Below are 139,171 nucleotides of genomic sequence, written 5' to 3'. Positions count from 1 at the left end.
AAGATAATCAAACGGATACAAGACATGCCTCTGTCGGCAAGAACTGTTCATGATCGTACCATCGTGATGGCAAACAAAGTGGAGGAAACGCAAGTGAAGGACATAAATGCAGCGCCGTTCTTTTCTCTGGCTTTGGATGAGTCAACAGACGTGAGCCATTTGTCGCAGTTCAGCGTGATTGCCAGATATGCTGTTGGTGACACACTGCGCGAAGAAAGTCTTGCTGTTCTGCCATTAAAAGGGTCCACAAGAGGTGAGGATTTATTCAAGTCTTTCATGGAGTTTGCTCAAGAAAAAAGTCTACCTATGGATAAACTTCTCTCAGTGTGTACTGATGGTGCTCCGTGTATGGTGGGGAAAAACAAAGGATTTGTGGCGCTTCTCCGTGAACATGAAAATAGACCCATCCTAAGTTTCCATTGCATTATACACCAGGAGGCACTTTGTGCTCAGATGTGTGACAGGCAGTTTGGCGAAGTGATGTCGCTGGTCATTCGTGTGATCAACTTTATTGTTGCCCGAGCCTTAAATGATCGCCAGTTTAAAACACTGCTGGATGAAGTTGTAAATAACTATCCTGGTCTGCTTTTGCACAGCAATGTGCGTTGGTTGTCAAGAGGGAAGGTGCTTAGCCGTTTTGCGGCTTGCCTGAACGAAATCCGGACTTTCCTTGAAATGAAAGGCGTCGGGCATCCTGAGCTAGCCGACACCGAGTGGCTCCTCAAGTTTTACTATCTCGTAGATCTGACTGAACATCTGAACCAGCTCAACGTGAAAATGCAAGGCATTGGAAATACAGTGTTATCCCTTCAACAAGCTGTATTTGCTTTTGAAAACAAGCTGGAGCTTTTCATCACGGATCTTGAAACAGGTCGTTTACTACATTTTGAAAAACTGAGCCAATTTAAAGATGCATGCACAGCAAGTGAGCCCATTCAAAACCTTGATCTCCACCAGCTAGCTGGCTGCACATCCAGTCTCCTACAGTCCTTCAAAGCACGCTTTGGAGAATTTCGTGAGCACACTCGTCTTTTTAAGTTCATCACCCATCCAAACGAGTGTTCACTGAACACAGCCGACCTGAATTACATCCCTGGTGTCTCCGTCAGAGATTTTGAAGCAGAAGTGGCTGACCTGAAGGCCTCAGACATGTGGGTGAATAAGTTCAAGTCACTGAATGAAGATTTGGAAAGAATCACACGACAGAAAGCGGAGTTGGCGAGCAAGCACATGTGGACAGAAATGAAAAAACTCCAACCCGAAGACCAGCTGATTCTCAAAACTTGGAACGCGCTTCCTGTCACATACCACACACTGCAGCGTGTGAGTATTGCTGTATTGACCATGTTTGGATCTACGTATGCATGTGAGCAGTCATTCTCACATCTTAAAAACATCAAGTCCAACCTACGATCACGTTTAACGGATGAAAGCCTCAACGCTTGCATGAAGCTTAACCTCACCAAGTACCAACCCGACTACAAAGACATCAGCAAATCCATGCAGCACCAGAAGTCGCATTAATGGTGAGTGTTATAACAACATTATTTAAAAGAATAAATTCAGAGGCTTATTATACTGACATTTAGTTGAATTCACTTTTAAAATATATTATATGGCTCTCACTGAAATAAATTTCCAATTTTTTTGCTTTCATGGCTCTCTTAGTCAAAAAGGTTCCCGACCCCTGGGCTAGGACCTAGGGGAGGCTATCTGACCCACCGCTGGCCCGGTGGGTCCTGACCACTGGGTATGCCGAGCCTTAGCCCTTAGAAGGGCTGAAAGGCTGGTCCAGGGTCCTAGCTAGGCTTCAGCCCAGTCTTCTGTCTTCGTGCAGGGAGAGAACTCCTCGAGGTCCGTTGGGTCACCCGTCTTATACCCCTTCGTGGCCAGGTAGAACCAATCATACATTCCCACGTGGAACCGTCTGATTGGTTCGCACCAAACCCTGGCCACGATCCGTTTCACCTCGACTGACCCCAACCGTTGTACCCAGGGGTAATGCTGCACCGCCCTGGTGGCAACGCAGGTTACGCAACAGCGCGTAGTTAACACCTCTACAGCTGTAATGAGACGATGTCACGACGCGAGGTGGCACCGTGCAAATGTAGCAGCTCACCGCCGACACGCTCTAGGCTTTTGGCAGTGTCAGAGGGGATGTGTAGTGTAGACTTGAGGGTCATGGGGACAGCGTTTGAGTGCTTTGTTGTTTTGTTTATAAATGCCTCACCGTTGGCAGATAAGACAGTGATATTGTGGGGGCTACTGTCCCCCGCCATCACCGAATTGTCTGGGCCGTTGGCCCCCGACTCCCCCGTTAAATTCATACCACTACCACAACTGCAACACTCGGTGTATGATTATGCCCGTGGGTACCCCGTGTACCTCACGGCGCAGCTCTACTCACGCGGTAACCACCGCCAGCAGCATCGCGTGCTTGAATCGTGAAATCTTGTTTCATTTACCGTCGCAGCCGGTCGGAAGCAACTAATTAGGCTGCGCTGCTGCGGAATTCCCACTCCCCAATTGATCTCTACGCGCTACACGCGCGGCGCTTGCCGTGAGCGCCGCTGCTGCTGCTGCACGCCCCCGTACTGGCGCGGGCGAAGTGCAACCAGTACGACACGATGCAGAGGCTCACCACACCACGCACTAGTGCATTTAATGATCGAAGGACCCGTACTTTAATTCCCAGGGTGATAGCACGTTACTGCTGCCGCGGCATGCGCGTCGAGCCCCGAGTGGACCCAACCGTGCGAACGTAAACGCGTGGGTGAAATTACTCACTCACGCGCAAACAAAAGAATCACCGCGGGCAGGCTCGCCACACCACGCACCGCCCCTCCGTACTCACAGAGACAACACGACACGGCTTATACCCTACGGACGGTTTATTCCCCACGAATAAACAAACTAGACTGTGCGTGTCAGTACGGACCAGCAGGACAGGTTTAACCTCTCTCGCTACTGCCTGATACCTAATCGACCTGTCTGCCCTCTATTTTCTCTCCGAATTTCGTCCCTTTGTCTTACCTCTCTCCCTCGTACTTACGGTCCGACCTCGCAGCGATGGAGGTCGCGGATAGATGATGCTGTAAACAGAATCTGGTTGTTCTCTGCCCCGTCTCACGGACGTGCGAGTAACAGTCAGGTGACGACTCCTCGATCCCTCCCTCCTGTTGATCTCCAGTCAAGTCAAAAAATGGCCCCGTGCTTCCCCAAAGCGTCCCTCTTCATGCTCCTTTCAAAGCCCTCGCACCGCCCATCCGCGGTGCATCACGGGTCAGGCCGTTAACCCGCGGTGCACCATGGGTAGAGACGCTTAACCCGCGCTGCCCCGCTCCCCCACCTGTCTGCTGGTCCGCGTGTGTCTTGAGCATCTCCTCACTGCGGTTCTCAGTGAGTTCGCCGTGGTCATTTAATTCTAAGTTAAGCCACGGCGCCGTAGTGCCATTTGGCCTGGGGGGGGGGGGGGCTGCCAATTCCCTGACCCTGAGAAACCGTGGAGCACCCCACGAGGGGGCCTCTCGGGTAAAAACTCAGGGCAGGTGCCCCCCCCCCTCCCCATGAGGCCCTACTTGAGTGTGTGTTTATGTGGGGGGGGGGGGGGGGGGTGGCGGGGGAAGTGCTGTGACGGGAGCCGGGTGGCTTCTCGGTCGCAGCAGCACAGCGACGGCTGCGGTTTTGACGGAGCGGCTTCGCTGTTGTGGCACCACAATATCACTTTCACTGGAAGGGTTTTTCTTAATTAGAACACCATATTTTCAGAGGTCACTCACAACAGCCCCACCTAGTGGAGATGTCGCGAGCCGCCACCGAGTGCAATGTAACAAAGCGTGTAGGTCGTGAGCTGCTGGATTTGCACGGTGCAACTTCGCGTCGTGATATAGTCATCACAGCCACGGGCGTCTACGTGACTTTACCAAAAGTATTATTTGTGTTAGAAAAATAATTTCTCATCTGCAGCTGCTTGGTGGGGTGGCGCCCCAACGCCCCAAGTGGATGAACCGGGCCGGTTGAAAACAAATCTCATGGTGGTTGTCAAAGGGGGCCCCAACTCGTAGCTTTGGCCACCAGGTGTGGGGGGTGGGAGGGCGAGGCACCTCCAGTGAGTTTAAGAGGTAAACACGCACATTTGATCGACACCGGGGGGGACGACGATGGGCTGAGTTAACCTGCCACCATGATATGAACTCGAAGCCACTCTTACCGCTGCGATAGGGTGATAAATTGGCACATCGCGAGCTAGGGAAGAGATGGGCTGATGTTGTGCAGAAATATCTGGAGACGAGTGGACTAGCCGACGACTGGTAACAGCCGTGTTAAGTAAGACCTGTCTCCGTTGCAGGAGGGCGGTTAACACACGTTGCTGGGCAGGTAGAGGCCATTCATTTATCAACAAAGGAGAGCGGATGAGCGGTACAGGAACAACCAGATCATTGGGTGCCAAAAAACACTGCAAGTTGGAACCGCAGGGATCGCAGATAGTAACATCTGCCAATTGTCTAAATCGGTCAACCCATCATTACATCGGTGGTTTGTCCTGAGACCTGACAATATGTGTATCCAGCACTTAGCCTGTTGTTGTGGGGACCGCGTGTCTGTGCGGGGGAGCGGTGGTGTAGTGGTTACCGCGCTGCGCTACGAACCAGGCGACCCGATTTCGATGTCCGCTCACGGCCAAAATCAGTGACGGATATCTGACACCAGTCCTGGAGCCTCGGCTCTGATCTCGTCAAGGTTCACAAACCACCAAGCGAACCCCGATCATTGCAGCAGCAGCAGCGCTTTTGGCTAACCATCAGAGACGGCCACCTGCAACGCGCGCTTTAGAGATGTGCTTCCGCGGCCGTCTGGAACGCTCTTCCGATATTAGAAAGTCACCGGAGCTGTGTACTGTACTTTTACATGCAAATTGAAAACGAATTTCTTCATAAATGCTTTTTGTGGTTAGTTTGTTGTACTTTCCCCCCGCACTTACGACGAGCACGGTAGACTTAAGTACGGTGCGAAAGAAGTTCAACATACACATATATACACAGGTCAAATCAGTATAACATGAGTATTGTAGCTGGTGCGGTGTATGAATATCGCCACTCGATAGAATAAGGCGGCCGTGCAGGCTTTCATAGGTGCTGGATAAAACAGCCCTTGTCCCAAAAGTATGTTCAGGCTACTAGGGGGATCTTTGTCTTTGTGTGTCTGTGCGTGCACGCGCACACGTGGGGCACGCGCAGCGCGTGCACGAGGCACGCGCTGCGCATTCAGAGGCGTTCGCTTCCAGCTCCAATGCTGCACCGTGGTCTGTTTGGGGGGGCCGGGGGTGGTTGCATTTGTACCCGGACATGTCAGTGTAAGTGCATGTGTGTCGGCGTGTGTTTGTGTGTGCACGAACAGGCGATGTAGGTGTGGCTATTTGTGTACCGCTCCGTGGCCAACACCTGTACCGATGATCGGAACCGGTCCTGGACTCCATCCTAGGGCGACGCAGCCTCAAATGAGTGCAAATGTGCGCGCCTGTTAAATGTGTCAACGTGTGCGAACATCGCCGCCACTGGGGAGACGAAGGCGACCGGGCGTAGTATATCGCCCCAAAATCGTTGTGTTTGCTAAGCACACGTGGTCGTTTAAAGTTATTCGTGGGTCTTTGTCTGTGGGTGACCAACACCACGCCCGGCCGTCTTTGTCTCCCCTGTGCTGATGTTTACACACTGTACCAGGTACGCACCTGAGGCTGAGTCGACCTAGCGGAGTCCCGGATCTGGCTCAGACATTCGTCTCCGATGTTGGCCGTTTACCGGGATCGACACTCGAGCAACGTGGCTCACCACCGCGCCTCACCACTCCTCCACCTCAATAGGGACATTCGTCTCCGATGTTGGCCGTTTACCGGGATCGACACTCGAGCAACGTGGCTCACCACCGCGCCTCACCACTCCTCCACCTCATTTTACTGGGGCACAAAACACGGCCCACGTCACCCACCCACATCGCCTTCACCGGCATCACCCCAAACAGCAGGCATCGAGTTTAAACCTACGCGCAACTCCCTTGCCAACGCCCCAAGCACCAGGGTGTGGTCCGGGGAGGAGCGTCCGTTTTGCGTCTATAAAAGCGACCGTCTTGGCATTGCGAATCGCACAGTTCACTCTCAAGAACCCCTGCAGCATCTCATCCATCAAGCACCATGGTGAGTCGCTGTCACGCGCAGGAGGCAGACGATCTGCGCGCAGTGATGTGGATGAGAGACGATGATTTCGTACGGTGTGGTTTTGCATCGAACTCGCATTGTAGATATTTATGTAAATGACGAGAAAAGCGATCGTAACAGGAAGTCCTAAAGCTTCTGGTAGTTCACCAGCATCGATTCAATCAGGCCTGACTGCTGATGAGACACGGTCAAAACCGCGCCAGGCTTGTTGTGTGTATTATATATTTCTGTGTTGCTGCGGCTGTGCACTCCCAGAGGACCGTGGGGATGATGGGTTGCGTCGATGGGTTGCGTAGAAAGCCTTGTAATTTATTTACATTGTAGAGAGACAGATAGGAGGGAGGGAGGCGTGTTCTATGCTTAACTGTTCCGTTCGGAAGATCTACAGGCTCGTAAAAAGACCTTTAGGTAATGGTAGTGATAAAAAAAAATCTGCAGAGAAAATTATAGGAAATTTGAGAGGGGCCAAGGGAGAGAGAAAGAACCGGGAGAGTATTAACACTTAAATGTGGTATAAAATTGAGGAAATAATGTTGACAGTGAACGCGAGGGGAAAGAGTAAGCGAAATACTGTATAATTTTAAGAGACAGAGTGAGTGAGACGGAGACGAATCACGTGAGCGAATGACAAAGCGGGAGAAACAGATTCACAGAAAAGGCAAAGCTGGAGAGGGACGTGGGGAGAGATCTGCAGAGAGTGGGGGGCATGAGATCGGGTTTGTGATGTGGGCGAGACGGGAGGAAGACGAAAGAGGGACGCAATTGTGATCCATAGATCTGCGAACGCTGCAGTTGAGCATTCTGGGCAATAAAGTGCATTCAGTTCCATTTAACCACATTAAAATATAGTATTCGCAGTTTACCGGCTTTGTCATCTGTTGCACTTATCCGGAATTCTTCATTACAGTGCTCTTTGAGATTTGATTTGAAATGCGATATTGTGTGTGTAATGAGGGTCCATGCTGTACAGAGAGGACACTTTCCAATAACATCTGGTAAACCAAGATCATTTAGTGATCATTGCTGACTTTGCTAATTGCCCCGGGAAGGCCAATAATGGTCTGAATTTTTTTGTTTAAATCAATGCTGTACGTTAACTTAAGTCTTGAAAGCAACTTAAGTCTTGAAAGCGAATAGATAGAAGATACATTTATTTAGTTTACATTTTTATCAGTTGTATTAATCTACAATCACACATCTTAGTTTTACTTTGAATATTGATCACGATTCATTCCAAGTTACTGTATATAATGATGAACATGTTCTTTTGTTGTCATGCATACAGGCACAAAAAACCAAGGAAGAAACTCTTCTGGATCTGTTTAAAGCTATCGATACGGTACAGTTATTCCTGAATCACACCGAGTTACATCAGGACAGTATAATTCACTTGATTAAATAACCATCAAGTTTCTTAAGCTGGAACGTATACTGTATATTCATAATAACATGATATTCTTTGTTCTCATGCATTAAGCTTTTGATATTTAGAGCCCCATAATTTCCGAGACTAAAATAATGTCATATTTAAAAAATAGAAAGTATATATTTTAGAGAGAAAAAAATGTGTTTACCCCACATATCAACTGCACAATAGGGACTTAGAACATGTGACGCACTTTTGGCAAACTCCCAAGGTAATGCAGCAGTGGCGAATGAAGGCGATTAACTGCCCATTTTACACTCTTCATTATTTGGCCCAGTGCATTGTGAGCTGCCTTTATTCTGGCTAAACAACACAATCACCTTACAGCCAAAATACCCCCAAAGCAGGACACAAATTAAATTGTAAGTCAGGGCAGCTCCTGTACACTTGGGTAAGCTACTCATGTTAAGTCCTTCCAGATGAAGCTTGGTTTTGCAATTGATATCTAAGCAGGACGAAATATCCTATAGTTTCACTATCACATATTACCGTACTTTCTATTTTCATAGATATTCTTATACAGTCTCGTCACTTTAATCACCTGCAGTTTCGGGGCAGGGGTAAGGGAAATCAAGAGTTCTGGCCTAAGGCAATTGTCCCCAGGAGTCTAAATGGTTACACTGATAATTATCCTTGTTGATATACGTGTGGTGATGTTGCTGTCTGCTTGTGCGCTATACTCCAGGATAATTCAGGAACCCTCACGGCAAAGGAGATTCTAGCCGTTCTAAATAACCCAAATTTGAAGTCACCTAAGAAGCACACTCTGAAAGAGGTGGAGGCCTTGGTCGCGTCGATAGATACGTCCGGTGACGGCAAAGTAGACTTCAAAGGTGAAATGCACTGGATTCTAACACACTCTTTCTTTCCCGGTTGTGAGATGGACAGCTCCATATACTGTATACCTCGAGTGCCATCCAATCACAACAATACATTCTGTCAGTAAATGTTTTCATTTTACGTTGGTCATCAACACTAACGTTATCACATAAGTCAATGGCCAATGTTTTGGACAGTAACCCTTTCTCAGGGTGTAAAGGGCTGAGAGATTTCCTTTCTCCTGTTTGTTGTTTGGCACACTCAACCTACACACCTTGATGTAATGATGTAATTGCTAAGTGCCACTCTGAGAACTATATTCATTCAGTAACTGGATGGGGGTCAAATCATGGCTGGGTGAACATGTCGTGACTGAGCTTAGTGGGATGTGTAGTGTCCTGGGCCCCTGCCCCCATCACCAACGTGCACTGACCAGCATGGTAAAAACACCCATGACTGAGAAGGCATGGGGAAGTCTTTCATCCAGGAGTGGAGAGATAGACAGCTGTAAAACAATTGTTGGATGGATTGCATCATGATATTGGCTAATGAGACATTTCTACAACTGTAAAATCATTCACTTATAACAATTTTTGAGTAAATATCAAGGGTTAACTGAAAACTAATTTCAGGTGTAGATAGAAAGAATGGAAGTAGGCCTAATTCGACAGATGTGATTCATTGGCTTACACTCATCTCCCTTTTTCCTACAGAATTCCTGCAGGTGTTCAAGTCCCATATGTGATGAACCACCATGTCCTGCCGGCCATCACCAGTTTACTCCAGCGTTCACCTAAAACTTACCAACACTGTTTCTGCCTGAATTTATGTATTGTCCTCCGCAATATCAGATAACATGTTGTCTTTTGCAGAGTGCCAGATGTTAAATACCACAGTGCTGTTTTGGCAAAAGTAGGCCCACGTGTTACACATTTTAACAATAACATTTAAAATTTAAAAAGAAATCGGCCCTTAAATAAATTTTTTGTGATTTTTTTTTTTACCAACCATGTTTCGATGAAATGATGAAAAACATGTGAGTGTGGTGCTCACATCCCAGAAGCCCATTTTTACATCAGCAGAATCGAATAAATTAAGCAGTGCCTCGGTGTTTGGAAAGCCATTGGAGTTCGGGTGGCGATGAGAATTTGTATTTTTGTATTCTCTAACTGTTGATGTGTGGCACCCAAAATAAAAGTTAAATGGGGATTGTATTTCACTGTGCAATTATTTTCATATTGGAGTGTACTCATCTAAACCTTCCAAGAAATCAACATTTATGCCACTCACACATGGTTAACATGCAAAATCTGGCAGTCTTTTCAAACGAATGCATAATTTTTAATTATCAGTAATGTCAATTTATTAGCCATCAATGTAACCTAATCTCATTTAAAAATGGGTATGAGTATTTCTGAATCACTCTTTGGTTCTTTCGGTAAAGTCAGTAAGAAAATAAATGACTTAAATGATAGAATACGACGTTTCGATTGCAACACAAGCAATCGTCATCAGGTAGAACTTCATTTGAGAGAGAGACAAAACACAGACACGGAGACACAGACAGACATAAGCAGAGGGAGACAACACAGAGACGCTTAGAGAGAGGCACACAATATAGACACAAAGACCCAATGCCTCTGTGTCAAGGCCTTAAATAGAGAGAGGGGGGGGGGCAGAGAGAGGTGGGTTTACTGGAGCAGAGAAATTAGCATGTCAATGAGAGAGTTATGTGGAAATCCACCCCGCGGCGGCCAGGGGAGAGAAAGACCCAGCAAGCCTGGTAAATTTTAGAGAGAGCTGTGTGGAAATCCACCCCGAAGCGAGTGAGGGAGAGAAAGAGTGAATGGACCTATGAGAGCCTGGTACATTTAGAGAGAGCTGTGTGGAAATCCACCCCGAAGCGACCGAGGGAGAGAAAGAGTGAATGGACCTATGAGAGCCTGGTACATTTTAGAGAGAGAAATAGGCAGTTTGAGAAAAAAACTTCGCAATTTTTTTGTAAGAGAGGTGCAACAGAGAGTCGGCTAACACAAAGTTAACGCATAGCCTGGTTGATTACGTGATTAAGTTAAGTGTGAAATTTTAATCAGTTTTATTTCAGCCTTTTGTGAGTTTTTAAATAACCATACACGATACGTTTACATGTACCGTAGTCAATGTCTTTTAAGAGGAAAAAGGTTAGGCATATATTGAGATATGAAATTCATTCGTCTTTTTCATAATATGATTTACAGTATGTGGTTGATGGTAGATAAACTTTTCCTAAAGCTGGCTTACTCATGAATGCTTCTCTTCTTAAATATTATGCTACTTAGATATACCACTACTTTTGTGGGAGAATCAGGTGTTGTGGTTACGAACCCCAGGACTCAGTTTCCTACTTATCTAAAGAGCCTCGGCACCATACTCGACCAGAATGCCGTTTGATCACCACATGGAAAATATAGTCAGGTCCTGCAATTTTCATATTGGAGCGCTACATCACATTCGGCCACTATTGAGTCATGACATAGCCATGTAGCAAAGTATCAACAAGGCTCGATTATTGCAAACTCACTACTCGACGGGACGTCTGGCAAAAACATTACCAAGCTGCAGCGTGTACAACATTCTCTGACACGTGTCGTTACGGGTACTGCAAAATCCAACCATCTCTATCTAGTGTTTGCGAAGCTGCATTGACTTCCAGTTGCCGAACGAATGCATTTTAAGGTGGCAGTCATGACACAAAGTTCTTGTCACAAATGCAACACAATACCTTGCTAATGTCATCAAGGAGCATAAACTATCACGCGAGCTCCGATCATCCTCGCAGCGGCTTTTGGCTGGCCATCGAACAAAGACGATAGCGCGCTTTCAGATGCACTTCTGCGGACGTCTGGAACACTTCCGATATCAGGAAGCCTCTGAAGCTATGCATTTTTAAATCTATATTGAAAACTAATTTCTTTAGAACTGCTTTTTGTGTTTAGTTTATTTTTCTTCCCTCGCACCTCTGATTAGCACGATTGGCCACGTATGGTGCGAAAGAAGGTCAACATATATTCTAACAATGCAAGAAAGGTAATTTCCTTCTCATTGAAGTTTTAGGGTTAAGTATTGTGATCTCGTCTCACAATCATAGTCCCTCCCTACATCCGACTCCAGTGCAATAAAGGAGCCAATTCCCCCATGTACTGAAAACGGTCATTCCAATGGCAACAGGGAACAGCTTGTGGACAACTATTATCCTGGGTCTAAACATTGTGTCTGTGCGTATGCTGAAAGATGTGGGAGTGTCGGTGAAGCAGAAGGGTTGTGGGCATATTCCATCTATATCTCAACAGTGTACCCTACATATCCAACATTGTACCCTACACACAGTCACACTCATATCACATGCATGTGCGCGAACACACCTCTCTATGCCCTTTACCACACTCATAATGAACCATATTTAAATTGTGGGGTTACATTGGGAGCTTGGGACCGGGAACTTTAGAAGCGAGATCAGAGTTTTCTATAAAGCTCATACCATGGTGACAGCGCATTGTTAGTGACATTATTTGTTGATACTAAATTGGCAGTTGTGCATTAGCAGAGATGGCCCTTCATAGGACGTAAATTATGAATGTGCTTTACTCTTTGGTTCTTTCGGTAAAGTCACGTAGGTAGAAAAATAATAGAACATGACGTTTTGATTGCAACACAAGTAATCGTCATCAGGTGGGACAACCACAGCAAGAAAAACTGCTGAAGTAGGCGAGAGATCTGCCGTGGCACGAGGTTATATAGTAGGCCTCGGCAGTAGGGGGGGAGAGAGAAGGGGGGGGGGGGGGTGAGGAGGCGTGGCAGAAAGTGGACCACCGCGGCAGCACCCGGGTCACTGGAGTAGAGATCGGAGAGGGATGCAGAGAGAGAGAAAGACAGAGAGTCGGAAATAACAGCTGACATAGGCAGGTAGGATGGAAGCATCACAGTCAGTTGAGACTTTACCTGGTTAATGACATCCTCACAATGATTGAACAAATCCCTGAAAATAACCGGTGGGGTTTTCTTGCTGTGGTTGTCCCACCTGATGATGATTACTTGTATGTGACTTTCCCGAAAGAACCAAAGAGTATGGATTCCTGCAGTCAAATCAAGATTATTTATGTGCTCATGAATAATGTATACTCTGAGGAGGGTCATTGCCTGAAACATCACCTATTATATATTTTAAATTGTACCGCATTGTTTGAGAGATCATTATTTATATTACTTGACAACATTACGAGAGAAGGAAAACATTAGGGGGATTACTTTTGGAGAAAATGCATGAGAGAATTCCGAACGAGGGCATTATTAGTCAGTATTATTAGACAGAGTATTGTTAGAGGGACCGCATTATATGCTAGATAACACTATGTAACACAATTTTTGTTCCTGGGTAGTAAGTGTTATTTCGTAATTGCTTATGTCTAAAAAGTATAGAAAATAGCTATTATTCCCCACAAACTTTGCTTTTGTGACCAGGACAGTGATATTTAGAAATTTACCTATTTTCAATGAGAAAACGGGCGAATTTGTGTCTTTTCATTCACATAAAGTCAGAAAAAAACAACATATGAATCAAATTAACATATATTTATCCTAAATGGAAAAATTACGATAAAAGATTTAGAAGTGAGTCCTTTTTTGAGATTTACGATTATACTGTAAATAACTTTCACGAATCAGCCCCCAAATATAGTCTCCCATCATGTTCTTGTTATACTGTCCTTGGTAGCGGCGTTCAAAGTCCAGTATATCCTGGTGGAAGCGTGTGGGGGCTACCATCCCCCGCTATCACCGAATTGTCGGGGCCGTTGCCCCCCGACTCCCCCGTTCCATTCATACCACTACCCCCCGGTTGTTCTGTGGGGTTCGGGTTAGCGACCTCCACCTCTTCACCCCTCGGGGCCCTTGACTTCGCTACTGTCCGCGTAGGCATGACTTAATTCGTGGCTCGTACGCTTTGCGCTTGCGGCGCGCTACGCGAGATCGGCGGCGTGCTGCGGTGAGCGTGCTCGCGACGCAAGACTCCGTCCCGCACGGACAAACGGGCATGGCGTGCCGATGTGCGATTCCCTCACACACCTGCTCCACGCGTCCAGGCAATAACACACCCGACGCCGCTACTTCTCTCTCACTTGCACTTACTTCCACTCTGCTGCGCTGAATGCTGTAGAAGGACGAGGCTGTGAGTCGTCTCCATAGAGGGTTGAGCCTGGCTGCGCTGGAGCTCGTCACACGGACGTCTCGAACGGCTGATTCTCCTGCTCCGTGGACCGCGATGATTTTCAAGAAGAAGTCTCTCTTGCTACGCTAAGCAAAAGGCATTCAGATGCTTCCGCACCCGCGCCTGCCCTGTCCATTCAGAGGCCGAGTTATTCTCGTCTCTTTCACATTCGGATCCGTGACCTTACCTAAAGCAAAAGGCATTCGGATGCTTCCGCACCCCGTGCTGCCATGTCCATTCAGATATAGGAATGCTCCTGTCTCGTTGTTATTGGGGTCCGCCGTGATCACGTAATTTTAATATCAGGTCACGGCGCGGCGGTGCACGTCAGCTACGGGGGGAGATCGCCCAATTTCCCGGCCGCAGGAAACCATGAAGCTTGATCCCATTAGGGGCTTCTGGATAAAAACCCGTCAGCCAGGTGACCTTCCCTCCCGGCTCTATGTGGGGTGTGTGCGTTCATACGGCGAGGGCGCGCCGCATCGGCGTTGTCACCCCCCGGTGGTGGTGTCACGGTGGTGGGTACGGCCCTCGACGGAGCTGCTCCGCTGCGGCGGCACCACAAGCACTCGCCTTGCTCCTCCGAGTATGCTCCCATGTTCTTCTTGAATTTATCAAGATGAGCATGAAGGATATGGACTTTGAGGGACATCCTACAGTCCATCGTGCCGTAGTTCTTCACCAGAGTCTTAACCAGCTCCACATTGTTTTCAGCCTTGTGATTGCCCAGGAAGCCGCTTTCTCCTTACTAGTGAGCTTTTTGGGGAATTTATTGCCCTCCTGGATCGTATTTATCTGTGGTCCGATGAAGACACCGGCTTTGACCTTTGCCTCAGACAGCTTAGGGAAAAAAGTCTTGAAGGTACTTGAAGGCTGCCAACTCCTTATCTACAGCTCTGACAAATTGTGTCATAAGGCCCAATTTGATGTGCAGTGTTGGCATCAGCACCTTTCGGGGGTCCACCAGTGCCTCCCACTTGACGTTGTTCCTTCCCACAGAGAACTTGGTCCGCTGTGGCCAGTCCCGTCTGTGGTAGTGCGCCTTGGTGTCCCTGCTGTCCCTAAGGCAAAGATAGCATGGAAACTTGGTAAAACCGCCTTGGAGACCCATCAGGAATGCCACCATTTTGAAGTCTCCGATGACCTTCCAGCCATACTCATCACACTTCAAGGTGTCCAGCAAGGTCTTGATGCTGTTGCAATCCTCTTTGAGGTGCACTAAGTGAGCCAGGGGAAGAGACGGGTACTTGTTACCATTATGGAGCAGCACGGTTTTGAGGCTCCTGGATGAGCTGTCAATGAAGAGGCGCCACTAATTCTGGTTACAGGCGATTCCGTTTGCCTCGAACAAACTGGTTACATTGTGACAGAAGCAGAACCCATCTTGACGGGTGAAGAAGCTGGAAAAAGGTTGGTGACACTTCCTGTGATCTGCGATTTGCACACTTGCATCCAACAAGTTCCACTGCTTGAGCCTAGACGTCAAAAGCTCGGCATAGGACTTGGTAAGACCAAGATCTCTGATCAAGTCGTTGAGGTCTTTTTGGTTGGGGTAGTATGGGGTTCTCTCCTCATCTCCATCTCTGACATTGTCATCTGGATTTACGTGATTAATTACTAGCTTGTTTGCCCATCCTAGGACGGAAGCTGTAATATTTACGAAAAAATTGAGCAGAGTATAATTGTATCTTGTGTAATTTTAATGGCAGTGAATCTTGCACAAAAGTATGTAATCAAACACTTCACTTCATGTCACTGTAGCACTATATAACTGACCTTAAATTTGTTCAAATTCACTGCTCTGATACTTTATTCTCTTCTGCTTTCGGTCGCTGGGGTTGAAATAAATTGGAATTCGATACAATATCTGGAAAATCACCGAGAAATGTCTATTTTACCATAATGTAGAAACATAAATTAGACTTACATTTTGTCTCAAGTGCGGAAGAAATAAATAAAGACACCAAATCCACTTTTTTGCTGCGTATAATTATTTATTAGATTTACTTTCAATAAAGAAACGTCAAACTTCTGCGTGAGTGTAAAAATCCACCTGCTCATGAATATTAATGGAGGGGGAGGTGCGGCATGTGGAGTGACGTCACGCGCATTACACACAAACAGACATTCTTGGCTCATTATTCATTATTGGGAGTTGCTTGTATGGGACACATCATTCCTACAGATAGCAAGAGTGGGGGGGGGGGGGGGGAATAATAATAAGTTATTGAATAGAGACAAGTGTTGCATTATTCACCCTGCAAAATGAATCTCTTTTGCCAGGAGTGGCAATTGAAAAGCGATCACCACCAACCAAGGCTGTATTTCAATTATACTCCTTAAATTTACTTAAACGTAACATGTTAGCTTAATGAAGCATCATGATTTTGTTTTTACACTTCTTGGCTATAAAATGTTTGAATAAGGAGATGATACCATAACGATCAAGCAGGCCTTTGTATATTCAATATCACGTGCTCATTATTTACCCCAAATGGTTGAAAAGCACAAATGATTTAGCTTTCACAAATTACGTTTCAAAGGACTCGTGAAATTGGCGGGAACACATGGGGATCTGGGTTTGACCTGCATTTCAAATGAATTTCACTAGCAGTCTGTCACCGATGACCTCTACCAGCCACGCATGTCCTATAGACCTCTGGTTGAATTCTTGCTCTGAACCAACACCGTTTGATCACTACGCGTAATTTAAGTATGTTCGCTGGCTGTTCATAGAGTGCTTCACATATCTAGTTACAATGGAGCCAGTGGTTAAATCCCTTAACAGTTACCCAGTGATTTATGTGCGGTGTATTTCGTGCATTGCCTTACTCAATTAACACATCGTTCACAATAGCTCACAATAGTTGATTACACAGGAACTTCCTGATATGGTGTTGAGTTTGGTCACGTGACCAGGAAGTTACGATTTAAGATTCTCTAAGCCATGAGGCAGGGTGTCAGCCATTACTCAGAGTACAAAATGGAGGCACAAATAGCGTCTCAGTGAAGACAGGTGCATCTGTTCATTGTGGGACTTTAAGAAGCATTGTCTGTAAGTTAGTTTATGTTCTTATAATACTGGGAATGCTGTTATAATGTTAGGATTGCCGTTATAATGCTGCAAATGCCTTTATAATGCTGTTAAATTGTTACGATAAATATGAGGCCTAGTTAACAACGAAACCTGCCACTTGCATTATTGTGAATGTTGCTTGTAATTGAATAAGTCTTGTAGACTTGTACCCATGTAACTTTAATGCGACCTTGAGAGCAAGGATGATGAAATGTCATCCCCAGTTCAGTGTTATGTGCAGCGCTGTACATTTAGGCTGCAGTATGGTAATTTCACGATGTGACATTATTTAACACTGTAGCTTATTCTCTTGTGTAGCTATTAAGTGCTAATGTAGGAGCCTGGTCCATCCAGTACCTATTGTTGAGTTTCATGTTATCTAAGACAATGTTATGATGCTGCAGTGTTCATTGTGTAGTGAGCCTAAAGACAAGGGAGAGCCGGTACTTGAGGCAAGACTTTTATTCAACAAATAACTCAGTACAGGGTCTTTAACACAAAGGGATAATGGCCTCTTACACCCGCTACCTGGGGAGGTATGGCCTCCGGGCTATCGTGCTCCTCACACTGGGGACCACTCTACACTCAGCCCTCCGGCTAGGGGCCCTAGGGGAGGCTATCCTGACCCGACCCAGCCAAGGTCCTCGGGTCCCGGCCACTGGCCCACTCAGTCCCGGCCCTTACAAGGACGTCGGGTCTGGGAGTACCCAGGGTCCGACCACTGTCCCACCTCAGCCCCGGCTCTGAGAAGGACAGCGGGTCTGGGGGTCCCAGGGTCCTACTCTAAGCCCGGTCTTCAGTCTTTGGCTTGAGGAACATTGCCGAACCCGGTCAGGGGTCCAGCTTTTATTCACCTGCCAGGGTCCCCACGCCCCTGGCCATGCCTCCCTTCCAGAGAGTTCTAGAAGGACCTGGAATCTTCCCCCAGCCCCCCTCTTGGGGTCTGGGGAACCTTGGTGGCCCACACATCACACCCTACTGGTGGATGTCTGCTAGTGCAGGTAAGTACCCCGCTTATCGCGTTACAATTGTATTGATATTACAAGTATTAACAGATGCTGTATTTTGTGCTGTGTTTTTCCATCAGTTTTACCTCGTTCTAGTCATTAAATATGTTTGGAGTCAGATGTTTACCCTGGCTCTGAAGGTTTATTGAATTCGAGGTTAATTACTCGGATTGTGGGGCAACGCAGCGCACAGCGAGGCCGAGACACAGACCATATGATGTTTTTTTTATCCCAAATTAACTATGATTTAAACACTTAGGCTAAATATTTTACATCAGTCTTATATAATGGGTCGAAAAAATGAAGACTTACGTATATATGTATGTGGAACTTCTTTAGCACCGTAAGTAGCCAACTGTGCTAATCAGAGGTGCGGGGAAGGACAACGAACTAAACACGCTGAGAATTAAAGAAAGCAGCATTCCTTATTGAGTTGTTAAAATCTGGCTTCAAGTGCAATATTTCACTTACACTTTTTTAAATAACTTGTACAGGACTTTCAATGCGTTGCATTTTACAATCACAGACCGTGTTATTGACAGTGCTATAGAATCAAGGTTGTAACCATCAATCGAGAATAGTTGGAAGATTCCCATTGAAGGCGTGGTTGTGTAAAAGGCTCATGCTTTATTCCTGTAGCAAAAACAACCCCACCACATACAATGTAACTCTTATTGGCGAAATATTCCTATACTGAAAAGTTACCGGAACATTACTCAACTGAGATTTTACAGAGCAGCAACATAGCCCCCGACTGCAAACCTTGCGAAGTCTTGATACTTTGCAAGGCTTTCCTGACTAAACAAGCGTATTATAATAATTGGAATTCATTTAATTTGTGAATTTCGTTACAATAATCGTTTCCTCTCAAACTTATATTCAAATATGCCTTTGGGGCCCCAATGAGGGAGAGGGGGCAGAACATTTAAATTATCATATTTTTTGTTAGTTATAAGCATTTACTTGACCATATTGGTGCAATTTTTTTTTTCGCGCTCAAAGAAATAAACGCAGGTTAGCTCACCGCATCTGCCTCACCACCCTAATTTTGGGGGGCCCAAATGGTCATCGTTCTGATTTCAGGATGACAGATTTTGCTGCCCAGCAATGAGGATCTTCTCTGTAGCCTGACTTGCCTGACTGGCTGGCAAGACAAGAATAATTTCAATAACTCCATCACTTTCAATGTTGCCTATACGAATGCCACAAGGCATTCATAATGTATATATTTCAACACATCCACTGCACTGAATAACATTCCGGACGGGACAAGGTCGCTGCGCGGTTAACCTCGTCCAATGGGGTCAGGCTACTGACCTAATCTGCAGCTGTGGAGCACCACAGACGTTATCACACATTGTAACGACTGTCCATTGACATATTTTGATAGTGGACTATCAGCGCTTTACCATGCTGAAGATGATGCTGTTTCGATGGCTCGGCACACAGTGCAAAAACTAATAATAATATACCGAATAACACAATACAGTATACGTGTCAAGGGTTCCTTATGTGATGTGCATTGTAAGAACTCTGCGTCGGGGGTCCACAATCTGGTGGATATCTGAGCCAGTTCCAAACCTGGATAAAAAGGAGGGTCGAGCATGACGACCAGAGAAGAAGGATATCGGCTCGGACAACAGTGTCCATGTCCCTCAGTTGAATAACCAGGAGTGGGTCGAAAAATTAGCTTAACGGAAAGCAGCATTTTGGCACAGAACAGAGGAAAGTGGAAACATGACGAAATGTGCAGTGGACACCTATGGACTGTCTGCCCAAGAATTGTGATGATGATGTATTGAATGAAAAGAGGTTTCTGCATTGGATTAAGGAAGGGTTTCCGTACCGAATAAAAAAAAAAGTCAATTATCTGGTAAATTTAAAACCATAACTAAATTAGCAATAACATAATTTGTAGCTGCTCATGCCTGTTTTTTGTAGGTGCGACTTCAAAAAAATATTCAGGATGGCACCTTGCCAGGTCGGAAGCATGTGGTCTGTTGACACTGGACGCAGATAAATATTAATGTAGTACCTATAGGACAAATCTTCTCTTCAATTGTACTCAGGGTGGGAAACAGTAGGCTTCTTGTGGCCCACCGGTTGTGTTTTCGTGTTACCTTCAACACAACGAATGCCGTCATCTTGGCAAAATGTATGTCGTATATTCGAATTCAGATATGATCAAAAGAGCTAAATGCATAAAAAGGACCTGTTGAGGGCCAGAAACCAATCTGACAAGGTCTAAGTGTACCAACTGGACTTTTAATGATTCCCAAGACCTAAATGTGACTTCCTGGACAGAAACTGAAGGGAAAATTGCACTGCGTCATCACCTTACAGGAGACGAGGACAACACGTGGATGCAAGTTACAGAATAAATGGATATATCCTTGTTGCTGCAATCTACCACCCTATCAGACAAGGCCTAAACTATGCTTTCATGTCCACTGTATCACAAATTATGGCACATCGTCTATAACCATCACAGTTGGTCATGTAACGATCATCAATGTATATAATCCCCTGAATAAGGAATGGCCACCACTACCTCTGCTAGCAGACACTTACCCGGCTATATATGTGGGTGACTTCACTAGCCACCACACAGTGTGCAACTCAGAAAATGATGAAGCCGGACAGAAACTCAAGTAACAATCGTTGGCACAAGACACATTCCTTATATACGACCATAAGCAGCCAGGCACATTTCACTCAGCCAGATGAAAGTTGTGTTTTGTCTTAAAGGACAAGAATAGACAGCCACTAACTGCTTTGCCTACAATTATAGGCAATTTTCTGAAGAGCCGACACCGACTGGTAGTCACGCACATTGCATTACTGATACCGGTCATAACCTCAAAACCATGGCTGCTTTGCAACTCTCGGAAGCCAGCTGAACTGGCTAAGAACATAAATGAAGCCCAATTGAAGAACCTTGAGCGAAAACCTGAAAACTTCGATAAATTCATTAAACTCTTTGACATTTACTGCTAAAAAACCAAAATCCCTACAGGGTATCGAAAAAGCTCATTATCATGTTGGTAACCAGAAACAGGAGAACTCTTGATAGAGTTCATCAGAACTTTTGACCAAGATAAGGGCACCACACTGCTGGAATCTATAAAACATTGGGAGATGTCACTGCAAATTTGGACTTCACTCACCCCAGCCTTAAAACCTGGCAGCTCCTCCAAAACCTACATGCCTCAAAACCAACAGAGCACAGACTGCCAAAACCACAGTGAACGATGTGGTTTACCACATGCTGTCCTGTTCAAAGACAACAATGGACAAGCTCACAAACAAGCTGTTTGGTGTCCCAGGTTCTTGAGTTTCTCAAGAACCTGGGACTATTTGGACAACGATGGCTTAAAAACCCCTTCGATGCTATACACAGGACAGGCAAACTCTCGAGAGCATGGAAGAAAGTCAAAGTCATCACCTTCCTAAAACCTGGAAAGCCGCAAAACTAATATCCCTCTTCCAAGCTGATGGAATGTGCTCGGCAGACTTTTCCCCATTATTGGCCTGCAACTACCTCCTGAACAAGCTAGATATTGAATTGGCCGTAGCTGCTAAGAGCAGATTATTGCCTTCACTCTCATAGAAGCTGGTTTCCAGCAGCGACAACAACAAAACTGCACAGTAATGATTGACCTCTCTGTTGACTTTGACACCATTTGGTATCATGGCCTGCTGCTGAAAATCATAAAATGCCATTCTATAAAACTGTAAACCTAATCGACATGATGCTCAGCTACCGTACGTTCAGGGTACACATCGCAAGTAAACAGTCGCAGCAGAATTATGAACAATGGCCTCCCTTAAGGCTTGGTACTACCACCGTTAATATATTTAACAAATACGGTAAGTCCTTGCTTAACGCGTGTTCACACAACGCATTTTCGCTATAACACGGTTTTTCCATTGGGGAACACTTTTTGCACAACCAATAAAGTGCCTGTCATGACGTGGAATGGGCCCGTTATACCGTCGTTTCTGAGCAGTTGACGACAAACTAATTTCTTGAGCTGTGCGGCTGAGCGGTATGATATATATGTGGAATGATAAGAGTAAGGCAGCGGCATAGCCTCAATTATTGTCCAGCCATCTTACTGTGTGTGCATATATCGTATCTCGCCAAACCTTATCGTTACATTTATGGGCAAATAGTTTTCGCTTAATGCGTTTTTCACTTAACGGGTAACTTTTCTGGAACGCATCTACTGCGTTAAACGAGGACTACATGTATAAGTGACCTGTCATTAATATCTGTGGTGCCACGGCCATGGATGGCCCCCATCGTCATCGCCCCCCACCAACGTGTTTTGGGCTGGTTGCTCGAAAGATTCCAGGCAACGCCCCTCCCCCCCCACTAAACATGTAGACGAGGGGCTGGGTGGCACTGCGGGGTGAGGGGGTAGGGGAAGGGGGACGAGAAATTAGTAGGGGGGGGGCGGAATGAGTTTTTAGTGAGTGCTGGGACGGGCAAGCGAAAGGTGAGGCTGGAGGCTGATGTCCTGGGTTAGCTGGTGTTAGTCTAGTTAGTAGATTAGTAGTTTGTTAGTGTAAGCTTTGTGGGAGCTGGGTGGGGCTAGGTTTGGGTTTGCTGGTTAGTGTCGGTTCATTTGATGTTCAGTGTGTTCGTGTTAGTTAGCATTAGTGGTAAGGGTAGTTATTGGTGTATTGTGTTAAATGCTTAATACAATGTTTCTTACCTGGAACGTGTTCTTGGAAGTCAGGCACGTGCATGGTGGGCTGGAGTAGGCGAGTGTGCATGTAAAGTGTGAGCGGCCAGGTTAGAGAGGAGGGGCAGTGACGCGAAATAATAACAGCAGCGTATCCAGTAACAGTAACAGAAAATGTTATGTATATGTAGTGACTGGGAATGCCACTGTGTGGTGCCGGGCTTGTGAGGCCACGGCGGGATGTATATTGTTGCGTACACCCTGGATACGGGGTGTAGTACCAGCCCTAGTGGGAGCTTGGGTAAGCGCTGGTTCAGCGCAGTGGCACCACGCACAGCGTGCGGTGCGGGCTCCCATTGAGAGAGCGAGAGAGTATCAGCCAGCTAGGGTTACGTTGGGGGCATGATACTCTGCCTGACCTGGGGACATGTGACCGGATGATACTGGAGGGGGGCCACCGGTGGAGGGGGCTAATGGGTGGTCACGTAGTCTGGGAAGAATTCTCGAGAGCATTCAGGCAAGGGCGAGAGAGATCGAGAAGGTGGGCGGGGCGAGAGGTGGAGCCAGCCTCAGCCCGGCCCGAGCCCCTGTGAGGGGCTCGGGGTTCTTACTGTTGGAGAGGCAGGAGATCCACGTCAAGCTTGAAGAAGCCTCCAGCCACGCGGTCCGGGACCCAGCTTGTGGTCCGGACCGGGATAGCGGAACCGCGTCTAGTTCCGCCATAGCGTGGTTAGTTGGGTGGTCACCACCCGAGAGTATGTTGTGTTAATAACCTGGAGTATCTTCTTTGGTTCTTTCGGTAAAGTCACGTAGAATGAGAATAAAATAATAAATTGATAAAATAAAATAACACAATAATATTCTCACGACGTTTCGGCCACAACACAAGCGGCCTTCATCAGGTGAAGGGACGAGACTGTCTGGTAGGACAGCGCTGGAGTGAAAGAGCCACGTTCAGATCACGGCCTTTAAGCTGTGTGAGAGGAACAAAGCGCTAAAGTTGAGGGCGCTTTGTTCCTCTCACACAGCTTAAAGGCCGTGATCTGAACGTGGCTCTTTCACTCCAGCGCTGTCCTACCAGACAGTCTCGTCCCTTCACCTGATGAAGGCCGCTTGTGTTGTGGCCGAAACGTCGTGAGAATATTATTGTGTTATTTTATTTTATCAATTTATTATTTTATTCTCATTCTACGTGACTTTACCGAAAGAACCAAAGAAGATGAATCATTGCAGTCACGAAAGCTTTAAATCGAAATTTAGCCTGGAGTATGTTGTGTTAATAGCCTGGAGTATGTTGTGTTAATAGCCTGGAGTATGTTGTGCTAAGAGTTGAATAACACGTGTTGCTCCCAAGACAACGTCTGTGACTCAGCTGGACTCACGACATATATATAACTTCTTTAGTACCGTACGTAGCCAACCGTGCTAATCGGAGCTAGGGGTTAGAGGGGTAGGCCCAAGGTTAGGGGAAAAGCAGGGAGAAGATCATCCTAGCATTATCTCAGGGTGTGTCACTGCACATCATCTCACATGTTCATCATATATGAAGATATCAACGCCTTCAATAACATTGCCAATACTCTAACTGATCGAATGTTATTGCAAGCATATTTCTGTCACTGGAGACTGACCGAATCCCTCCAAATCTCCATAAGCACTTTTCACTTAAACAATCATGCAGCAGATGCCATCATTGGTGTGTCCTTCTGTAGTAGTTCAGTGCGTTATGACCCTATTCCGAGATATCTAGGGGTTATCATTGATAGCAGCCTGGCCTTCAAGCCTCACATGATACAGATCTGTGAAAAGACCAGATTATTAATTGCCCTCCTTCAGAACCTTCCAGGAAAGACCTCGACATTGGCATTTCGCTCCTGAAAATATTGATATATACGCAAGAATAACATTGTACTCAGACCACATCGAGTCCACGATATGCAGAGCCAGCACTGTTTTCCTAAACACGTAATCTCACATCTAGATAAATTTAAAAAAGCAACTGAAAAACAGCATTTCTTTTTTAGTATTTTCAGTTTCACCAATATTACACGCTTTCTAATACCAGCGTAAAATATTACATACCAGCTAATTTTAACACATGTTTAAGGCACAATTTATTTGGGGGAAATAAAGCCTTGCAAAACACTGAAGGCCTGAACAGGTCGTGTATAAGAATCATGACACACTGACCATGGTACATTAGCTGCAATTTCTGCAGTAATACGTTGGATGCTGTGCACCTCGACTATTGTATTATCAATGATTAATTATTAAGTTACTGTAATTCATCAATCTTAATTTCCTGCTGCAATCAGACAATCCACACAAAATCCCTTCCTGAAGTGGTTCAAGTCTTAGCAGAAACCTATCCATGTGGATGCATCTAAAGTTTCAGTTGACAATGACTAGCATTTGTTTTTTCCCTATGTTTTTTTAGATTCTAATTTTTCGACCAGGTTTTCATATCAGTTTCATATTTCAGATATGCGTGTTTATTGCAACTTTCAAGGTTGATTATTTGCAGTTAAGCTTCAGCTCTCATTATTCAGCTTCAATGTTTAACGAATGTGATCGTCCAATGCCAGATTTCATATACTGGAGTAAAAAGAGTTTCCAAACAATTTGGATAGAAAAACATTTAAAGGTGAATGCATCTCCAAAAGACCGTACATTTGAGGGATATACATATTGAGACAATACGCATTGATATACTTCCTAGTACTAATATGCTAATGCTCTCAACCTTGGTTACATGTGACCAGTTTGAAATACCCACGTCGTCAGAGCCTTCAAGGACAGTCAAGGCCACACCTCCTGAGGCTAAGATCAAGGACGGTGACGTGGCACAGCAGCCACCCTTATGAATAGTGCAAGTGTATCAGTGACGTGCGGTGAGGTTAATGGCTGGGGAGGCACTGGCTAGTGTCAGAGCCAGATTCACACACTGAGGGGGGCGTGGCCTCACGGAGGGGGCGTGTCCTCACTGAAGGGGGCGTGTTAGACACACCCCCCTCAGTGAGGCAGATGTGATAGCTGCCTCCCCTGGTGCTTTTTCATTGCAGTTTCAGGACGAGACCAGCGAGCCTAAATATCTTTATACGCATACGTGAAATAAGTTACCTGGAGTATGGAAGGCGAGGACATGAAATGAAGGGGTTTATAAACATTACATGGTGACATACTGAGATAGTAACAGACACGTGCTTATTTCCCACGCTCCATCCAGTTACTGAGGGGTTGCGCAATCAGAGGGGAGGCTGAGCTCGTCGCTGCCTCACCTCTCATCTCTTCCTGTATTTGTAGCGGAGCTCCGCAAATTTGGCGATTTTGACTATAAAAATTATTAAAATCGTACAGAAATGACATTTATAACACAGATCAGTGGAAAAATCTTAATATTTATTTTATTTGATTATTCTTTTTTGTTACTTTTCATAACAGTTATTTTCTTTGGAGTATGACAGGTTGAGGCTCTGCCTCCCCTGCCTCCCCTGACCGCACGTCCCTGAGGTGTATTAACCATGAACATACACACTATCTGCTTCACAAAGGATTTTTAAGATCCTCTGACATAATTTGCAAAAATTGTTCATTTTGTGCCGGTATGACGATCCAAATTTTCCAAAGATGAACAATTACTCGCAAATTACTCAATTGGAATCTACAAACCAAAAATCACCACACCAGTGCGAAAACTTTGCAGGAGCCTACTGAAAAATAAACATGAGACTCAGTGAGGTTTTCCTGGTTAAAAAAAGCATAAAAGGACAAGACCTGAGAAAATGTCCTGTCGCCAGCCTGGAGACCAAGGACTAGTCTCGAACATCAAACACGAAAATAAAATCCAATCATTACATCCTGAAGTAAACAATATTCAAGAACTACTACATTGTGGGTATATAAGCCCTACAATGCCGTAAAAGCGTAAGCACGTGGGTGTTAGGGGGGGGGGGCATAAGGGGTAGACGTTTACAAGGCAGGGAGCGAAAAGGCTATGGTTAAGTGCTCATGAATACACTTCACAGAGAGGGGATAGACACAGTGTGACTTCATGCCTCAAGTATCTTGGACTTGACTACAGCCCGCTCATGAGCTGTGCGAGCTGATTAAACATGGGTCTATTTTCCTGGTCACCACTCCAGCAGTCCAGCATCACTTGGTAGCTGCCAGAACATAAAACAAAATTAAAGATCCCCCATTTAGTCGAACAGTCATGCTTTGTTGAACTTTGTTTCTATAGTATTGCTTTTGTAATTTTGTTGACCCAGGTCACTTTTGCAAAACAAATTAAGCAAATATAAATCACGGCAAAAACAACTGCATTACAGGAGGAATAGAAAACAAATTCATTAAAATAAATCAACTTTCAATAGATAAAACATCTCAAAACAAAAGTTGTCTCAGACAAAAAATCAGCTTGTAGGAGCCGTCACACATGTACCCCAAATTAATTGTAAAATTATGTTTGGTTAACAAACAATGTAAGTTTATTTAAGTACGTGACCACCAAACTCCAGGACTAACTAATGTATGGGGGGAAACTAATTAATGGAGTAAATGCTTAGTCCAATTTTGATGCAAACAGAATTTGAAAAGCAGACTCCCACAATAACACGGAACCGCTTTAAAGTCATGGGAACACACAGACCGCAGCACGGCATGAGTACCACAAGTGTCCAGTTGCTGTTGCTATATTTAATATCGGTTGCAACATCGTGGAAAGAAAGTTACACGTAGTTCTGCAACACGAAACTTTATGAAAACCTCGTGTGAATGTGTTATTATTGCATATGCAATCAGGTGCTCTGATTGACTGGATGGAGTTATGTGGTGATCATGGAAACCTGACTGCTTTATCCAACACATTGACAGTTCTTATATTTGTGGCTATATGGTGAAATTTACTTTGAAAATAAATGTTCATGAGGTGATATCACATGCTAGCTTAGTTACCTATTTTTTATGCTCACATTATATACTTCTTAAAAATGAGATATTTGTTTATATTTTATCATGCACAGGTTAACTAGGCTCCTTTCTACATCAAGATCCACTGACAAGCTGCCTGGGCTGGGCCACACAGGCCAGATGGGAGGACAGGAGTCTGGCCTCCCTGGGGTCATACTTTATTATACATAGACATGGGACGTGGTTGAGTTTAATGGCTCAGTAATGTACAACTTTGTTATAGAACAGCAGTAACAAAGTTGCAGACAGGGTTTACCACAGAAATTAGACCCTTTATCCTGGAGAAATCCGATTAGCTATGAAGCTCTTTTTCACAGATGTCCAGCATGGGTGGGTCAGAAAGGTACAACAACAAGCAATACAAAAAACGATCGGAGTGCAAAGTATAGGAAAAGAAAGCTTAATTACGAAAAAATAAATACATAATTTAGATAAAGTATATACGTTACATTTGCATAAGTACAACAATTTCCAAGCTTGGACAAGGCGGCAAAACAACAGCAAGAACAATCCCGGAACACACACAATCCCTCAATAAAATTGCACATTAAAATTGAACTATCGATACACTGGTAAGGATGAACGTTACAAATTACATTGGCAAATGTAGTTGTATCCAGCACTAATCCTTTGCTTCAGGATATTTTTTGAAAGAAGATTTACAATGTTAAGGGAAGAAATACAATGTTAGTTCTACAACGGCAAAGGCTTTGTCACCTATTCCTATTCTTGTTCTTGGGATAGTTAAAAGGCAATTAAATAGACGTCGTAAGTTTCTTGGGTTTGACAATGGGGTGAATGAATTAACTGGGTAAAGCGCAGATTTGTGAATAAGGATTTTATCGATGAGCAGGGTTCCAACGGAGATTTCTTCTTGCAGCAAGTAATGAGATTGGATTTCAAGTATAGGTCACAATGGTGGGTCCTGTATGGTACATCCACTGCAAATCGACGAGTAGAATGATAAAGCAGTTTTTGTCTGTTTCGTGTTTCATTAGTAGCTGATCCGTAAGAAGTGTCACAGTAGTCAAAAAGTGGTTCGAAAATTTGCAGGCACAATCGAATGGGAAAACAATGTTTGTTTCTGTATCGAAAAACTTAGTTTTTATTTGATTTATTTTAGATGTGATCAAAATGGCGCTTGAATGCAAGTTTTGAATCAATCAGTAAACCCAAGTATTTGAAGCACTCCTTTTGTTCAAATTATGTTGTTTCTGATATCCGTAATAGGTGAAGGGAATTAAACTTAAAATTTGTTCAAAGAAATTGGCAATATCTTCGGTTTTTTGGGGATTAAGGAGCAATTTCAGTAACGACAATTGATGTTGAATTTAGTCGAAATCGTGTTGGAGATTTAGTTTGACTTAACACAGGATGTTATGCAACATATGTAGAGTGCAATAACGCTATACTCGGGAAAGTACCACGGTTTAACTTGATCTTCAGAGTGAAGGAGGTGGGATTAACTCACACATTGCATGTGGCGAACTCGGGAGCATCCATGCGGTATCCATCACGAATCATCCTGTAGAATTTCCCATCCACAGCTATGTCTGGGTAAGGGTTTTCACCTGCGCAACAAAAAAACATGCATACCAATGGTAGTAGCGGTAATGAGGTTGGGGAAGAGCTTTGGGTGATTTTGTACATTTGGTGATTTTATATATTTGGTAAGCAGTAATCACAAGTTAGTGGACGAAGGGAGAGAGACTGACAGAAGATCATAAATCAGTGCCAGTGATATCAAGATCAGGGGTACGTGACACAGAAACGCTGTACGATGAATACACAAACTCAACCTTTGAGCTGAATACAGTGATTAAGGCTGTAGGCTGGGAACATTCAGTGTGCGAGTTCAGATGACGGTGAGATCTGAGTATCTCTTGCAACATGAGATGGGTTTTACTTTTCAAGGTGATGAATGGATGTGTTGTTACTGGCAATACACTGAATGTTGCAGAAATTAATTTTGTGAAGAACTTTGATTATTGGAAGTGGGATCCTCCCTCTTAGCCACTACAAAACTAATATATATTTTTACAGAGAATAGGACATACAGTCGTAACATATATAAAAAGCTAACTTGACGCACTTGTCTTTCTTTTGTGTAAATATGTCTTTGCTCATGTTAACTAGCATATTCGAACAGTGCAATGTCCTTTAACTTCCCACCCTGCATAGTCCTATAACTGCCGCCACTGCTGATGGGTCTTTGGCTGGCCGTCTTTGTAAAATAGCTATTTAACTCAATGAGTCCTAACATCTGAAACAATGTATTTAGTCTGAGTCTTGCTTATTGCCTCCCCGCTGCCCTGTAGCTCACCAAGAGAGAAGATCTCCCACAGCAGAACACCATATGACCACACATCACTCTGGGAGGTGTAGAGGCTGTGGAAGATGCTCTCTGGGGCCATCCACTTCACAGGTAAGCGGGTCTGAGACACAGGGACACACGGGAACAAATACACATGCATACATATCTAGTACTAATTGTGAGTGATGTGAATTGTAATGGTAATTTAGAAGAGCGAAGCATCTTAAAATATAGGTGAGTCTATGCTTAGAACTATACAAATCTTAATACCAATATTTTTGAATTTGGCTCGAAAAAATGTTGACTCATAAAATGTTAGAACTCTTGATTTAAAACTTTCGTGACTGCAGTAATTCATATTCTTAGTTTTTTCGGTAAAGTCACGTTGAAGAGAAACAACAAAATAACAAAATATATATAAAACAATAAAAAATTCTCACAACGTTTCGGGCGCAACACAAGCGCCCGTCATCAGGTGGAACAACCACAGCAAGAAACAATTGCTGAAGTGGGCAAAAGGGGCTGCTGGTAACAAGAGGCTATATAAGTAAGACGGGGGGGGAGCCAGGGAGGAGAGATAACTGTAGTTCGGGGTGGGGGGGGGCTCTTATTTTAAATGCATAATGTCTAGTCTGTGACGTGACATAATGGCCATCCACTTGTTCAAGTTCACCGTCCCGGTAGATCCATACCTATTCTTAGTTTTTTCGGTAAAGTCACGTTGAAGAGAAACAACAAAATAACAAAATATATATAAAACAATAAAAAATTCTCACGACGTTTCGACCATAACTCAAACGGTCATCATCAGGTGTGTCGGTTTGCATAAATTTATTTTGAAAACGGCATATTTATTTATTTATATTTATATAAAAACGTCGTGAGAATTTTTTATTGTTTTATATATATTTTGTTATTTTGTTGTTTCTCTTCAACGTGACTTTACCGAAAAAACTAAGAATATGAATTACTGCAGTCACGAAAGTTTTAAATCAAAATTTAATCGCCTCTACGGGGAGGGTTTTCACATAACTTTAAGATCCTTCAACAAACTCCGGGATAAGAAAGCTCAGCTGATCGAGTCTCTCACCTTCCTGAAGAGATGCCGCGACTCTGGGGTAATACCAATCGCATTTACACTCACCTCTGCTACTGTAACTTCTTCTAATGCGAAACGAATTCTTTTCAAAACTAGCTTAGCTCTTATCTCAGAAAAAATTAGACTTATACGCACAGAACTAGATCAGTTAGACAAGACACTCTACAAATCACACTTATCATTGACGGCAATAATGTCCACATCGGATTGGGAACATGTAGACAATATGACTGCCTCTTCAGCTGCTACTATGTCGACCAAATGTAAGGAAAACCTGATTTCCAAATTTAACCTCCTCTTAAACAAAAGACCGGACCCACACACCAAAAAGTTAGACGTTAATAAAGTCGTAATTAATCGCAGTAACAGTTCTATTTCCGATGGTCTGAAATCCGTTTTAGCTAAAGGTCTAAACTTTGCAGTCACACCTAAACACATACCAGTTAATGATATAATTGCCCAAGTAGACGTTGCTCTCAGGGGCCTGGGTCACATCGCTGCAGACGTAGCAAGATCTGAAATCGCTGCAACCCTCAAAAACGCTAAGATGCCAGCTAGCAACCTCAGCAAAGATGAGCGTTTTGAATTATATAAATTAAAAAAGAGGAATGATATTGTAGTTCTCTCAGCTGACAAAGGCAATGCTACTGTTATCATGGATAAAATAGAATACAACAACAAAATTAAAGAATTACTCGACGATGGTAGTTATACAAAAATAAAAAGAGATCCCACCAACAGCCTCGTCACACAAACCAACAAAATAATTTCTGATTCAACCGCATTAATTGATCAATCTAAACAGTTTTCGTTGAAACCTTCTGCTGCCAGGCCACCAAGATTATACGGCTTACCAAAAATACATAAAGTTGATACACCTCTTCGTCCCATAGTCTCTACTATCAGCTCCCCCACCTACAAACTAGCTCGTTTTTTGTCTGAAATCCTGCGTCCTTTCACTGGAAAGACCACCTCTGCGGTACAAAATTCTACTCACCTGGTATCAACAATCAAGGGTATTTCCCTGTCCCCAGACGACCTGCTTGTCAGTTTTGATGTAGTTTTCTTATTCACCAAGGTTCCTGTACCTGACACCATTGCAATCATTGAAGACTTGGTTCATCAAGGACTAAACACTGAGGTACCCCCCCTGGTGAGACACTGTTTAACCAATACATACTTCACTTGGAATGGAACTTTCTACAAACAAACTGAGGGCACCCCAATGGGCTCCCCCCTTTCTCCAGTTATAGCTAACATTTTCATGGAGAAATTTGAGACTGACGCCATCCAGACTGCCACTCTGCGCCCAACCTTATGGAAGAGGTACGTGGATGACACTTTTGTCATCTGGCCACATGGCCGGCCTGCTCTAGACCAATTCTTCGACCACATCAATTCCATACACCCAGCCATCAGATTTACCATGGAAGTCGAAATAGATGGCAAGATACCTTTTTTGGATGTCCTAATTAAAAAGAGACCTGATGGTTCAATGAGCCACTCTGTCTACAGGAAAGCTACCCATACGGATGCTTATCTGAAACCGGATTCCCACCACCATCCATCACAGAAGAATTCTCTCATCAAGACTCTGTATCATAGAGCCCAATGCATATCCGACCAGGAACACATAAGCAGTGAACTCAAGCACGTACACCAAGCTCTTAGGGCTAATGGTTACTCCGACTATACAATCCGCAAAGCTATCACTCAAACCATGAAGAAGAACCCTCTTGAGGAGCCTTTCAAAACCATCACTTTACCCTACATTGCTGGGATCACAAAAAAGATCTCCAAAATCTTGAATAAACACAAGATCCAGGTCCGTTTCAACACATTACATAAAATCCGTGATCTGGTTCCGTCTGTAAAAGATGTGATTCCGGACATACAATACCCTGGTGTCTACAAACTAAGTTGCCTCTGTGGTAGTAGTTACATTGGAGAAACCAAACGCCATATCTCGGACCGCATTCGTGAACATAAAGCAGACCTTAAACACGGTAGGACCAACACCTCGGCCGTAGCAGATCATTGTTCTAATTCAGTAGGCTCACATGCCATTGACTTTTCCAAGACGGAGGTTCTTTGTAAGCCATCTGGCTTCCATGAGAGATTCGTTCATGAGGCTATCCACATATACAAACACAGAGACAATTTCAACCGAGAAGATGGATTCTATCTTAGCAATCATTGGAAAGATTTGATAAATCATTTCAGTTCTTGATTGATTGTTCACGCTTACAGTGCCTTTCAGACAGCATACATAAAAACAAATTTCGTCTCCCCCCTCCTCTTTTCAAAAAATAGATGGACTAGTCCTGGCAAACTGCCATAGTTGCGCGTGACGCAAACGTTATTTTTTTATATAAATATAAATAAATAAATATGCCGTTTTCAAAATAAATTTATGCAAACCGACACACCTGATGATGACCGTTTGAGTTATGGTCGAAACGTCGTGAGAATTTTTTATTGTTTTATATATATTTTGTTATTTTGTTGTTTCTCTTCAACGTGACTTTACCGAAAAAACTAAGAATAGGTATGGATCTACCGGGACGGTGAACTTGAACAAGTGGATGGCCATTATGTCACGTCACAGACTAGACATTATGCATTTAAAATAAGAGCCCCCCCCCACCCCGAACTACAGTTATCTCTCCTCCCTGGCTCCCCCCCCGTCTTACTTATATAGCCTCTTGTTACCAGCAGCCCCTTTTGCCCACTTCAGCAATTGTTTCTTGCTGTGGTTGTTCCACCTGATGACGGGCGCTTGTGTTGCGCCCGAAACGTCGTGAGAATTTTTTATTGTTTTATATATATTTTGTTATTTTGTTGTTTCTCTTCAACGTGACTTTACCGAAAAAACTAAGAATATGTTAGAACTCGTACTGATTTTTAAACTGCCTAAAAAAGTTGTTTTAATCGACGGGTTTTCATTGTAATGCATTAAATTTTAAAATCTGATTTTGAATTATGCTAATACATATATTTGGCTCGCCTAAATTTGTGGATACAATTTTTGCACTTTTTATGACATTTCATGACTCAAAATATAAAATCAGATACAGAAAATCATAACTTGATGCATCGGGTATTGTTATGATGAGTATATAACTAGCATCAATATAAAGCGGGCAAGGAACACGGGGGCACAAGAGACAATGGGAGAGACGCAAGCAGAATGTGGAGAGGCAGAACCACACAGATGGTTTGATCACTGGTTGTGTGAGCGCACATTTCCCCGGGTGATGTAGTTGTCGTCGCAAGTGATGTCACGTGCAAGACCAAAGTCGCAGATTTTGACGACGTGAGCGGTCGACACCAGGACATTACGGGCAGCCAAGTCCCTGTGCACACACTGCAAATACATGAAACCGAACAGCAACATGACCACTCTCTATGTGCTATGAATAAGGGTCATTATTATTTGTGCCTTGTTGTGGCAACATTTGTCGCTTGTTGTAGCTTGGCTCTCCAACACACCGGTGTGCTGTACTAGTGATGAATTGGCGACGTTCTGTTTACGTGGCAACCCTTACTAGTTGGCTGTGTTGGCTGGCGGCTGATTTTAACGACACATTTGTGTATTTACACGATCTAACCCAAAAACCTCTATTATGGACTGACAGTAAGATGGGCAGACAACGACGCATTAACGTACGTGTCTTGAGGCGAGGAAGGCCATTCCCAGTGCAACTTGGTGAGCAAAGCTCTTGAGATCTCTGAGCTCAAGGGAACGATCCTCTTCAATGTCATCACCACCATCGCCACCAATAAGGCTATCTGTTGAAACACCCACAGCACACAACTCACACGTAACTCTCACAGAGGATAATTCTATGGTTCAGTACAGTTTTCTGAAACCTGTTATATTCTTCCTCGTCTGTCGACCTACCCTTATTACCTGCACGTCTTTATATCGCCTTTCAAAACTGAGTTTCCTTGACGACCTGCCACAGCTTTACACCTCCAGGTGACTCAGCTCTGGGGAACTGATCACCTACTTTTGTATTAACACCTGAATATAACCCACAGTTGTTCAACTATACAATTGATCACTTACCATGTTCGGGCCTGTGTTGCTGATCGAGATTATATTCACCAAAAGTCCCGTTGCCTTTTTTCACAACTTTCATTGCTTAAAAGGTCACCCATCCACTTTCATTTTAAAATATTTATTTCGAAGTTATATTAAAATTGCCATGACATGGACAAAGTTACATTTGAAGCTCTACAGATTGCAGTGCATCACCCTGTTATAGAATACACCAAGGAGATTATGTCACGTAACTACTTCTAAAGTCAATTCAAAAGACCTCTCCATCCACACTGGAGGCACATCTTTACACGGCATGCAAAAACAATGCCCATTTCACATAAATTATACCAATTATTTGAAGTCTCAGAGCTGTAATAAACAAAATTTAGTGTCATGTTTTTCTGTGTCCAGTCATTGGTAACCAGGCCAAGACCATTATCTCACTGAACTTGAGAATTCAGATATATAAACGGAGCATCTCAGCGGTGCCGGTTTAACACTTTGATACCTTTCCCATCCAGTCACCTCACCCATTCCTTTTGTTAACAGCTCCACTTGTTACCTGTTCAACTACTTAAGGATGCTCTGACCTGGACGTTGACCTATTAACATCTGATAACTACTGAGTCTGCAGTCCTTAACCTCCTGTACATTATCTCGATTTGCATTGACAAACAATAGCCAATCTGCACCGTTCATGATGTTGATCACTCATCATTTTCTGCAGGCCATCCATGCTCCCTGCCTTTGCAGAGCTCGCTTGCCATCAGTATTGTGCTCGTTTCTCAATTTAGCAACATTTTCTAAAGTTGTTTTTAGGTGCCACCTGGGCTGTGATTGGCTGGGAAGCTTGTTGCGTTGCACTCACCTTGAGCCAATGCCCTGGGCAGATCACGAGCCGACAAATATTCACTCTCTTTTGTGCTCCTGCAGAAAATCCAAACAGCAATGGAAACTTTTATTCAACCACACTAATATGCTAGATATTAGTGACTGTTTCTTCAAAAAGAGAAGCCTGGGATGTGTAGACACTAGTCTGTTTCTTCAACCAGGTGAGTGTCCCTTGAGATTAATTATGTCGTGCAGGGGCTCTCTTGTCAAGCTGGGCATGGAATAATGCATAACTTGATTTAAAATTATTCTTGCATAACAGGCATTTAATATTAGAGTCGGTTATTTATGACTTCTGCAAATCATGGTGAAGACGGAGGCCTTCTCGCAGCCCGCTTATTATGCATTTTCATGTTATCTTAAACACAACTAACATCGTAATTTAAGCGAAATAAACAGTTGAAGTTATACAGTACAAGACACCATGCATGGAATTCTTGCAATTCTTCACCACTATCAGTCTCCTCACATGATGCAGCCTCTCCAAACTATGCTTATTTATCATGCTGATTATAGTGATGATAACAATAATGTATTGGTCCTGGCGGTGGGGATTTGAAATCGGGTTCTAAAGACTTAGAGCACCGTTGCCCTACAAACTGGCCTGTGTTCCAGATACATTTACAGGGGATAGTCATAAACAAAACACGCCAAACTGCAACCTATCTTTAAAACATGTGTTCTCATATGCAATGTTTTTTTTTATTTTGGTTTACCCATTGGTGATAGACTTGATGTTCTTGTAGGGCTCGTCCTTGTCAGTGTCTTCGCCGTTGTAGATGGAAAAACTTGTCCGCTTGCGACGCAGAAAGTTCAGGAGGTCCCCATGGGGGCAGTATTCTGTGACGATGAAAACTGGCCCTGTAGGAGATAAGGTCACAGCAATTCTGGAAAGAGTCTCATATCATTAGAGGAAATAGCCAATGTAGCATGTGCCTGAAAAAGTCTCAAGACTCGTCGAAGATTTTCTGCACAAAGGACAATATTATTATTCGTTAATGAGTATATCGTATAAGTAGACAAAACTTTATCCGGCACCGTTTTCTTTAAATGGTCAATGATTAGCACCTCCAATTAGTACGGTTGGCTACATACAGTGCGGGAGAAGTTCAACATACATACATGCAATGAAAGTCGCCTGCGGTATTTTTTCATATGAACAGGTCATTCCATTATTGGTTGGGAGATGGTAGCCTTCTCTGGCCCACCTGTTAAGTGCCTCATCGCACGACTAATACGATCACTTCGACCTTTTTGAAAATCGTGTACTTCAGTAAAAATGTTCTTGCTGTGGTTGTCACACCTGATGATGATTGCTTGTGTTGAAATCGAAACGTCGTGATTTAATTTATTTTTATTTATTTTATATTTTATTTTTCATCTACGTGACTTTACCGAAAGAACCAAAGAGTATGCTCCTATATCACTAGGGTCTGAAGTCGTCCACTATTCGTCCCTAACAGCAGAAATTGGTATGCCTCAGATAGTTTGTATCTGGCTTTATCTGACTGGAGCCATTTTACAATTGCACGTGGGGGTGCTGGTAGATATCTTCCTCTGGCTCTGGTGATCACATCTTGAATCTGGAGATACTTATAGAACTGAGAATTTGGGAGGTTGTACCTGGATCTAATACATTGGAATGTGTTAATGTGGCCATTGTCTGCCAGGAGGTAAACGTGAAACGTATTTAAATAAGTATGAGCACAACCAGAGCATGTAGTTAGGCAAGGTATCCAAAGGCACAGGTTCACCGATTTGCCAGTCTACCACATGGTCTGGTGATGCGACCTTATGCTCTTATTTTTTAACATCACTTTTCTAACTGAATTAAACACACATTTGATTTTAGTTGTACGTATTTTTTATAAGAACATTTACATTATTTGACTTATTTAATGTCCAAAAGAGCTGCTGTGACGTCATCACCACAAGACCACGTGATATATGGATGCATGCAAACTGATTGATGCAAAACGCTGCATCCGATCACATGCACCAGCTTAATTGGCACACGAACAATGTTTCTTGTCAGCGTTATTCATATTTTTTTCAAGGTAACCTGTCCATAGGTCCCTGAATCCTGGCTTATTTGGTGTTCTGCTTGAAGGACGTTTTACTGCAATGTAATTTACAGGTCCTTTGTTGATCCAGTTCTGGATGAAGACTTCCCCTCTGCTGTGTCAGTCTTAGAGGTTATTTTATCCATAATTCACCATGCTGGTCAGTGGGGGTTGATGAAGGTGGCGCCCAGGATCGGTTCACAGATATCACTCACCAATGGTAGCGATGGCTGGGAATCTAACTCAGGTCACTGGTTTTAAGGTACAATGCATTTACCCACTGCAACATTCCTACATACCCACATCCAAATCAATCTTTAAAATGTCTTGTGCCTCAGTGAGGTTTCCTGAGTAAAAAGATAAAATATACTGCTATTATTACACCACTCGATTAGGATGGCAATCGAAATTAGTGCGACCACATTGGTGGGGTAGCACTTAGGGAGACACTGACTTGAAATTGTCAATTTCCTGCATTGTGACTGAGCTCCCGAGGGCTGGAGATTCTCGGTGATCTCTCACAAATGTTTTGCTTAGCCTCCACTCTGTCAATGGTTTAAAATTCGAAATGTGATGTATTACACAATGCTATTTACTGGAAAATTATGCCCAGCTATATTGCAATAGCAGAATATAGTTTACACACATTGTAATGATTGAATGCAGATAGCTGTGAAACATTTGGCGATTATCTCAATGGCATGCAGGAGAGAGGCACATTTTAAAATCACATGTTCTCACCTCCAATAGTACATGCGCCGATGAGGTTGACGACGTTGAGGTGATATCCCAGGTGGCTCATGATCTTCAGTTCACACACCAGGGCCTCCATCTCTGAGGAATGTGCTGTGGCTGCCAGCACACAGGTAGTATGTGACATATTTTGTATGCTTGCACTTTTGTGATATATGCTAAGATAATGTTCATTGTAAGAGGATGTTTCAATAAGCAAATAAACCTTTAACGATTGTGTAACCTACTTGAGACAGTGTGAGATGACGGGGAGAGGCAGGCAGGAAAGGTTCATGGAGGATATTTAAAATGGTGAAGTTTAACTGGGATTTGATTGGGATTTGATTGGAAGCTAGTGGAGAGATTTAGGTATTGGGATGAAATGGCCTTGTTTGTAGGTGTGAGAGGTCCGGTCGTGGCATTTTGGATCATCCAGTTTGTAGGGGGGGGGGATTTGTTTAGGCGAGGGGGGAGAAAGTTGCAATTGTTGAGTCGGGTTGCGATGAAGGCATAGATGAGAGTCTCAGTGGCAGCTGGGTAAACGAAATGATGGATATGAGTATCTCGTGTGGTGTGCAGATGGCGCTTGCAAATTTGTCACAGTCAAAGCAAGGTTTGGAGATTTGCTGGTCTCCTACCACCAGGGAACATCAACACAGCAGGGCTACTCCCTTCCACTCCGATCGATTGCCTCCTTTGTCCCCCACCACCATTGATGATCAATCTTCCACCACCCACTGCTCAAACCAACGCACAACCCATCTTGTACGCATTGAACAATTCACTCCCCAGAAATGCAATACATCGTCACGACTAACAAATCACTATAATATTCAAGAATATATTCTTATTTTATTGTTTCTGATATTTTCTGTATTAATTTGTACCATTGTGTTCACTCCATTAGCCTAAATCTCACACTAACATTTCCTTTGCTTATAATTAGCAAAACATGCCAAATTACATGGTAGCAATAAATGTATGTATGTACTGTATGCGTCGTTAGTTGCTGACTAGGGCTTGAATAATTCTCTCCCCCCCTTCAACAGACCATGAACTACAATAATTCGTAGTTGATATTGGATTCAATAATTTACTGTCCCCCCCCCCACCCCATTGTGGTGAACGCAGTGGCCTCTAGTCGCATTAGTGGTCACGTGAACCCATCGTATACAGGACATACAAATTGAAAATAATTGATTATTACATACACGATGCTAATTATAATAATTATCATGAGTGTATTGAGCCAATTATAATGAATGCTGAACATCTTCCACATTGAGAGGACAAACATCCGTCCAGCCGCTGTGACAGGAAGGCCAATGTCGTATGTATGCATGCACGTTGAACTTCTTTCGCACCGCACGTAGCCAACCGTGCTAATCGGAGTTGTCAGGGGCACCTTTCAGCATCTTGACGGCCACCTTCACGGGCTGCTCGTCCGACGCTTCCAGGCAGTGAATGTGGGCCTCTACGACCTGGCCGAATGCTCCCGAGCCCAGGGTCACACCTACTCATGACAGACATCACCAGGCGGCATTAGGAAGTAACGGGTTACTAATATCAGTAGGAATGTAAAGATGATCCCCTCCTCCTTTGTGATTCCGTGAACGGTCAATCATGCAGGTTCACAAGCCGATTCCGCAAGATTTGCTTTCATCTCATCTTAATCATCAGGTATGTGCGTATACAACTCGTTTTTTTTCCACCCTTGTTTTCACAGGTGTGGTCTCTCCTTTAGCCTGAATTTAACATTGGGTTATAAGTTAACATGAGGTGCTAAATTATCATTAGAAGATAATTTGTATTAGGAATGGCATGAAAGCATCAGAGCCGAATTAAATTGAATTATAATTTCAGCTGAGCTTCCTAATCCTAATCGTTATTGCTCAACTTTAAAATGCTCATCGATAAAATATATTATAAAGTGCAATGATAATTTATACAGACATTACTCTTATAGAACTGTCTCTTATAACGCGGTTCCTAATAACTCCCTTTGTCCCGTGTTGCTCAGCGCATATATGGCAGGAAGTAGGCGTGGTGTTGCCAGTAGTGGGTGTGTCTTTGCCCATATATGGTCTTGTGGAACCTGAATCGAGGTGTCTTTTGTATTGATTCTGCTCAGCTAAGTTCGAGTATTGATTAATCGAGAGTTAATCACTAGATCGATTCATTGGAGATCCATGGATCGAGTAAGCCCGTTGGTAAGTATAGCTTCCCACGGAACGTTTGTTTTACGGCAGATGGTGGTTCATCTTACACAGGCTCTGACCGAATGCACTTGTGAGTAAATAACTACCCCAATAAATATTATTGGTTCTTTCGTCAAAGTCACATAGAAGGGAAATAATACAAATAAAGCAATAAAATTCTGTTTCGTTATTATTTCATTATTTCCCTTCTACATGACTTTATCGAAAGAACCAATAATATGAATCCCTGCAGTCACGAAAGCTTTAAAACGAAATTTAACTACCCCAATGAAGCTCTCACATCGCCCATAGGTAGACAGCGCTGTTGGTATGCATCTCCATTGAAACCATGTTACAATGATCTCCTAGAGTGCTGATTCGTATCACGCTCCATTTACCAAGAACGCAAAATACAACCAACAGTAAGTAGCAATAACTAGGTACTCAAGTACATCATCATCAACCTAGGGCTGGCCCTGGTATGGTCACTGAACTACCCCCCTATATAAAGTTTTTTTTTTTCCCCTGGCAACCCACCCACCCACTCACCATAATGAAAAATGAACGGTCCAATTAACTTATTAATTTGTCCAAGAAAAACATTTCAGAAGTAACAACATTACAACACACGTTTCCCACAAAAATCCGATGCCAATTTTTGTGACTGTATATATGCTGTCCTTTACAAAACCACCGTATTTGTGTCCTCCATTGCAGTCAATACCAAGGGAACCCAGTCACTTCAAGACAAATGTTTTAACAGTCTACTCAACCACCTTCATTTTTTTCTCACAGTCGTATTAAGCTTTAAGGTGCTACAGGTTACATAGCTGCTCGCATGTTGCCCGTTGAGCATATTTATTCACCGTTCAATATTCTCTCAACGGCCGCCTCAAAGTTGTGTAGTGGTATAGTGCTGGCTGCTGGCGGAAAGCCGTAACTGCGGTGTACGGTAGTACACACGTCAGCAGGCCACGATATATACGAGATGGGGACATCTCGGGGAAAGGTCATAGAAGTGGCCCATCAGGAATCCCCGGGAACCCGCTAGTAGGTTCCAGAAGGGGGGCGTGGCCGGGGCGGAGCGAGGCCACGCTGGGAGTATAAGAGGGGGCCCTGAGCGGGAGCTCGGGCCTGTTGCGGGAAGTGAAATCCCCGTCGTGCTGTTCAAGATCATCGTCGTCACCTTCTCGTCGTCGTCACCATCATCTCGTTGTCGTCTCCATCGTCACCGTCCCGGGGTGCTGTTATTCAGACAGCCTACCAACTGTTCTTACTAAGTAGTGCCGCCGACAATAGACGGTCTTAATGATAATAGTGTGCACCCCCGTAGGTTTGTGTATATATCCCGATGGTGCTTGGTTAATAAAGAAGTGCCTCCAAGTATCACTGTCTCCAATCTGCGTCACTACAATTGTAAGATGCTGCTGCTGCTGTTGTGGTGGATATTCTTTTGCGACTTGTTCACTTAAATTTTCGGATTTAAATATGTAATATTTCTATATCCTCCTTTTACCCCCCACTCCCCCTGAAAAATAACTTCTTGGCTGAATGGATCCTACTCTGAGTGATCAAAAATAAACTAAAAACAAAGATTAAAGTGGGACGGCTGTGTGGGGCCGTGCATCCGCACTTTCTTGTGGCCGTCGTGGGTATGTCACGTGGCACGCTGGCACACACCAAACTGGAGCGCATCTCTGGGTAGCTCCCAGCGGGGGTCGTACGACAGCTGGGCTGGGTCCAGAAAGGTGTAAGGGTTTCCTTCCGTACTCCCATCCACAATCTTCCAGCGGATCTCGTATCTCGGCCGCTGGAAAACATTGTGCAATTTTCATAACCAGCATTTCTCAGGCGGTAAAATAAAAGATCACTTTTCCTGCATTTATATTCTTTGGGTCTTTCAGTAAAGTCACGTAGATAGAACAATAAAATAAAAATGGAAATGAAGTGAATAAAAAATAAAATAAAATATCACGTTTCAATCGCAACACAAGCAATCGTCATCAGGTGAAAAAAGAGGGGAAAAAGCTGCTGACGCAGGCTATTTTAAAGGTTTGAAATGGGTGTAGCCCAAGGGTCATAAACGCAGTGGGCGGGGCTAGTGATGTTAAAGTGAGAGAGATTAGCATGTCAATGTAAGAGATTAGCATGTCAATGTAAACGGCGGCTTTGTTTGTGTGAACCCGTTAATGTAAAATCAGAGAGTCGAAAATAACTGCTAACATCGGAAGGTAGGATGGAAACATCACAGCCAGTTATGACTTAAACTGTGAAACAGGGAGACATGCAAGGTAACATTATCTTCGTCAAATGATTCACGGTGACATTAGACAATGTTTCTTCCAAAAATCGAAATCGGAGAAACAAAAGATGCATTTTCATGGGGAAAAACATTCACCATCTAGCTTTTGCTGTCGATGGAATCATCATAAAGGGATATGAACGACAGCAAATGTTAGAAGAAACAGACAATACTGCAAATTGGGCTCAGGGTAAAGAGGAACATGACAAAGGTCATGCTCAACTAGCTCGCAAAGCAACGCGGATGTTTGTTTAAGCAACACAACTGGAATATGTTTATGCTGAGTTATAAGATAGATATTTGCACTCAGCACCAAAGTCTGGTGTCAGTTGAAAATTTGATCCCAAAACCTGATCTCTGAAAGCATTTAGAGATATTGGTTTTGAAAATATTTACGTGCACACTTATGAGTGCATATGAGGTATGTGTGTTTATGTGAGCATATGTAAGTGTGTGTGTGGATGCACCTGTATATTAAGCTAATTGGCTTTTGTAAAATTTTCTCCGACATTAAGGACCATGTCCATGCTTATTTGCACAACTGAAAAGTATGCAAAGTGTTAAGAGATACATCCTGGGAATTATCTAGAGAGATATACAAAGGAACACGTGGTTCGGAAATCAAAAGCAAATTCGAGACATTGACTTAAATTCATTGGCCTTGAACAGGACATATAAATAGCGATGAGAACCAATGGATGATACTGGTAGTGGAATATCAACTAACCCAACGAACAAACTTGGGAGACAACCACCACAGTGATGGAGTGATGAGCTTAGCTGATGTGCAGGAAAAAGATGGATCATGGCCTCACAAGAACATGAGGGATTAATTTATTGTGGCTATTAATTATGACGATGTATAGCCATGCGTGCTCATTAATGTATGCACACATATACATGCCCACTTGTCTGTATTTGAAGGCGATCACAGCAGACGCGACCAGCAGCACCACAGCTATGCCCGAGGCGATCGACAACTCCAGCACTGAGCGCATTCCTGCCGCAGCTGGTGCCACAACTCCCTGAAATCTGCCCACTGATCCAGAGGGGTCCAGAGAAGGGCACCGACAGGGTAATCCATGCATAGAGGGTGGGGCACAGGGAGGGTTCAATAAGGATGGGACTAGAGAACCATAGATAAGGGAGACTCTAAGGGAACACAGGGGTCCAGACAGTGGTGGTAACGGAGAATATAGAGGACAAGGGGATGGAGTCCATATGGTAAGAGTGTATGGGTTCAGTTGAAACAGGAGGACAAGGGGGATTACCACAAAGTGATACTCATTTCAACAACCACAACCGGGATTAGAACTCGTAACCTCATTGTGAGTCACTCCTACTCAGAATTAGATTTTGCTTAACCAAGTGTGAACTCAACAGCCCACCACAGTCTCATTTGCAAGAGTCACCAAAATGACAATAAGCAAACTAAAACAACTCACACCACTGAGGCACTGTGGTGAATGAAGTAGTGCCATTGGCTTGTAGAGGGGTCATCTGAACCAATTATATAAATCTAATTTTGTATGGCCGATGTTGATGTAAAGCAACAACTAGAATTTTACATTCAGATGGTTGAGCCAGATAATTGCATCAGCGGAGTGCATCGCTATAATGATGCCTCCTTAACATTTGTGAGTCAGGCATCGAGTTGTTAAATGTTCCATGGTCTGTTCTGGGTGACTAGAGTTTTTACTTTTCCATTTGTGCAATTCATATTCGCAGAACTTGACGCACGCCTCACGATCTGAAACTGTATTGTTTAGCGCCTATAATCATCACCAGTGTCACGACTCCGTACCATGCAGAGCCACGGATAACGACGCGTTGGCCTCGCCCAGTTGGTTGTGCGCGTGGCACATGAGTGTAAGGTTGCCCGAAAAAGAAGGTAGAGTCACTTGAGAACGAGCCACGGTGAGGCCTGCACGCTCGTGGCTCACATCTGCTTCCAGTGGAGAGGGACCGGTTCTGCCTGAACACCTGCACACCACGTGTACATTCATGCACACACGCACACACTGAATAAACAACTCAACTTACCCCCCTCCGTTTCACACGAAAACCATAATACACATAGGACAATTTTAGGGCAATCATCATAGATCACTGGTGGCCAACTGGTGTATCCCGAGCTGCATACGGCTCTATTGAAGGGGCATAACGTAGACCATACTATCACAGTAGCAAAGAATAATGAATGTATCCCGTGTTGTACCGAAAATACTTGGGTCTTTGCAGAACTCATAGGTACTTTTTGGCTCCTGGTCTGTTACAGGTTGGCGACCCCTATCATAATTGATCCAGGAGATGTTGTGGAGGTGATGATGACATTGTTATTAATCATGGTGTTGTTTATGGACCCACCCATTATTATGCAGGCCCTCACAGATGATCCAGGAGATGTTGGGGAGAGGATGTCCCCATGCCGTACACTCGGCAGTGTTCTCCCCGACCACCTTGAGACTCACATCACGAGGACGCTCTGTCACAAACACCGAAAAACACTCTCCTTTAGTGAAATAGACCACCATATCCAGGTGCCTTTTTCCTGGTGCTTATATGGCACACATCATACAGAGTACTCATTTTAGGCTGAGCTGACCTAACGGATGCCCAGGCAAGGTTCAAATACCGGTTTCTACCGGCTTTGTGTATCAGGGCGAGGACGTGAACTTGGTTCTCTGGGACCGTGAGGCAGTATACATACCACTGCACTGCTGTTCACTGCTTTTAAAAGGCATGACAGAAACACAACGTAAACAGCCACATAAACAGCAACATTGCTGCCTTGAGAAATTGGATCAGAGCACTCAGCCCGCATCAAATGCATTTATAAGTTAAATATTATTTCCTATTACCATGAGATGAATTTTCCATCCACAACTCATGCCGAACAATGCATTATTCTGTACAGTATTTAGAGAATGGCATACAAAAACAGATATCCCACAACTATTTTCAAGATCTCTGCATACACTGCGGGGGTTGTTTTTCCATACTCTGCTATACAGACACATTCATCGCAGTTAACCACATTTATTTTATTCCCACAACTTTGGCCAAAGTGAAAAACTAAATATGATGGTGTTGTTTCAGTGTCAAGGACAACGCATACATTATCAAACCATGTTGGCATGTTTTACCACGAGCATGTGTGGTTAATGCAGACTTGCCTTGTGATGGGTGTCTATTTGGTGTTTGAGCATCTTAACACCTGTATTCCAGCTGGAAAGGGCAAAGCCGAATATTTTTTTCTTTTTTCTCTTCATCATAGGGTTTTTGGTTAACTCTTTGGTGACCAGGGTTGGAACAACAACTAATTACACTTGAGAACCTGGCTTAATCACAGGCAGCTGAAACCCAAACTTAAACCCAGCATCTCAGCGGTGACGGCTGTGTTTTGATCCCTAAAGTTATCTCTGAGTGTCTCACTCAGATGGGCGATAATTAGATAATGTATCTGAATGCAACTACATTTCAAGATGTTGGACAAATAGGATGGCATGCACATTGAGGAGGCTTCGGTGTAGGAATTTTTCAAAGAATATTTTCAGATTACTCAACTGGAATCGACATAACAATCATTGCCCCCCCTACTGGGAAAAAATTGTCAGGATCTTCCTGAAAATTTGTCATGATATTCGGTTGACTTTTCTGGGTAAACCAGTGTAAATAAAACATGAAATGCAGACACTTAACAGAAGAGATAAAGTCAAGCATGGGCATTAAACCTGGACTTGCTGACATTGATGGTGGTGCTAGTGATGATGATGTTGCACGGTACAGTATATGTCAATGATGATGCTGATGATGTGACAACTGTGGTAATTGAAATTAGGTTGTTTTTTTTCTGATGGTGTTGGTATGAGATTAAAATTATTATGAAAATGATAGTTACGATGACCATGATCGTGGTGATGATGAAAGCATAGAGAATAGTGTAGGTAGTCACGATGAGGTCTGTTCTCATGACGATATTGGTGTTGATGTTCATGGTGGTGGTAATGGCCACTGGTATTACCGGTGACAAATATTGGGAAGGAGATGTTGGCGTGCTCGTAGCGGTGACTGGCATAGAACGAGTAGATTCCAGACTGGGGCCCTCTGACGTCCCGCACCAGCAGGGACACCAAGCGCCTGTGTGTAATCATAAGAATCATCATAAACATCAGCACCCGTCATCGACACTACCATAATCATCATCTCGATTTAAAGCTTTCGTGACTGCAGGGATTCATCTTCTGAGTTTTTTCGGTAAAGTCACGTAGAATGGAGATAAAATAATAAAAATAATAACAGAATACAATTCTCACGACGTTTCGGCCACAACACAAGTAGCCTTCCTCAGGTGAAGAAACAGGACTGTCTTGGCCGAAACGTCGTGAGAATTTTATTGTTATTATTTTTATTATATTATCTCCATTCTACGTGACTTTACCGAAAGAACCCAGAAGATCATCATCATCGCTAACATCAGTGCTCTAATCATGTGAATGTTTTCTCCATTCAAATTTATGTCTTTATTTTTCCAATACAATTTTAGGAAAATATATTATCTGACTCCCCATGTAATCTGTATTTTGATACATCCTTCATGCAATATTAGTACAGTTGTTCAATTATTCTAAATTGTTTGGAAACACAGTTGTAAAGGGAATAGCTCCTGAACTAAATAGCAAAACTATGGACCTGGGTTAAATTAGCAGACATTTAATAAATGTTTAAACATTAATAAAAGATCACAATAATTACACCATGCATCAATTATTATTCTATTCAACAAGAGTGATACACCTGACTAGAACTGCAGGCCTATCAGGCTCTTATTGCACATGTACACATTGTTCACGAAGATCATTGGCAGATAATAATAAAAATGTAGCTGAAAGTCCACTCCTTTGGCAAGCGAGGTTTAGAAAATGTTTCTCTCCTATCAACTGTATATTATTAATCAGATTCTGGAAATTACCCAAGATTTTCAAATAACATTGTGCCAAGCCTTCATAGACTGTGAAAAAGTATTGGACGAAAGCAAATAGATCGAAATCCAGATTCGGATTCGCTCCTGTCCTAATCACTACCATAAACCGTAATTACACTGCCATTAAAATCACATTACCATATTCACCGGGACCAGCCTTAATATCACCATCACAACCCAAACCATTACCATTATTACGATAAACATTGCTTTCACAATCATTACCATGATCACAATCACCACCATCAACAAAAACACCCGCCATTCGCCACTAAGTGGCGGTGACATCACCAGGGCGCCTATGCCAGACCAGGTGCACTCAGGCCACGTGAAGTGTAGAAGGCTCGTTGACAGGAGGTCACGGGATAGACCCAGGTGCCATGGGTTGACTGACTGAGATGACTGGCAGATGCACCACCTGTGCCCCCTACTGTGCCAACTTGCTGCATTTTATCCACCTGGCGTTCTTCTAATTTTGAGCATCGCTCCTTTGCCCTTCGTTGTTGTTGGAGGGCGACTGCCTCAAACTGACCAGTAGCATCCTTCACGAGCCTCCTCCATAGAGACTGATATTGATACCGTTAGTAACAGTCTTCAGCAAGTCCACTCAGCTCCACATCCTTCTATACCGCATTAGTCCATCTTTTTTCCACCTTGTGTCGTACCTGTTTAGCCCCCTCTATCGCCAAACAGAAGCTGCTTGGGCATGTGGTGGCTGAACATGCGGTCTATATAACCCAGCCAATGCAGCCTTGCCTGTCGAAGCAGTTCACTGATGGGAATGTGTACAGATACTCTTTGGTTCTATTCGGTAAAGTCACGTAGGTAAAAAATAAAACAACAAAAATCACGACGTTTCGGCCACAACACAAGCGGCCTTCATCAGGTGAAGGGAACAGGCTGTCTCGAGGACAGCGCTGGAGTGAAACACAGCCACGCTCAGACCGCGACCTTTAAGCTGTGTGCGAGGAAACAAGGTGTCTTGACAAGGGAAATCGCATAAAAAATAGCATTTGATTGGCCGACTTAGCATGATGAACGGTGTAGAGGTGGTGTACATGCGGGTGAACATGCGAGTTGGCGCGGGGGGGAGGGGGAGTTTACCTATTGATGGTGTGAAAAGGGAATTTTTAAGAGCTGCGAAAGTTTGGGGTACCACTACTTGAAAAATATACTGTACCATTGAAAATTAGTTTAATGTTTGGTTCGATTTAGAACATCTTTCCAATGGTTGCTTAATTTGAAACCATCTTCTCGATTGAAATTGTCTGTGTTTGTAGATCTGAATTGCCTCGTGAACAAATCTCTGATAAAAACCCGTGGGTTCGCAAAGAACCTTGGTATCGGAGAAAATTATATCGTGATCACCCACAGCGTTGTAACAGTGATCAGCTACGGCAGAAGAATTCGTTCTGCCGTGTTTCAAATCTGATTTGTGCTCGCGAATTCGGTCAGAGACATGTCGCTTTGTCTCCCCGATATAGCAATCACCGCAGGTACAATTCAATTTGTAAACTCCGGGGTACTGTAAGTCAGGAATGACATCCTGCACGGATGGGATCAGATCAGGAATTTTGTGTACTGTATTGAACCGGACCTGGATCTTGTGTTTGTTTACCACCACCCAGGCCAAAAGAATTCTCTCATCAAAACTTTATACCATAGGGCTCATTGCATTTCGGACGAACACCACCTGACCAGTGAATTAAAACATGTACACCTGGCCCTCAAAAGGAATGGATACTCTGACCGTACCATCCGCCAAGCTGTTTCTCCCTCCATACAGAAACAACCACTTGATACTCCGGTCAAAACCATCACACTACCATATATAGCAGGCGTTACTAAAAAGATTTCCAAAATTCTAAACAAACACAAGATCCAGATCCGGTTCAATACAGTACACAAAATTCGTGATCTGATCCCATCCGTGAAGGATGTCATTCCTGACTTACAGTACCCCGGAGTTTACAAATTGAGTTGTACCTGCGGTGATTTCTATATCGGGGAGACAAAGCGACATGTCTCTGACCGAATTCGCGAGCACAAATCAGATTTGAAACATGGCAGAACGAATTCTTCTTCCGTAGATGATCACTGTTACAATGCTGTGGGTGATCACGATATAATTTTCTCCGATACCAAGGTTCTTTGCAAACCCACGGGTTTTTATCAGAGATTTGTTCACGAGGCAATTCAGATCTACAAACACAGACACAATTTCAACCGAGAAGATGGTTTCAAATTAAGCAACCATTGGAAAGATGGTACCCCAAACTTTCGCAGCTCTTAAAAATTCCCTTTTCACACCATCAATAGGTAAATTCCCCCTCCCCCCCGCGCCAACCGGCATGTTCACCCGCATGTACACCAACTCTACATCGTTCATCATGCTAAGTCGGCCAATCAAATGCTAATTTTTATGCTAATTCCTTTGTCAAGGCACCTTGTTTCCTCGCACACAGCTTAAAGGTCGCGGTCTGAGCGTGGCTGTGTTTCACTCCAGCGCTGTCCTCGAGACAGCCTGGTCCCTTCACCTGATGAAGGTCGCTTGTGTTGTGGCCGAAACGTCGTGATTTTTGTTGTTTTATTTTTTACCTACGTGACTTTACCGAATAGAACCAAAGAGTATGGATCCTTGCAGTCACGAAAGCTTTAAATATAGAAATGTGTACAGATCTTTCAAGGATTTGTAAGCTCCTCACACAATCCAGCCTGGTTAGAAACATTCAGGCCGGCCTGAATGTTTCTAACCAGTACAGATGTTCCATTAGAGGGGTCCACGTTTCACAAGCATAAAGAAGGGAGGGAGGGCATGACCGTGGCCGAGAAGGCCCGAAGCTTCATGTGGAGCGACAGACCAGGTAGCTTCGACACAGCAAAACGCAGCCGATGAAAAGATAATACTGCTTGAGTGAGACCTTTGCTATGAAACCGGAACACACTGCCCAGGTATGGAAAACTCTCCACTCTCTCCACAACTGCTCAATTACCAATGGGGAGTTTAGGGGGTGGAATGTTTTATGGTGCAAAATACCCAGGAAAATGCTTAGTTATGGCTGAAGGTAAGGCTGCACCTCTTAGTGGCACTCTCCAGGTTCAGCAGCAGTGCCCCCAACTCCTGCTCCGAGTGAGCAGCAATCACCAGATCAGCCTCCCATTGTATCTGTACCAGATGGAAATTCCTCCAGTACAGCCGTGGAAAGCTTCTCGAACTATATGGTTAAAGATGATGTTAAATAATATGGGAGCCAGAGGAGATCCCTGTTGCACCCTAAGGTGAATAGGGAGCAGCTCTGACTCCTGGCCATCTAGCTTTACCTGGACCTGTCCGCCATCATGAATGCCCTTAATGATTATGAGCAGAGAGTCAGGAACTCCAAAAACATGAAGAACAGCCCAAAGCCCTGGCCTGTTGCTGGTATCATAGGTCTTGACCAGGTCAACAAAGCAGAGATGTAGGTCTTGTTGGAATGTCCTATACCTCTGCTATAGCAGACGGACAAATAATATTGCATCCGTGCATGATTACCCTGAACTGAAACCACATTGGGGCTCCGCAAGCCTCTCCTCAGCGTGCCAGGCAAAGCGATGTTGAATAATCCTTGCCAGGACCTTCCCAGCACACTGAGGAGAGAGATGCCCCTATGGTTGTTACAATCTGCGTGGTCCCCCTTAAAGAGGGGGACCACGAGGGTATCCTTCCAATCCTGAGAAACCTGTCCTGTGGTCTAGACAGTTGTGATGATGTAATGTAGGGCAGTTTACACATAGACGCCACTCTCCCTCAGCATTTTTCTTGGGAGACCATTTCTGCCTGGGCCTTTTCCTGGTCTCAGACTCCAGATTGCCCCTCGTACTTCCTCCACAGATGGCACCTTAGCCAACTACTAATAAGGGTGGCTACTTATGCCAATATTTGAGGCACCGCAGCCCCAGTAGGCTCGCCCCCACCTTGCTCCATGATGTCTGGGCTGAGGGAATTCTCCTCCTCCAAGACCTCATAAAATGTTCTGCAAACCTACAGACCAGTTCCTGGGGACTGGAGATCGGATCACCGTTCTTTCCCTTAAGGATAGTGATAGGTGAGGTACTGAAAGTTACTTTTTGGGGGATTGCGGGCTACTGAGGCAGATTCCATCTCCTCAGAAACCCACGCCCACCACTTAACCTTGCAGCGCGGTCCAAACCTCTGAGCAAAGGCTGTGGTAAGCCTCATTCTTCGATGTTGGACGTTGTAGACAACTGGAGTGGGCCTGTCGTGTTCTTTCAACCTGCCGAAACACCTCCTCCTTCAGCCAGGGGCTCTGGTGAGATCTGGAATGCATACCCAATGCAGCCATTGCAGCTGCACGAGCAACAATGACGAACCTCTCCCATTTCCCTTCAGCATCAGGAGCAGGGGGTTACGATGCCAACCTCAAATGCAAACTATGCTTAAATTCCTGCTTGCAACTATCCTCAGCTAGCTGAGACCAGGCTATTTTGGGTTTGAATGGGGTCCTCGATGGACACCCACCACCGGAATGGAAGAATGGCAGGTGCATCTTACAGATGACAAGCTGATGGTCAGTGGGTAGACCAGCTCCACGGTAGGTCCTGGTATCAAGGACATGGGCCCACATCTGCTGGTCTGTCACTATGTAGTCCAGCAAATGTTCTTGCTTAGACCCGTCATGCATTCATGGTGTATGGATGCCCCAATACCAGAACAGCATGTTGGTAATTACAAGACCATGCGCTGCATAGAAGTCTAGCAGACTCCTATGGTTATTATTCAGCTAATGCGGCTCATACCTTTCAATCACTCTGACTGCATCATGATCCAATCGGGTATTCACCCAAAACGATGACTCGATCCCGAGGGGCCACTTTAGTTAGCAACTGGGACAGGACGTTATAGAAGGCAACTGACTCATTGGCCTTGTCTGCATCCCTCCACTGATGTTCATCTTAAGTGAGGGCGTAAGCAACCACCATTCCATGCCTTTTGTTGATGGGGAGGTGAGCGTACAGCAACATGGGACTTACAACTTCCCATACCTCATCACCACGCTCCTACATTCTTGTGTTCAAAAGAAGTGCAACTTCATATTGTTTGGCAGTTTCCTGTCCAGAATGGAAAACTGTCCACTCCTCATGATGTCTGGAGCCAGAACAGGTCGATCGAACCTCCTGTATTATACAGAAATCCAGGCGGTACCAATCCATCTCCCAACAGAGGAGTGGCAGCCTTTATTCCGCAATGAGAATCCGAACATTCCACGTGGCTAATCGCAGTAGTCTCCTGTTCCTGGAGGAACCCCGAGAGCGGGGTTCAGTCTGGCTCTGCCCAGTCACCAACATTATCACCATTTCCACAACCATCATTATCACCATCATCACCAGTGCCATAATCATCACTGCCACCATCATTGACATCGCCAACATGTTGATGAAGGTTAATGCAAAGGTTGTAGCGCTGATGCAGACGATTCTAATGCAAGTCACATGGGAGCGACGCAGAGAGGTGTGATAGTGGTGGTTAGGTTACCCGTCCCCGCAATCCTCGCTCAGTGTCCGGTTCATGTGGCTCCAAGCACAGGCCGTGGGAGCTGGGTACGCGTCCATCTGCACCGTCAGGGAGACGTCCTCTCCAGGCGCCAGCTCCGTCTTGTGGTCTTCGCCCAATTGCGACAGCCTCAGAAAGCCCGTCTCTGATAACGCCACCAGAGGCCACAGCAGCATCCCGCTCACTTGTGCACAAAGTGCAAGTTTTTAATAAATTTCAAGTGTTAAGTTTAGTTTGTTAAACCAGGTGAGAACTCAAGAGACAAGGATTGGTTCATCTTCTTTGGTTCTTTCGGTAAAGTCACGTAGAATGAGAATAAAATAATAAATTGATAAAATAAAATAACACAATAATATTCTCACGACGTTTCGGCCACAACACAAGCGGCCTTCATCAGGTGAAGGGACGAGACTGTCTGGTAGGGCAGCGCTGGAGTGAAAAAGCCACGTTCAGATCACGACCTTTAAGCCTCAACTTTAGCATCTGAACGTGGCTTTTTCACTCCAGCGCTGTCCTACCAGACAGTCTCGTCCCTTCACCTGATGAAGGCCGCTTGTGTTGTGGCCGAAACGTCGTGAGAATATTATTGTGTTATTTTATTTTATCAATTTATTATTTTATTCTCATTCTACGTGACTTTACCGAAAGAACCAAAGAAGAGTAATCATTGCAGTCACGAAAGCTTTAAATCGAAAAAAAAGGATTGGTTCATTTGTGACAGTAACCTGGGTCACCAAAATTGTAATTTATTAACTAATAATAAAATTGGCCGGGCAGGGGCTTTGGTTTGAATTGTTACACTTATAATATGACTGACAGTAACACATTAATGTGGTATTTAGTAACCAAAAAAATGTGCGTTGATTACAATGTAAAATAAGTGTTTTGACCGGCAATGTGGTGGTTGAACACAGTACAGATGAGACATGAGTGTCAGTGTGGTGACGGAGCGAGGCTATAACGACCCTCCTCGACACAATTAGCTCCAAGCGACCCGCTCTTAAGTCAAACGGGTCGTAAGAACAATTGATCGTATTTAAATGCCCATACGGTCAGTGTTATTAAATGTGTTACGGTTCAACAAAAAAGGGAAGCATTTTAAAACTAATAAATAAGAAGAAACATTGTAGATTTGCATGTAACACTTAAAATTACTTATAGTATATAAAATATATGAAGACAGACACACACGGGGCACACACTGACGACAAATATCCCCCGTGTAGCCTGAACAGGCTGTAGGGGCAAGTGCTGTTAGCGAGCACCTATGAAGGCCGGCACGGCACACGAGGGGGTGGGTGGGCAGCACCACACTCGGCCCCCTTTGTCTCCCCATTGGAGAAATTGACGCACCACACCAGGTATCCATTTGAGGCTCAGTCGACCTACGGTAATTCCTAGGTCCAGTGCAGATAATCGTTACTGGGTGTTGGCCGTCAGCGGGAATCGAACTTGGGTCACCAGGTTCGTATCGCAGCACGCTAACCGCTTCACCACCGCTCCCCACACACACAAACACTCACTCCCAGCGCCAGGCTGACTCATCACAACCTCGCAGAGGATCGCTCTGCAGGTGCGAGTTCGCGTTTTATGTCAATCTCTTAAACATATATTTATTTCATGGAAGCTGGTTTGTATGCCAGGGCGATCGTAAGTCGAGGACTGTCTGGATACGTAATTTAAATCCTGCAGGGGGCGTGAGTTAACCACGCCAATGCTGAAAATGCAAAGGGGGAAATTTGGTAAAAGGTGAGGGTCAGGCACGTGAGCGGGAGAAGAGACATTAAAGAGGGTGATGCGCGTGAGAGGGAGAGACGAGAAACAACCACCATGCTGGAGCAGAACCGCATGGTGGCCGCTCTGAAAACGAGGCCTCCACCAATGGCTGCAACCACTCACCAGCTGAGACGTTAAACCGAGCAAACACAGGAAATTCTACTACAGTTGCTGAAGGACTGGACTCACATTCAAGGAGTCAGTCACTCCAAGAAGAAGGAATTGCTGGCGAGGCCAAGTCTAGCCACCCCACCGCAAGTGCGTGGGCTAAGTCAGCGACTATGTGGCCAAACAGCATTTGCATTGACCGCGAATTCACTCCCGGGATCAGCATGGACTGAGTACGGGCCAAGACAACGGATCGGGAGCGAGGCCGAACGAGGGGGACCTCTGTGTCCTCTGAGTCCTCCTCGGGTACCATCTCGAAGACAACGAGGGACCTCATGAAACCAATACCTGCGACACTGATCCTGCAGCATACTACGTCATTAGATAATTAAGACGGGACAATAAAGGACAAGTCTGTTTAACACGTCGGCTTTCGAGACCCATATCCATAATAGAAAGTTTTTTTTTGGTTATATCTCGTAAATATAAATGTGTCGTTAAACCCGCCACCACCAGACACAGCCAGTTAGTAATGTTTGTCACGTAATACAAAACATACCAATTCGTTACTATTTCAGCACACCGGTGTGTTGGAGAGTAAACCCACAACATTAACAATTAGAACAATTACAGCCAGCCTCATCAGGCGACAGCCAGAGTTGTGGAGAAATTCTCCTGATTCGGTCTTAAATCGAGGGTGTCGTCACTTGTAAGCCAATCAGGTGCGAAGACCGGGGGGGGAGTTAATGCATTCATATAATCTACAATGGATCTCTTATTGCTTGGGTTATTAACAGTTATGCAACATGCGGAATATATGTACATAACGGATGCACATTATGCATGCACATTATGTACATTATAATACGCTTCAATAAGCGTATTATGATAATTGCTTAGAAGCGTATTATCAAAGAATACCCTGTTTAACTGCATGCCTATACATACGTCGATGGCGATTAACTGAGCAGCCAATAACGGGTAGTGCGATTTTTCTCACCCAAAAACGGCAGAACATACATACATAATGTAAAGGCATAATGCGCATACGTGATATACATACATTATGTATGTTGATACATTAACCCCCCCCCACCCCACTGGTTTCCGTGGTAGCGATAGAACAATTCTGATGGGGCGTTTGACTATTAGTGAGTTTATGAATGGAAGGAATCAGTGGGTGCTGGATCATCAATTGGATACCACGACTCTGGATGCACATAGGAACCTGCTTCAATCTTACATTGTTGCCCCAATTAGAAAAACTGTGGTGCTGAGCTCAGTGCTCAGATGTGACCATCACAAGCTCGTCGAGCAACCGTTCCCTTGGGAGGTGCATTTGGTGCATTGGCCATGACTGGCACTGGGCATTACCTAGGACTGTGAGTGTTGCTCCAGACTGGGCCTTGCCCAAGTGGCTTGATGCGATGCAGGTGAAGTTGCCAGCCTGTCTCAGCTCAGTCTGTGCAGCCGAGACACGCAATGTCTTGATGGCGCCCGTTTTATCGACATCAGAAGAATTGGTGTGGACAAAGAGCTGCACACACACACACACAAAACACATATTTTCTCAAATTACAATTGTGTTTTTGGTGTAATGTCATGAAATGTATTCATTCAGAACTCTTGCAAAGCAGTGCATCAAAATATGTCTTTTAGAATGGCCTGCGGAAGCAGATATTGCAGAAATACTACCGAAATGCCTTCCAATAAAAATGTTTTATTTATATACACTTATTTATTTATATACACTTATTTATTTATTTACACTTCCCACATGAGGGAACACTTCCCACATGCCCTGCTATGGAAACAGTCAAACCAATATTCTTTTAATTATCCGGACTGAAATTTAGTAATATTAAGTCACAGACAATTTTGCTTTGTCTATTTGTGCAGATATTATTGGGCAAGCTAAAACGGCAAACCCAGATTCATACCCAGTTAGCATTGACGACTCATTGAACTTACCCCTGAGCCACAAAGCCACCTCCTCAAACTTTTTTAAATGTATTGCAATTTATTATTACAACATGCATTAGGTAGGTATAATTTAGTTTAATTGTATATCGTGATAAACTTGTATAATGTACATAGATTAATTAAAAATACCATTAGGGTTGGGCTTTTTCTGTCACTTCCAGCAAAGTACATTTATAAACGCACAACTCTTATAATCTAGGTTATCACGAGTGCGCAAAGGATGGTTGAACGTTTCAGCTTAAAGAAGCCTTGATGGCTTAATCTTATGGAATCTATTAATAAATTAAATCATGTATTGAATTTTGCGTATATCAAACAATTATCTACATACAAATGATACTTGTAGGCGATTGTAACGAGCAATACAGAATAAGAGCAATAATATATACAAGAGAGTACAAACGAGATAAAATCAAGTGCAGAACAGAATCGTCATGACCGAATCCGTCAAATCAAAAGTGCATGTATCTCTGGGACCCTTTTGCCAGTATCAAAATAATTAATTATAAAAAAGGCTTTACCCTTTCTGGCATAAATACAGGAGGTATTTAGATGTTCAAACACTAAATAGACGTCTATTACAAGACTTCAAGTCTGCATTAACCACACATACTTGCGGCAAAAAATGCCAACGAATATACTTTAATATTAAATGCATTGTCCTTGAAACTGATTGGCCTGCAACAGAGACAGCCTCTTTTATGGCCTTGTATCACCAGTGCTAGACCAAAGGCCGTCAAAAGGCGAACAGTACAAGGACCATCCAAACACCAAAGCATGAATAACTGGGGTTAAGCAGTATTTAACTTAATAATAATAGGGGTTTTCCCCTTTTTTCTGGCAACAAAACTGAAACCTTTTTACAAGGATTCATGTCTGCATTAACCACAATACCTGCAGTCAAAAGGCAAACAAAAAACATACTATGATTATATATGCATTGTCCTTGAAACTGATTGCTCCATACCAAGGGACGGCAAAGGAGGTCTAATGATAGAGATTTCTTTTAAAGAAAGCCGTCCCTTGGTGTGGACCAATCAGTTTCTAGGACAATGCATAAATTATCATAGTATGTTTTTTTCGATTTAAAGCTTTCGTGACTGCAAGGATTCATCTTCTTTGGTTCTTTCGGTAAAGTCACGTAGAATGAGAATAAAATAATAAATTGATAAAATAAAATAACAATAATATTATGTTTTTTTTGTTTGCATTTTGACTGCAGGTATTGTGGTTAATGCAGACATGAATCCTTGTAAAAAGGTTTCAGTTTTGTTGCCAGAAAAAAGGGGAAAACCCCTATTGTTACATTTTGGTACTGGCAAAGGAGGTCTAATGATACAGTAATTAATTATTACATATCTACTTAATGTATATCACATGATTGATGCCCGGTAAACAACTCTCAAAGGAGCTTAAAGTACTACTATGTAGTCATCGTAGTGTTGAAAGGGCTCTCTTATTGAAGTATTCATAATAACGCCCTTAATTTTCTTTCATGGGGAAATCCTACATGATTGGGATGTTTGGCTGATTCCATTAATGAGTGTTTGGCTTGTGGAAGGAAACCAGAATACTTGGATAAAATGTACGTATATGAAGATGTAGCACTCAAAACTTCACACCAATAGATTCAATAATCTATCACTGTACTGTCATATACTGGCAGCCCAAGCCTTGCTATTCCAAGGCAGTCTCCCATGCAAATATTAAACCAGGTTAAACCCTGCTGACTTTGTATGTATGTTGAACTTCTTTCGCACCATATGTTGCCAGCCGTGCTAATCGGAGTGCATTCTGGTTGATTTGGTCACACGCAACATTCGGTCCTATGTAATTCTTCTGGCCAACCACTTGAGGCCATTCTCTGACACGACGACGTGAAATGTTGCCACTTGTAGTTTCATCTCTTTTCCTTGGGCTATAATACTGATATTATTGTGGGACTCGTATCTTTGGCTATTTAAAAAATCCCAAATAAAAGTGGCTGGGTAGTTCAGGGTCACAGCAATGAATCACTGAGAGCCTGTGTTTGAATTCAGGTTTTCAGCCGTCTGTGATTAAAGTAGCTTCCTAAGCATAGTGACAGAGCTTCCTAATTATGACATGTAGTCCGCAGAACAAATGTTAAATATTTTGCGAAATTCCAAACTTCACATTTTTTAAACAATATGTATATAAAAAAAACTCTTACCGCAGAGTTTGAAATGTTCCATTCGACATTGAATTTCATGTCTACATTGCGGCCGATGCACTCAGCCCAGAAGGGTTCCCCAACCAAGCAGAAAGGAGAGTTGAGTTTCACGAAGACCTTGGGAGCATGGCGAGGCACTGGACATACAACAAATACCACCATCAACATCACCAACCACAGGATCACCAACGAGAATAGGTTTTCCCCTTTTATTTCTGGCAACAAAACAGGTGTTAAGATGAACTTGCGTGACGATGCCCCTGGCAATGCATTGTCATGGGAGCTAGAAGTTAGATTCAAACCCGGCGCCTCTGTACAAAATGACAAGGCCACCCATCATGAGACCTCCTTTGCCAGTATTAAATTATGATATAATAGGGTTTTCCCCTTTCTGGCAATAAAACAGTTGTGTTAAGATGTTAAACACCAAACTGAAACCTTTGCAAGGAATCATGTCTGCATTAACCACATATATTTGTGGTGAAAATGCAAACGAAAAATGCTCTGACAGTATGTGCATTGTCTTTGAAAGCTGTCTCTGGTGGAGACCAATCAGTTTCAAAGCCAATGCATATATTATCAGAGTATGTTTTTTGTTTGCATTCCGACCACAAGTATTGTGGTTAATGCAGACATGATTCCTTGTAAAAAGGTTTCAGTTTGGTGTTTTAACATCTTAACACCTAAATTTTGATTTAAAGCTTTCGTGACTGCAGTAATTCATATTCTTAGTTTTTTCGGTAAAGTCACGTTGAAGAGAAACAACAAAATAACAAAATATATATAAAACAATAAAAAAAATTCTCACGACGTTTCGACCATAACTCAAACGGTCATCATCAGGTGTGTCGGTTTGCATAAATGTATTTTGAAAACGGCATATTTATTTATTTATATATATATTAAAAATAACGTTTGCGTCACGCGCAACGATTGGCAGTTTGCCCAGGACTAGTCCATCTATTTTTTGAAAAGAGGAGGGGGGAGACGAAATTTGTTTTTATGTATGCTGTCTGAAAGTTCTTGATTGATTGTTCACGCTTACAGTGGCTTTCAGACAGCATACATAAAAACAAATTTCGTCTCCCCCCTCCTCTTTTCAAAAAATAGATGGACTAGTCCTGGGCAAACTGCCAATCGTTGCGCGTGACGCAAACGTTATTTTTAATATATATAAATAAATAAATATGCCGTTTTCAAAATACATTTATGCAAACCGACACACCTGATGATGACCGTTTGAGTTATGGTCGAAACGTCGTGAGAATTTTTTATTGTTTTATATATATTTTGTTATTTTGTTGTTTCTCTTCAACGTGACTTTACCGAAAAAACTAAGAATATCTTAACACCTGTTTTGTTGCCAGATAAAAGGGGAAAACCTTTTCTCATATTTTGGTACTGGCAAAGGAGGTCCCATGAAGGATCAACTTAAACTTCGGTGTAATCTGTAGTCGTTACCCAGTTTAGACTCTTTGTTGATTACAAATATTACAGTTTTGGCAACATTAATATAGAGTAAGTTAAAACCAATCCAAGATGAGACCGTGTCAAGTTAAGGTGGGAGAGTAGACAGTGAAGTTGTGTTCATGGAGGCAATGGTGATATAGGTGTTGGCTTTGAAGTGATGGTTGACATTTAAACTGGAGATGCTATTACCTAGAAAGAGGAGCTATAAGTCGGGAGGCTGATGATGGACACCATAGAGGAGAGGAGAAGATAGTCTTTGTATGGAAATTGTAGAAGGGGAATTTAGAGGGAACGAGCAGAACCAAGAGAGAAGTGCACCAGCAATGCCTACATAGTTTAGGAGATGCTGAAAGGATGGAGGGGGCTATGAAATCAGACAAAGGGGAGTATCATGGATTAAACAATATAAGCATGGTGAGGACTTGCTTCTTAATGTTAAAATGTGGGCCCGGGCAAAACATGTCACTAGAAAGGCTGATGGCGTAATGATGGAGTGACAGCCGAGGGAGGAAATGTGCCCGACAGAATATCCCCCGGGGAGAGGGAGAAAATTTATCAGCGCATGTGCAGGTGCCACGTGGATTGTTACTTGCAGGATAATGAAATATAGTTATGGCTTAGTGAGATCTACATTCAGCAGTGGACTGCTCATGGCTGATGATATTATCGTAGTTTTTGCTCAGTTCCCCGATTGGGCCGTTGTGAGGCCCTGAGAGAGATGCTCTCAATGGTCAAACACGAACCCAGCATTTTTGCAGTTCTGGTTCAGAGCTCTAACACTGCCACTGTGATGCCACAAAGGGAGAGAGACACTTCATCTCATTGTTGATCGTATCTCACCTCTGTAGATGTCCAGTCGAATTGGCTTAGAGGTCTTTGTTCTCCCACCAAATTCTGCCTTGCAGACATACCAGCCACTGTCGTTTGGAGTTACATTACGGAGCGTAAAACTATCGCTGTTCGTTGGAATGTAGCTCTGCATACACACACAGAAACAAAAATCCTCTGTGTAGGCTTTGACTTTAACATAGCCATTTCTGTGACCAGTCACAAGCTAATCACGCAGCTATTTCAATGCTAAATTATCCGAACCAAACATGAAACTAATTTTCAATGGTACAGTATATTTTTTCAAGTAGTGGTATCCCAAACTTTCGCAGCAGCTTAAATTCCCTTTTCACACCATCAATATGTAAACTCCCCCTCCCCCCTCTCGCCGGTCTGCACATGTTCACCTCCTCTACACCGTTCATCATGCTAAGTCCGCCAATTAAATGCTAATTTTTATGCTAATTCCTTTGTCAAGGCGCTCTGTTTCTTCTCACACAGCTTAAAGGTCGCGGTCTGAGCTTGGTTGTGTTCGCTCCAGCGCTGTCCTCCAGACAGTATCGTCCCTTCACCTGATGAAGGCCGCTTGTGTTGTGGCCGAAACGTCGTGAGAATTTAATTGTGTTATTTTATTTTATTAATTTATTATTTTATTCTCATTCTACGTGACTTTACCGAAAGAACCAAAGAAAATGAATCCTTGCAGTCACGAAAGCTTTAAATCGAAATTTAAATCGAAAAATCCTCTATGCAGCGAGTTGCGAACAAGTCTAGTGAATGAAGGGGTGCATGTTCTCGCCAGACCCATGGCTGGCTGCCTGACTGTGTATTCATCCCCAATGCTGATGTCTACACACAGCAGCAACTCATGACTGAGTTAACCTGGGCGACGGGTATAGTTAAGATATAATTGCAACCAGATGTCTAGGTTGTAGTGCAGTTCACAAAATTGTACCACTGCTCCGTATGATGCATGGATTGTCTTGCCTCTCATGATTTTCGTCGACCTCGCAATAATGCAATGTAACATTATCTATAATCTGTCTCTTCTATTGCTCCATGAGGGGGTTTGGCCGTCGTAAAGCCACCTTACCCACCACTACCATTGCTGAGCACTCTCACCCACATCCACAACCCCCACCATTACACACTCAAGCTGCCTCACTCAAATCAACTTGTCTTTAGCTCAGACCCTGATGCCTGTATATTTGAAGTTTACATGTTCTCCCTGTAGTCGCGTAGATTTTTCTCCAGGTCCTCTGTTTTTTTCCCCTCCAAGTTTAGAAACGTAAGTTTAGAGTATTTGGATGTTATATCTTTCCACATGATAAGCGCATTCCTTGAGCTATCATTTGTGACCAGGTCGCTTCTGACAAAGAGCTGCATAGCTCAGTGGGCCTTACCTGCTAAAATAAAACATCGTTTAATTTCGAGTTGCCATGTCTCGTGGGGGAAAAAAAGCAGCACTACCTGTAGAAATACACCCAGAACAAGTTCAAGCCCCTGTCTAGAGTAAGGAGTGGGACGTGAAAAGTTAGAGTATGTGGCCTAAATAAGAGGCGGTGGGGCCTAAGGAGGAGGGGTTTGGGCCCAAAGAGGAGTGGTGGGTACTAAAGATGATGCCCAAATAAGTGACCTCCAATTAAAACATAGTCCAAAACTATCGCAAACCCGCAATTCTCAATTCTAAATAGAAGTGCTTCAACCATGAACGTTCCTGTTGAAGTAAGGAAATTGAAGCATAGCATCAAACAAGTACAGCAGGCCACCAACATGTAATGTCGCCAATGCGGCCACAGGCCAACGAGTCCACCACTGGTGAGAATGCCACTGCAGTAAGATAGCACGAATGGGCCAAAGAACACATCCAAGTGGTGAAGGCTCGCTGATAAGTCATGGCACAGACCCAGGAGGTTTGGGTTAACATCGGAAAATGGCCAAAATTGAACTATAATTGTGCCCCCATCACAACCACTTGGTTATTTTAAACCACCTGGCATTGTGCTTTATCTTCTGTCAATCCTTCTGTGAGCAGTGGAAATGTGAAATACTAATAACTATTACAAGTTGTTAAGTCCTACATTTTGTCCGTATAATTTATAAATAGCATCTGGTGCATAAAAAAACCGCATTGAGCGTATTGTCAATCATAAAGATTAATGGCCTTGTATTGTCGATTTCATATCTATTGAGTGTGGTAGTACGTTTATCTTGCAGTGTGTTTGTACTAGACAAAGAGTCGGCAACCAAAATAATAACAAGAGCCATTTTTTTTCCAATTCGGTAAAAAAACCCAACGCAATATTTCAAGAGCCGCAGTGCATGTGAATAACGTCACAAAACAGCCCTTAACGAGCCGCATCTAGCTCCGGAGCCGTAGGCAGCTGTAACTAGACAGATGTATGTTGATTCATCCTGCATGCTTTGCACTGATTCTGGTGGTGGGAGATACGATATACCCACTGGCTTCATTCATGAGCCTCGACAGACACGCAGGCACGCTTACTGTCTCACCAATTCGTCACGCTTCTCCTCTCTCTCCAATCTCAAACCAGTGTAGCCAGTGGAGCCACTCTCGATGAGACACGGCAATTTGACGTCGGTTCCCTCTGGTTGCAGCAGTCGTATAGAATTCGCAGTGATTCTGCCCTCTGTGGTGCGTTGGGGAAGGATGCACTCGTTAACAACAAGATCAACAACCCGTTTAAGCTAAATATTTTCTGTTGGAATATACATAGCAATTATGTAGCTGCAAACCACACGCAAGAATGCGTACAAAAAGCAATGGCTGTGCCCTTGTGCATCATGCAAAAACGTTCATCGGTTCTTGGAGAACTGCACGGTGGTCCCTTTTTGTCTGATTATAGCAATTATAATTTTAGTCCCTGCGGCAAAAAGATATTCGGAACCTCCTTAAAACGTCATGAAACTCAGTGAAGCTTTCTTGGGCAATAATGAAAACAGAATACAGCGCTAGGCAGTAAAGTACACTGCAAAGCAATGATATAAAGGGTGCTTCAAAAATGTTCATCTCATGTTTACATTCCTAAGCCAATGGTAGGAATTCCCCGTTTCTATGGATTGGTCTATATTTTATTGATACCAAGGACATGATGGGATAATCTTTCACCCATTTACGTAAAGTATATGCAACGGTATCTTGGGTGTTTTTAGTATCAGTTGCTGAGCTCAGGGACCAATACCCAATACATAAAGTAGCCAGCAACAAACAACGAAATCTGAGTTTGAATAGATATGCACGCTACTGTGCATTGCATATACATGTGTATATCTACAAAATCATATATTGTGTAATGCTGTAGTGTCTTCACAATTAAGTTACCTTGACTAAATTCACACATCAGTAAACAACAACAACAACACAAAACAGAGAGCCTTGAGAGGAACTCACCCATAGCAGCCTGTGCCACAGCCTGAACGAGCCAGATCACCAGCACAGGATTCATAATGGCCAAAATGCAGCATTCATCTGGAATTCTTGCTTCACCGGAATGGACCATAAGTTATCTGCTTCCCCCTTTGTCGTCCTAAAAATATCCTGCCTTTCAGCCCCTCCCCGCACATCCCTCTTCCACCCAATCACCCTAACTGCATTTGACCTTCTGTGCCCATTCCCCCTCCCCTCAGTCCCAAATTTCCCCTTTACCTCCCTCAACACAATTATCCCTACCTCCTCTGCCCCCCAAACCCTCCGTCCACCATGACATCTCACCCCTCCACCCGAACCCTCATCTTCCCTCTCAAAAAGAAAATTAATATCAGTCAAGCTAGTAAAACAAGTGAGCCTCTCCGTCAGATGGCGATACTTGGGATCTTCAGCAGGATCATCCCTCACACAGGGTTTCGGTGCTTTGTGAATAGGTAAACGAAGCATGAATTGGTTCGTTGATTGAAATAAATGTTCACCCTCACACAACTGCCGTTGCATCAACCATTAGTGGAGGTGAAATTTCCTGTGAGGTAATGCGAAGAATAGTAGGCCATTGTGTGCCGGTGTCATCATCCAAATTTGCCAAATTCTCAAGAACGACTCGCAATTTAATTAATTAGTAAACACAGACCATTAATCGTACCCCACTACTGCGAACACCTGGCAGGACCCTCCTGAAAAAAAGTCTTGAGACTCGGTGAGGTTTTCAAGGGTGAACAAGCGTAATCATAACACACACATCGAAGTGCAAGACAAAGACACATTACGCATGGACGTAATCTACGTACGTAATGTATAAGGAGAGCCTGAAAGAGATGGGATCTGGCAGAATTTCACACGCATATGTTTATCTGGATTTGTCGTCTGTGTCCATATCCGTGGGTGAGTTTTGGCTACATGAATTACATCCACCAGGTGTGGAATAGACTCTTGATTCCATTGGGATCTCTGTATTTTAAGCATTGTATGTGTATATATATAATGTGATCATTGAATAATTCTCACATCTCCCCTAAGTCGACATAGCCTGGTGTGGTGTGTAAACATCAGAATATAGGCGTGGTGCTCACCACCTCACACCTAAATTCGCTGTGCAGGACTTAATAGATGCTCGCTAACAGCACTCTCACCCGAAAAGCCCATAAGGCGATGGAGGGGATTTTGTCTGTTTCATTATATACATGCGTCATCATAATTATCAGAAAGAAGCAGCGGCATCATCATTATCACCCTCTTAGTCAACAGCATCATTATCCATCTGGAGTTGACAGAATAATGTGCAGCTCATCGTGTTGTGGGGAGATGTGTCCCTGCCATCGTCATAGGAAGGCATCATTCTTCCATTCAGATCTGTCAGTAGAGATGAGTGTAAGGGGCTAAACGCTTCCTTGGTGGAACAGTCCGTTCTTGAGTACGGTCCCTCCGGAGAAGCTCAAACACAAAGATCCCCCCATTTCGCCTATTACATACAGACTAAAGTTTGATTTAAAGCTTTCGTGACTGCAGTAATTCATATTCTTGTTTCCCTTCAACGTGACTTTACCGAAAGAACTAAGAATACATACAGACTGTTGGGGCAAGTGTTGTGAGTGCCAATGAAAGGCCGGCATGGCGTACGATGGAGTAGGGGACCAACCTCACGCCCAGCTTCTTTCGTCTCCTCAGTGCTGATGTTTACACGCCGCACCAGCCACTCATTTAAGGCTGAGTCGACCTAGGCAAGACCCATAACCAGTTCAAGCATTCGCCACTGTTTATGGGCGAGAATTGAACTTGGGTCGCTGGGTTCGGAGCACGGTGTGCTAACCGCAACAAAGACAAAGATCCCCCGTGTAGCCTTAACAGACTGTTGGGGCAAGTGCTCTGAGCGAGCACCTGTGAAGGCCGGCACAGCACACGAGGCGGTGGGTGGCCAGCACCACGCCCGACCGCCTTTGTCTCCCACGTGGCGGAGTGTTTTTATGTTGTGGATGCTGTGGCAAGATCCACCTTGCCCCACCACTAAGTTCTGATTGGCTAGATGAATAAAACTGATCCATAATAGAGGTTTCTTTTAGGTTATATCGCGTAAATATAAAGGTGTCGTTAAACCCACCACCACCCGATATAGTCAATTATTAAGGGTTGTCACGTCAACAAAACATGCAATTCGTCATTAGTTCAGCACACCGGTGTGTTGTTGAGTAAGGGGCCGTCCATAAATGACGTCACGCACCTAGGGGGGGGGTCAGACATTTGTGACGATGTGTGACGAGGGGGGTTTGAGAAATGTGATGTCACATCAAAATGCGCCACTTTAAATAAATGTAGACAATACGTTCTACTTAATTAAATATACTTTTTAATAAATGTTTTCTCCTACAACATCAGAGTGCAGCGGCACATTAAATACGCACTACAATGACAATAGTTTAAAGCGATTAGAAGCATGTTTTATATTTGGGGGGGGGGGGGCAGAGCTTTGTGATGTCATATTTGAGGGGGGGGGTCTGACTTTTTGTGACGTCATTTATGAACGGCCCCTAAATCCACAACATATACAATTCGAGTACGACATTTCGTCGGTAATTAAAACCAGCCTTATTAGGCGACAGCCAGGGTTGTGGAGAAATCCTCCTGTTTTGGTCTTAAATTTCGGGATAAATGTGATGTTGTCACTTCTGAGCCAAGCAGGTGGGAAGACCAGTGGGGGGTGGGTTAATGTATATTCATATAAATTATAAAGGATCTCTATTATTGGTTGGGTTATTCACAGTTAATCAACATAATGTATGTACATCACGCATGCACATTATGGGTGCACATTATGTATGTACGTTCTGCCATTTTTGTGTGCAAAAATCGCAATACCTGTAATTGGCTGCTCACAGTTAATCACCATCGACGTATGGTGACCTTTATAGGCATGCAGATAAACAGGTTATTCCTTAATAATACGCTACCAAGCAGCACTAAGCCTGTAGCTATCAGAGTGGTTAAAGTTACTTTTATATCTCTCAATTTCAATAGATTCTCTCATTTGTTTTGGCCAGTAGTAAATAGTTTTGCACAAACCTCAACATTATCAAAATCAATTGAGTGCCCTTGTTGGCACGCATGTTTGGGCATATTTAACATGTATTTCTCTGGCTGTCGTTTGACGAGGCTGGTTGTAAAAGTGTGGAGTGGTATTGTGGAAGATTCCTATTTGGGTGCCACTGTGGTAGGCCTGGTATGAAGGAGGTTCGTGGGTTCGATCCTAAATCTGACGCCTGCTGTATATTTGGAGTTTGTGTGTCTCTCTCCTCGTGGTTGCATGGATTTTTCTTCGGCTCCTCAGGATTTTCCATCCACATGTAGAATCAACATGCGTTTAGAATATTTGGCTGATGTAAATTTCCACATGATAAGCCACTTCGTTGAGCTATTCATTATTTGTGGTCAGGTCGCTTCTGAAAAAGAGCTACATAGCTCAGTGGGCCTTACCTGGTAAAATAATAAACATATCGTAATTGCCGGAGAATTGTTATACTGTACTTGAATTGTAAATGTTATGGGTTTATTCTCCAACACACCGGTGTGCTGAACTAGTAACAAATTAGCATGCTATGTTTAATTGATAACCCTTACTAATTGGCTGTGCCAGGTGGTGGCGGGTTTAACGACACATTTATATTTACGCGATCTCACCTACATGTTAAATAGAAATGTACTTGAACCACAGCAATTCCGCCGTTCAATAGAGTGCTCCATGGCAATGAAAATATACAACTTTTCCCGAGCAGGGAATCTCCTGGTAAGTTTGATAGGCCACCACCGAGAAATCCATCAAGTCCGTAAATCCTACTTCTGGTATATTTTTACCTGGAAGGTAAACGGAACGAAATCCATCAACTATTAACCTAAGGTTATACAAGTTCTATTTTTCATAGTTTGTCAATTTTAACGGAAAACTGAACTAAAATAAAAATGTCTCCACCTAGGAGCAATATAAAAGCAGTATATCCGAATCCAAATTAATTTAGCATAAGATTTTCTTGCATGAAACCCCTGCAGCACACACAGCTTGCTTATGAAGTACAGGCATTTTATTGGAGAATGCAGTTTCCAAGAATTGCGTACATTAACTATCCCAACGTCAGGACTATTGATGCCCACCACACCTTATTTCCTTCCACTACATCCCGTAGTTGTAAAGTCGACGCCCAATTTTTAAGATCTGCTTTTACAGTCTTCCACAATCTATATTTAGGTATTCACCTGGTCACCTGCCCTCCTCCATCTTTTATACTCGCCTAACCTATCACAACCTTATTTTTCTGGCGACATCTACAACACTTGAAAAAAAATGATCTCATAAACTGCAGAGTTGCTTACCATACCCTTAAAAATCCTTCCATGTGCGCTTTGACATCAAGGTGATGATGTCCATATGGATATGTTCTTCCTGCTAAACGTGTAGGCGTGTAAGAGGTATCGATTCACCAAATAATATCCATCCTGTCAGCTAATGTTACTTTGATCAAATGTGTAAGAATTAACGTTTTATATATATACGTTGCGAGTAACGGATTTGTGTAACCACTGCAGCCTTTATAAGCTGCTACATTCACAGTGTTAAAAGTGATACATTCTTGAATCGAATAATGACAATTAACCCCGGCTCGTGCCGCATTGTTTTCTTATCCAGTGTGGCCACACGGGCAGTCATATTCAATTTTTGGGGTCATCGTTCGATCCAGTGCCATCTTACATGCAACGTGCCAAAAACTCAGCACAGACTCCCAGAGTAGAGAGAGCAGGCAACGTGTGGAAAGATATCAGAAGCACAGTTGAGGTTGGTCGGTTATCCACAATTCACTGACCGGTATTGTAGCAACTACAATCCTGTTAATTAGAGCACCATATTGTCTCGGTTTAGGATTATGAGGGGCCACATGACTCGCATTATCACCTCGTCTTGACGGATGTAGAAGAGGTCCACCTATGGGTACATTGAGAGGCAGGTTTGAAGCACAGCAGGGCCCTACTATCAGAACGGAACAGCATCATCAACATCATCTGGTGCAAACCCCTCGGGGTCGTAGCGATCCCCACGATAGCTCACCGCTATGCTGAATGCAGGCAAAGGTCATTGTGGTGAAGATCATCCTCAATTGTGTGTGTTCCTATCAACCGGATCATACCCCGGAGTCGTCTCCAATCCTTCGGTGGGCCATCGAAAATCATGTGCAGGGCTCTGGTGTGATCAGCTGAGGCGTTTGCCCAGGCAATGTGTCCGCGAAGAACATAAGTCTTCTGGCAATGTCAGACACTGATGGGCACCCTGTGTGAAGGCAGACCTCGACGTTGGTGACGAAGTGAATGCGGATAATTCATCACAGGCACCACTGGTTGCAGGCGTCCAGCTTTGGGCTCAGTGACACTTATTGACCACGTCTCTGAAAAAGACAGTTGTACGGGAAGGATATAACAATATTGTTGAGGCGGCTCTTTGTTGCTGTTGTAATGCAGAAGCACGATATGTGTTTGTCTAGCTGTTTCACACATTCGCGTGTAACTAAGATTCTCCTTTTAATGTCTGCCTCGCTGGTTCAGTATATTGAAAATGAATACGATGTGTTTTTCATGCAGAAAAATTAAGCCAAAATGTACGAAATATCCCACCAACTGTCGGCCACCCTCATTTTAAGCTCATCGATTAAAAAAATAACGAGTCCATCTTCAAACTCTGTTGACAGGTGTAGAGGCTGTAGATAGGCTCATGGTAATATTCTGTAAAGTAGATGTAAGTTTGTTGTTGGTTTAGTGTTTACCCTGCAACAACAGCCTTTTGATTTTTTCCTATTTTATTTGGAATTCATTATTTTCTTTTAGAATAAACATTGCCTTTGAATTTTTATCTTCTGTAAAAAGTGAATTTATAAAAACGTCGACGTGTTCCCTCCAATCTTTCAGTCTACTTCGATGTTTTCATTATAAACATTGAAAGTTCGATTTATCGATGTTTTTTTCTGATGTCCCATCAGTAATTCCGAGTCCCACTCGGATTCCTCTCCCCCTCGGTTCACGCGAACCTCACCCTCTGACATGAGCCTATAACCAGTGGTCTGCATGTGAGTTGGGTTAGCCCGGTTACAGCTCCACCCAACTGTGTTTTTTATGATGTTGCTTTAATTAATTTGGTCAAACTCAACACTCAGCACGACATGGCAATGTAGAGCCCATACCGGAATAGTTCAACTGTTTGAGATTAATGCAATGGCCTTTAGGTTACGTGATCATATTTAGAAAATTTCGTTTTGGTGACTCCAAACCTTCTTGGGTAGAGATAGCTGCTGATCAACTAACATCACGGTTTGAATTTAGTCACTCGTTTTGTAGGTATATATCTCCATGTACTGTATATAAAAGGCAAAGTTGTGATTGTGTGTCTGTTCAAAATGTTTAGCGTACTTCCCGACATGCAACAAACTTGAAATTTGCCAAGTCGGTACTTTCCAGACTGTACACCATGCAAAAATTATAAAAATTTACTTTTTTGGGGGTGGGAGCTCAATAATGCATATTTTTTTTTGCACGGCAAGTGAGCTGTGACGTCAAATCTGTCACGTGACCCGCGCATGTGGAAGCGTAACGCATTGTAGTGTAGTGGTTAGCGCTACGAACCCGGCGACCCGAGTTCGATTCCCGCTCTCGGCCACCACCGGTGACGATTATTTTTACCGCTCCTAGGCCTCCCCCTAGGTCGACTCAGCCTCAAACGAGTAACTGATCTGCTGTGTGAACATCGCCACTGGAGAGACAAAGGTGGCCGGGCGTGGTGAATCCAAGTCCCGGGCGAAGCCGTATTGTAAAGCTCGTAGACTGTATAAAATAATGTGCAGTGCAGTGTACTTACTTATTTTCTGAAACGAATTAATCCTCAACATGCATGTAATTGGTATGTTCTGGGAACACACTTTTCAGTCGGCTGTTTGGCTGTGCTGGCATCGCATCTGTGGTCGACTGCAGTGACGTGGTATCCAGATCTGCTCCAAGGACAACATGAGATTTCTAGGCTCTAGACTGTTCTCCGTCTCACTTTGTTTTGTTGTAAATAATAATCATTCAAATGTATAAAGTGCCCTTAAACAATCGTTCTCACAGCGCTATGCATGAAAAGGCGGAAATATTTAACATCAACGAAGGAAAGAAGAAGTTAGAAAGATGTGTGAACATAACTAAAGAGAGAAAGCCATTTTAAACAGATATGTTTTTAGTCGAGATTTTAATCTTGATTTGATTCTCGACGAAAAATGAGAACCACTAAACTACTATTTGTATTGAAAGACTAACCAACGTCCACTCAATGTGGAAATATAGACCACTGGTCGAAGTAGGTTTTTTTACAAACGATTACTAAGACATTAGAAAAAATTGTGGTTTATTATTTTCACGTTTAAACTCATAAAATAGAATAATTGCCTCAAGATTTCTTACGGTTTGTCCCAAGAATAGTACAACAAATGGAGATTGTTCCCAATGCAACGACACACCTTGCACATGGAACAATATGGCATCGTTCTTGCATTTAAAAATTGAGGCACACCGAAAGAGCATTGGAATGGACATTGGACTCCTTGCTTGGACAATATGGATGCAATTGTTTCTGAACCATACTCTATGCCTAATACCGTAGGAGTATGTTGCTTGAAATGCGATGACAATGTGTAAACTTGTGATGTTGTTCATCCATTGATCCTGCATTATGTTGCTTTGTGTCCTTTTTCTGTACAGTATTATGTTGCTTACCTGGATTTAAATAGATAGTATCTATAGACTTAGTATGGATAGTCAACAATTAGAAAGAGCATTTGCGGTTCTAGAGTGTAGTTTCAGCATGCTCGTATGGTGACTTATATCGTACAAAAAATAGTTTGGATATATGTACTTTCTACAGATACTTTTTCAGCACATTTGGCATGGAAATTCCCAGTTTACCAAAAAAAAACACACCCCCTCTGCCGTAACGAGAGAAGATTTCCCAAAATGGTGATTAAGCCTTGTTGGAAAATCCGCGGTGTGCTGCGTTTATAAACATATTAAAATTCCCAACAAGCAACCGTTTCGAGACATTTTAGGATCGAGGTCACGATATGAAAACTATTCAATGGATCTGGCTGAAAAGTGGATGAACAATCAACGCTAATGATGCCAATCTGTTTGGAGTCAGCTGTCTTAGTATACTGCATTGTACTTTTTATGTCCAATACATTATATTCACTAGAATGATAGTAAGTAAGAGGGTTTGCTTAATTACTGAGAGGAAGGTATTGTATTATTCTCAGGTTATGTTACAGAGTGAAATTTCTAACAAAAAAGCCATCTTGTACTCGTCTTGACGTCACCGAGTCTAATCTGCAAAATTGTGGCTTAATAAATAGCAGGCTTTAATTATATAGGCCCGAGTATCACCACCCACGTGTGATGCTTTGATGTAGTTTATAACTCAAAGGCGCTCTATAAATAAACATAAGGTGAGATAAAAATGACTCCATTCTCAACCCTCACGTCAATTTGGGGTTTCGATTTGATTCAAGCATCAAAGTGAGACGAACATCGAATCATTTACTTTCTGTCCCATTTTTGCCACCTCGATTGTAGTTCTTTTTGTCTCATTTGTACAGTTTTGCTTGTTGCATTAGCCTCCAAATTAGCATTGCATATCATTTGTATAATGTGCTCATACATATTCTTAGCTCTTTCGGTAAAGTCACGTTGAAGGGAAACAATAAAATAATAAAATATATATAAAACATAACATGATCATGTGTTCATACATGATCATGTTATCGGTTCAATGTATGTACTCCGGAGCATATCTATGTACGCACTTGTCAAGCGCATATTACAAAGGATTGTTAGCACGTTCACAAATAGTGTATAATGAATATAGCGTGTAATTTGGTATGATTAGTATAACGAGCTCAATATGTAGTGAATTGCACTCATCGGCTGTCATTCTTCTGCTAAATTAGTCCAATGCAAATGTGTTTAACCAAACGGTTCTGGGTGAAGTTCCCCTTGCACTCAGCCCCCAGGTGTTGGACCCAACGTCCAGGCAGCGTTTGGGCTGAACAGATAACTTGACCAAGGTCACAATAACAGTATTGGGAAGTATGCATGATCTGTATACGTGTACACGCTGACCATAATGTTGGCTTTTGTATGTATGGAACATAAACGAAATAATAACAAAATCTATGCGAGTTCCCACCCCTCAAACAGGTGGTGCTCTGCTCCCGTTAACAGCACCGAAAAATGTATTGGAACTTCTACATTTAGATGTCGATAACAAGTCAATCCATAGAGTCCGTGTGCCAGAGCAGACACAGGTACCACTTAAGGTAGATCTTTATTAGTCCATTTATTTTTACGGCTAATAAAAGTGAACTCTTTTTTTTATATAATCCACGCATTGCAAATGGCTATCACAAAATTCGCTGTTATTGGCCACATAAAGAAGTTGGAATTACTTAGGTTATGCCTCCTCAGGTGGTATCAAGAAGTTAAATATCTGGTGGAAAGATGTGTTCACAATTTTACATCGTTGACGGCTGTGGATTCACAATGGCACCAGGCAGGTTGAAATCCACCTTTTGCAACCTTTAGCTACCGGCAAAAATTACACTTCTCCCTCACGGCCAGTTTTTTTTAGAAAGGACATGCTGAACACAACAGTGACATCCATACACTTAATGAGGCTTTTGTCAGTGTAAACTATAACTGGGGTCAGGACAGGTCACCAGGTGGTTTGTTGAGTTCCAACTCAAATTGTGTTACTTTTAATTTTACGAATGTTTTGATATCACATCTGCACTGGTCTGAACCGTTGTTTTTAACTGGACTGTTTATCTACTTTTGTGATGTATTTGCCAGCTACTATGAATAAATGTCAAAAAACACGAGTATGTGTGTATATATATGCCTGGGTTAAATTAGAGAACTTTGTTGTGACACTGGGAGTCTGTTGTTAATAATTAATGTATTGCTTAAGGCCACAACTTCTGCTTTTATAAGCAGGTGGTGTGATGGAATCTTTTAAATATTTAATTGCTCTTGGTATAGAAAGACAATATCGAATGGCAGAGAGACCCTGGAAAACAGAATGAGATAGAGACAAAGAGAGAAACAGAAAACCATATATTAGTGGAAACATCACTCCTACTCAATAACGGGACAATATTCAACACAAAAAGCAAGCAAGATTGTATCCAAATTAAATTTTTTGATTTAAAGCTTTCGTGACTGCAGTAGTTCATATTCTTAGCTCTTTCGGTAAAGTCACGTAATATATATTTTATTATTTTCTTGTTTCCCTTCAACGTGACTTTACCGATAGAGCTAAGAATATGTATCCAAATTGTCATTTGGCATTACTGTGCAGAATTGTGGTCCAAGGCATTTCTAAGTCCTTGCTTAAACAAATGCTGCTTTGTGATATTTGGCTGGAAGACCAGTCGGCTAATGGACTAAAATATATCTATCATAGTATTAATAATATATTACTTGAATTTCCCGGCTGGCTGCTGGCTGGGCTCCTCTTCACCCTATCATGACTAGTTGAGTTAACTGGCTAAACATTACATTGAAATGGCGGAAGAAGTTCGGAAGACATTTAATAACAGCGAAACTGAAAAGGTGGGAGTAATGAACAGTGAAGACTGACTCGGTTAATCAAAATTGCCTAAACCTTTAGATGTGTGCTCCTATTATGCAATTATTTTGCCCGTTTATTCTTTAAATCCTGGAGAATAAAAAAAACTCTACAATACATAAAAATCAGATTACTTATTATGCTCTGAGTATAGGATTGTGAGAAGAGTATGGAAATGACGGCTGTCTTTTATTTTCCATTACAGTGCAACGGGTTCTCTCCTAGCATTTAAAGGTACGTATTCTAAGGGTGAAAACAACAGCACACGAGTCAGGTCCAAGAGAATTGACCTCGGAGATTGAGACAAGTGGTGGACACTATTAATCTAGCTCTTTACTGATTGTTGGATTGGTGGATCATACAGTGACCATAAGTACTTGGGACACCCATCTGGGAGGGCAAGAGAGTGATTCCGCCAACACGAGGCAGCATAACAATTAAGTTACAAAGTCTTAATTGATCCTTGTAGTAGTGGCACTGAGGTATCTTGCACTCGAAAGCAGTTAGATAAACAATCCGTGGCACCATCTTCCTGAGCGCGAATGAGATAAGGGAGATACTATGTTGCAATTGACAGAGTGTGAGAAATAACAGGGGAGAAATCATAGGGAGAGGCTTAGAAACAGAAGGAATTAGATTTGAAAAAATGAAGGAGAAAGGCGAAAGACAGTGAGTGGGACAGGGAGAAATCATAGGGAAGTGAAGGGAGAAACAGATAACGGGACAGAGATGGGGATGCTACTGCTCAGAGAGGAGAAAATACTGCCACTGACAGGCAGGAAGAAAACGGAAAGTGATAGTCAATGTAAGCACACCCTACCGAGAGGTAGAGAGAGCTGCTGATTAATTTCTTTACAATGCAAGAGCCATTGAGATGTATTATCCACTTTTTCAAGGTGAACCAGTGCCATTGTTCGATTGTTAGGATATTGTTATTGTTGGAGCCAATATTGTGGTGACACATGCCTGTAATTGGCACTCAGGAACTGAGGTTTGCGGAACACGCAATGATACTTTTATAAATAATTCCATACAATAGAGGAAATGGCAAAACATTTTGAGCAAGGCGCTTGAGAATGAGTTGAGGATTTTCTGTAAAGAACTATGAATAGTTATAAATCGTCAGTAAATTATTTCGAATGTATGTGGCCTACGCTCGTGAATGTCACCAGGGTTCAAATACAAGTTGTAACAAGTGGTGCAATTTTAATAACTAACGGAATAATTGAGAGTGGAATGTTGTTTAAAACAGCAATTTTATTTTGAAAATAATATTTTGGTCATGATTGTGTTTCGTTTTGTTTTTGTAATTTATCTTTTTTTAACCTTTCAACGGTATTGTTTGTCAGTGTTTCCCCAGATCCCCCTCTCAGAAGACACATTCTGTCATGAACCCTCTTGTCAGGTTGAAGAATTAGTTTGCAAATCATCCACTTCCAAACGTGTTTTTCTTTACAACTTTAATATATTTTTTGTAAGTGTTTCACAGTGTGTCAAAGGCCTACACTCAGATAAAACAAATATCTCTGTATTATATATAAAAATATATCAACTACTGATGAACAACATGTAACATAAGTAAATAGTTTGCATACAAAACTAAATTTGGTAATCATTTGTTGGTCATTTATGTAACCAGATGAGAACCCAAAGAGATTGTAAGTGAGAATTGGAAGACATTTCAGAATAACCCCAGCGAGCCGGTGTTTAGCTCGCTAAATGTTGCACTTAGCCAGACCAATGTCGATGTTTTAATATAATTCAGCCTCCGACGCCACCTGCAGTACAAATAGATGGTCGTGGATTTTGTTGCTGTAAATATCTCCCCATTGGCCCGTCTCACTATAACTCTCGTCTCTTGCTTTCTTTCACTCCGTCTATCTCTTTCTTTCTCTCACTCCATTTTTGTATTATTTGTTTTTAATTCTCGGAGGACATTGGCACAACTCAAATGTAAGTACTTTGCAGCACAATACACTATAGCTACAGTGCTAACTTATTTTTTTATATTTTTTTTATATCTAGCATTAAAAACACAATTGTATTAAGCATTCATGTTTAGATATAGTGTATAGGTTATACAATTGTTTAGGTATTATTATATGTATATATTATTTTGATGTTCATTGTATTTGCAGCTAGCTGGATTTTTCAGCAAGCCTGATTCGGACTCGCCCCCCGCTAACCAGGGGTTTACCAGTTCCCTAGGTACAGTTATTACGCACGTTACTATAAGTGTAATTTTTAAATATGAAAATACAGTCACAGTCCTGGTGGCTTAGTATCTCAACATGGCCTTTATGGTCCTAACAGTAAAACCCAATTCCAAAGGCCTGAACCTCGGGTCTTCAGATGTGTTTAATTGGTCCCTTATCATGGGCATTGTGAGCCCTCTGAGAAAGACACCCACCCCAGAATTTGAATCCAGGTCATGAAGGGGTGCTGATGCAGTGCCCCAACATGGCGATTGCGAGCCTCCTGAGAGAGGACCCTTATCCATAACCAGTTTAGTGGATACCAACTGAAGTCAGCTGTTACAGTCATTGATAGTTTTTGACACAAAATCATTGTTTTCCCTATATAAAAAATACAATTGCTAAGCGAAATAAAAATGTTAAATCCATGTTTGCTACTGATGGAAATACATATATCTAGATAATCTGTTTCATGATATACCATATATGCAGTTTCTATAAATGTTTTCTGTTAAAGGTCAGAATTTACCTCTCCAATTGACGATGGTCATACAAAGCTTGTAAATGTTAGTGGTGATGGCAATGGTGTTATGACTTGAAGACTTGAGCTCATGATGATTTTGGAGATGGCAGCACATTCATCAACCATGGCCCCAAGATTTGAATTCAAAATCACAACCATGCTTTGACATAGACCCTCAGTGTAGACCTCATTGTAGCTGGCTCATTGGAGCTCCAGGCTTTACCCCAAGCCTCTTAGAGGTGCTCACTAATTGCCACGGTACAGCCATTATTGATATTCTTTTTATGATGAGGATATCTTTGTAAACACTGAAGTACTAGAGGATGGTAATGGTGGTGATGGTGTTAACTCTGGGGTCCTTCTTGAGTGATTATAACACTTAATGGTGATTTTAAGGTGGGTTTGCTCTTATTTATAGAAACGTATGCACTATATCACGATGGATGGCTTTACATCTCCAATTAGATTGGTTTATTACTTGGTTTCTCACTATTCGATGCCTACATGGCACCTTTGGGCACTCTGCTACATTTCGGCTTATCTTATCAGTGTTATGCTGACGACACCCAAATTTACATCCGGTTAGGCTTTAACTCTGCGATGCCAGTTTCTGCACTGTCTACAACATTAGAATTCGTGAAATCTTGGTTGCAGCAACATTTTATTTGAATAAATTCCAACACAATTATGGCCATATTGAATCCCCTCTGCAAATATCTAAAATTGGTTTGGCACTTTTGGCAATAGGTGATCACGATATCTGCCCATCACAGGTCAGCAATCTTGTTTTTCAGTTTGACCAGTCTCTGTCCTTTCATGCACATGTATCTAGGGTGATTAGAACCTCGTTGTTCCACCTTAGAAATACTACCCAGCCACGTCATTTCCTGACCCTATGACTTAAGAGAGACTGGTTCATGCGTTTGTGTTGGCCCGACTTGATGACTGCAACGCATTACTATTCGAGATTCCAAGTAAGGTAGACCCCACCTTGTTCAGAATGCAACTGAGTCCTTACGTGCACACCATTTCATGGGCACATCTCACCTGCTCTCTTGTCTTTGTATTGGCTACCATGCAAGTATCAAGTGGATTATAAAATCCTGCTGCTGACCGACAAGGCTCTCAACGGCTTAGCCCCACAATATTTGCAGGAACCAATCTATTTTTACACTCCAACGAGGTCCCTGAGATTTTTGAATTGCCTTATTCTAAATGCTCCTAGGTCAAGGCTTATTTCCTGGGGTGATCGGCTTTTGCCAGTGCAGCTCTCAGACTATGCTTTGACTTTGGTGAAAAGACAGAGTCGTTCGAGTTATTTAAGTCTGTCTTCAAAACCCACCTCTTTAAACTGGCCTTTACCCCTACAGTAGCTCTGGCCATTTATGCTAGTTTTGTTTATGTCCTTTCCATAATGTGACATTGGAATCTAAGGATTAAATGCGCCTTACAGATGTAACATTAATTATGATAACTATGGTGGCAATCAAGAGAATGTGTTGCATTAAATAACATGATAACCATTTAGATGATCGTCAATATAATGATGGTGGTTGTGATAGTATTTATTTAACAGCTGATATTATTTTCTAGATGAAGAAATCATAGGCTATGATGTAATTACAATGATGATGATATCTCAACAGGGATGCTATTACAATGATGACAAGATTGTATATGATTTTATTGCATTGATGTTACAATGATGATGATGATATGCCAATGATCATGGAACATGGCAAACATGATCATGACATGTAATGGAATAGCTGACAATTCTCATTTGTGATATTGAATAACAGTGGTGGTGATGCTGGTTGCATATAGCCTGTAGCAATGTTAAGGAACAAAGTGACGAATTGCACCAACACAAGAAGCCGTTATGTGACAGGCACCAGTCACATTGCATGATCAGGCTGCTTTTCACATTACAGTGTTCGAGTGATGTGGGTCACGTGATGCCAGACAAATGACATTAGTCACGAGACGTAGGTCACATGACGGCCACGTAGAGTGGAGCGGATGGACTCCCAGCTGTTCCAACGGGGTCCCCAGCTCCCGATGGTGTGGATGAGGATGATACATGCAGGCCTTGAGGGGACTCGCACAGCTCTGGCCTAAACCACACAATTAGAATCATCAACAAATCATCATTAAATACCAGAATCATCATGCCATTCACATACGTAATTTGAATGTAATCTCATAAATAACATAATTTCTACTTCAACAGTACAGTGTTATTAGCATCAACAACATCAAGAATGATAACAAGTATTTAAAATATATATAATTCTCATCAGGCCCCATGGTGTAAAATGCAGTCCCCAACCCTGGTTATCCACTCTATCTCTCTGGCGTCTCTATGTGCCATAAAGGGCCATAGCCTGAAACGTCAGTATTATAGTTTTTCTTTTAACGCCATAGTGGTATTGACGAATGTGTTGAGTTTATTGCAAAATTTAGAATACTCATAAAATCAAATGCCAGGCACCCTTTCCAAATGACCTCACAGCAGTGGGTGCAGGGGACCAGGCTCTCACCGTGCGCACTGGGATCCAGCTTCCCCCGAGCTCCACCCCATGCCGTGGAGGGGAGTGGAACCACCCTGAGACACACATCATCACCAGGACCACCACCATCATCATTACAACATCCTCATCATAACTGACATTATCATCTTAATTATCATCATGACCACCATGAAGTGTACCTATTAAACCGTTCCCGTTCCGGTGACGTACGTGTACATAAGTTTTTCTTCCGATACCATTCCAATGACGTACGCGTACATCATCAAAACGAAACCATAAAAAACTAAAATAAAGTAACTTTATCGGTACCGAAGCTCCCACAAGGCCATGCAGGAGGGCGTGTAGTACAATTTGGCTCCAGGTATCATAGAGTGCGGTTGTGTAGATACAGTTCTCTGCAGTGAGAAGAATGTCTTTAAAAACAACGGCGCTACGCCTCTGTAAATACAATTATCGCTGAGCCGCTTGCGCGTTCCGAGATTCAGAGGTGAAAGGGACTGACCCTGCGACTTGCAGACGTCTCGGAATGGAAAAGTGTTCACATCATCAAAAACTTGTTTGCTTAATTGCACATTAGGAAGTCCTCGACTTATTACATCAACTTCCGAACTCGCAATCGCGAACCCAATTGTGGGACTATTTTGTTCAGCCGAGTTATCCTCCACAATTTGTAACGAGTCAGCATCTGCTGGGAGTGTTTGTGTATGTGTATGTGCGGTAGCGTAGCGATTTAGCGCGCTGCTGCGCTGTGAACCTGGCGACCCGGGCTCGATTCCCGCTTATGGCCAACACCAGTGACGATTACCTGAACTGATCCTGGGCCTCCCCTTAGGTCGACTCGGCCTCAAATGAGTACCTGGTGCGGTGTGTAAACATCGCCACTGGGGAGACAGAGGCGGCTGGACGTGGTGCTGGCCACCCACCCCCTCGTTTGCCATGCCGGCCTTCATAGGTGCCCGCTAACAGCAGTTGCCCCACTATACAGTGGTCGTTATTGTGTGTCTGTGCGTACGCAAGAGCGCACCCGTGTATGTGTTCAATTGTGTGAATCATCACGCACCTTCCAACAAGCAAGCCTGCATCAGCACTCAAGGTATGTAAAAAATAAATATTTTTGCATCTCTATTTTGTTTTATATACTATACAGTATATTTACAGTGTTACATGCAAATGCACAATATTTATTTTTATTTATGAGTTTAACAATTCTCTTTTTTTACCGTAACACATCTCATTGTTGTGTTGTGACTTATAAACCGTTCGACTTACGAACGCGTCCCAGGCATGGAACCCGTTCGTAAGTCGAGGACTGCCCGTATTTGTAAAATGGATATCGCACCTCCACTGGCCTCAATTTAATTGACTTGGAGATTACCATTAAATGAATATTCAGGTGTTGAGTAGCCAATCGATTCAGTGATAATCCACTCATCTGAAAAGATGATCAAATAATTAATGTTTAGAAGCAATATAAATAGTTCCTTTACTTTAACCAGGAAAGCCTCACTAAATCTCAGGGACTCTCTTTTCTGGAGGGTCCTGCAAATGGGATGAACTGAGAGAAAACTGGAGAAAACCATGAATCCGAGTGGATAACACTCAAAACTCCGCACAAATTATTCAATCCCACAAATTAACGTATTGTTCGTACACCGGTGCAGCGTAACATACAGGTCCTCAAATAACAGCCTGACTTTTAAATCAGTAAATCTGTTTATCAGTCTTTAATTGATTCTGTCGCCACGTGTGACGCGATTCGAAGGTTTATTCAGTCTCCTGAGACTTGCTAAAAAAGGTCAACATTGACTGTTGATTTGGGCCGACCAGGAGGGCGAGCACCTGGAGCAACAGCGTGCCTGATGAGCCTGAGGTGGGGCTGGAGCATCATCATCTTCATCGTCGTCTTGAACCGCAGATGGATAGTACGGCAAGTAGAGTGTTGGGATCATTAGGGTTATTGTGATGTCAACACTAAATTAGCCCAAAATATATATATATCTTGTGAACAACCAAATGCTATTTAAGGACCAGGTTTTCCATTATAGGCAAAATTGTTCATGAAAGGTCAGTGCTCGTGTTTTTCTAACCCTAACCTAACCCAAACCGTTCCACCAAATAACACGGAGTCAATCGACAGCAGGCTTGGTGCTATACGGTAACAGACTGTGAAACTTTGTGTTCAGCTGCTCATAACATTCGTTTTCGGACTGCTTCGGCATCATGAGAGCTGATTTTGACGCACCCTTCAATATTTTCTCAACGGGGTTGTGAATCGTGGCAAAATAACTAAATAAATATTGCGATGTTTCTCTTTTTAATACCACACACCGGTGTACCGCCAATAATGTTCAAATACATTCAACCCACTTAATAACTGGCAGGTTTTTTAGAATTTTTATTTTTTGTGTTATCCAAAATTGTGCCATCAGTGTCACGAGGCAAAGAATCCATTGAGGAAGTCTCACGATGACTTCTCCCCAAAAAATATTTTAAGTGGCCTTTATCGCCACTTTCTCAAACATTATTTCCAGAGATTATGGAAATAATGTATTTCCATAAACAGTCAACTATATATCTGCTTTCTAGCACTTCTATAAAATCGTGAGGATTTACGTCAGCCAATCAGTCACGACCATCTTAAAATGTATTGTATGTAAATGTAAGAGAGAGTGCATGCATTGCACTCACCGTGCAAGGAGGGAAGTCAAAGGTCATGGTAAGGTCATCGAAATCCTGGGATGTCATGCACCCACCCACCTCCCCACCTTCAAAGCTACTCAATATAAAAACACGCATACATACACACACAAAGTTACAAATGAGGGAGTCCGACATCCACACACAAAGTTACCAATTGAGGGAGTCCGACATCCACACACAAAGTTACCAATTGAGAGAGTCCGACTTGTTAAAGTCACTAAACTTATAATTGATATTCTGTCGGAATGTTAACCCTAACTTTGGCCATGTGGATCACATGGGCAGTTTTGTGGTCTAGCAGTAGGACGATTTATTTACAGTTGATCTTTGCAGAGCATATCTTAATTTCTTGATGAATTTTTTATTTGATGTTCCAGTTTCATGACTTTAGCCAGCCTTCCTTTTCCAAGGTATAATCCTGCCGAGATGAAAATCCTTTCTTGTATCCCAGAGCAATCGGGGAGGGGGCAGGGGGAGGGTCCGCATTTGAAGATGAAGTCCTTAAGGACCTCCCCCCAATCCCTTGACAAGTGTCACATCCTCTTCAAAGTGTTGGGTGTCCAATCTTCACTTTCCATGGGTGAAAGCCACCCAATACGGACAATACTGAAGTCTAAGTAACGCACAATTAAACCGGTTAAGATCCAAGATTTAAACTCGAAGGAGTCATGAAAAAAATATATTTCGGTATGGGAATCTCTCAGGTTCCTTGAGAAAGATGTATAGGCCTGAGGGAGATATGTATCAACTAACCTGTATTATTCCATCAATGAGAATAGTTGTGTATATATGGGTGTATTCTGTAGTCATTTTATATTATTTTGTGATAAAGGCCTGTGGCTGTGACCAATAGTCCAGCGAATTACCAAGGCAACGGGTTTGAGTTGTTCTACCATGATGCACATCTGACCATACTGTAGAGTAATGTGGCTTATTTGAAATGCCATTTAGGGTGTAATAATACGGGTAGTTTAGAGTTCTGGGGTGACAAGAGAGATCAGGACATTTTCCCAAACTCTTGTCCTGGCAATCAACCATAATAAACCTTTCCATGTTCACTAATCTTCGCCATTTATATACAAAGTCATTACAAGCTGCACGTGATTAATAGATGATAAGCACACACACACACAATTGGCGCCCTCTAAATGTTTAATCGGTTCTCTCTCCATGACATTGGGTGTGTTTAGCAATCATCAGGTGTGTGCATCATGAAACAACTCAATCTCAAGTTGAACAGAGTAGGCCTTGCAAACATGGTGGGTTCCTAGGATTGGTGTCTGGGAAACCGTGGGTTTAGCATTAGAGGCTAGGAGTCATCTCACCAAGAGGCAGGGAGGTTGTCATAGTTGAACTCAAAGGATGTCTCCCCTAGATTAGAGTTGGGAGAAATTGGCAGGGAGAGGACAGAATCCCCGCCCAGGCTGGGCCGCACGCAGAGTGGAATGTAGTCTTTGCCCATCTGCACACACACGCACATACACGCAGACACAAATATTATCTTGTAGCCTTCATAGACTGTTGGTGCAAGTGCTGTCAGAAAGCACCTATCAAGGTCGACACAGCACACGTTGAAGTGGTGTGGATAGTACCATGGCTAGCCGGATTTGTTGCCCCAGTACTGATGTTTACAGCGCACCATATAAACATTTTTTAAGGCCAAGTCGATCAAGGGGATGAACAGAATCAATTCTAGATATCACTCGCCACGAGTGTTAGCCTTGGCCAGGAATCAAACTCCGTGGTTTTGTCTCACAATGTGCTAACTGCTGCATCACTGCTCTTTACAACAACACGTGTGCAAGCAACTACTTATTTAGGCGAGCATGCCACACAATTTCGTAATGTGGCCGGCTAAACACCTACCTTAGGCTCCTAATTGCTGATGTTACATGTTCATACCTCAGCTAGTGTCAATTCGTTCTGTCAAACCTAATCCTAACCTTAAGTTGATTTTAAAAAAACTTTTTAAAAATAAGCTAACAATTGTCAATTTATGGATGGTTCAGTTAATGTGCAATTTTCACAATTGCCATAATGTCAACAATCGATATTAGTGTCACCCTATTGTTCATTTGAGCAATGAGACACTGACATTAGACTGCCAGTGCGTTACCATATATCGGAGTGGTCTGTGCGTTTATTTGCTTTGTTTAGATGTGAAGGGATTCCATTGTGATGCGCTGCTCACTCGCTGCACCCGCGTCTGCAGGAGGTCACCCAGCGCTGTCACGAGGTCGGAGAAGCCCGGCCGTTCCCGTGGGTCCGCGCGCCAACAAGCTCGCATGATGTTATAGCTGTATCACCACCACCACCACAACATGAACACCAACATAACGATCCCATCAACATAGGTCAACATCCACACAAACATCACCCAACATGGGCTGTTCTTTTGTTTGTATTTAGAGCATGTATCCCGTCAAGCACGTTATTATATCTTCATCACCATCACCACCATAACATCAACAAGATTAATTATAATCCATCACAACCAACCCATCAACATCAATAACATTCAACATCGCCTACCATTGGCTATTCCACTCGTTCCATTTTATGCCATGTAGGCACACATTATGTCATGGCTACAATACATCTCCACCTACACCATCACAACCCACGAGCACTATCACCATTAAAAATAACACCAGCATCAACATCACTCCAACTAACACCTGCCATGACCTCTGTTCACGTGCCACTTGCCAGAGTTGTTGGCTGTTCATGTGTGCACGTATATATTGATGTGCATATTCCACATATGTGTTTGCATTTGCATGCCATGTGTTTTCTAACATTTTCTAGTGTAGTGATTAAAATTTATTTACATTAGAAATTGACAAAACACACCCTGGATTAAAAAAAAATCCACTGCTGCACTGCTATCTGCTGGCCACCTCGCAGCCCAAGTCTATAACACCGGGAGTCCCAAGCAGGCTCAAAATCCTGCTTAGATCTGGTGCATTCAGGGTGATATGGTCATGATGTCGTTGGCCCTCTTCATGAAAAAAATAGTCTGTTGACTGAAACACCAATAATTATAGTCATGGTATGATTGTGGCTGGTTCGAATTGTGTTGGTGTGCGTGAGTGTATGTGTGTCTGTGCGCGTGTTCGTGTGTGTGCGTGAGTGTATGTGTGTCTGTGCGCGTGTTCGTGTGTGCGCGTGAGTGTATGTGTGTCTGTGCGTGTGTTCGTGTGTGGGGAGCGTTAGTGTAGCGGTTAGCGCGCTGCGCTATGAACCTGGCGACCTGGGTTCGATTCCCGCTCACGGCCAACACCAGTGACGATTATCTGAACCGGTCCTGGGCCTCCCCTAGGTCGACTCAGCCTCAAATGAGTACCTGGTGCGGTGGATAAAAAACATTGCCACTGGGGAGACAAAGGTGGTCGGGCGTGGTGCTGGTCACCCACCCCCTCGTGTACCGTTCCGGCCTTCATAGGTGCTCGCTAACAGCACTTGCCCCTACAGTTTGTTAAGGCTACACGGGGGATCTTTGTCTTTGTGAGAGTGTGAGTGTGTGCGCGTGCTCCTGCATACATGTCCTCATCCGCGTGCTCTGGAGCCCTCATCCTCGCCCCTTCTTTGAGTCGACGGCAGAACTCCTCATCAATCTGAATACCGGGGTATGGAGATGCTCCTGTGGACGAGAAGTAGTATGTATGTTCATTCATTCACTAATTCACTCATAGTGACACATTCACCCACTTATTAGCTTATACATGAAATTGTCAAGTCACATTAATTCATTCAAATGTATCCTGGACTGTCCAATGTCAGTGTTAAACTTGGTGAATGAAAACGATTTGTGTAGTTATACTAGCATATTTAGTATCATTAACAAATATTTTTACTCTTGTGGACTGGGACACAGATGCTCTGTGAGCAACTACAAGATAAGCGGTTTGTTTGTTGGGCTTCATCTTCGTTTAACTCTGTTAGGCTAACCCAATCAATGTTTCCTGCTCATTTATATCTTCACTATTTTTGACTTTGCTGATATACAGTATTCCCACGTTTATTCATTTAAATAACCCAAACACAGATTTAGCACTCGCTCACAAGCTCATTTAACCAGTTGAACTGCTTGGTCTACATATTAAATTGCTCATCATACTTTCAGTCTCACTTATTCACTCATGGCCATTATGAGCCCCATGAGTCCTAGGACTTAAACCTAGGTACTACAGCAAGGCAAATCTTTCATCCAGCAGTGGAAGGAAACAGCTGGTGATGAAGTGGACAAACGATACTTATGGTGGTGCTGATGGTGGTGAGGATAACACGAGACTCCTCACCAAGTGAAAAAATCTCCCAGCTGAGAATCCCAAAGGACCAGACGTCGCTCTGCACCGAGTAGATCTTATCGAAGATAGCTTCTGGGGACATCCACTTCAGCGGAAGTCGGGCCTTCACACACACACGTGCACACATCTTCAGTGTCTAACTCTTGTACTGCGTCTATAGATATGGCTTAATTTGTACATATATATCAAGTTTAATTGTATTTTTTTGTTATGTAATTATTCCCAGAGAGATGCATTTAGTGTTTTCAGAATGGTCCTCCTGTGGGATATTTAAACAATTCCTTTTTCCCCCAAGTTATATTCCGATTGCATTAGCAGCATGCTATCACAAGACGAATACATTTCCATTGAGAACTCTCGCAGCGAGCGGTGCACCACCTTGCGTCAGAGGAAATTCCAGAAAGCAGTCATCACGGAGCTACTTCTGAAGTCACTTCACTAGGCCTCTTTGTCCACACTAGGTCCGTAGCTCGTCTATTCTCTCCAAAGAGTGTTCATCACATGAAAATGTAATGCAAAACAATCGTATGTCGGTTTCCGCTTCTGTGATTATTCACTTTCTGAGACACTGTTATGGCACGATATCGCCCCCGCCTGGTATGCGAGAGGTTGTTGGTTCAATCCCGACCCTGATGCCTGTTTTTTGGAGTTTGCATGTTCTCCCTGTGGTCATATAGATGTTTCTCCGATTCCTCCTGTTTTGCACTCCATATTTAGAAACATCCATTTCGAGGCTTTGGCTGCTACTATTAATTCTCACACGTGATAAGCCACTATGATGAGCTGTCATGTGTTGCCAGGTCGCCTCTGAAAAATAACTAATAACTTAGTGGGTTTTATCTGGTAAAAAAAAACTATTTTTAGTTTAGAGGGTGAACGAAAAACTGTGCAGATTACAGAGTCTAACATTATATTACGACTGAGCTGGAACTTTGACTGTCCAGCGCAAAAATAGACGTACGTCTCCCTTGCGGACGTAATCAGGGTCCTTGCACACGTCCCTGGCGAGCCCGAAGTCGCAAATCTTCACCACACCATTATCGGCCAGCAGAACGTTCCGGGCTGCCAGGTCCCTGTGGATGCACTGAGCACATGGTACGGGACTTTGTTCAATGTATGTTTTATTCTCTCTTCCAAGCTTATTCAGTTATATCACCGTCGTGAGACGAGATGCAAACATGTCCACTTGCAACACTTGCTGGGTAATGCATCACCCGGTGTTAGAAATAACAGCCCATGGAAAGTGATATCACAAGTCGACTACTTGAATTCCTTCAAGTTATCTCTTCTTATCAACACACTAGAGGGCACACACTCCCACTGCTACAGAAATAAATGTTTATCACACCCTAGTAAAACTGATATTTGATTTAACATTTATTTTGACTGGTGCTGAGATGATCAACTCTTTACACTTAATAACACGGTTTCATCACGGGCAGCTGAAACCTGGACCTCAGCGCTGCCAGTTCAGAGCTCTGACCCCTCATCCATCTGGCTATCTCTCAGTAATTCCTAATACGTGTATTTAGGTTCAGCATCTTGAGTTTAGGTTCCAAAATTCAGTTCCAGATGACTATTTTCATTACAATTATCTGAATAACTGACTCACCAGACCACAATTAATGATCAGTGTCTATGAGATAGTATTTCAGAAGACTGCTGTTAAATATCTATCTCTTGAAACTTGGATCTGGGAGACCAAGTTTTAGAATCAGTGCTTCAAGACTTGATTGGACTGGATTAGGTTTCAAGGTCAGTGCCTAAAAAGTAAATGCTGCTCAAGGAGATTAAATTTCAGGACAATAGAAGACCGTTTAATCTCTGGTCAATAACTCCACAATAAATGGCAAAAACATCCAGAATTTCTATTTACCTTCCGTGATGTCAGGAACTCCATCCCTCGAGCCACCTGGAATGTGTACGCCAGGAGGTCTTCCATCGTCAGTGGCCTCACCTGCTCATCGTCTGAGTCTGGAAACACACATATGGCTCTTGTGAAAAGTTAGTCTGGCAGTTCTGACCGTTAAGATTGCTCACCACATAGCCACTTCTCATGAAGTCAAGGGTTTAAATCGCCATTACAGCCATCTGTTAATTTCCACATGGATGTCATTAATCCGAATGGGCCGGCCACGGTAACACGGACATTAGAGACCATTTGGCATCTTTCACAAGAGTGGGATATTGTGTGGAAATAGTCTAAACGCCATCTGTGCAAAGTCAGGGTAATGAACACCAACTTCTAGGAAGCCAATGCAAGTCGTTCTGCACAGAGACTTGCACCAGCCATAAGAATGTGGAAATTCCACCAATGCCTCAGGATCGTCAACGGAGACGAGCACTCAGCCACGCTCAGCAGAGCGTGGAGACATACGAGATTTGTTGACAACTTCTATCCCACACCCTTTTCGCATCCCACATCTCCCACCACACACACACACGCGCACACCTTCACCTTCAGCCTCCTCGTCCACGTCGCACAGGCTCTTCTCTTCCACGAAACCGGAACTGGCTGAGCTTGCTGAGCTGGCGACACTGTGCAGCCGCTTCTTCTCTGCGTCGCCCGTGGGGCGGCCGAAGAGCGACGGCAAGTTCCGCGGATCAGGGCCACGCTCGCGCTTCCCCGTGCCACGCATCGCGTCGGGCACAGCACCTGCCATGGTGACGCGGCCACGGGAAGTTCCCTCTCCTCTCCACTCTGCCTGCTCCGATTCCTCCGATGAGGACCCGCACCGACCCTGGAGTCGCGACCAGGCCTCCACACCGCGCGGCTGGGGAGGAGACGAGCGCATCCCGTCGTCGGAGTCTGCAGCGATGGCAGCGGGGGGCAAATCCACATAGCCTCCCGTCTCCTCACAAATGATGGAGCAGGCGTTCTTGTCGTGGCGCCGGTCGTGTGCTGCTTCAGGTCGTGCCGCTTTGCCAGAATCGTGGAGCAGAGCGCGGGATTCCCAGTCGGACTTCTCACTGCCGTTCCGCTTCCCATGTTTTGTGCGCTTGGGGCCGGTGTCACTCTGCGCCACAAGAGATAAACAGAGGTCATCATTTTCAGTCGGCGAAAATATAACGATTCGTCGATTCTGTACGATTACAATGATTGTACCGAATCATGCATGTGAAAATCGCTCATTTAGAATATGTATAGATTTGTATGAATATGATATGTGAATTTTACATTTAAGCTGATTTCGTAAACAATACAAACCTAAACCACGTGCTGTTCCAATGCAACCCCCCCAATTTTACTTATGTGTTCATACCACATAGCCAGTGCAGTCCATCACTGATATAATATTAATTTAGTAATTGTTTATGCTTGGATTAAACCACATGCAGCATAGACACGTAAATATTAATCAATTCTATGAATTGTGACGATTCACAGTCAAAATATATTTCAAGAATAAACATTTTGTTGGTCATTTTTAACATTTAATTAACATTGCTTATCATTTTTACGTCTTATTTGTAATTCAAGTTGTCATTGGTTTGTGTATTTGCATTTGTGCTTGTGTTGGTTTATGTATTTATATTTGTGGTTGTGGTGGTTTCTGTATTTACATCTGTGCTTGTGTTGATTTTTGCGTATTTAAGTTTGTGCTTGTGATGATTAATGTATTTATGTTTGTCTCAAAGCTTTAATGGGTTTTTGAATGGGTTTTATTCAACAGGTTTAATGTGTTCAGGCTTACAGTTGTGTTGAAGTTATGTTTATTGTAGCATTTGTAATTACTACACCTGTATTTTGTATTTTGGTCTAATGTTAGAGTTACATTGAGGTGTTTTACGATTGCTTGCATTCATATGAAGAGTTCCCCTGGAGCTGCAGGGTTGTTTTTGTTTTTCGTTCTTGAGCTTGCGGCAAGGTTTGTGCTTCGTGATGTAGAAATGTCTCGTGATTTTTAAGTTTGTGTTTAGGGATCCGCTCGTGTGTTTGTGTTCGTGTCTAATTCAAATTGTGCGTTACGTTCATCTTTCGGGTTTGTGTTAAGGTGCAGTGATTTGTTCAACGCTGTGCTTCAGATCGTGTTTCCGGTCGCATTTATATTCACGTTCATGTTGTACATGAACATTTCTGATTTAAGGCTGTGATTCAAGGTCAGTGACTCAAAGTTGCCATTGATTATACAAAAATATATATTTAAAACTGTACATGGATGATGATTATGATGAATGTTCATTATTTTACCGTGATGCGCTTGATTGTCGTAAAGATATGTGATGCGATGTTCGCGATTAAACTGATGAGCTTCACGAGGGATATGTTGATGATAGTGATGATGACGGACACGTGGTAACGATGGTGATGGCGACAGTCATGAGTGTGTTCATCACCTGAAACGAGTCCCTTCTGCCACGCAAGTATTCGGACAGGTTTCCGTGGCGGCAGTACTCGACTATAACCATAAGAGGGCCTGTAACCACCAATATCATTGTCATCTCACATTTATAACCATAGACACATAATCAACAACATCAGCGATTATTTCACTAACCACAGTCGATGTTACCATTATTATTATCTTTCAAATATCTCCTACAAATATCATAACTATACTGCGTAAATTAATTGTATCATAATATTTGTTTCAATATATCTTATAATTCAGAATATATTTCAACGAGTAAGGCTCCCATTGAGCTAAGCAGCTCCGTTACAAGGACGACTACATTCACAGTACCGTCGGCAGTGGCGGCAGTTAGAGGACATTTGAGGGTGGAGGGAACGTATAAATTAATTATGTACATGCCAAAACGTAACCATGATAACAATACGCGATTAAAGTCATAAGCATATTCAACCTGTGCCCTGTGTTCATTATAAAGTAGACAGTAAAAACCTGGTGATGGCATTCGTGATATTGTAAGAACTACCTTCAATTGTCAAAATTATAAAACAGCCATAATTTAATAAAAGGAGATACGTTAAACGATATGAAAACGGATGATAATACCAAACAAGAGAGAGCATACACAGGACTATGTAAAACTACTTGGAAAATAATGGAATGAGACATCAGAGAACACAACACAGAAATGATTAAAGCTGCGTTCGCAAGCAGCTTCCAGCTAACCCTGAAACCTGAGTTCAAGACTTCTTTCAAGAGGGCCATTCATTGGCATGTTAATGTTAATCCAATATGTGTGGATATAATCCACACATACGAATGGGTAACAACTGAAATATCTGTGCAGATGGATATAAGAATCCACTGCAATCTCCCAACCACTTTGCCAACCGAGGATACAACACCTGGTACATCCAGGTGTTGTATTATGGTTCCCAGACCTCCTGTCGCGGTTGCACGAAGCTGTGTTGGAGTCACCTCCTGGACGAGTACATGCTCCTAAGAGGTTGACCACATTGAGATGGTTTCCGATGTGGATGAGTATCTTGAGTTCAGTCATCAGGGCTTTATGTTCACTTGCAGTTGCTCCACCTGCACACACCAGTGGCGACACACCCAGTAACTTTAGAAATCTGTTTTAGTCAGAGGCTCTACAAATTATAATTATTATTATTATTGAGGTGTATAACATTAGTCACTTGCGCCTCACTACTTCCATCCCAAAAAATGTCTGTGAAGTGTCACGAATTGAAGTCATGATTTTACTCGAGTGGATTCTTGTTCATCTCGTTTTACCATTCCATGTTTCTTCGTCCCATCTCGCCACCACCCGACACAGCCAATTAGTAAGGGTTGTCACGTAAACAGAACATGCCAATTCGTTACTAGTACAGCACACCGGTGTGTTGGAGAGCAGATCCACAACATGTTGGTGTCTATAATCGTAACCTCACAGACCTTTTAGCATCTTGACAGCCACAGTCGTGCAGGTGGAGGACTTGTCAATCCCAAACGCCGAGGCTTCCACCACTCGGCCAAAAGCTCCGTGTCCCAGTGTCTTCCCTGACATTCAATGCACACATGTACATGAAAAACCCACAAGACTTAGATATGCATATAGTCCACGAACCCAGACCAGATATTTAACTTGTCGGTACAACCTGAAGGTGGCATGACTTTCGTGGTTCAAATTTCTTGATGAGGCCAACAACAGTGAATAATGTAATTACCCATTTTAAATGAGTGGGATTATCAAATACTTCATTCTGATTAGCCAAATAGGTACATCAGTGCAACTAAAGTTCAGATATCTTAGGGGGTACGTGGTTTTTCTCTGGTCCACGGGATAATATAGATGATTGAGAGAGAGCTGAAATTGTTACACAAATGTTATCGAATATGCTTACAATTAGCAAACTCCAAAATATCTTAATTTTGAAATATGGGCCACACCAACATTTATTATTTTGGGGAAGATAACTGTAAACGCGTGTCTATATATGGAGCTAAGAAAAAGCTTTTTTTGGCATTGCCAGAGCTGACTGATATGATTCGGTATGAGTATTCTAGATCTGGTGGTAAATTTGCAGACCAGTGGATTTAGAGTAAATGCACTATAATGCATTAAGTAATACAGTACATATATAAACATAAATTATAATTTACAGGCATTTATTAATCCACTGCTAGATGATGGCCTCCCCATGCCATGTCGGTCCCTGGGGCTTGTTTGACCATACTTCACCATGTTGGTCAGTGCAAGATGGTGAGAGGAAAACACCCAGGAGGACGTCCACTGCAGAGATCGGTAGCAATTAAATCAGTTGATGTTCCGATGCTCGATAGATCGTTACAACAAAAGACCATGACATTGTGATGGCTTGAGAAGGGCTTCATCAGGCAGTGGATTAATCATAGCTGATGATGATGTGAGTTAAAACAGTTATCATGGAGTGAGAGCTGTTAGCGCGGCACTCTAGAATCCCAGATTCCTGGGTTCCATTCCCACCCATGACCATAGGTGGCACATTACATTTGAGCCATACCAGGGTCACCCCTAGATGGATACAGATGGAGTCGAGTGCCTAGTTAATGTTACTTTTCGTTGGAAGTATTCTTAAGACATACATTATTGCACGTTGTAATATTTTTTTCTTTAAACAAAACAACAATACAATTAAAAATTCAATTCAATTGACATTCAGATTAGAATGTATTCCAAAATGTTCGTTCAATTCCTAACCTAGACATAAAAATGTATAAAAATACACAATGTGCAGGCATAGTGATCAAGCTGATATCTTTAACTTGCTACAATTGCGAACTTGGCTTAATAATGGATGTACATTTTTAATTCAAATCCAGTATCTTGGAGGTGTTTACATGACTATGACGATCCTCATGACAGAGAGAGGCCTGTGGTGTGTGCCACGTACCCATCTTGAGTCGGTCCCTCGGGAACTCCCACTTGCTGCCATCATAACTGAGACGCGCACTCTGCTTCCCCGGAGACATCTCCCCAGGGTCCATGATGATGGACAGATACCCAGCCTTCATGTCTGTACCACGGGCCTGCGCCACGTCACCACCGACATCAGTATCAGTACGATCACCCACGGACACATCATTAGTACCATTACCCACGACATCAGCATCAGTATCATCGTCCACGGCCACATCATAAATACCATTATTCCTTCAGGTGATGCATCCTGTCCAAACCCATTCACTTTTTTTACAGTTCGAATTACATATTTAACCTGCTGCATGCTCTCTATCCCAAGTGTTCCTCCATATTTTTTCTGAATCCAAGTATGCGTCTTCTCCATGCTCCCTAGCAGTACTTACCCCTATGGTCTATATGGCTACACGGTAACAGGGGGTGGGGGAGGGTCGGGGCGGAGTGGGGGGGATTGTTTCCTCCCTGTGAATACATCATGTGTGGCGCACCCTTCTCATCCTTCGGATGAAGACTGTGAGCAGCACCCAGAAGACCGCGGCCACCACTCCAGCGCAAACCAGCACCACGAGCTGCAGAGATGAGCGTTCCACCCCCCCTGTGCACACGCAGTAAGCGACTCTGTGATATAAAACCGCTATTCCATCCAAGCACCGGTAGGTGAAGGGCCACGGGGATCAGGAATTCAGAGCATTCCAGCCACTCATGATTCAACAAATTCTCGAGTGCAGCAAGCTGATGGTTTTTTAGCCCAGTCACTATTAACTAGACAATCTATGTAATTTTAATTCGTTTTTTTCAAATAATTTACCACAATCTAGCTCTAATCAGAAATGCAATGGACATTTATCTTTGGAACATGGTGTGTGGAAATGTGTTCTCTTTGCTGAATAAAAAAGGGCACTTGAAAGGACCTCAGAAGTGGTTCTGTGTTACCACCTTCGGTGCCCGCTGGAACTTCTAAACGGACACTTGGTCACATGACACGATGCCAAGAACGCAACTGGAATAACATTGGGAGAGAAGAGAAAGTTTTGGAGTGCACCAGTAGGTGTTCCCTGACACTGATAAAAACTCAAGCCAGATTAGAGAGCAGGCATCATGCAGGTATAGGCAGTTCCTATCCAAACAGCACGCAAAGGCGAGGGCTCTCAGGACCCCAAAGCAAGTGTTTACACTGCGCCCTGGGCATATAAACTCCAACCCACAGGCACTCGATGCATTGTCATGATTCAGGGTCAAGATAAAATAACTTTTTGTAACATTTTACGGTCTCATTTGTATTGGCTTATTTTTCCCTATCGCTTGAACAGTTTTATTCTCGTCATTAGCGAATAGAACTATCAATATGTAATTTACGTATACCACGCATAACATCATGCGTCATAATCCTTACTCGCACGCTCGTGCCGCATGTCTCGTGACCCTAAACAGCGATATCTACGCGGTGCGCCGTTTCGCGCGGGGTGACAACGCTCGCACGTTCATCGCACGCACGCGCCTACCCCAATGCCCCGTCCCCCACCCACCTTGGACACGCACGTAGGCGCTCGTGAGCGCTCGCCCGTGCGCGTTCTCTGCCACGCACGTGTACTCCCCTTCATCCTCGCTCGTCACCCTCTGCACCTCCAGCGTCCGGTTCAGGTCCGACAGCAGCACTCCTGTTAATTAGACGTGGCAGAGCTGTTGCGTCTCAACCCCGCAGACACGATCAGCATCTCCTTTGGGCCGTGTTCTTAGTCTCTGGCTCGGTCCTCTGTCCAACACTCAGGCTCAGCTCAGGCTGAAGCCGTTCAGCTGCTTCCAAAGACGCATGACTGAGGGGCTCAGTTATGGCTTGGCTCAGCTCTTGAAAATCCTGAGAACGCCAGGGACTTTGCCGAAGGAAGCCGACTCAAAGTAAAGTGCAGCTTTGAGCCGATTCTTTTGAGCCAGAGCCAAACCTGAGCCAAGCCATAGAAATACCATCCTGAGCAATTGAGATAAAGACAACATGGTGAGATGTGCAATTAGACCGAGCAGCAGCAGCAGCAGCGGCGGGAGGGTAGCGTTTACCTGAATTGTGCGGGAGCGAACGTCTGTTTTGATACCAAGTGATGCGGGGGGCAGGGACCCCGTACACTTGGCAGTGGAGACGCAGGGTCCCGTTGGTGGCGCTCACCAGCACGTCCGACAGGTTCGACAGCACCATGGGCGCAGATGCCGCTGCCCGTGTCGAGGGGAGAGAGGCGTTCGTCAGCACAGATCGGCCTTTAGCTCTCTGCATATTTGTTCCTACAAAGTCAGCGGCATGTAAGATAGCTATGGGACCCTTTCGCCAGTATCCAGATATTGAGTGATAAGAAAGGTGTTAAAAAATGCAAATATTTGTTCGTGTTTTATACCACAGGTGTGTGTGTGTGGTAGACGCCTGTATTTTCCCCAGAAATGGTAGAGCCTTTCTATCATTCACACTGCACGTGGGATGTTGGGACGTCACGAAGCACACCGGACATTGCAGCAGTATTATAGTCATTATTGAGCGTGTGCCTCCCCCCCCACCTCTCACGATTCGTTAAAATGTCACAACTTAATTCAAGAATGGATTCTGTTCTAAAACATTGTTTTAATTGCCTACAGCTTACATTAATTGACAGCATAAAAGTATGGGTTTATTGGTGTGTGTATACACATGGACCATGGTAAGAGCAAGCCTGCGAGCCAAGAATAGTGGAAACTAATAGGTTCAATAAATGTAGCATATGACTTGGGATTGCAATTTCATTCAAGCATATAGTATTATTTTGTCTCATTATTATAATCTGATTATTATATCATACTATTTATCTTCTTTAAATCTCTTTTGTACATATTTGCCCTTTCCATTATCCTAAATGTCACGTCATCTACACAGAATTCGCTTAAATCGAGCAAAACGGTTTCAATAATGCATTGATTTCACACGTGCGTCGTGAGCGCGAGAACTGATGTGATCGACGAGTTGCCTCCTCACGTGCACCGCTCACCCGTGACGCTCAGCGCCACGTGGGCGCGCGCGTGCCGCACGGCCCCTCCCTGAGTGCGCGCCGCGCACACGTACACGCCCGCGTGCACGTGTGTTACGTTCACCAAGACCAGGCGGCGAACCGCCGTCGCGTTCCAGAACTCGGGGTCCAGCTGGAACCCGATGTCTTTAGGCAGTCCTTCATCCTTGTTTCCTTCTACCTCTTCTTCTTCTACATCGCCATCATGATGATGATCATCATCATATTCTTCATCCTCATCGTAATCACTGTCATCAACTCCATCACCATTATCACCGCCACCACCACCATCATCATCATCATTGTCAACATCACCTCCACCATTATCTCTGTTGTCTTGCAAATCGCCTAAAAATTTTTGTCTTGACGGGCCCGTTTCTAGATCATGGTAATGTAAAGGCTTTTGTCGAAGATCACTGGCAAGTCCATTATTTTCTCGGTGTTGTCCTGAGTCTGCATTCCCCTCCTGTTGCCAGTGATTGTTGCCAATATTGTCACCATCACCTTTGTTCTCATCTCTATCGTCATCCTCGCTGCTTGCAGCATCAACATCAGTGTCATCAATGGTCATGTCAGCTTGAGTGCTGGAGACATCGAACTCTGAAGAGCTTGGAGGTCTCGTCATCCCCAGCGAAGTGACATCACTTCTAAGCGAAACGCTATCATGCTCAGAATTGCTAATGCTACTGTCTGCAGCCTCCCGTCTCAGTCGCTTTCCTAGCCGTACAGAATCTTCACTGGCAGAAATGAGACTTAAATGTTTTGCACCTCTTCGCGCAACTTCCATAATTCTAGTCTTTGCAACTCCAATCGGACGAAATCTTTGGATTTTTTTGGAATTGGGACCACATCTGTCATGACTGACATTCTGTCTTCCTTTCAGCCTCGGTAGGATAAACTTTCCCTGTGGGAACCCTCCACGTTCGATCTTTGCATCCATTCCCCCAATAAACTCATCATCGCTGTGATCTACCTCTTCACCTTCAACACCATCATCTCCACCACCACCACCGTCGTAATGATCATCAACTTCGTACTTTACTGCGCTCCTGCCACGAACGTTGCTTGTGTTTCTCTTGTGTCTGTCTCTGCTGCTTTTCCTACCATGAAAACTCTCTTTTCTGCTGCTTCTGCTCCTACTGCTGCTCCGAGTAGTGCCATCATTACTTCTGTTGCTTCTTTGACTGCTGCTGCTGCGAGCACTTCCTCTGGCAATGCTTCTGCTGCTTCTCCTCCTGCTTCGACAGCCAACGTCAGTTGAAGAGATGGCACCGCCTTCTGGCGGTCGGAGACTGTTGGCTTCGGTTCGGTTGGAGCCTCCACCGGCTACCAACCCTCCCGTCGGACCTACGACTCTACTACTGCACCGCCGCCGCCGAACTGAGGATGCGTGGTCATCGATGACAGCCGCCGCGGTCTCGGCCTCGCGTAAAAAAAGCAGCTTTGAGCCCCTACGTGCACCTCCATCTACTGCTGCCAGCCTCTCCGTTGTAGCAGGCGAGGCCTCTGTAAGGCTCGTGCGGGAACTTCTTCCTTTGACCGCGGTCTTTGCCGGTCCAGAGCCCACATTCTTCTGTTTTCCATGCAGAGCAGACAGCAATGGTGATGATGGTGAGGGTAGTGATGATGATTTGGATATTGATGATGCCCGCCGTGAAGACTTTGAAGATTTTGACGGTTTTGCTGATGAGGGCGATTTTGATGATTTCGATTTTGAACGTTTCAATGCTGCCGATGGTCGTGGTTGCGATGATGAAGTGGACTTGGACGATTTAGGGGAGGCAGTGCTATTGTGATGGGCGTGGAGGACTTTTTTCTTCCATGACGGAGTCAGGAAGGCGAATCGGTTGACAGAGCAGCGCAAAGTTATGGTGTCTCCCTCCTCCACCGTACGCTCACGTGGCCCGACTGAGAAGCCGTCAGGGATGTCTGAGAGGGATGAGAAGCAGACACGCGTACAGGCAGCAGCAGCATCATCATCAATATTCTTTACTTTACTCGGTCAGAGGTGGCTGCATCAGTCGTAATTTCCATGTCAGAAAATCCAACCAGCCCTGCTGTGTTCCTGGATCTAAAATAAGATGACTGCCCATGATTAAACCAAACCACAACTTGAAAAACAAAACAGAATTCTCACCTTGTCGACCCAAAGAGCGTCACGGGTTTTTTTTAAACTGAATTTTAAGCTTTATTTATGAGAACAAATACTTTAAAGTGACGGTCAAGCACATCATTATGACAATCTATTCAAGTCACCATTACTTTACTCCCATATGTTCAATATGGCACTGCGGTTGCAACAATGCAGAGCGACGTTGGAGTACTTTTCCACAGCTGTAGATGCATTTTCTCGTTGAGGACGTTTGACTCCTGTGTCAGACAGCCCCGGATGATAATAACAATTATAATTTGATACGTAGCTTAGATGTACAGGAATAATACACATTTAATTATTGAAGTTAAATTTTCCATTAAAGTAGGTTTCTGCTTGTGGGGAGCTTGGAAGTCTTAGTCGATGACAGCCGAAAAACATCATGAAGTTTAGTTTTTGCTTGGTACAGCCTTGCACAGATCTGAGGCCTATGTTGGATGATCCCCTTGCAGCAGAAAATCTTTGCGGAGCATGAAAGAGACCCTTCAAGTACTGGGTATGAGAGGCCCACTGAAATGACTCTCAAGAAGTTGTGCAGCATCAGCTCGTGACAACATTCCCTAACATGATGCAATGTTCTGTTGCCTGAGGTTGTTCTGTAAGAACATGTGATCACCGCTCGATCGCATGGCTTCAACTGATGTCACTGCCCGCATCTAAACCCAGGATCTCGGCGATGTTGGCCCAGCGCTCAGGCCGAGCGATTCTCAAATGTCATCTCTTGCTTTACATTATATATCAATTGTTGACTTTTTTGTAATGAAAAAAATGGCTTCAGTTCTAAATGTTTTAACATACCCACTTTACAGATACCCTAACGGAAAAGTATAATTGTGCGCGGTGGGAAGTTGACGGAGCGATGGAGACAGGAGGAAAACGGGAGGAAGAGAGAGAGGTGAGAGAGACACAAACGCTCACCTGTAACGAAGAAGTCCTTAACGTGGGCAACTCTGCCGACCTTGTTACGAGCCTCACAGCGGTACCGCCCAGACACCAAGGCTCGGGAGATGAGAAGCGTACTCACCGTCTGTACCCAAAGCGAACCCGCAGACCAGGCTGATCATATGAATAGGAAAATGCCATTGTGTCATAAAGACACGAGGACAATTTTGGGGGCAATCATTTCCAATAATCATTACTGCTAATAGTTGCTGCACAATTTTTTATTGGTAAAAAAATTTAGTATCCCAAATTTGGATAAATATGATCGCTCCTCCCCTGAGTGGGTATTATGCATGTATGTTGGAATTTATTTCGCACCCTACATGGCCAACCGAGCTAATCAGAGGTGCAGGTCAATGGGATGGCAACTTGCAATGAGATGACAGACAGGATAAACACTACTCCCCAAGTCTGTATGCTTTGTAGACGAATCATTGTTCCCAAAAACACACTAAAAAAAACATTGGCAATGCTGGTGAAGATGCCTGGCAAATTTTTCCATAACATGTCCACAGCTTTAACTCATACACATACAGTATAGACCCACAATTACACACGTTCACATACAAAACTCACATTTCACGCCTTTTTGCGTGTTGTTTGAGACACACAAAGATAAAGATCTCCCATTTAGCCTTAACACACTGTTGGGGCAAGTGCTGTTAACGAGCACTTATGAAGGCTGGCACGGCACACAAGGGGGTGGGTGTCCAACACCATGCCTTGCCGCCTTTGTCTCCTCAGTGGCGATATTTACTACACACCGCACCAGGTACTCATTTGAGGCTGAGTCGACCTAGGGGAGGCCCAAAATCAGTTCAGATAATCATCACTGGTGTTGGCCATGAGCAGGAATCGAAAGCGGATTACAGGGGTTCATAGTGCAGCGCGCTAACCGTTGCACTACCGCTCACACACGCATGCACACTGGCAATGACCGAAGAGTAACCTAAGATACTGTTGGTGCAAGTGCAGTGTGTGAACGACATTAAAGGCAATTTTTTTCTTTCTCACACAGATTTGCTTGGACAAAAAAAATCACGTGCTCTGTCTCAAGTAGGCCAATAACAATTCTACCACCAAGCGATTCAATGAATTGTAACGATTCAGACTCTCGAGTTCAAATAATTCCTTATTTTCGTCCAATTTTTACCATCTCGCTTGGACTGTTTTCTATATTTTCTGTCTTGTTTTCGACAGTTATTATTCACGCCATTAGCGTGTACAAATAGTTAATAATATATTTGTATTTTGCTAATCATTGTTTTATTTGTATAATTCTCTCTCCCTCTTTGTCTCCATATATGTTCTTCGCTGTTGTTTCCTTAAGAAACTAATTAGCATTTTCTGTATCTCCCACTTGATAAATGTCTTCCTTAAATTAGCTATTGTATGTAAGTACCGTTATTGTACTATAGAAAGCATGGATCAAATGGGAATATGAAATTCATATCAATGAAATGAGCATCGCACAATTGCTCTGTTAACCGGACAGGTTGGTGGCTGTGCTCGATTTAAAATGTCTGTCAATACTTCCTCTCGATACTCCTCCTGTCTTACTTCTATTTTTCTCTGATCAGATTTTCTGTCCTCACTACCCCTCCTCTTTTTTCCTCTCTTATTTATTTACTCTTTTTGCCCCTCTCTATATCCCTCCCTGCCCTGACTTTCACTTCTCTCTCACTCCCCCCTCCCTTCCCCTCCCTCTCTCAAAACGGTTTCCCATCATGCCTTGTTCTTTCCCTGCAGGATGATGCTGCTTGTCGTGATGCTGGCGATGGGATTATGGGACGGGGACACCTCCTTGGACACTACCACATTCTGCCACGCCTTTGGACTGGTGTGGCACACGTGCTGCCTGCAACAAGAGAGACATCCTGAGACAACCCAAAGGGAAAGAAATCTTCATATATACCACATGTCCAATATATACCAGAGACAAAATACACATACGCCATTCAATCCATAATGGAGGCACTTGAACTGTAACAGAGGCATTAACATTCGAGGAAACAGAGTCACTCTTACATCCCCTATGGAGACACGGACATGTTAACATCTCAGAGAGGCAAAAATATCGTAAGGCACCATTCCAACATTAAAACAAAACTGCGACATAATTACTCTGAATGTGCCCCATCATTCCAGATCCTGGAATCTAAGCAGATTGAGCTTGGTTAGTATGGGAGACTGACTGGGAATACCAGATGTGTGTAGGTTTGGGCTGCAAGGTGGCTAAGAGATTGCAGTACCTGACTGTACAGTAATATATTTTTGAATCTGTGTTAAGCTTTAAGTGGTATACACTCTTTTGCACGGGTTTTCTCCAGGTACTCTGGTTGCTTTCCACATACAAATCACTCATTCGTGGAATAAATACGCTCAGTGAGTCTTTTTCTGGGTAAATACTGTAAAGTACATCACTACTTTCATTGTAACTCACAATCACAAAGTCCAAATCTGGGACATAGCCCAAGGACTAATACCCAGTGAGACATGGACTCCATTGCAACCTTGATTTGGTTTATAATGCCGACCTCAAACACCTAGAGCCAATCTGCTGTCGACATTACGACCATAATCATAATCCTAACCACCTTTGCCCTAATCCAGTGCTCATCCCAAATTACTCTGGAGGCAAATTCCGATTTACCTCCACAGAGAATCGATGGCTTGTCACTATACGGGGTCACAATTTGATTTGAGAAGTTTGTATAAATGTTAAATTTAGCATACAATCTGCATATAGTTTTCATAAGCAATATGTAATTTATTCTTACACATATGATTTGATCCTGTATCATACTCGTTCAAATTAATTATAATCGATCAATTGTTGCATAACTATTTGACAATACTGCGACCACCGCTGTTTATATATCAACAGGAAGCTCTCCCATTAATCAAGCATGGGCACTGCCCACCTGAATAAATTCTGCCTCTTGTTTAATGCATTATCACCGCAAAATTGCGTGCCAAGTGACTGAGGGCAAGTCGGATGGAGTTTAGAAAAGTGATGTAAACATGCAGGGAAACTACTATCAACTCCCGTCTGTCACGTTTTTACCATCATAGAACCTCCATCGGCAAACACAGAAATACAAATTGCGAGGGACATTGTGAGAAACCCCAACATGTCTCACTCCAGGCCAGTTTCTTCTCACATCCGTCCGCGGCCCACAATGTGACTGCATAGACAGATACTGTACTCAATCTGTGATTTACATGATCGCCGGTCGAAATCTATGTCTATGGAATTTTTTTGCGAGAAAAGTCATAACCTGCTTATTTATAAACACAAAAAATACGTCTCATTTCTCCACCGGTTTTGTACGAAATTGCAATTTGCACGGGGTCCTCATCCAGTTAAATAAAGGACATTGATTGACTGAATGTTTGACTGCAGGCGCCACGCTATGGGCACCGACCCCTTCTGGAGATTACGTCCGCGACGGAGAAAATCGCGTCGTGTAGGAGTGGAGTGCACGGAGGTGAGCGAGGGAAGGAGACGTGTCCGGTTAACGAGACACGGAGGGGATGCGAGTGGAAGGGCTACGCGCCCTCCGGCTCATTACCATGACATTCAGCTTCCGTTTGATGCGGCAAATGCGTATAACAAACGCAAGCACGCACGCACGCACTCGCGTGTACAAACAAGACAAGGGAATTGAGCATGCGTATGTTTGTGAGCAAGGGAGTGGCGGCAAATTGATTAGTGCACCGTGCATGGTCAACGTCAACAGTATGTACTGTTGACGTTGACCTGTACTGGGCCTCACCTAGATCGATTCTGCCTTAAAATTACCGTGTAAACTTCAGCAGTTGGGGTGAGTGGGTGCGTTTCTCATGACTGCCGATGCGCACTTTGACGTTGTGTGTAATGAAAGGCACTCGTGTTGAGGATGACGACGATGTAAACAGTGTTCATAAGCACGGGTGACTATGCTGATGTGTGAGTGTATATGTGGGTAACTGCAGGGGATCTATCAAGGCTGGCATGGCATATAAGGTGGTGGTGGTGTGTCTGCAGTACGATGTCTGGCCACCTTAGTCTCTCACCCACTGCACGCCCTCAATATGCACGAGAGCCTTGTGACTACTTTGTCTTTGTTTCCGAGCGTGTGGGCGTGCATGTGGGAAGCACAGGTGGCCCATTTGCCAGCCATTTCAGTCAGTCAACCCACAACACCTGGGCACGTCCCGTGACTTCCTGCCAGCAGCCAGCCTGACTCACATCACGCGACCTCAAGGTGCACCTAGCCTGGCACAGGCACGGTGGTGGCATCACCGAACGGCAGTTGTTGATGTGTGCGTGGACGTGTGTGAATACGCACTGCTATGGGGTGTGTGTGTGTATATATACACACTTCTCCGTGTGTGTGTGTATATATACACACTTCTCCGTGTGTGTGTGTATATACGCACTGCTCCGATGGTTGGCAGGGCTGCCACGACCATGTGATGTCCGGAGCCGGGGTCGCATACACAGTGCACCTGAGCGACTGCATGTGACCCATCGCGTGCACGTGGTGCGCTTTCGGGGACAGGGCCTCCTGTATACTGGGGGGCACTGCGAAGACAAAGAATATACTTCATCAGACTGATGTTAGGGACAAGTGCTGTGAGCGAGCACCTATGAAGACTGAGACGGCACACGACGGGGTCGGGAGCCAGCGCCACATCTGATCACCTCCCCAGTGCTGAGGTTTACAAACCGCGCAAGGTATCCATTTAAGTCGTGAGCGGGAATCAAACTCGGGTTGCCGGGTCCATAGTGCAGTGCGTTAGCCACTGCGCCACCACTCCCCCACACACAAGACAAATATTCCTCCCGTGCAGCAGCAGCAACAATAATGTTGTTAGGGCAAGTGCCGTTCGAGAGCACTTAAAGTGGTCGGCACGACGCACACAAAGTGGCGGTTTGACCAGTGCCAAGCACGATCACTTGCATTTCTCATTGCAGTGCACTAACATCTGCACCGCTTGAAAACCTGAAGTATATAGGTTTTTTCTTCTTTGGTTCTTTCGGTAAAGTCATGAAGGATACTTGTGTTGTGGCCGAAACGTCGTGAGAATTGTATTGTCTTATTTTATTTTATTATTCTCATTCTACGTGACTTTACCGAAAGAACCAAAGAAGATGAATCCTTGCAGTCACGAAAGCTTTAAATCGAAATTTATATAGGTTTTCATTAGACCTCTTTTTCCAGTAGGTTTTTTTTTTATTGTAGCATTGTTTTCAGTTACTTCATGTTTAATGCACACGGGTTTTCTGTGATTTGGGATTGTTTCCATGTAGGATGTTTTCATATAGCATCGAAACACAACTGGGATCTAGATGTGTGCTGTGTTACTTTACGGCCCAGAAATGAGACATTTTAATCTCAACAGGTATTTACTTTGTTTAAATAAAGTATCGCTGCTGATGATGACGATGAAAGAGGTTTTACGATGTCAAGCACGCAGGCGCGGACACTCGCACGCTCTCTCACCATTGACGATGAGGCTGAAGGGGAGCGTCTCTCTCAGGGCACCTCTTGCCATCTCCACCGTCACCGTGTACTTGCCAGTATCGGCCTCCGTGACCTCGGCAATCGTGAGCGAGAGATTGCCACGACCCAGGATTGTTCGCCAGAGGGCCCAGCCTTCCCGATGCCTGCGGGAGCGTGACAGCCGCGCCACGCCGTCCCAATTACCGTACTTGCTACGCAGGCTGTTGGCGAGCTTTTGGATTCAAGAAATAGCCTTATCATGATCTTTCCAAGTGCACAGACAGATATATATAGCCTTATCATGATCTTTCCAAGTGCACAGACAGATATATATAGCCTTATAATGATCTTTCCAAGTGCACAGACAGATATATATAGCCTTATCATGATCTTTCCAAGTGCACAGACAGATATATGTCTGTTTAATAATTTTATTCCTACCATGATCCATAATGCTGCACATCAGCAGCACGAGATAATATTGCTCCTGCACCACGGCCTTGTCTTGGAGGTGCAGTGCTCGTACCAATTTCGTCTGGTAGTCTGACAGTGTGAGACTGAGAAGATCCAAGGTGGTGCAAAATGATTGCCTTAGCCAATTACAATGAATAATCAGAATCTTTATTCTGGAGGGATCCGATGAGGGACACAATCCGAAAAACGATAGGAGTGCAAAGAAGAGAAAAGGTAAGCAAGTCACTTAAAATAAATAAATATAAAGCATATAAGTGCAAATTGCATGAGAGAATACATCCCTGCCGATTTTTCAACACTAAATGCAAGCTTGGGCAATGCAACATAACAACAACAACAACACCAGTCTCAGGCCACACCAAGACAACACACAGTCTTTCAAAGTAACAAATCACATTTGCAAATGTGATTATATCCAGCACTAATCTTCTGCTTCAGAAGCTTTACGATGTTCAGGGAGGAAACAAGGTTTTTCCAAAACTTTGGTGCTGCAATGGCAAAGGCTTTGTCACCTATTCTTTGGTTCTTTCGGTAAAGTCACGTAGATAGAACAATAATAATAAAAAGAAAGTGAATACAATTTTTTTTAATAAAAATAATACAAACAAAGAAACCACAGACGTAGACTGTAGCCTGGTTCTTAATCGGAGTGAGTGTACTGGTAATCTACAATGTGGACTGTAACCTGGTTATTAAGTTTGGTGAGTGTACTGGCAATCTACAATGTGGACTGTAACCTGGTTATTAAGTTTGGTGAGTGTACTGGCAATCTACAATGTGGACTGTAACCTGGTTATTAAGTTTGGTGAGTGTACTGGCAATCTACAATGTGGACTGTAACCTGGTTATTAAGTTTGGTGAGTGTACTGGCAGTCTATAATGGAGACTGTAACCTGGTTATTAAGCTGGTGAGTGTACTGACAGTCTATAATGTAGACTGTAGCAATGGTTATTAAGCTGGATGAGTGTACTGGAAGTCTATAATGTAGACTGTAGCCTGGTTATTAAGTTTGGTGAGTGTACTGACAATCTATAATGTAGACTGTAGCCTGGTTATTAAGTTTGGTGAGTGTACTGGCAGTCTATAATGTAGACTGTAGCCTGGTTATTAAGCTGGGTGAGTGTACTGGCAGTCTATAATGTAGACTGTAGCCTGGTTATTAAGCTGGGTGAGTGTACTGGCAGTCTATAATGTAGACTGTAGCCTGGTTATTAACCTGAGTGAGTGTACTGGAAGTCTATAATGGAGACTATAGCAATGGTTATTAAGCTGGGTGAGTGTACTGGCAGTCTATAATGGAGACTATAGCAATGGTTATTAAGTTGGGTGAGTGTACTGGCAGTCTATAATGTAGACTGTAGCCTGGTTATTAAGCTGGGTGAGTGTACTGACAGTCTATAATGTAGACTATAGCCTGGTTATTAACCTGAGTGAGTGTACTGACAGTCTATAATGTAGACTGTGGCCTGGTTATTAAGCTGAGTGAGTGTACTGGCAGTCTATAATGGAGACTATAGCAATGGTTATTAAACTGGGTGAGTGTACTAACAGTCTATAATGTAGACTGTAGCCTGGTTGTTAAGCTGGTTGAGTGTACTGGAAGTCTATAATGTAGACTGTAGCCTGGTTATTAACCTGAGTGAGTGTACTGGCAGTCTATAATGTAGACTGTAGCCTGGTTATTAACCTGAGTGAGTGTACTAACAGTCTATAATGTAGACTGTAGCCTGGTTATTAAGCTGGTGAGTGTACTGGCAGTCTATAATGTAGACTGTAGCCTGGTTGTTAACCTGAGTGAGTGTACTGACAGTCTATAATGTAGACTGTAGCAATGGTTATTAAGCTGGTGAGTGTGCTGGCAGTCTATAATGGAGACTATAGCAATGGTTATTAAGCTGGGTGAGTGTACTGGCAGTCTATAATGTAGACTGTAGCCTGGTTATTAAGCTAAGTGAGTGTACTGACAGTCTATAATGTAGACTGTAGCCTGGTTATTAAGCTGGTGAGTGTACTGGCAGTCTATAATGTAGACTGTAGCCTGGTTATTAACCTGAGTGAGTGTACTAACAGTCTATAATGTAGACTGTAGCCTGGTTATTAACCTGAGTGAGTGTACTAACAGTCTATAATGTAGATTGTAGCCTGGTTATTAAGCTGGGTGAGTGTACTGGCAGTCTATAATGTAGACTGTAGGTTATTAACCTGAGTGAGTGTACTAACAGTCTATAATGTAGACTGTAGCCTGGTTATTAAGCTGGTTGAGTGTACTGGAAGTCTATAATGGAGACTATAGCAATGGTTATTAAGCTGGGTGAGTGTACTGGCAGTCTATAATGTAGACTGTAGCCTGGTTATTAAGCTAAGTGAGTGTACTGACAGTCTATAATGTAGACTGTAGCCTGGTTATTAAGCTGGTGAGTGTACTGGCAGTCTATAATGTAGACTATAGCAATGGTTATTAAGCTGGGTGAGTGTACTAGCAGTCTATAATGTAGACTGTAGCCTGGTTATTAAGTTTGGTGAGTGTACTGGCAGTCTTAATGGTAACTATAGCAATGTTTATTTAGCTGGGTGAGTGTTCTGGCAGTCTGTAATGGAGACTTATTCTAAGTCCCAAGACTATTTCTCCGGAGGGTCCTACCCTGGGATGTTCGGCCAGTTTGTTTTAAGGAGATTTTTGCATGCGGTGAGGAAGTAAAAAAACGCCATGCTTAGACGGGGATAACACTAAAAGATCCACAGGCACAAATCCCACACTTCCTGTACTACCATACGAGGTATGGATGTATGTTTAACTTTTTTCGCACTATATATAGCCAACCGTGCTAATTGGAGGTGTGGGGGAAGGACAACAAACTAAACGCAAAGAGCATTTCTAAAGAAATTAGTTTTCAATCTATATTTAAAAGTGCATCGCTCCAGTGGCTTCCTAATATCGGAAGGAAGAGCGTTCCAAATGGCTGCAGAAGGACATCTGAAAGCACGCGATGCAGTGACTGAGGTGTTGAATCAAATTATGTTCATGGTCCGGTTCGGGATAACCAAATACCAATTCAAATGGTTCGAAGCTATCTCAAATGGTTTGCGCGTGCGTACGTGTGTGTGCGTGCGTGCATCAATGCGTTCGCGCAGTTCCGCACCAGATGATGCGCACAGGAGGGTAGGCTCGGACGTGAATGGACATGCGGGGACTGTTCCTGCCCAGCCGAGTTTCCAAGTGTGGACTTCCCTTGTATGACACGTTCAAGAACGGCGCTTCTGCAATTACGGACAGCGAGAGCGCACGCTAAAAAAAAGCTAAAACATCCTTTTTAGAGCGATGCAGACAATCACGGTGGGGGGGGGGGGGGTTACAGACAAATATAGGCACTGTAGGGAAAATGACACACAGGTGTGCTGATGAGAGGTCATGATTCAGGCCTTGTCTAGTTGAGTGGATGGATAGCAATGGCCAAAATGAGACCAACATGCACCTGTCATCACAGCCACCCCACAACTTTAATGCCTCCAATCGTCTTTCACAATAATATTCTAAGGCATCGTAAAAAAACACATTAATCTGCTTGGCACAACATTCTCATCCGATCTGTTATGAAATGGCTGTGTTACTAATCTGGATAAAAAGGCATTGGAGTAGCTCGGTTTTTTTTCCCATGCCAAAGGCTCTGTAACTCGCGCTGGGAAACTCGAAGTAAGCGATGTTGTGGCAAGAGTCAATCTAGAGGAGGCCCAGAACCGGTTCAGATAATCGTCACTGGTATTAGTGGCCGTGAGCAGGAATCAAACTCGGTCGCCGGGTTCATAGCGCAGTGCACTAACCACTGCACTACCGCTCCCAACACTAACAAAGACAAAGATCCCCCATATAGCCTTTAGCAGACTGTTGGGACAAGTGCTGTCACCTTCACGCACACACGTACCATACACAACCACATTCTTGCTCTTCTCAAAGTAATTGTCGCCACTGTCCGCACTGCACACGTACTCCCCTGCATCCTCCATCTGCACGTTCTGCAGGGTGAGTGTCGCCACGAAGCGGAAATCCTGGTACACCGTCTCCATCATCTGCTGTGTGACCACCTCGCGGTTCACCTGCCCCGCGCGACCAACACACTCCTCAATCGCACTCTCCGATCGCGCCACCCATTCACGCCCCTCAAATGAGCTCCTCAGCCAGTGTAGTGGTAGTCGTGGTGACACACGCTTAAGCCACAGTTCGACTGTGGCCATGCAATCCAAACTGTGGACTACATAGTAAACCACTGTATTATGAATAATATTATGAATAATATTGGTCGCGAAAGCCTACGTGTTAAACTAAACCACTGTAGTCGGCGCTCCTTCAACGAATGCGGAATACTAAAACTACACAAACTCTCTCTCTCTCTCCTGAAGCCTTTTTCCCAGTTAGCAGCCCTCGACGCTCCTGAACATATTCCCATCATATGCAAGAATAGTATAGAATAATTATCCGGGAAAATGAAAGTCTTTAAAATGTCTTAGAGGTTTAGACCATGTTAGTCGGGGGTAAGGCCTCTTCTGATTTGCCCTCACTCGACATCTAATAATCGTGATATTTGTGCCATTCCAATACCACGAAACCATCACGAAAGTGCTATGTTTCACAAATGGGTATAGTTCGCCAGTATGGGCATGATCATGCTGTGGTTTTACGCAATTAAATAATTTGCGAGAAATGTGTTCTTTAAATGTTTTTTTTTTAATTGTGAAAATTCGTGATCGTTTGTGAAAATTCGCAATAATTTGTTTTTCCGGTCGTGTGTGCATATATTCCTACCGGGCGGCGAGGGTAGTCCCAGCTGAATGCCACTCTCACGTTGGGCTCCGTTATGACCTCACAAGTGATGGTCAGATTCTCACCGACAGCCCGCTCACCACCACCCTCCACCGACACGCGTATGGACAACATGTCCCCTGCACCGCACACAACATCGTCAACGGCGGTCATTTATTAACGAGTGGTGGCAAAACATCTCTAGAAATCTGTGTCAGGTGTGCTTTGCTTCAAGGGGTAGTGGAGCAGTGAAGGCTCGCTCAGGGTAAGGTCACATAGCAGACTGATTTTGCGATCTCCAGTGACTATGGCTCGCGATTCGATGAAATAATCTATTATTGCACAACACCACTAGATGCTGAAGGGGTGACATGAACAACATACGGATCGGAAAATGTTGATCGCTAGACACAGGATTTAATACATAAGCTGAAAATTTGATGTGATGAGATTAAGAATTGACTAATCAATGCACCTTACACCGCTAGCAGCTTCCCTGCTTCTTGTTGCTGGAGGCCAGTTGCCGAAATATTCCCATTTGCACCGTTCAAGGGTCTCCGACACAGGGTCTAACTCTGACATTACTGATCCAGGTTCTTCCGATGCGAATAAATTAACTCCTCCAGCCCATGCTACACCTATGCGGCTGAACAACATTTGCATCGGCTACACGTGTAGGAGTTATTAGGCGAACACGCAGGGTTTAGGAATTGTTTCACTACCGTGGACCAAGCACATGCTCATCATATTCTGTAATAGACCAACGAATTTCAGTTACAGTACCATTGCACCTGACCTCTGTAGACTATGAAAAACATGCAACTCAGTAAAAATGTATCCAGTCACCCAAGGTCTCATAAACTAAAACCTAATTTTTTTAAATTTAGAATTAATAAAATCAATTTACAAACATGCAACATGCACACTAAGGTAACGTTAAGAGAGGACCAACATATGCATATATATATACATAAATAGGGGAGTCAGACAAAGTCAGATCACGTCCTTTAACAAAAAAAACTAATGACCAATTTGGGAAGAGATTGTTGTTGTTTATATTTGCTGCATTGCCTCATCCTCGCGTTATTTTGGGTTCTTGAATCATAATGGTAGCACGATCATGATTGTGGTTACATGACTATTGAGACTATTTGAGATAAGTGTTGTAGAGAATTCGTACGGACACACACACACACTCAGAGGCAGCATGTTGGCACGCACCCACGAGCTGTAGGAGCACCATCCCCGACAGATGGGTTTGCCCTGCACGCGTTGCCACACACTTGAAGTTGAGGGAGAGACCTGAGTGGTTCCGGATCTCGAACCCACGACCCCGGTCCAGACGCACATTAGTCCCGTCGACAGGGAGTACTCTGTCTGGGAAGAGCTGTGAGATTTTGAAACCCGAGTGAGGCGAGGAGTTATACGCATGAGTGGGTGTCTTGGACTTATTTGTAACAAAAATAAAAAGATGCACTGTTGTGGAACATTATGGTAAAGTCACGTAAAAGTATGGATCCTTGCAGACACGAAAGCTTCAAATCTAGAACATTATAGTAAATAAAATAGTTTTTTTGTAAAGACTGCTGTTCATAAATTAACGTAAACATGTATATGTTTTAGTTCATCAGGCTGTGAGCATTGCATATGCAAGTCACAGTGCGATTGTGGTCATGCAACTGAAACTATGGACAATATAGTAAACCACTGTAGCCTGTGCCCCGTCAATGAAGGAATAGCACAACTACACGAAGTCTCTCTCCTTAAGCCTTCTCATGGCTATCAGCCCTCAACATTGGCATGTAGGAAGTACAAAATGATAAAACAGCATTTGTTTAAGCACCAAACGCTGGATAGGTTTCAACCTTCTGGATCTTATCAGCAGTCACAGTTTTGAAATAAATACTGCTGGGTTGCCAGATGTTATTGGCAAGCAAACTTCAAATACACAATGGGACCAATTCAGAGGTGGCAGGGTAACTCAGTGGTAAGAACACTGAGCCAGTCAGCATTCAGATCATGGGTTCGAATCCAAATTTCAGCCACCTGTGACTAAAAAACAAAGCTCTCAAGTGGAGTGAGTCGATGGTCTCAAAACAGCCACCACTAAACCCATGATTAAAAAAACCCTTTATATTCCATTTAGGGTTTGACTTATTTTGGCTATGTACAAAATCTGATTTTTTAAAAGTAGGTTTGACTGCTATGTAGGCAGCGTTTCTCTATAACAGTGCATGTGGGAAATGGCTTCCTTATTGTGTGCACAACAAAGGGTTATTGAAGGGATCATAAAGAGATATCTCAGACATTGCTTCTGTGGAACCATTCTCCAAAAGGGCGATGCACTGCTCTGTGAGCATTCCAAACGGATTCTTTGTCTCAAGACGTGACGTCGACAGCACATATGGAATACGTTTGGAAATATAATGGAAAGAATTTTAAGAACAAATATGACTATTGTGTCATATACTATCCTCTGCCATAGGAATGTGGAATTTCCCACATGAACTCATTGCCAAAACAGACGTGTGCGCATCCCATGTTTATTGGTGCAGGGAGACATTGCCTTTTGTTTGAAACTCGTATGTATGCAAGCATACGTGTACTACTCTGCTTTTTGGTTCTAGCGCATGTATATGTATGCGTGCGTAAATACGCGTCACGTCACCTCCATTAGCGTAAGCTCTGAGTCGGGTTGAGTTGCACGGCACGGGATGAGCGCCGATTGGTCCTTGCGCGCATATACGATTGTGATGTCATTATCAGGGAGCACTTGTCGAATTGGATCTACATCAACATCGACAAAATCATCAACAACCTTAATATGAACATGAAAAACCATTCATAATACAACATTCAACATCACCATCAACATGATCAAGATTCAAACTCTCAAACAGCCCCGTCAATGCCAATGTTAACACCCTCACTAAAGACCCAATAATATGAACCCTCACTATTAACGCAGTTAACAGGACCACCGTCACCGGGAAGATCACCACCGTTAACGACACTCGACATCAATCCTCCCCCAGCCACCAACGTTATCCACATCGACACCATCAACATCAGCACCATTCACCAACATAACCACCGTCAAGGTCATTATCATCACAGACATCAACCAATAATATTATTATCAATAACAACACTATCACAACACCACTATCAACACAATAAAAAATATTACCACTATCGCTAATGTAGCTAATTTCAACATTAACAACACAAATAACATCATTGCAATATCAATTCCATCGGCATAACTGGAAAGTTATGGGATTAATGATCACAATTCAAGGTTGCAATTCTGTAAGAAAATTCATGATTTCGTCTCGTTTTTACCATCTCATTTGTATTGCTTCTCTCTTTAATTTATCTCAGTTGTGCAAGTTGTGTTCACTCAAAGAGGCTAAGTGTAACAGAAAATAATTTACATTTCAACTGGATAAAGTGGAATCGATTCTCATGCACACAATTTAATGCGTTATATCATGAAGTTAAGAATCTAATTTAATCTGTGAATCAATCCAACGTTACGTGCCTATTAATTTGCTTCTTGATAAATAACGTGACCGCCACTACGTACAAGAACAGGAGCTCCCCCCCCCCTCTACATTGTAAACCATTCCTGCTTGCGGAGCCAGATGGGAACTACATCGCCTGATATACAGGAGGTCGCGGGTTCAATCCTGATCCTGACGTTTGTATTTTTGGAGTTTGCATGTTCACCCCGTTGTCACGTGAATTTTTTTTCGGTTTTCCCCTCGACATTTAGAAACATGCGTTTAGAGTATTTGGCTGCTATAAATTTCCGCATGATGAGCCACTTCGTTGAGCTATCATCTGTGGCAAGATCGCTTCTGAAAAGATCTGTATAGTTCAGTGAGCCTTACCTGTAAAAATGAAATAAAAGTTTTAAAAAACCTGGTCACGTTCAACTAAAAAAAAATCCCAGCCATATATGTCACGGAATACCACAGAATTTCCTCCCATTGTGTTCAATAATATTATTCTCAGCCAAGTAAAACCATTAATCTGCTTCCCAAAACAATCTCACCTGACCTGTCGTGAATTGGTTATTTTAAACTAAACTGTAAAACTATAAATTAATGAATAGATTAGTTTAATACTCTACCTAAGGAGACATTGAAGACGATTGGCTTTATTTTCCGTGCTAGAGTCTCTGTAACTCTGTACAATTATGACTATGCCATTACAAATCACAAATTAGGTCGAATTTGGAATCATGCTGTGATATCTGAGGTGGACCACTTCGTTCCTACCTCTCTGCGCCTGATAGAATTCAAAATAAAGCAGTCAAGGTGAACGATGACCCAGAACTTACCAATCCACTCTAATCATTTCGATTTAAAGCTTTCGTGACTGCAAGGATTTATCTCCTTTGGTTCTTTCGGTAAAGTTACGTGACTTTACCGAAAGAACCAAAGAAGACCACTCTAATCACTTTCTGGGCACTGCTGACCTGCGTAAAAGCAAAACCCTTTTGTCTTATAATATAGCCCAAATGACACACTCACAAGCAACATGAACATAATCCGTTTACAATTCACCATCATCAGGAGCACTGTCCACAGGAATGTCGGTAACGTACCTGCTACGTACACATGCACTTTCGCCGCCCTGTGTTTACGAGTTTCTCTCCCATGCTGCACGCAGGTGTAAGAGCCCGTGTCCTCGACTCTTGCGGATGGGATGAGCAGCGCCATGCAGCGTGTGAACCCACGCGGGCACGACCCTGACCGCGATCTCGACGCGGCCACATCTGAACTTGCATTTTGACCCGAGCCAAGTGGGCCCGACCACGCGAGGAAACCGCGGCCACTGCACGAGAAACACGCCCCCCCCCCCCCCCCCCCCCACTTCTCTAGTTAGCAAGTTCGAGCTCTGTCTGGAAATGTGTCTCTCTATGACTGCATTGATGAGCTTACATTGTTGGCCTTGTTTTTTAATAGACAAGTAGTTTGCCCTATCATATCATGGCATTTTAAATAATAATAGAATAACTCAATTGGGATTAGAGCAAATCATTGCCCCGTCTACTGGCAGACTAATGTCCCAGGTCACTCTTGCAAATGAGACTCATCCTGGTCTGTTAAGTTCTCACGTGATTAACCAAAATTAACTCAAACGTCAGTGGTAAAAGACTACTGGCTTCTTTAGATGCATGTGTGTGTAGCACATGTGCGCACTTTTCACACCTGCACATGATTTCAATCTTCTTGCCGACCTCCGTAACGTACACATCTGAGGGTAAATCAATCACTGGGCTCTTTTGTTGACGGGAATGGGCACCGACTGTGAAAAACACACACACAAGGAATACATTTATAATTTGGTACGCGCATATCCCGATAAGCATGTAACGTTGGGCCAACGTTGGCATGTGGTTAGAACTGTCGGACCAAAGCTGGTGGCCCAATGCTGCACGTTAACTGGGACATTCCTTACATTTCCTCCTAGAATGACATATCCACTTCAGCCATTTTTGCAGTACAGTCAAACCTCTGGAAGCTCAACTCATTGGAGTGATGGCTTTCCAGTTTCGGGAAAAGTCCGGCCAACTGAAAAAAACCCTTAAGTAATCATATTTATTTAAGCAACATTGCGATTGTGGCCATGCAACCCAAACTATGGACTATATAGTTAACCAATGTATCCAGCGCTCCTTAAATTGATGAGGAACAGCAAAACTACACGAACGCACTGCTAAAGCCTTCTCACTCTAGCTGGCAGACGTTGAGTGGCATTTAGCACCTGAACATATTGCCGGCATACACAAGAAGAGAATCACATTTACATGTAAGACATTTACCGTAATTAACAAACTAAATAATAACAACTTCATCATCATGAGCCATGGTCAATCCACTGCTGGATGAAAGCCTTCCCCAACCCAAGACCAGCTCTCATTATCCTGCGATGTAATAACCACCCAGCACCTAATTATCACTCCATCTCCTTGGTGGACGTTCTTTTTGATGCATACAATGCCGTGTCAACCAGTTATTATTTCAGCACCTAATTATCACTCCATCTCCTTGGTGGACGTAATTTTTGATGCATACAATGCCTTGTCAACCAGTTATTATTATTATTCTTTTACCGTCTGCCATCATCATTTTGGGCCAAGTGTTCTGCCTAAACACAATATTTGTAAAATGTCATGGAGATGTCATTAACCTGCATTATGTTCTCGAAACCAGTGTAATTCCAAGGACGTGTCTGTCCATGCTGCTTTGCGCACTTTTCACTTTGTATTCCATATTTTTCATTAATTGCCGTGTTTCTGAACCGCGTGTCATAATTGCAGGTAGTACACTGCAATGATACTTTCTCTTCTTTAAGAACAATGGTATGTTACTTCATCATCATCGACAACAATTTGCTTCTAATCCACCCCTTTACTTAACCATTTTTGATTTCGGCCTACCTTCAATAGCTGGCCAAGTTGTGCACATATTCTGCTACGTTTTCCAGTTGTCTCGTGTGCACAACCATACGTGCATGTGTGTGTGTGTGAATGTTTACACGTGGACGTGTAAACATGCACACGTGTTTACGACGTTTGTACTCTAACCCAAGTGGAGAGCGGTAGCGCAGTGGCTCTTGGCGCACGATGCTAGGAACCCCGGCGACCCGAGTTCGATTTCCGCTCACAGCCAACATCGGTTACAAATATCTAAACCTGTCATGGGTCTCCCCTAGGTTGGCTCAGCCTTAAATGAGTACCACTTTTTCGGTGTGGTGTAAATATCAGCACGGGGGGAGGGGGGGCGCCAAAGGCGATCGGTCATTGGTGCTGACCACCTACCCACCCCCTCGTGTGCCGGATCAGTGTTCATATCGGTGCTTGCCAACAACAGCACTTGCCCCCCCCCCCAAGAGTCTGTTAAAGGCTATACGGGGGACCTTTGTCTTTGTTGTACGTGCGCGTGCTCACGCGAGCACGCGTGTGAGCGGCCCGAGACAGGATATCCTCCTCATCGGGGCTCCCTTCCTTCCCATGCAGACCCCCCCCCCCCCCTGCGTTCTTCTCGCAGCCATTGTGTGCGCGGAACTTGAAATGTAAAGCGAGTCAGAGAGGAGTCTCTAACCCCCCTTATCTCGACCCACAAACCCCCGCTGTGCCGTTCACTATCCTTTACATAACCAAGGTGACCAAGAGCCCACGGACATCCACGAGCTCTTTTCAATGACCTGGCATTCGAGAGGCGTCTTCGTTTGGCTGATGTTGATATAGAACAAGAATTTTACATTGAAGTGATTGAGCCAAATGATGGCGTCAGGAGTGGCGGGGTTTCTATTATTGCGTATGGCGGCGAAATGTTCGGGAGCTAAATGTCAATGTCGAGGTATGCTAGCAACTACAAGAGGGCCTTGAGGAGAGAGTTGGTGTAGTTTTTCTGTTCCTTTGTTGAGGGAGCGCAGACTACAGTGGTTTCCTCTACGAGTCTACGTGTTGTATACGGCTGTGATGATGCCTCCATATCTATCTCTCTCTCTCTGAGTCTATGGGTCTCAGTATGCATTTAATGATGTCGCTGAGTCGAAGAGTAGTTGTGAGTCCATGGGTCTCATTGTAAATCTATTGATCTGTCTTCTTCGTGTGGCTGATGTTGACGTAGTTCTGAGCCAGACAATTGGGTCAAGAGTATTGGAGTGGTGTATCGCTGTGATGACGCCTTCATATTTGCGAATTGTTCCACGGTTCTGTTCTGCCGGGTGACCACAGTTGTCACACACCGCAGGGGTTTAATTGTTCAATTTGTCTAGAGCAATGGGGGGGGGGGAGGTATTTGTTCCAGGGATTTAATGTGTGATCCCTTTGTTCTTGTCTTGTTTTAAAACATAGTTTTACAGTCACGTGATGATTCATTGACTAAAATGTATTCCTACGGGCGTGTATTAGTTTCAAGATGTATGTAAATAATACTTGTACAAATAAGAGAACAAAATGCCAATGGAAATGAGATGACCTTTAAAAAATGTAAATTTTCCAATTTTATGACTACAACTCTTAACAATTCATGGAATCTCTGGAGGGAAGGTTTAAGGTTAGTGGGGGTGGGTAGGGGAAGAGGGGGGGGTGAATCAATACATGCCTAGAAACCACATTTGTCATGAACACTGTGGCCTGAAAATAAAATAAATTATTATAGACAACATTTCAGACAATGGCACATACATACCGAGCAGTTGTTTGAAGAAATGTGTATCCTAAATTATTTTCTTCTGTTTAAACACCACTGTAAGCTTTTTTATGTTTCAAACACATGGAGATAAATACTACTCAAATCATGAAATACGATAATTGGGAGAGAGGTCCCTACTACATTGGTCAGAGCTCTATAAGTTCAGCAAGCATAACCCATCAAATTAAGGCCATACCTCCGTATTTTTTTAATCGCTGAGATTTTGTTGTATATACTGCGAGGATTTCCACTCCTGTGCTGCTCTAAACCCCTTTGTGAGCCTGCCAAGGTGCATGAATCAGAAACACAGAAATTGACAAAGAAAATGGAACAACAGCAGCCAAGTGCGCAGATAAGCGTGGAGACGAGCATGCTTGTAATTACACTGAGCGACATAAAGAGGAACGCATGAATCAGGGAACCTATGAAATATTTTATTCTCTGTTGATAAAAGTAAATGGGGTTGGGCACGTCATGCTGCTAGAAGAAATGGCGGCCAAAGTTTGAGACCGACGACTGAATGGCAGCCAAAGGCAGGAACCCAAGAGCACATCCACTGCAGAGGATGAGCGATTCAATAAGACCACGTGTAGGGTCTAGATTTGACGTTTTCGTGACTGCAAGGATCCATACTCTTTGGTTCTTTCGGTAAATTCACGTAGGCAGCTGAGGGAGGCCTTCATCTATCAATGGATAGAGTTTGGTTCTCTTGGCTCCGAGGTTAAACTGTGATTCATTTATTATTTACAAGTAGGGGTGTAACAATGCATTGATCAATAGATTAATATATATTCTTACGCTCATGACACACATACCGAATCGCTTTAAGGGTCTATTTTTTTCTATGTACACTCATTGTTTCACATGACCCCTGAAGCCACAAATGAGCACTTATCACAATGTAGAAAGAAAATTATCTTTGAACAGAATAGCGTCCCTGAATCGATCAAGTGATCAAAACGGCTTTGATGGCTTGTGGGGAAAAGTATGAGCCCAGATCAGATATTTCACTTGTCGGTACCACCTGAGGGTAACATAACTTTAGTGGTTCCAATCGCTTTATGTGACCAATAACGGTGAATTACGTGAAACCATTTTAAATGAGTTGGTTATCATATATTCCACTCTTATTGGCCATATAAATAAATCGGTACGACTAAAGCTTTGCTATCTTAGGTGGAACCAATTTTTGCTCTGGCCTATATGAATTATGCCAACCACGGTTTATGAACATGTCTGCCATTTTTCCCTGTTTTTGTAAAAGCCTAGAACGGTGCCAGTCAGAGGCAGTGGTTGACAGTCGCTTACAACATTTTATAGGATGAATAAACGAGCACCCGACTCTTTGGGTACGCCTGTTTGTGTCCTTGCACGATTAACACTTAATGAGCAGATGAAGGTTACACAATGGCTGGCAAGAGAAGCGCTTATCCTCCCTAGACCAATAACAAGCCCAATTAGAATGCGGAAGGATGTATGGTCTTGCACCATAACCCCAGATTTAGAAGAGGCTTCAAAACATCGGGGAACATCAATGCAAGGTTAGGAGACGCAGGCTCCTGTCTAAATTTTTTTTATATTCTACTGGAACCACCCAAACAATCTCGAGGGACTTGGGGGACATTAGACCACTTTGATTTGGGGCTCGAACGGAACCAGAAGTTGTGTCTTGAGCCATGCCCTGAAAGCTCCACAGTTTCTTAATAGTCAGTCAAAGACACCATTCCAGAAGTCCGGCCTCTTTGAGACTCAAAAAGATGGTCCAGAGACCCTGTGCCCTTGAGTTTAGTCCCAACATGGTGATGATGGATCATTGACAGTACAACTACAGTTTTGATGCACTGAATCATTTTAGGGCGTGGCATAGATTTTTAATTAACTGTGTGCATATGGATGCAGACCCAAAAATCTGTCTTTGCTGATATGCCTGTTGTTTATAAAATGTCTGTAAAATCAGATACGTTATTTCAACAAGGCACCTGTTGAGACTAAAAGTCTCGTTTTTAAAAGGGAGACCTGGTTATTAAAAACAGAGCAATGTATCATTAATCATGTGGCCAAACAACAGCAAAAAGGATCAGAATTATAAACAATTACATAGCCGTAAGAAAAATCTGCTGCTAAACTTTTAACTTTGTCCCATAAACGAGATAGCCACATGACCCCAATCATCTTCCTTGGTTGCGATGTTTACTACCTCGCCTGGTATAGAGAAAGGCTTTGGTTCAATCCCCACCCTGACGCCTGTATATTTGGAGTTTACATGTTCTCTCCGTGGTCACGTAGATTTTTCTCCAGATCCTCCGGTTTCTCCCTCCACATTTAGAAACATGCGTTTCGGGTATTTCGCTGCTATATATTTCCAAATGATAAGCCACTTCGTTGAGCTATCATTTGTGGCCAGGTCGCTTCTGAAAATAGCTATATAGCTCAGTGAGCCTTACCTGATAAGATAAAATAAAACATATTTTTACAAATAGTTTCTAGTTTAATCCAGTCCCCCAACTGTTTCCCAATCCAGAATCCATTTCAAGATCAAACTCACCGTAATATTATCACATGAAGTCACCCCTACCTACCTCTGCCCTCTCACCTCACTCTACTCCCCTGCATGAACTCTCTGCTCCAGTAATCAAGGCTGCATTTACTTTGAAATGGTAAAATATATATTTATACGATTACTTTTTTTTATCGACACAGAACACTCGTTTCGTCCAATCCAATATAGAACGATTAAGCTGATACAGAAACCTTGTGTTATCCAATACAGAACGTGTCAGTATTGATTCGACAGAACCTTTATGCCATCCAATACAGAACTTGTCAGTATTGATCCGACAGAACCGTTGTGTTATCGAATACAGAACTTGTTAGTATTGATCCGACAGAACCATTGTGTTATCAAATACAGAACTTGTCAGTATTGATCCGACAGAACCCCTGTGTTATCGAATACAGAACTTGTCAGTATTGATCCGACAGCATTACGTAGAGATAGAGAACGCTACTATTCAAACCTTGGGTCAATTGTGCTCGTTCATATAGGTACAGTGTAACAATATTACTCATAAACCTGAAGGGAATACATGCTTCCAGAATGTTACTGTTAATAAAAATGTACCCATATTATATACAATATTCTCATTTATATTTAAGATCGTGCTGAAGCCATCAAGGCGCATCTTTCACATTTACACGGGTGATTACCTGGGGAGTAATACAGGGATCAGTAAATAAATCAAAGCATAATTTAATTGTACCATTCCAGTGGGATAGGATTATCTATTAACTGAATATCCAGTGTCTCCCTGCTCCAATGAGTCTGTCTGACGGAGTGTTTATCTCAATTAGTGGTCCTGACCAAGTTATGGAAATTCCACATTCTCATGGCGTGGTCGGTCAGCAATCAATGTTCAACTGAAACGTTTGCTCACAACCCCCCATGACCGACACGGTATAGAAACACTTTCACCCCGCAATGGCTTAACAAAGGGCCGACGCGTATTTTATTTTATGCTGACTTAGCTTATCCAGAAAAAAAGTCTTGTCGAGTCTCAAGACTGTATTAATGGACACATACATTAATAATAATATGATATATTTATTGATGTATTCATTTGTGACCAGGAAAGAGCCCATTGGCACTCGAAGAATGCGCAAGGTACGACTCCAGATGGCTGTTATAGACAGATGCAACAATCCATTGCCATACTGTCCAGTGTGATCACAAATATGAGTTTTAATCCCGGTCAGGGGCCGCTGACTCAGCCATCATGCCTCCGTGTGGTCGATAAAATTAGTACTGCTTTGTTTCGAGTCAAAAGTGACGTTTTATATGGATTCACCACCGCTTTAGTAATGCGAAATGTCCATAACTGTGAAACATGAGCGCCGCCCCCACGCATTTGAAAGCGACAACATGAACCATTTATTGGATTATCCTCATCATTATAATTATTATCATGTCAACTTGTAACGTGCCACACAGAATTTGCTCGCTCTCAAATAGAGATAATGACTCAGAGGCGCGAGGGACTCCAAATAAGTGGGAAGGCAGCAGCCAGGCGGTGAACCGGCTTACAACAATTGCTGAAGCTCTGCGGTCCTGATATATTAAGATGTTTTCAGCCAATTAATGAGTGTTTACATATCAATTACTGCGCCGTTGTGATCATAAATGATGCCCCACGTACACAGCGATCGATCTACTCACGTGTGCAGACGCAGGTGAAGAGTGCGACCGCAAGGAACATAACGGTCATCTCTCCAGTGACCGCACGCCGAAAGCCGCAAGCCCCCAGTGTATATGAAAGCGGATCCACTCTTTATTAACATACACTGATTGCAATTATACACACAGCCTTGCCCTACATAGCCAATGGAGCATTGGAATTATAGACAGATAATACACAGGTGTCGGTCTTGCAGGTGTTTAAAAAAATATGCGAATACCGTACAATAACTTATAATATGCACTATATATGCAAAATGTTGTACTAACTTGTATAGTTGTGTGTGTAATTATGTGCCGTCAGATCTGTAAATTGCGCATATAAGCTTCTATGATGGCAAGCGATGTTATATCCTTGACAGTTATATTATTTTGTATACGTGTTCGTGTCGTAGTGTGTAAACGTACAACAGAACTATGAACAAGACGTATTCTTGAGTAAGTCTGTTAAGGTATATAATAGTTCAATAAACACTACACGCGTGTGTACGTATCTCTATGTGAAGATAGGATTATTGTTACCAAGTCGCCTCTGCATGAGTCCCATTAAAATTAGCCATACTAGTTTATTAACAATCTTTCACCTACACGTTCACGCTTGTCCCTGTCTCTCTAAGTATGTTTTGCTGTCGTATATGCGTGTGTATCTCTGCATCTCCCTATGCAAACGTTCCCTTTCTCTGTCTTCTATATTCTTCGATCTATGTTTTGGTTTTTTCTACATGGCGTGCCTCTTGAATGCGTAATGGTGTCTCTATTATATCTCTGTCTCTCTGCGTCCCTCTCCCCTGGTCATTCACTCGTGTGTCCCTCTATCTCCTTAACCAAATCTTCCGCAACCCCTCTGTGTTTGATATCCACGGCACCTCGCCTCGTGGGTGTTTGTGTGTGAGAGATATGTGGGAACCCGCACGCATACACACGCACGCACGCCCGCTATCCCTGTATAAATGAGCCGAGGAAACGTGACGCGTTTCCCCGTGTTCCTGTGTCCCGTGCACACGCCCGGGCACCTCACCCACTCAGCACACCACGACTCACAATCCCACGCAGCGAGGCGACTCGTCACAATGCCGACCGAGTCACGATTCGCATCAGTTGGTTAAAGTCATCACCGACTCTGCTGATGAAACATTTCACGTCGAAACAGACCATTCACTTCGACAGTTTCGTCCTAGTGAGCCAATGCAGCTGACAAAGTAATCACTCCCACAATGTTTTGTGGCCGGTGGGATGTGTAAAAGAATACTTACATATTTTATGGCGAGATACAAATACGTGACGGAGGTGTATTGTCTGCTTATTTACTTTATTAATAAAGGGGGTTTACGTCTCGTTTTAACTGCCTTGTCTATAGCGTCCTGCTAGTATATATGTTATCCCATTTCTATGGCATGTCTCGTTTATGCTAGCTTTTTGGTATTGTTTCACTCGTACATCCTGTCTCCTTGCGTATTCGTCTATTTAGGCCCAGATTCGCTTTGAATTACCATATAAGTTGCATAGATCGTAAATCGTCGATTTTGACGGATCCACTATTCGACATAATTGCACCTTGGGGTTATCGCGATAAGGAGATAGTATTACTACTGTGATAAATAGTGCAGTATAAGGTACAGGGTAACACGATATCGTTGTATCGTGACTATCGTTGCTCTTTAGTTTTCTTAAATATTTAACTTCCAAAATGTTTACGAATTAACAGAAAAGTTAATTTCACAATAGCAATGAAAGCTATTTACAAACTACATTTAATGAGCTTCTTCTTCTTTCATATGGTTGATGTAGAGTAACAACTACAATTTCATATTCAGGTGGTCAAGCCAGATAACCGAGTCAGTAGTAGCGGAGTGTAACGCTGTGATGTCTCTTTCCTATTTGTGGATCAGGTAAAGCGTCATTATACGTTGTGTTGTCCGTTCTGAATGACCTCAGTCGTACACTAGAGAGTTTTACATTTTATATTTGTGCATCAGGTATCGGCATATGCCATGGTTTGTGCGGATGTGGTTTAGGGTGGACCATGAGCTTCGTGGGAAATGAAACCCAGGGATTTTCTGTGTTGGGTCTTTCACAATATACTTGTTTGTGAGTTTATTTGAACTCCATTAAGCTCTCCAAGCTTCATCGGGGGTTGAACTCGTATTATTTAAGGTTAAGCTCATGGTTCCAAAAAGGCTTGCGTGACTGAAAGTGATCACAAGGGTCGCAGCGGATGGGTGGGGGAGAGATGTGTGACAGCACGGGCAGCCAGGGTGTTGGGGTCGACTTGAGGGTTCCAGTGATACACCAGATTGCAGTGTTCGGTTGGACATCAACAAGTCGAGTGTGACTACTTCTGGTGCATACTGGTGCACAGTACTCGGCGACAGAGTACACAAGGACTATCGTTGATGTCCGTAGTACTTGTGCTCATGCTCCCCAACTTGTGCTTACCAGCTTCCGGACCAGGTTGACCGTTACTGTGGTCTTGGCAGCTACCTTTTTCAGGTGGTCGTGGAAGCTTAGTGTATGGTCCAGCGTCACTCAGAGATAGACTGTAGTGGGGTCCTGTCACAGTGTTGCCACAGAAGGTCACTTCAGAGTGTGCTTGGTGCTGCTATTATCAAGATGAAGTGCAATGACTCTTGTTTTGTGGGGATTTTGCTTGAACCTCTATTTCCTGAAATATTACCCGTGGTGTTTAGGTCTTGGCTCAGAGTTGTTTCGATGTTGTTAAACGTGGCTTCTTGCGTTTCCAGGGCAAGGTCATCCGCATATACAAATTTGTGTGACCTGGTTGATGGCATGTCACTCGCATAGACATTGAAAAGCATTTTCGTAAGTACTGAACCTTGTGGCAATCCATTGTTGAGGAAATGGGATGAGCTGGATTTGTTGCCCATACAGGCAAGCAGTCGCCTATTGTTCAGCATCATCCATATCAGGCATATTGTTTTGAGGCAGGGAATGGTCTTGGCGAGCTTCAGCATCAAACCCTTAATCAAGACCATGTCGCAGGCTGATGACAATTCCACAAAGGCTGCGCTGGTTTTGGATTTATTCTTGAATCCGGCCTCGATGTGTGTCACAAGGACCAAAACTTGTTCACAGCAACTGCGTCTAGGCCAGTATCCCGATTGTTCTTCAGGGATCACTGACTCGACAAGGGGGCTGATTCTCCGCAGCATGATGCATTTACAGGCATTTCTAGGTCGTGCACAGGAGTGATATCGGCATATAGCTTCCTGGCTCATTGGTAGGCTTGCCTAGTTTGGGTATGGCAATGACCATCACCTCCCGCCATGCTTTGGGATGCATTGAGTTTTGACAACCATTGAAGTCCCTTAGGGCCTTAATTATGGAGGAATTCTCGGGGGACATCATCGCTGCTGGTAGCCTTGGCTTTCTTCGTTGGAGTCAGATCCTCCCTCACTTCCTCTGTGCTGATGGCGGTGGGGATTTGAGGTCATTGACTGGTGTAATTGCCAATGGATTGATCTTTTAATATTTTTGTCGAGCAGTCCTTTTGTGTTTTACACTAGTTTGGAGGCTATAGAGTTGGGAAGGACTCTTGCGGTCCGGTATTCTGTTGTGTTAGCAGCACCCTGTTGTCGTAGTCGGTCCCAGGCATGGTGGCTGGAGTGTGAAGTTCAGGCCTTCAACGCACTCAATCCACCGTTGGCGTTTGGCTGAGTCTATAAACTCTCGCAGGGCCTTTCCAACCTGTGGGCTGCCCGACTAGCTGTACTGTCTGAGCAGATCCTGGGTCTCTTTTGTCCAGCGGGGAGTGTATTCTTTCTGGAAACCTCGGGGAATACTTTTCTTGGCGGCTGCAGTACGGTGACCAACAAAATGGTGATAGCATTCCGGTCTTGCAGGAATTCGACTCACCACTCTCTCTGCAGCCTCCTTATAATGGTACCAGTCAGCTTTGACCAGGTTACACCTTGGTAATCGTTTTGACACATTCACAGGGATTTCCATGTCAATGTGAATGATAATGGGCCTACGTTGACTTTTGGGGAAGCTTGGGAGTAGTTTCCAGGATGCGTGAAGTGTGCTCCCACTTGGATAGTGTGCACCCAGTAAACAAATAAACGTTGGGTTAACGTTGGAAGGTGGTTGGAACCGTTGAACAACGTTGGCCAAAAGTTCCATGTTTACTGAGCATGTGGTGACAGAGAGGGTAATCAAATGTTGCATACGATATATGTGTTTGTATATGTGATAGGGCATGTGCTTCATGATGCTCTGCACCAATCCTACAGGCCTACACCTACTACTGTACGTGAGAGAATATGTACGTGTGTGTGTGTATACACGTGTTGCCGGCACACAATCAAGGGGCACACAATTGCCGGTAAGACTGGGTCCATCTCGGGAGAATTCCAACACAATCAGCAGGGCCCCCTCACAAAAATGGGCGGAAAGCGGCGCCGCTACCCAGGAATGAGGACCCCTCCTGCCACACAACCTGCTGCCAACTTCACGGTTTTTTTCCCACCTCAAAAAGATTTTTTTTCTTTTATTTCGCACTCAGAGTCTTACAATTATGTTGGCTGATGCTGCGGAAGGCATTTATTTGTGCCACTTTACAGCCATTTTGATAATACATACAGTGAGGGAAAAAAGTATTTGATCCCCTGCTGATTTTGTACGTTTGCCCACTGACAAAGAAATGATCAGTCTATAATTTTAATGGTAGGTTTATTTGAACAGTGAGAGGCAGAATAACAACAATAAAATCCAGAAAAACGCATGTCAAAAATGTTATAAATTGATTTGCATTTTAATGAGGGAAATAAGTATTTGACGCCGTCTCAATCAGAAAGATTTTTGGCTCCCAGGTGTCTTTTATACAGGTAACGAGCTGAGATTAGGAGCACACTCTTAAAGGGAGTGCTCCTAATCTCAGCTTGTTACCTGTATAAAAGACACCTGTCCACAGAAGCAATCAATCAATCAGATTCCAAACTCTCCACCATGGCCAAGACCAAAGAGCTCTCCAAGGATGTCAGGGACAAGATTGTAGACCTACACAAGGCTGGAATAGGCTACAAGACCATTGCCAAGCAGCTTGGTGAGAAGGTGACAACAGTTGGTGCGATTATTTGCAAATGGAAGAAACACAAAGGAACTGTCAATCTCCCTCGGCCTGGGGTTCCATGCAAGATCTCACCTCGTGGAGTTGCAATGATCATGAGAACAGTGAGGAATCAGCCCAGAACTACACGGGAGGATCTTGTCAATGATCTCAAGGCAGCTGGGACCATAGTCACCAAGAAAACAATTGATAACACACTATTCTAGATTTGAAGCTTTCGTGACTACCTACGTGACTTTACCGAATAGAACCAAAGAGTATGGTAACACACTACACCGTGAAGGACTGAAATCCTGCAGCGCCCGCAAGGTCCCCCTGCTCAAGAAAGCACATATACATGCCCGTCTGAAGTTTGCCAATGAACATCTGAATGATTCAGAGGACAACTGGGTGAAAGTGTTGTGGTCAGATGAGACCAAAATGGAGCTCTTTGGCATCAACTCAATTCGCCGTGTTTGGAGGAGGAGGAATGCTGCCTATGACCCCAAGAACACCATCCCCACCGTCAAACATGGAGGTGGAAACATTATGATTTGGGGTGTTTTTCTGCTAAGGGGACAACTTCACCGACAGGACAACTTCACCGTCATGTTTTGCAGAGGGGTCAAATACTTATTTCCCTCATTAAAGTGCAAATCAATTTATGACATTTTTGACGTGCGTTTTTCTGGATTGTGTTGTTGTTATTCTGTCTCTCACTGTTCAAATAAACCTATCATTAAAATTATAGACTGATCATTTCTTCGTCAGTGAGCAAACGTACAAAATCAGCAGGGGATCAAATACTTTTTTTTCCCTCACTGTAACGTAATGCCCTTTTTACAAGAAACTCAAAGATTTTTTTCAGGAGAGACTATGCGTTAAGATATTAAGTCAATTTAATTAGTAAGTGTGTAGCATCTGGCAGGAAACTGGACTATTTGGAGAAACCCCATGCATACAAAGTTGATCAAATTCAAAGGACCATCGCCTGGTTTTCCCAGGCAGCCTCTGAAGTATGAATTGTGCTCCCCTAGACTTCTGATACCCAACAAGATCTGGTGTATTCAAGGCGATTTGGTCACGTGAGTCGCATGGCAGAGGATTTCACCCGACTTCAAGGCTTGAAAAAATATATTTGTATTTGCTGGCTCAGTGCCCCAATAAAGCCATTATGAAACAAATTATTTGATGATTGTGCGTTGTCAATAGTGCACGAGAAAAGCCATTTTTTTAAATGAAAAAAATACGCAGTGTTTTGGGAAATTGCCCTTCATAGCACACAAATAGAGAGGCATTATAAAATGTATAAAAGCTGAAGACTGCACTTTACACCATGGGGCCTGTTAAGATTTTTTTTTGTTTCCTGATTAACATATGCTGATTCAGTGCCCGATTAAAGCCATTTATTATGATCACCCTGAGAGATAGACACAGAGAGAGACACCCAAAATCCCAAGGACAGAAACGAGAACTTGATCTCAGAGGAGCTGGCTCAGTCTTGGTGTGCCTACTATTATGATAATCACTTTAAGAGAAATACCCAGGCGCGGGGCTTGAACCCAGCGCCTCTGAGGCTATTGGTGCTGTGATTCGAACGTTAAGAGACTCAGTCCCATTGTGTGTTTTTATTGTAATGGTAAAGTGGATTCCCAGGTTAAGCGTTACTGAGGTTGCTCTGTTAGCTGTGGTTGCTGTTATTGTTATATAGACTAAGGCTTTAAAACGTCTATTGTGTTAGAAATGCTGGTTTCCTTCATTTGTGTTTCAGCAAGAATTGGTGTGTGCACGCGTGTGTTATGTAAACAAGTGCATTGTTTAAAATACTGCTGTTTTCCAGCCCCTGTTCAGCACATTAGGAGGTAGTTACCCCATGCATTCATAGCCACCTTTGTCTCTCTGGTGCTGATGTTGACCAGGTCACACAAGGTGCTAATTTCAAGGCAACCTCCGAAGATGGGCAGAGCAGGTTAACAAAGAGATGCCCTGGTGTTTTGTATCCTAACTGCATGATAATTTTCATTATTTGCATAATGAAAATGTGCCACCAAAATACAGTTATGAAAAATATATAATAGGTGATGTTTCGGTCAATGGTCCTTCTTCATAGCACATTTGTGAAGAAGGGTCATTGCCCAAAACGAAGTCAACTAATTATATGTTTTACTCTTAAGGCAGCGTTATTGACCGACGTGTTGCATTTTTTTTTATTTGTGCTTGAGCAGCAGTGCCAACGCAAGTATCACTGATAACACCAAATTATTTGTTTACTGGTGAGGGTTGCAGTGATATTATTCACGACACGATATGATATTACATTTCACAATATGACGGTCATTGTTATTAACATTTTTATTTAAAACAGTCTGCCTCAGCAGCAGGCCATGCTTTCCCACCTTGATGACGGACGCTTGTGTTGCGTCCAAAACGTCGTGATTTATTTTATTTCTAACTACGTGACTTTACCGAAAGAACCAAAGAGTATGGATTCCTGCAGTCACGAAAGCTTCAAATCAAGATTAACACACTATCAGACGATTATCACAATCTCAACTGTTTTGTGTGTTTATGGATTTGAAGTACAATTAAGTATAGTGAAAAGTGTCCATTTCGTCAGTAACCTCCACCCACCACTCACCCTTGCGGGATTGAACTGGTCTGAAAACCTCCAAGTCGACACTGGCCATGGGATATTGTAGTCAGTGAGAATAGGATACCGAATATTCTATCAGATAGCTGGCAAAGTCTCCTCCGTCAGGCTAGGTTTCTGGGAAGGTCTGTACATTGTTTCCATAGTTCAACCACAGCAGTTGTCTGAGCCACAACCATGAACCGCAATTATTTCCTCTTGGTGTCAGAAGGGAACAACGCTGCCAACACCCAGCTGCAACCAATTCGCGAATTGTTTCTAGTAGCTTTCAACAGTCAATCTTCTTCTTTCGTATAGCTGATGTACATACAGAACAACAACTCCAGGTGGTAAAGCCAGACAACGACGTCAGGAGCAGCGAAGTGTATCTCTGTGATGTTTCCTTCGCATTTGTGGATCTGGCATTGCATCGTTATTTGTTTTATGGTCTGTTCTGAATGATCACAGTTACACACTGGGGAGTTTTATGTGTTCCATTTGTGCATCAGGTATGTGTAGCTGCCATGGTTTGTGCAGATGCCGTTTAGGGTGGGCCCATGAGCTTCGTGGAAGATCAAAACCAGGGATCTTCGGCGTTGGGTCTTTCACAAGCCAACAGAGACCAAGCTATCGTGTCTTTCACTGGGAATCTAGATGGACAGCCACCACAACCAGTGGAATAATGGAAAATGCATTCACTTTGGTGTATAGTGGTGTGTCACCCAATGGCAATTGTTCTGCAGGTTGTGCATCGAGTAGTAGAAGGGTAAAATGTGCTTGGTCTTAAGTTGCAGCTTGCCCTATGTGTAGTGGCATTATGTAATGCGCCGAGTGTGGGCTGTGTGCAGTATTGAGGGTCGCATTGCATAAGTCGCCCTGTTGAGCATCGGGAGTTGTGCTGTGGATCGCATTCGCCATTAATTATAATTCTAAAAATATCTTCTGGGAGACGGATATCCTGGTGTCGTGTGTGTCCCCTGGGTGGATGGCGGTACATAAATCCGCGGCGCAGTGTGGAGCAGATGCTGAGTATGTGGGACAATTTCGCACGCTGACAAAGGCCCGGGTGGAGAAAGATCCCGTCGCGTGGAACGTCGGGAAGACTCTGAATCTATGTCTCGTGGACAACCACGTTTCACGCTCTTCAATTGGTCTCAATTATCTCCATATAGTAAATACTCTCGTTTGTCTTTCTGTAACCGCACCGAGAACGTGCAGGAAAAGAGGAAAAATACATTTGGCCGGATGGGAGATGTTCGGGGTGGGGGGGGGGTTTACGTGGAAGTGGAGGTGAGGGGTTGATTGGGCTGAGGTGAAGGGGAGTGGCTGGTTTGACCTCAGATAAACTGGGCTGTTGGGGAGTTTAATAATCGACGTGACGCTCGTTTGGGGTGAGGAGGGTATGGAGATGACATGACGAGACGCGGAGGGGAGCGAATGGGGTTTTGAGACGCGAGGTAGAGGAGAGGGCGACGTCGTCACGCGGCACTGCGGGAGGTGAGGGAGCGGTGTGATGACGTCGAAAAGACGCTGGTGAGGCGGGTAATGACGTCACGCGACACCGGCGAGGTGGAGTGGACACGTCACGCAACGTCGGGGTTCATGTGAGCAGGGAGTGATGACGTCGAGAGGCGTGGGAGTGGAAAACTCGAATTGCAAAAAAAATGTCTAAAATAACTCCTAAACAACATGAAATATGAAACAATACATTTACTGATAAATTTTACATTAAGATGCTACAATATTTCAATGTATAAAACATTAATACCAGCTGATAAAGCGTACATATTCTCCATCAATTTACGGCGGAAGATCCGCGGGTTCCTACCCGGTATGATTTTATTGCCCATAATCCTGCACGATGGGGCATGCGCTCTGTACGATTCAACTGCAAATGATAAACGCAAGAATTAATTATTGTGTTTGTGGACGACTCCTGCCTGTAACCGGAGTCGTGCGTGCGTTTAACAACAGGCCACACTTGTAGAGATCATCTGGTTTTACAGGTGCTGCTAGACAACAATGGCCCATGGGGATAATGAACCAAGTTTTACTGATTTAATTGCGGCATTGTACTTTTTAATGTGCATTAATTGTTGAAAGGGGCCGTTAAAATTCTCGTGGTTCCATACCTGTCACCCCATACGGTTTACTCCGTATTCTTGTACAGGGAAATTGAGTTTCAATGCGGGCAAAAAAAGTGTTTCGTCTATTTATGTTTTTAAACTTGTGATGGAACTTCGTAGGATGAACGTTCAGGTTTATAAGGGCACGGGGGTAACCAATGAGGTCTGAATTGGTCTGTAATACGGTAGGGCACTGATAAGGAGTTGACAGGGACGTGGTTCACTTTCCCGAGACTCGATATATTATTATGGTGCAGTGTTATTTCTCAATCCTGATGCACTATAACAGCACCTACAGGATTATTGAGGTTCACTCACGGGTGGCATAACTGTGGGAACCCATCGAGTTGCATGCGTGCGCACAATTGGGCTACGAATGGTAGAGCGCGTGCTGAAATTGTGGTATTGTGTGAAATAAACGCACATGTTTCATTGTGCATAACCTTGTGATTGCATTCAAATTAGCAACTATTGTTTACGATCAGCCGTTTCCTTATTTTGTTTGCTACCGCAAACTACTTTGTACATACACACACTCAAAAGGCATGTTTGGGGGAGCGGTGGCGCAGTGGTTAGCTGCGAACCCAGCGAAATTACTTAAATTCTCACGAACAATAACAGTGGGGAATATATGAACCAGTCCTTGGCCTCTCCTAGGTCGACTCAGCCTTAAATGATAACCTTTTGTGCGGTACGTAAACGTAAGCTGCCGGGCGTGGTGTTGGCCACCCACCCCCTCGTACGTAACAGCACTTGCCCCAACAGTCTTTTCAAAGCTGTCATTCGTGACCATTGATGATCTTATTGGCAAAATATGCCCATTTATTTAACTTGGAGTACACAAATAACGACAAAGATCACCCTTATAACCCCCTATAACCAAAAACGCTTGGAGCAAGTGCTTGTTAGTTAGCAGCTATGGAGGCCGCGAAAGGGTGGGTGGCCAGCACCTCGCTCGGCCGCCTTTGTCTTCATAGTGGCGATGTTTACACACCACATCAGGTCGTCATTTGAGGCTCCGTTGACCTAGGGAAGTCCCAGAAGAGGTTCAGATATTCGTCACTGGTGTTGGTCATGAGCGGGAATCAAACTTGGGTGGCCGGTGTGGCCTGATTCGTAGAGCAGCGCGCTAAACGTTGCCTTAATTGACTGTTGGGGCAAGTTAGCTAGCGAAGGTCAGCACGGCACACGAGGGAGTGGGTGGCCAGCCCCACGCCCGACCGCCCTTGTCCCCCCAGCGGCGATGTTTACACAACGCGCCAGTTACTCATTTGAGACTGAGTCGACCTAGGGGAGGCGCAAGACCGGTTCAGATAATCGTCACCCGAGTCGCCGGGTTCGTAGCGCAGCGTCCCACCGCTGCCCATACATTGACACACGCACGCATTGACACACGCACGCATTGACACACGCACGCATTGACACACGCACAGCCTACATCTAGCCCCCTTCGTTTGGGAGTTGCATTTCACATCCGTTCACATCGCTCTTCTCAAAACAAAGCTGTGTGAAGATAGGCGCGTGTTTTTGTTGCCGTGTTTGTATTTATAGAAAACAGCAGTCGGGGTCCTGTATGTCATATACGAACCAACACATTATAGTCAAAGTATCCATATACAATACCTACTAGCAATAACCAGCAGCAGGTCGTTGTTATTCCAGCTTTAGCGATTTCTTTGGACAACTGTTGCTGAAACTTATAGATTTGGAAATACTGTATTTCTAAACTTCTCCTGCAGTACATTTCCAATGGATGTGATAACTATTTTTATTTTAACAGGTAAGGTCCACTGAGCTATATAGCTTAACGAAGTGGCTTGTCATGTGGAAATGTATTGCAGCCAAATGCTCCAAACGAGTGTTTCTAAATGTGGAGGGAAACCCCTGAGGACCCAGAGAAAAATCCACAGGACCACGGGGGAGAGACACTGCAGACTCCAAATATACAGGCGTCAGGGTCGGGATCGAACCCAGGACCTCCTGTATACCAGGCGAGGTAGTTAACATCTTCCCACCATGGTGCCCCAAATGACCATGCCATCAGAAAATCTGAGACGGTTATTGTTTATCTCCAATCGCATTATACCTTAGTTTCCTAATTATATTTTTTCACAAATTGTTGTTTAATGTCGCTGTGAATAAGACTGGACACAGCGTATCACATTGCCCCATTCCCCTTTTACTGCGTACAGTAATTCCCCGGTTTACGTTGGGGATGCATTCCGGAAACGTGCGACGAAAATCGAAACAAAGGCAATCAAACCAATTTACAGGGTAGGTGGAGGTGAGGGCAGATGCGACCTAAGTGTGGGTTAAGGCAACGTAAATCAGATAGTGGTGTTAATAAAGTGACGACGTATTTGCGAAACGACATTAAATCGTGTTATTAGTCCATCTTGGTACTTTCATCGTGGAATCTTTGTGTGGCGATTATGTTTTTGTAAACAGAACAGGCGTTTACAAAACACGACTGATTCTAATGATTTGTTATAGTCTACAAAGACTAGGCACAATGGAAATTGAAATTCATAATTTTCTTCCAGAATTGACAGTAGTCACTGTATGTGGTGGTTAGATGGTAAAGAACCGATTCCTAAACCCTTGTGTTTCCTTGGTTGCTTTCGCTTCTGATCTGTTCGTTATCCTATTCCCCATAACTTCGTGAACAATTTGGATATGTGCGCTAAGAGACTTAATGAGTTCGCAGTTCTTCTTGTCGCTCTTTTAGAATAGAGCCGTGATGGTTGTGTTCATCGTAGTGTGTAAACATTTAGTGAACTACAGGGGTTTGTTCATTTTGAGCCAACAATCGGTCCCGCTTCTTTGTTATCGTCAGATCCAGCAGGGTTTTTCCAACATTAGCAATTAATTACTATTATTGCTTATGTAGTGACATCGTTGGATGTCCCTGTGTGAAGCCGGCCTGGGGGAGGCACGGCGCGCGATCTACTGACATCGCAGACACCGCTGAAGGTGGATGCAGCACCGGCCCTCGTGGGGCTCGGGGAGCACTGACTGACAGCGATGGATGGCACCACGCGCTGCGTGCAGTGCCAGCCCCTACAGGATACGGTGCGAGGATTCCGGCCACGGAAAGGGGTTGCAAGGGGCCATGGCACTCTGGTTGACCCCGCAGGACACGTGACCGGAGGTGTCTAACCGGGGCCCCCCAAAAGGGGGCTGGGGTGGTCACGTGTCTAGGTGGAGATCCTCCTCGAGCATTCGAGGTGGTCGTGGCTAGGGGCGGAGCGAGCCCCGCCACACAGGATATAAGCCGGGCCCCCAGTGGGCCCCCAGTGGGACCGGCTGCTGTTGATAACCTGAAGAGTCTACATTCTACGTTCGACGTTGGAGAAGAGTCACCAACACGTGGACCTGGACCCATGGTCCTTTCCATTGTAGCTACTCCCGGTGTAATTGGTGTAGTTAGCCTGGTGAACCACCACCATAGGTTGTTATCTGGTTAAGGGGCAGTTACCCCTTTGTGTTAGTGTGTTGGTGTTAATAAATGTGTTGCCTCCAAGAGTACGTCTGAGTCTCCGTTTGAGCCCACTATACTTATGTAACAATAATATTCATAACAATAATATTGTAGAATGTGTAACGTGTACAGATTTTGTTTACTCCATGAGAGAGACACTTATTCAGAGATTCAGGAAACCACAGGGAAGCGCCACAGCAGCCAAAATTGGTGCTGTAAATAATTGCCCAAGCTCTGTCATCCTATATTGGGATGTTTAGTCTACTCCTATTACAGTAATGCACAATGTGATTATAAAGACAACAACAATAGCTGAGCCAAATATATATAGAGCATCTTAGTTAAACAAGCTTCAGCTGGGTGCAGATCTCAAGTTACACCTGGTGATTTCGTAGCAAGGCAGTGTAAGAATTTGTCAGGGCGACCACTGTTTCGCTGTCCCACCCCTCGCCCGCCACTCCCACCTGATCACCAAGGGGCTGGGGTGATGGGATCGGCCAAGGGACTGTGGAGAGAACACAAGAATCCTCCAACCACTCTGTTCTCGCCTGAACCTCGTTCGCATGCCAGCCATACTGGGCCACGTAGAAACGAAATACAATGTTACGTATGTTGAGCTTCTTTCGCACCGGTACGTAGCCATCCGTGGTAATTGGAGGTGTGTATATATAGTTATTTATTTTGGAAAGGGAAGGTGTGGAACAACAAAGCACATTTAGCATCAATGGCCATGTAAAATCTAAATAAAGCAAAGGGGCATCCATCACACTCTCTGTATGGCCCTATCACGACGTGGATACGGTGGCCTATTGAAGTGATGGTATCTTAGTGGCAGATTTCATGGTATCTTAGTGGCAGATTTCG

General features: G+C 43.6%; 3 protein-coding genes and 1 long non-coding RNA gene across 6 annotated transcripts; 2 read left to right on the top strand and 2 right to left on the bottom strand.

Moving 5' to 3' along the window:
* Positions 1-5,338: 5,338 nt before the first annotated feature.
* LOC116955076 (uncharacterized) lies at positions 5,339-9,665 on the top strand. 2 transcript variants are annotated; one of them, XR_004404801.2, is made up of 5 exons: positions 5,339-5,353; positions 5,721-6,190; positions 7,497-7,550; positions 8,323-8,470; positions 9,170-9,665. XR_004404801.2 is itself a non-coding variant. In XM_032976040.2 (4 exons), the coding sequence occupies exons 1-4, from the start codon at positions 6,188-6,190 to the stop codon at positions 9,199-9,201; spliced, it is 237 nt and encodes a 78-aa protein (XP_032831931.1). In that variant the 5' UTR covers positions 6,064-6,187; the 3' UTR covers positions 9,202-9,665. The 2 variants fall into 2 exon arrangements, 1 of the variants encoding a protein (XP_032831931.1); XM_032976040.2 differs by lacking the exon at positions 5,339-5,353 and having other exon boundaries at positions 6,064-6,190.
* A 15,276-nt stretch (positions 9,666-24,941) lies between these two features.
* Positions 24,942-65,622, bottom strand: LOC116955069 (macrophage colony-stimulating factor 1 receptor 1-like). The gene is made up of 20 exons (XM_032976027.2): positions 65,391-65,622; positions 64,493-64,629; positions 61,991-62,126; positions 59,681-59,817; positions 56,881-57,043; positions 53,605-53,767; positions 47,112-47,227; positions 45,455-45,572; positions 44,892-45,070; positions 43,996-44,126; positions 42,466-42,595; positions 39,993-40,100; positions 38,597-38,707; positions 36,509-36,653; positions 35,770-35,828; positions 34,524-34,645; positions 34,098-34,220; positions 29,764-29,875; positions 28,912-29,011; positions 24,942-26,635 (listed from the first exon to the last, which is right to left on the bottom strand). The coding sequence occupies exons 1-20, from the start codon at positions 65,497-65,499 to the stop codon at positions 26,548-26,550; spliced, it is 2,487 nt and encodes an 828-aa protein (XP_032831918.2). The 5' UTR covers positions 65,500-65,622; the 3' UTR covers positions 24,942-26,547.
* Positions 65,623-77,552: 11,930 nt separating this feature from the next.
* FLT4 (fms related receptor tyrosine kinase 4) lies at positions 77,553-125,953 on the bottom strand. Of its 2 annotated transcripts, none has more exons than XM_032976009.2 (30): positions 124,989-125,953; positions 117,782-117,878; positions 117,175-117,404; positions 115,228-115,346; positions 113,781-113,946; positions 112,563-112,699; positions 111,685-111,856; positions 110,905-111,022; positions 107,290-107,453; positions 106,223-106,367; positions 103,529-103,655; positions 101,774-101,882; positions 98,686-100,632; positions 97,736-97,885; positions 97,210-97,341; positions 96,172-96,278; positions 95,658-95,793; positions 94,180-94,284; positions 93,700-93,813; positions 92,708-92,787; positions 90,822-91,386; positions 90,246-90,343; positions 89,331-89,453; positions 88,361-88,472; positions 87,603-87,702; positions 86,251-86,356; positions 85,385-85,521; positions 84,048-84,132; positions 81,369-81,433; positions 77,553-80,942 (listed from the first exon to the last, which is right to left on the bottom strand). In XM_032976009.2, the coding sequence occupies exons 1-30, from the start codon at positions 125,035-125,037 to the stop codon at positions 80,819-80,821; spliced, it is 5,919 nt and encodes a 1,972-aa protein (XP_032831900.2). In that variant the 5' UTR covers positions 125,038-125,953; the 3' UTR covers positions 77,553-80,818. The 2 variants fall into 2 exon arrangements, with proteins under 2 accessions (XP_032831900.2, XP_032831906.2); XM_032976015.2 differs by having other exon boundaries at positions 90,828-91,386; positions 124,989-125,952.
* Positions 87,607-92,626, top strand: LOC142931194 (uncharacterized). Its single transcript, XR_012947183.1, has 2 exons — positions 87,607-87,722; positions 90,834-92,626. It is a non-coding gene; the product is annotated as an uncharacterized LOC142931194 (long non-coding RNA).
* Positions 125,954-139,171: the final 13,218 nt, after the last annotated feature.

Source organism: Petromyzon marinus, chromosome 3, assembly GCF_048934315.1.
Source record: "Petromyzon marinus isolate PM22_M1 ecotype Great Lakes invasive population chromosome 3, UKy_Petmar_22M1.pri1.0, whole genome shotgun sequence".
Classification (NCBI taxonomy): Eukaryota; Metazoa; Chordata; class Hyperoartia; order Petromyzontiformes; family Petromyzontidae; genus Petromyzon; species Petromyzon marinus.
Note: the sequence above shows the minus strand (reverse complement) of the source record. Positions and strands in the feature narration are given on the sequence as shown.

What these genes read in the sequence shown, in the direction of transcription:
- LOC116955076 (XM_032976040.2), top strand. An exon ending in TGTTTAAAGCTATCGATACG is followed by an intron (nt 7,551 to 8,322) that starts GTACAGTTATTC and finishes GCTATACTCCAG; the next exon opens with GATAATTCAGGAACCCTCAC. An exon ending in CGGCAAAGTAGACTTCAAAG is followed by an intron (nt 8,471 to 9,169) that starts GTGAAATGCACT and finishes TTTTTCCTACAG; the next exon opens with AATTCCTGCAGGTGTTCAAG.
- LOC116955069 (XM_032976027.2), bottom strand. Translation starts at nt 65,499, where the DNA reads ATGGTCCATTCCGGTGAAGCAAGAATTCCAGATGAATGCTGCATTTTG. An exon ending in AGCAACACTCACAGTCCTAG is followed by an intron (nt 53,768 to 56,880) that starts GTAATGCCCAGT and finishes TGGCGTTATCAG; the next exon opens with AGACGGGCTTTCTGAGGCTG. An exon ending in GAGGGCCTGCATAATAATGG is followed by an intron (nt 45,071 to 45,454) that starts GTGGGTCCATAA and finishes CGTGGTGTGCAG; the next exon opens with GTGTTCAGGCAGAACCGGTC.
- FLT4 (XM_032976009.2), bottom strand. Translation starts at nt 125,037, where the DNA reads ATGACCGTTATGTTCCTTGCGGTCGCACTCTTCACCTGCGTCTGCACA. An exon ending in CCTCCTGTGCGCATCATCTG is followed by an intron (nt 107,454 to 110,904) that starts GTGCGGAACTGC and finishes ACGCTCCCGCAG; the next exon opens with GCATCGGGAAGGCTGGGCCC. An exon ending in CGAGGAGGCTGAAGGTGAAG is followed by an intron (nt 90,344 to 90,821) that starts GTGTGCGCGTGT and finishes GTGTGTTTCCAG; the next exon opens with ACTCAGACGATGAGCAGGTG.